General features: G+C 40.3%; 1 protein-coding gene across 2 annotated transcripts; it reads right to left on the bottom strand.

Moving 5' to 3' along the window:
• Positions 1-67,621: 67,621 nt before the first annotated feature.
• Positions 67,622-121,717, bottom strand: MBD5 (methyl-CpG binding domain protein 5; the record flags this gene model as incomplete). Of its 2 annotated transcripts, none has more annotated exons than XM_079709983.1 (10): positions 67,622-67,693; positions 70,673-70,748; positions 79,664-79,737; positions 90,255-91,463; positions 94,755-94,963; positions 96,583-97,608; positions 109,821-111,956; positions 116,779-116,959; positions 118,026-118,128; positions 121,599-121,717. In XM_079709983.1, the coding sequence occupies 10 exons, from the start codon at positions 121,709-121,711 to the stop codon at positions 67,622-67,624; spliced, it is 5,199 nt and encodes a 1,732-aa protein (XP_079566109.1). The 2 variants fall into 2 exon arrangements, with proteins under 2 accessions (XP_079566109.1, XP_079566110.1); XM_079709984.1 differs by having other exon boundaries at positions 97,282-97,608; positions 121,599-121,711.
• Positions 121,718-144,179: the final 22,462 nt, after the last annotated feature.

Below are 144,179 nucleotides of genomic sequence, written 5' to 3'. Positions count from 1 at the left end.
ATCGCATTACAGCCACCCCAACTATGCACCCTGAGGAGACTCAGGGTGAGAAAACACAGGATACTGGCCCCGGATAAGTGAAGCACATATCAAAGGAATGATTTCAATGAACTCAGACTTTTGCATCTTCCCATACACAGAAAAGTGCTAAATTTGTTAACTTGAGATGTCTGGTTTTCTTTAATGAACAGTAATCTTTTGATGTTCTGACTACCCGGTCTTTGTTGCAAAAAAGCCTGGTCTTTGTTCCTATGTATCCTGGCTCTTCCCTTGCCTGTTCGGAGCAGTCCCTCAGAGCTATCTGAGACGCTGCCTCCCAGGCTTAAGTCCTCAGTATTGTCAGCCGAATAAAACATAATTATCAACTTTAGGTTGTGCATTTTTTTCAGTCGACACCTCCCATCTGTTGTGATAACATCATGCAGTAGGTTTCTCTGCCTCTGTTTCTCCCCTGGTGGAATCTATTCTTGTCGCAGCTGACATATTAATCTTCACAAAATACCACTTTAACCACACAGCCCCCCAGCACCTCCTCACAACCTGCCATAGCTCCCTACTGAACCTGTGATTTGGCCTTCCCAAGTTGTGTGAAAATGCAAGGACGGCTAGCACAGGACAGGCCAACTGAGCTAACAGTGATCAGCTGAGCTTCAGCAGCCAATTCTCTGACTTCAGGATGAAAAATTAGATGCCTGGCTTCATGTTGCTACTTTCTAAACATGATCAGAGACTGAAACTTAAAAAGTAAAGTTAGTGCCAATTTTCTTATTGACATTTTTCTTTTCAATAAAATAGGTCACCTTGGTTGTAAAAATAGGCTTCTTATTTATCAGTGTCAAAAGGAGCTATTTTCATTTTGAATGATTAAAAAAGGACGTGACTGTAATCATTTTTATTTTTTCTGAATTGATCCTTTGCAAGAAAAGATTGGGGAAGACAGACCCATCATAAAGGTTTTCATTTTCCCTGTTTACTCCCTGGATGCACTGCCTATCACAGGTACCACACAGCATCCCCGTCACATAAATCCATCACTCATTCATCCAGCTGACTTTTTTTTCTAAATAGACTTTATTTTTAAGCACAATTTTAGGTTCACAGAAAAATTGAACAGAAAGTATAGAAAGTTCTCATATACATCCTGCCTCCATACTTGCATAATCTCCCCCACTATTAATGTCCCACTTCACATGGGATGTGTTACAGTAGATGAACCTACATTGACACAATGTAATCAATAGTTTACATTAGGGTTCACTCTTGGTGTTGTACATTCTATGGATTGGACAAATGTGTAACGACGTGTATCCACCATTGTAGTATCATACAGGATAGATTCCCTGCCCTAAAATCCTCTGTGCTCTGCCTATACATTTTTCCCTCCCAACTAAACCCTGGCAGTCACTGATCTTTTTACTGTCTCTATAGTTTTGTCTTTTCCAGAATGTCAATATAGTTGGAATCATACAATACGTAGCCTTTTCGATTTGGCTTCTTTACTAAGAAATATACATTTAAAGTTCCTCCATGTCTACTCATGGCTTGATAGCTTTAGTGCTGAATAACATTCCATTCTGGAGGTACAGTTTATTTATTCATTTACCTACTGAAGGACCACTTGGTTGCTTCAAAGTTTTGGCAGTTAAGAATAAAACTGCATCTTGGGACTTCACTGGTGGCGCAGTGGTTAAGAATCCACCTGCCAATGCAGAGGACACGGGTTCGATCCCTGGTGCGGGAAGATCCCACATGCCGCAGAGCAACTAAGCCCGTGCACCACAACTACTGAGCCTTCTCTCTAGAGCCCACGAGCCACGACTATGGAGCCCTCGTGCCACAACTACTGAAGCCCAAGCACCTAGAGCCCATGCTCCACAACGAGAAGCCACCACAATGAGAAGCCCGCGCACCGCAACGAAGAGTAACCCCTGCTCGCCACAATTAGAGAAAGCCCACGCACAGCAACAAAGACCCAACGCAGCCATAAATAAATAAAAATTAACAAAACAAAAAACTGCATCTTGCACACTTTTGGCCTTGTAAACAAACCTACCTGGGCTGGCCAGGCCAAATGAGACTGTGGTGGGATTCCCAATATGCAGCAATTCCCAATTAAGTGCTACTGTATATGTGTTTGAGTAAGATACTTTCTAACTACACCCACGCCCAGGGCTGCATTACAAAATTCAGGTCTGGGCTCTTTCAGGGATACCAGATTCCCCCAATAGAAATTAGTCAGTTAGCCTGCACAAGAATTTATTGAGTGTATTCAATGTTCGGGTGGATGATGAGGTGACTAAGATGACTAACCGCCCTCAGGAAGGCTTGAGAACCATGTAGAGAGCCCGTTACTACAATAATGTCCTTACAACAAACATTTATTGAGCAAGTACTAAGTGCCAAGTGCAATTGGAAGGTATTTCATCCAAGTCACACAGTGACCCAGCAAGGACATTTCACAGAACAGGGAACTGAAGCTTAGGCAGGTTAAAGGAAAGCCCTCCCCAGCTGAACTGCAGATACTTGTAGTGCATTTGGGACAATCCAGACCTGCCCCCTGTCCATTTGTTGCTATCCATAGGAAGCTACGCCTTGTGCCCTAAGATCCAAAATTATGTTCTCTATTACTTTCCTTTTAAGTCAAGGGAAGAGTCAAGGATGCCAAGCAAACACACACGCACAAATCACAAAAAGTACAACAGGTCTCTTGTCCTAGCAAGGAAACTTGATGCCTTCCTGACAACAGTTTAGCCTCCTGAATTAGAGCAAGATGAAGACATCCAGCCAGGAATGACTATCCACTTAGGAGGGAAAGGGAAGAAGGGAAGTCATTCTGAGCCTTTGCAGCAGCAGACTCTGCAGTTTTGGGCTGATACCTGACCCAAGAGCTTTCTGTGACAAGCTGTTCAAGAGATATGCTGATTGAAAAAGAAGAGTGGCCAGGGAGATCAGAAAAAGAACAACTGCCATAACAAAATAACAAAATACTAAATAAAGCAAAGCAAGAAAAAGGAATTAATAAAAATATAAGGAGAAATCAGTGAACTGAAAACAGTAAAATTAATATAAACAACCCCCAAAGCTTATTAGTTAACAATAAAAAATACAATAGGTAATCTATATTCTTACTCACCAGGGCTGGTCTAGCTACTGCCACTGCTGAATGTCCAACCAACTGGCAACAGGAACAGGGCTGAGTTACCCATAAAGTGGGGACCAACCAACCAGTTGGTGGTAAGCTGATTACACTGGACTCCTCCCATTCTGCAAGGGTCAATGCTTCCTCTTGACTGGTATGGACACGTCACAGGTTTTCTTTTGCCTTTCCAACATTGCTGTCCAAGGGCTTCCAGAATGTTTCATACACCAACACAGAATCCTGCATAGTAACACAAAAGACGAGGGAACTCATTTTACAGCCAGGGAGGCATGCTGTGGACACATGACCATAGGATCCACTGATTCTATTATATACCATTCCACCCAGAATTTGCCAACCTGATTGAATAATAGGATGACAAAGCCAAGGTGCCAGCTTAGAAAGGATACCATCTTCTAGGATGCAGTATGCACCCTAAAATAACGACCATTATGAAGGGCTGTATCTCCAGTAGGTAGAATTCATGGGTCCAGGAGTCAAGGGGCGGGGGGAGGGGTGGGAGAGGACGGCTGTGCTTATCATCACCCCCAGTGATCCACTTGCGAAATGCATGCTTATAGCCCCTGCAAATCTCTGCCTGCAGGTTTGGAGGTCCTGGTTCCCAGAGGGAGAAACTCTTCTATCAGGAGTCACAGAAAAAGTCCCATTCAGCTTTTTTTTTTTTTTTTTGGCTGCCTTAGGTCTTTGTTGCTGCGTGCAGGCATTCTCTAGATGCGGCGAGTGGAGGCTACTCTTCGTTGCGGTTCGCGGGCTTCTCACTGGGTGGCTTCTCTTGTTGCAGAGCACAGGCTTTAGGCGCGTGGGCTCCAGTAGTTGTGGCACGCAGGCTCCATAGTTGCGGCGCACGGGCTTAGTTGCTCCGCAGCATGTGGGATCTTCCCGGACCAGGGCTCGAACCCGTGTCCCCTGCACCGGCAGGCAGATTCTTAACCACTAAGCCACCAGGGAAGTCCCCCATTCAGCTTTAATCTATGACTGCTACTTGTTCACTAGGGCTCCTTGAGCAAAGAGGCCAGCAGAGCAGCAGACGGGTTACTCTCTTGGCAGGGGTAACTGGCTCCAATCAGCAGGAGTAGGTAGACTACTTTTATACAATGGACGAGGTAGATTATGTTTGGCACCCAGGTAATCCACTGGGTATCTCTGGATGGCCCTCTGCCCAATTTTAAAAAAATTTTATTGAAGTATAGTTGATATACAATGTTGGGTTAATTTCTGCTATACAGCAGAGTGATTCAGTTATATATATACATTCTTTTTTATATTCTTTTCCATTATGCTTTATCACAAGATATTGAATATAGTTCCATGTGCTATACAGTAGGACCTTGTTGTTCATCCATCCTATATATAATCGTTTGCATCTGCTAATCCCAAACTCCAATACTTCCTTCCCCCACCTCGCCTCCCCGCTTGGGGACCACAGGGCTGTTCTCTATGTCTGTGAGTCTGTCTCTGTTTCGTAGTCCTCTGCCCAATTGTGATGGTAAATCAAAAAGGGCAGCAGCTCTGTCCAGGGACTCAGAAACCTCAGGGACGAATTCCTGATTTCCCCCAACAGGAAACCCACGTAGACTAGCAGAGACGCTCGCTGAGGTTGAGGAAAGTGGAGAATGGCTAGTAGATGATGAGCATCAGTTGTATCAAGATCAGCTATAGCAGTGGGGGCTATGGTTTGTGTCACTAACCTTACTTTAAGTTTCCCAGGGAACTGAGGAAAGTGGAGGACATGTTTGCAATGAGACAAATGTATTATTCTAAAATGTATACTGAACTCACAAGGGGTGGACTGTCCTGGATGCTGTGGTGCATGCCCTGGAATCCCTCTTCAGGACTCAGGCACTCATTTCTCCAGCTGCTGGGGAAGTGTTGTTTGCTGGTGGCTTGGCTTTCAGTTGAGTCTCTTCCCAAGAACTGCCCTTGGCTGAAGGAAGCTACCTCACCCAAAGTTATACCCCTTGCTGGTCAGCCAGGATCTAGCTGACATGAGGGTCCAAAGGCCTGGTCTCCCTGCCTCAGTTGGAGACATCTCTGGAGGGTCTTCCCAGCTTCAGAGTTCAGGCCTCCACAACACAGTTGAACTTCTCCCTCCATCCTCCTGTTTCCCTTACTCTGTCACGGTGCTGTTTGTGAGAGCACACCCCAACAATCACCTGCACACAAAACCTCATCACCCAGTCTGTTGCCTAGGAAACCCAACTTACAGTCCTGGTGATTGGACATTTTAGAAGCTGGCTCCACCGGCTTTTTTGTGGATACCAACCACTGCATCCTTGAGAGGCAAAGGGAAGCTGAGGGCAGGGAGTGCTGAAAGACAGCAGAGAAATCTCAGAAATACCCCCTTGCATCCTTGCTAATGGTTGGCTCTTTAGGGCAACAGCAGCAGGAGTGAAGTCAGGCGTTCCACAGGCCCAGACATTTTCCATCTCTCTCAACTTTTCTCATAGAGCCTGAAGCCTGAGGATCCTACATCACTCTTTTGGGCTGATTATTCTGCCTTTTGTGGCATCCTTGAGAGGTCTCCTGTTAAGCAATCAGCGCAAGAGGTAACTACAGCCAGGAATGAAAATAAAAGTGCTCCTTCCACCTGCTCTTAAATGTCTCCTCAAAGAGAAACTAAGGGATATTTCCTAAGTAGGACATGGCTTAACATCTTTCTTTTAAAATATATTTTTAGCAGTGTACAGTAAAAGGTAGCCTCATCTAAAAGGAAGCTTTATCAACCTCAAAACCATTTCTTCATATTTCAACTCTCTTCAACTTTTTAAATGTGACTTTATAGTCTATTAGTCACCAAAAAGACATTTAGAGCAGACCAGAAACAGAGTTAGAGACAATGAATGAACCAGAAGATAACCCTTGTGGTTTGGGGGCCCAGCACAAAGTGAGAAAGTGGCTGTGTACGTTTTAGCCAGATTTTCCACAGCCCCAAATGTAGAAGTCTCCATGTTTTAAGGTTAACACTGGAGTAAGGACAAATGGCAAGTCGAAGAATGAAAAAAAAAAGGTCAAATGAAGGATTGCTGCTGTTGCTTCCCTGCCACCAGTCAATCATACAGAGGGAACCAGGGAGCACAGGTAGGTTCAAAGACACCTGCCGTCAGCCTGCTCAATGCCCTCCCCACTCAGTGCTCACTGTCCAGGCCCCAGAAACAGTGGCAGGAGATTGCCACTTGGTTTGTATCATAATTTTCTCCTCTCAGGCAGAAAGTAGGGCGTTGTGAGTGCCAACTGCTGCATGGAAGGAGATGACTGGAGGTATTTACTTCAGCCTGTCCCTGGCTTCCTGGCACACAGGGAAGGACTGGTCTGTAGGATGGACGCTCTCTGTGCCACCTGAGAATCCTCAGGTCACTAAAGGGCCAGTTTACCATAAGATGCATCAATGCAGCATCCCGTTGGTCTCACAATCAATTTCCTAATAAACTGACTCTCCTTTCCTCTCTTACAAAGGCTGAGCTATCAAATGTGCTTTTCCTCCAGCAGACAGTTTTGCATCTCAAGGCAGGAACAGGCAGTTAGAGGAATAAGCGCTAGCCCAGCGGAGCCCTGCTCAGCCCTCTGTGGGGTCCCCAGTCCTGACCCTCCTTTCTTCTCTTCCTGGCATCATTCTCTGACTCCTTTCCTGAGCACCGGGATGGGGATGTTTTCAGAAGGCTTTATCAAGCTGGCCCAACAGCAGCGCCACTCTGCCCCTATTAGCACTAACAGAGCCAGGATGTGGTGATGCTGAGAAGCTCCACCACACACTCTCGAGGCGTGCCTGGTGGCGCAGCCCAGGCAATGCGTTCACACACACCCACGCTGCTTTCACCAGCTCACACCCAGGTCTGGTCAACATTAGCCCCAAAGGGGACATTTTCTATGGCAGCCCAGAAAGCTCTTAGTTCATTTTCATTTAGAAATGGTTTTACCCCATGAGGATGGCTGCAGTCCAGCAAACATGCCCACCCTCAGGCTTAGGAAGCCTTCTGGTCCAACAGAAGGACAGAGGACTGTGCTCTGTCATAGCGCAGATATTTTTCTTGAACACTTTTCTGAACCTTTACCTCATTAGCCATGTCCTTTCACCTTTCTACCGTCGGAGGGTCCAGCGATCTTGTTCAGTCCTCTGGCTTCAGTCACCTGGTCCACGGAAGAGACGAAACGAGAACACTGCCGTGGTGGAACGAACTGATGAATATCACTTTGTGATCAGGCTGCTTCTAGAAAAATCTCTCCACCCTGAGAAACTTCTATGTGCTAACTTAGGATAGAAAGATGGCTGAGAAAGCACCATTCTAAAGTCCTGTCATTAAGGTGTGGCACATGTAATGATGAAAGCACATACAGAAACTGCATGGGAAGAATCAAATTATCCTTTTTCTTTTTTTCTATTCTTTTTGGGTTTTTTGTTTGCTTTTCCTTTGAAGAAGTGGTGGTCACGAAGACTCAGAGTAGACAGGTGAGTGGGATGTTAAAATACAGCTCATAAAACTGTTGCAGGACTCACTGAAAGGATCATGGCAGTGTGAGCCCTGGAGTCACACATCGAGGTCCAACTCTGCCTCTGCTCCCTGTCGGCTGTGGGGCCTTGGGGAAGTGACTTAACCTCTCTGTGTCAGGGATTCCTTATCTATAAAACTGGGGGAAACGAAAGTTCCTGTCTCGCAGGCTTACTGTAAGGACTGAATGAGTTACCACGTGTGAAGCTCTTAGCACAGTCCCAGGCAGGTATTAAGTGTTCAATACGCATTAGCTGGTAGACAATTTTAGAACATCTGCTTTTATCCTTCCTGTGACGGAAATCTCTCCATCTTGCCAGGTAGATATAAAAGTAGAGGAAAAACAAACCCCAAGAGATGGGGAGGGAAGAGGAGAGGATAAAAGATGGGACAGGAAGAGGAAAAAGGAGGGAAGAAGCAGGAGGCAGATCCCTGGGGTGGGTGGTGGGGTCCCCCACTTGCCTCTGTGGGCCAAGAGAGAGGCTTCTCCCCTGGGGAAGGAGTGAGTTATATATTCCAAAGGAGGTGAATTGCCCAGGGTCTCACAGGAGCCAGAATGAGAACATTTACAGGATTTCCGAGAAAACTGAGAAGCTGAGAGGCCACGACTGAATACATACCCCATAGTTTCACATGTCAACCCAGGAAATAATGTAGAATCAACAGTGGGGGAGCTGTGATTGCACCCTAAAGGACATCAGTCCACACACTTAGCATTTGTTGTCATATTTGTTGTTACATTATGTGCAGAATTTTCTATTGATTAAGTTTCTTGACGTAAATGTGAAACAAGAGTATTAATCCACTACTTCATATATTCAAGAATGGTGGGGGAAAGGGCAGGGAGCTTCATGTCATTTGAGTATATTTCACGTCATTGAGTACGTGGCAAATGTACGTTAGAAAAATGCCTTGATGTGGATTCCACCAAGGGAGGAAGAGGAGTTTCCAAGTAGACAAGTAGGAAGGAGACAGACATACCAAGCAAGGGGAAGAATGTGTTTGAAGTCTAATATGCAGAACAGCATGGTTTGTGCAGAATGCACCAACAGTAGAGTAAAGGGCAAGGAGAGGAAGATGAGGCTGAGAGCTGGGCCTAGGCTAGGACGCTGTGTATCTTGTCTGGGTACTTGAACCTGATCTTTCTAAGCTGTGATAAATCACTGAATGGTGTTGAGCAGGGGAATGTTGGCTTAGAAACACAGTGGAGAAGGGTTTCGAAGGGACCACGACTGGACAGTGGGAAAATTATGAGACCCCCAGCAATAGTTTGAGTAGGACTGATGAAGGCCTGAGCTAAATCAGGACTCCAGGGGATGGCAAATTCACCTTCTGAAAGTGAAATCAGTAGAACTTGGAGAGCTTATCCATAAGAGAAGAGAGACTCCCTGGTTCTGGTTTGGGTGACTGAGGGGATGATGGTGATTCAAGAGACAGAGGGTGTACAAGTGGGGAAGATAACTTCCTTTTTGGATGCAGGATGGAGAGGAGGGGCTGGGTGGGTACGGGGATGTGTGTGTATATGAGTAGAAGAAGTGGACTGAGTGAAAGACACTTTCCAAAGCTAAATGGACAAGATATTTAGCTTATCTGCTGTTTTATACTGTCTTTGCCACCTCTCCTCTTTAGACAGGGAATATTTAAAGACACACCAAAGGAAGAACCAACAACTCACATTTACTAGGTGTTTCCTTTGTGACTTCTTCCGGTGGTTAAGTACTTCACCTATATTACCTCATTTGATCCTCAAAAGAGTCTTTTGAAATGAATATCATCATTCCTAGTTTACAGATGAACAAAGTGAGATTCAAAAGGATTAAGTAACGTGCTAAAAGACTCACAGTTAATAAATGGTAGAGCTGAAACCACTCCATGAGAATAAAGAAAATTTCAGTAAAGAAGTAAGAAGTAAGAATTTTTCATTGTTCATATTTGGTGGGGGGAGGGATAGGCTGATGAGATATTTGGGTGAACAAATGCACTTTGACACTTACACTTATTTTATGTTCACGCTTTCAAAACATGTTCCCATTCCTTATCTCAGATTTCTCACAAAATATCTACATGAGGCTGCCAGGGCCGATACTTGTAACTCTATCAATCAATGAACAAACACTGGCCAAGTATCCCCACTGAGCGAGTCACTGCTCACAGGGTGTTTGCTGAAGTTTCCTTCATGGTCCTGCTCACAAGGGGTTGACAGTTGCTACAGGGGGCCATATAAAAACATAAGGCAGACGGGCAAAGTGCCAAATGGAGGCTACAAACCATTAGTTTTCAAACTGAGTCCTAGCTCCTCTAGGACAGTGGCTCTCAAGGAGTGGAATGATTTTGCCCTTTGGCAAAATGGGGGACATGTGGCACAGAGTGGAGATGTTTCTGGTTCTCGCAACGTTGTTGGGGGAGGGCGCTGACGTCTGGTGGGTAGAGGGCAGGGGAGCTGATAGTCATCCCACAAGGCACAGGACAGCCCTCACAGCAGAGAATTCTCCAGCCCAGAACAACAGTGGTGCCAAGGTTGAGAAACCTGCTCCAGGGTAATACAATTACCTTGATTTGAATTTCATTTTTAAATTTACACTTTTTAGTTTAATTTAATTAATTTGTTTGTTTATTTACTTTTGGCTGCGTTGGGTCTTCATTGCTGCACGTGGGCTTTCTCTAGTTGCGGCGAGCGGGGGCTACTCTTTGTTGTGGTGTGTGGGCTTCTCATTGTGGTGGCTTCTCTTGTTGCGGAGCATGGGCTCTAGGTGCGTGGGCTTCAGCAGTTGTGGCACGTGGGCTCAGTAGTTGTGGCTTGTGGGTTCTAGAGCTCAGGCTCAGTAGTTGTGGCGCACGGGCTTAGTTGCTCCGCGGCATGTGGGATCTTCCCAGACCAGGGCTCGAACTCGTGTCCCCTGCATTGGCAGGTGGATTCTTAACCACTGTGCCAGCAGGGAAGCCCTACACTTTATTTTAAAATAGTAATAAAACAACAGATATGCTGAAAATTATTACATACTAAATTTTCACACACTGTACTCACCAAAGGATTAACTTGTGCTGCCAATTTAAATGCTTTTGTGGAGAACTTGGACTAAATCTTCCTAGCGTAGTGATTGTAAAGGAGAACAATTTCTTAACAAGATTACCCCCTTGAAGAATATCCTAAAATTTCTAGATAAGTCATTATTTTCAAACAATTTAGCCATTTCTAACTATTTGTGTGTATCAAGGTTTTTCTCAACAAAATACAGAAACACATTTGGAAGCTGAGGCTGACACAGACTACAAACTGTAATCCACAACACGGTTTTATATTTTTGTATTTATCAAACAGCCTAAAGGATTGACTTTAGAAGTAAACGTCATTAAGTTTGAACTTATACATTTGAATGAAAGACATACTGATCTCATTTGGAAAAAAAATAAAGGTCTGTGCTACGAAAAAGACCTTTGAAAACCACTGGTACAGGGCATAAGACGTGGCTTGGCCCTGCAAGTGTGTCGTTCAGACTAGCAGCATCAGCATCACCCAAGTGCTTGGTACAAATGCAGAATCTCAGGCCCCACCATAGACCTTCTGGGTCAAGACCTGCATTTCAACAAGATCTCGTGCACCTTAGAGCGTGAGAAGCACTTGATCTATGGGACATCACAGAAATGAAATCAAATAGGGCTTATGGTAGGAACAGTAAGGCCTAAAAGCAAGGTGGGATTTCAGCAGGGTATGATTTGAATCAACTAGACTGGGAAACATGGGGCGGGTACTCTAGGCGGGGGGCGGGGCAAGGTGAGGGGGTCGGGAACAGACCGCCCTGGCCAGACAGAGGGTTCTGGTAGCAGCACACTCAGGAACAGTTTGAAGAATCTGGGGCAGAGAAGAACTTGGGGCTGAGAGAGCCCGGCCACCAGCCAGCTCTCCCACTCCGGGCCTGCATCAGACCCCCTTACCTTTGTTGACCTTGTTGATGAGCAGCCTCCGCTGAATTCCAGGCCAGGATTCCGAACCGTGTCGCCACCATGAATCAATTAAACCTTCAATGGCCCCGAGATGTAGGGGCTCATTATCTCCATTTTCTAGATGGGGAGCCAACCACTTCCGGAAGCTGTAATTACCCAAGGTCAGAGGGCACCTGGGGCAGGAAGTCTGGTCTGTAACAGCACATTCTTGGTCCTTCCAGCTTCTCTCTCCTGAGGGGCACAGAGGCCGCTGCTGCGAGCCCTTCCAGAGCTCCAGGCTTCACAGGGCCCCGGGATGGAGGAAGTGGGAGGCTGGCGGCTCGACTCCTCCCAGGCCGGGTTCTGTGGAGAGCACATGACTCTAAGCGTAGCCCAGAGGCAGGGGCCTGCTGAGAGCATTAGCTGGAAAGACGCTGGGACAGGGCAGACTTGGGGAGTGAGGGGGGGTTGCTGGGGAGGGTGGCAGAGGGGAGGCCTGCCTGCCCAAGGAGGCTTCTGGTGGAGCTGTTCCCAAGAGGAGTTTGAAGCGTAAAAGCCCTCCAGTCCAGCAGCGAGGTAACTTCAGTTGAGTCAAGAATCACCTAGTCGGGCCTCCTTGGTGGCGCAGTGGTTGCGAGTCCGCCTGCTGATGCAGGGGACGCAGGTTTGTGCCCCTGTCCGGGGGGATCCCGCGTGCCGTCGGGCGGCTGGGCCCGTGAGCCATGGCCGCTGAGCCTGCGCGTCCGGAGCCTGTGCTCCGCGACGGGAGAGGCCACGACGGTGAGAGGCCAGCGTACCGCAAAAAAAAAAAAAAAAAAAAAAAGAATCACCTAGTCTTCTTAAGAATCCAGATAGGTAGAACTGAAGCCTTATGTGTCAGCTGAATTCTTTATAGGCCCCCCTACAAGCCCTGGGAAACAGAAGGTGCAGCTTGGCTGGCGGCCTGAAGCGTTGATTCTGCCTGGGACCACCTGACCAGCCCTGATTTTGCTAGGAGTCTGTCCTGGCTTTCTCTTGACCTCTTGAGAGGCCCAGTGAGGTTTCTAAGCCAAGGCAATGGAATGGACTCTAGCAGAGGGACCGGTAACCAAGGGATAAGGGGAAACCACTCCATCCCTGCAGGGCCCCCTCAGCCACCGTCCTGAAGATGAAGCAGCTGGGACACCCCTCAGCCCTGCCCCCACTGCTCAGGGCATGTTGACATCCAGCTGGGGCCCCTTAACTCTGCCTGGAGGCTGATTCATCAGCTCCTGGGGGCTGAGTGTGTTAAGGCCCCGCCTCCCCTTGATGCTGCCCTTTGATTCCTGGTTAATGACTCCCAGCTGTGCGGGGTCCTGAGTTTGTTCAAACTTTCTGGTAAGAAAAGGCTGTGAAACCTGAGCTCTTCACAGGGTGGCTGTGGACACCTCTGGGGACAGAGCAAGGGCTGCTGGTCCTGGTGGAGGCTGCACCATGGCCTGGGCCATATCCATAAAGGGAGGGAGACAGAGGCTGAGGTTGCTTGCAGGGAGACCTGCTGGCCAGGCTTCAGGCATGAGATCTGTCCCTAAATTCAAGGAATCGTCTTTGGGACAGGTCTCAGCCTAAAAAGCCTAGGACTTCACCAGAGCAGAGGGACATGGGTTTCTTGCCTCTCCCCCAAAGTCCCAAAACTGACTCTTCTGGGATATTAAGAAACTGTTACTGACAGCAGCAAAAACCTAGGGAGGGGGTAATATTAAGCTGAGAATGTTTTACTATAGGAAGCCTTCTGCAAGGTACAGCTAACAGGGAAGTTGGCAAGGGTGGGAAGAGGTATGAAGGTAAACAAGGAGGCCCCAAGTTCATTGTTACGCACCTGGTTAAGGGGTCCAACAGGAGGGGTGCTCCTCAATCAGGAGGTCATGTGGGTGCAGGAGAATCTCTTGGGAAGCAGTTCCGGGGAAGGTGGGGGGCAGAAGAGAGAAAGGAAGACAGTGAAGCTCAAAGCAGAGTGGTCAGCCCAGCCCCAGCCCAGGCACCTGATTTCAAAACCTGAAACGCTAGATAAGGATAGTATGGCCATATCGTGGAATACTACCTAGCCACTAAACCATGCTGCTCTTTAAGACTATTTAAGTAGATGGGAAATGCTCATGATGTATCTGTAAGTGAAAAAAGCTTGTATTTACAAATACTACATACAGATTCCCCTCATTTTGTTGAATGCACACACAGATACACACATGGAAATGTGGTAACTGGAAGTCGCCAAAGTGTCCACAATGGTTAGCTCTGCATAGTAGCATTTGTGGGTAATGTTTATTGTCTTCACATCTTTCTATACATTCCATATTTTCTATAACCAGTGTGCCTTGCTTTTGTAAACAGGGAGAACATTAACTGTTTATGTAAATGTTGCACAGGTTTCCTGTAAACTGTGCGCCATGTCAAAGAGTCCATGGGCTGTGGGCCAGTGAGTTGGGGGCTTGGTGGGCACGGCTTGTTGCCCCAGAGCACCTATTCCCCCTTCTTCCTTCCTACAGAAGCCTCAGTGCTGTGTGCATCGTGCTCCATATCTTCCCTTTGCCCTTCCAGACCCACTTCTCTCTTCCTCACTTTGAGCCCTGGGAGGCTGACCTTCATGGACAACATCAAAAGCTCTGGTTGGGTTTGGCTAGTGGGGGACACCAGCAGGAGATCAAAGGGAGACAGGAGCATGTGGCTGTGGTATTGATTCCCCTGGCTTCCTCCCAGTGGGCTGGCTGTGTCTCTCTTTAGGAGGTCTTGACTCCTTCAAAAGGCTCACTCCACACAGCTCTGGCTTTGTGTTCCCTGCCCTACCCCTGCAGGCCTTGGGGTGGTGCAGTGGGCAGAATGGTGGCTACCAAAAGACATCCACGTCTTCATCCCCGGGTTGAAGATGTGACCTTATTTGGAAAAAAGGTCTCTGCAGATGTAATTAAGGATCTTGAGAAGAGGAGATAATTCTGGATTATCCATGTGGGCCCTAAATCTAATGCCAAGTTTCCTCATAAGAGAGAGGCAGAGGGAGATTTGACGGGTAGGAGAGAGGAGGCAGTGTGACCACGGAGGCAGAACTGGAGTGATACGGCCACAAGTCAAGGAACGCCACAGTCACCAGAGGCTGAAAGAGGCAAAGAACGGATTCTCCCCTAGAGCCTCCAGAGGGAGTTCCCAACTTCTAGCCCCCAGAACCCTGAGAGAATAAACTTCTGTTGCTTTAAACCCCGGTTTGTAGTCATTTGTTACAGTAACTGCAGGAAACTAAAACAGGCGGTAATGGTGTCCCCATTGTTACCTGCCCTGGTGGGAATGGGGTGCCACGGTATTTTTGTGGTCTCTCTATGCTTTCTCCACACTTTGGTAAATAGTCCCACTCTTTTAAAAAAATATTTATCTATTTGGTTGTGTTGGGTCTTAGTTGTGGCATGCCGGATCATTTTTTAGTTGTGGCATGTGGGATCTAGTTTCCTGACCAGGGATCGAACCCAGGCTCGCTGCATTGGGAGTGTGGAGTCTTAGCCAGTGGACCATCAGGGAAGTCCCAATAGTCCTGCTCTTAAACTCAACTCACATTACCCAGTTTTCATGAGCCACCCATTTCCTGCCTGTCTCACATGATGTCTGGGGTGGATCCTGGTTCATCCAAGCAGTCTCCTAACTCTGGCCAAGTCAGAGGGAAACCAGCGGCCTTCTGGGACAGTTCATTGCTCCTGTGAGGGAGCCACAGAAAGAGATGGTCCTTCCGTCCCTCTCCTTCTTCCAGACTTGGGCATGTCTGGGCATGATGCCTGCAACTGCAGCATCAGTCTTGACACCAATTTGAGTCAACTAGTGAGCCAATGAATCAATTTACCAGCCCAGAAGGTGGTCCCACTCTTCCTGTCATGTGAAATAATACATTTCTATATGGCTTATTTCAGTTTGAGTTGGGGTTATGTTGTTAGTGGCCGGAAGCCTACTAATTGATGGAGAATTAGATTGGTTCTATGTTGCCTTAAGGCAGAGATGGTCAAATTGGCTTTAAATATCCTAGTGCCTAAAAAAAAAAAAAAGCTTTCAAAATTTGAAAAATCTTGGTAAAAAAATGTTCATGACATATTCTACGTGCTCACACTTGGTTGGCAAATAGTAGGAAAGCAAAATGGGTAGAGATTTATAGTCAACCACCACGTTAAACAGGGAGAGGGCCTGAAATAACAGCAAAAAGGTGAAACAGAAACAATTCTTTGTAACATAACTGGATATTCAGTTCAGCAAATAACTATTAAACCTGCTATATGCTAGGCACTTAGCACTGGGGTGTCAGATGGGAATGAGACATTGGTCATTTTCCTTGAGGAGCTCATAGATTGTTTTTTAAAAAAATCTTTTTTTCCCAGGTTATATTTTATCCAAATCATGGAAGAATAAATGTGAAACTGTTCATCCAGCAACGCTTGTACTCTTCATTGCCGTGCTGCTGTTGATTGTATGCTCGGTCAGAAACGTATTGTTAAGGTCAAAATGAGCACAATTCAGAGGCAGAAAAATATTTAGAAAAAAATTTGATTCAAAAAGATCACATAAACAGAGTATGGGAGCAAAACTGGTTTTTACCCCAAAATGCTAAAAACGATGTTGTGCTTGTAAAGTATTACTTGGAACTGCAGCAAGTATCCCCCAGGGTCCCAGTTTGAAGAGAAGTGATTAAAGCTTGGAGTGGTGGGGTGGGGACGGGGTACACAATGATAGCATGCTGGGCTTACCCCCCAAACTTCACAGAACAAGGCAGATGGAGATAGAGCGGTTTCTTCACCAGCCAAGAACCCCGCCCCTCAATTCCAGGACCTGGAAGAAGACATCCTTCAGTAAGTATAGATGCATTCCTCAGTCAGAAACCACTCCCACCAGCCTGATAGTTCAACAGACAACCATTCCTTTGGGTCGAGTAGGACCACTCCATAAATCCTCTTTAATATACTAATACCCTTGGGAGGGATATTCAAATTAATTCACAACAGTGGGTGATTCTTTTAGTTTTTTAACAGAGCTCTGAGAGAATGGGACACAGGAGATGAAGAAGGGGAGATTAAGGGGAGATATTAAGGGAATGCGGGCACAGGTGGCTCGTTCAAATTGGAAATCCCTGGGAAGCAGAAGGCTGAGTGAGGGGCCTGGTGACAAACCACTTACTTGTGCCTGTCTCCTTGGTCCTATTTCTCATCTCTGCTTAGCCTTCCTCTTTTGAGAAATGCTTAAATAGAAGCCAACCTCATTCAATGAACTTTCCCAAGGTTCACTCCACGGGACACTGGTTCTACAAGATACTCTTAGGAGGTGCTGTGTACTGAAAGTCCTTGGGGAGTCTACAAGTAGGTTAGCACGTTGATGCTTCTGAGAAGTACAGCAGCTGGGAATCCTAATTTGTGTTTACGTAACCCAGCATTTTCCAAACTTTTTTTTTGATGAAATAACTGTTTAGTGCATATGAATTATCATGTCTTAAGAATGTATTCTGAGAAACGCTTATCTGATGCTTGTGGTCTTCAGTTGCAGTGTTTGCTATCTGAGTTTTCAGATAATACAGCCCAGACTTCCTTCTTTTGCTGTTTTCCCTTGCTGATGCCACCCCAGAGCACGTGAGCAGGAAAGAGAAGAGGCCAAATGCATACCGAACCCTCTGCTGTTTCTTGTCGGCTTTCCTAGCAAACAATTTAGTCGGGAACAGATTTAAATAATTCCTCACTTTATAGTTAGCTGATTAGCTACAGCTTGCAATAATCTAGACTCTCATTTCTTTATTACTTTGGAAAAACTGGACTTATTCTCAGCAAAACTTTGCTCCTGTAAAAGCAGTAGCCTCCTTAGTAAGCATCTTTTCATTATTCTGTAATCTTTGGAAAGAGCCCAAACATCTCTCCTCCCCAAGGAGAGCTGGTTCAGGAAAACTACCATTGTTCCTGGCCAGAGAATAGTTAAAATAGAATCAGTACAAATGTGACTGGATGTCCAGGATGTTGCCTGGAAGCTGCCAAACTACCAAGTAGTTGAGACCAAGTGAGCTCTCTGAACCAGACACTGAGAACTTGTTAGAAATGCAAAATCTGGGGTCCCACCCCAGACCCCCCAAAGAGGAATCTGCATTTGAACAGATCCCCAAGTGATCTGTATCCCTTGTACCTCAAAGTCAAAGAAGTACCAAGATTCATCCCATCCTTTTTCATTTATTCAAAAGTAATTACTGAGCACCCCACTATACAACGGCTCTGTCCTACATATAGAGGACACAGTGGTAAAAAGGCAGAGAAGTTCCCAGTTCTCATGCACTTTACATTCTAGTGGGGGAGATAGACATAAGTTTAAAACAAAAGATTTCAGGAAGTGGTAAATGCTGGAAGAAATAAGAGCACCATGGATTAGAAAACAATTGGGGGTGAGATACATTGCTCAGGAAGGGTCTCTCTGAATAAAGACCTGCACGACGAGAGAGAGGGGACATGAGACAGGCTGGAGCAGGCACACTCCAGGCAGATGGCACAGCTAGAGCAAAGGCCCGGAGGAGAGTATGAGCTTGGGAACAGAAAGAAAGAAAGCAAGCCAGTGTGGCTAAAACCTAGTCAATTAGGAAACTCAGAGGTCAGAGAGGTCAGAGGTAGGGAAGGGCCAGATTATGTGCATCTGTGATTCTCAAAAACTTCACATACATCAGAATCACCTGGAGAAGGGCTTGTTAAAACACCGATTGCTGGGTCCCACCCCAAGAATTTCAGATTTAGCCACTCTTGGGTGGTGCCCCATAATTTACATTTCTAACAAGGTCCAGGTGATGCTGATGCCTCTGGTTCAGGGACCACACTTCGACAACAACTGATGTAGAGCCTTGTGGGGCCTTGTTGGGAGTTCAGTTATATTCTGTTTGGTGGAATGCCATTGGAGGATTCAAAGCAGGGGAGTGACAAGATCTGACTTTCTTTTCCTCTGTCACCACCAGAAGAGCAGACCTTTCCAGTCATCCATTGCCACCTGGAGTTGCATCCCTTTCCTGCTTTGCTCATCACCTGATTTGTCCCAATTTCCCACCCTTCCTCTCCATTTCCTCCCAAACATTCCCATTGTGTCTTCTGGACAACTCTGCCCCCCAACTCCCTGATCTCATCCTGTAACGGCCTTCCCTGCCCCTCCTTGCCTTGCTTAGAGCCTGGCTGGTCCTGAGGACACTATTCCTGCAGTTCTTTCTGGCAGAGCCTGTCTGATCTCTTAGAGTCCACAGACTTCAAGGCCAGGAGGTAGTGTTGGTGCCTGCTTGTTCTCCATTGTTGCTCCCAGAGTGTAAGTCTTATGGCCTCTCACAAAGCCCCTGCCCGTTAGAGGGTCCTGCTGTCCGACTCTAAGACTAGACCACGTGTTCTCATTCACTGAGGGCTTCACCCCCTGTTCTCCATCTTCCTCTCTGCATGGCTCATGTCAACAGTGAAGTTAACCATACTGATGCTCCATCCAGCACACTGGCTTCTCAGTTTCCTCGACCTTCTCATCTCTAATGACCTTTTCTTCCTCCGTTCCACCTCAAGGTCATAGTCTGAACATTGTCACCTTCAGAGTCTGTCAGGCCTCTGCAAGCTCAAATGCCCACTGTCTTCCACAGCCTCTGCTCCTACAACGCACTTGTTCGAGTGTCCATTGTAACAATTCTTCAACTCTGTTGGGATCGCCCTTCCATTGGCTCCACCACTTTTTACTATCCATCAGCTACCACCTGTGTTCACTCTTCTTGTCCAGCTTAGGGTTCCTGGTCCATCACTGTACATACTCCTTTCAAAAACCCTCATGCTAATAATTCCCTCCCCTTCTATTATAGCATCCTACAAAACACCATCCATTTCTCCACACCTGCCCTCAAGTAATTTAATGTTACTATGGAAAAGCCATGTCAGCAGACTGTTTTCACTTTAAGTTCATGATCACAGACCTCAAAGGGGTACTCACAACAGCTAGGCAATTTTACTGTGTTTTTCTGGTAAACTAGCATTCATATTTTTTGAAGAAATTTTTCTATACCTTTTTTTATCTTTAAAACTCCCACGACCCTTCCTGCTTCTTCCTCTAGCTGATGAACTCTGCTCATAATTTCATGAGCAAAGAGAAACTATCAGATGTGAACTCCCTCACTTTTCCACCTTAAATCTACACATCTACATTAGTTGGCCTCTTCTCCTTCTCTCTGGTTAGTGTGTCCGTCCCCTGTCAAAGGCCCATCAGTCCACTGGTACTGAGTGGCCTCCCTCATTTGTTCAATCACCCTCCATCAGCATCTCCCTCTCTATTGGATTATGCCCACTGGCATATACCCATGCTTTAGTATCTCCCATCTGTTTCTTCTGTAATTTATATCTGTACTTCTAAACAATACAGCTATTTTTAGCTTCTTCAATTTTAGACGCTTTTGATTGCTTTCCTTCACCATCCTCATGCACATTTCCCCCCTTCCATCCTCCCAGTGTAGTCAGTCATATCACCATTTTTGGCTAAATCAGTGTTCAGTGTTTGCATTACCATGACTTAAGTACTCACAGCTGAACCATATAGGATGTTATTCTTTTATGGGTCAACTTTGTTTTTCTTGGGATTACTAATTACCTCATTTTTTCATTGCTTAGTTTTAAAAGTAGCTAGTACTAAGTTTTTACCAACTTTTCAAATTGTAAAGCCCCTTTCATGAGTCACAGGTAATGAATCAAGATGGCTTCATCACACTTGAGTCCGGTGCCTTGGCTTTTGTGGCTAAAGTATGACTTAGCTGGAAGTGTTGACCCGTGCTCTTGAATGTGGTCTCTCCAGCATGGTGGTTATAGAATATAACCTATAAGCCATTTTGTATCTTTTATAGTTTTGCATCATGTGCTTGAATTACCTTTTCAAAAAATTAAATATTTTTAACCACGTCGCAGCTTTGCCTGGAGCTACACTTACCCCTAGAGGCCATGTCTAGTTTCTAGGACACTCTAGACCACTGTTGTCCAATAGAATTTTCTATGATGATAGAAATACCTCTGCACTGTCCAATATAGTAGCCATTAGCCACATGTGGCTATTACAGTTAAAATTAAACTAAGTTAAAATTTAATTCCTTAATCATACCAGCCACATTTCAAATCCTAAATAACCACATGTGGCTGGTGGCTATATCTTGGACAGCACAGCTCTAGAACATGGGAGGCGCTTACATGAATGGGATAAGCATGGGGAACATGGAGAGTCCTTGGGTCGATGGTCTCCCAATAGCTTTACACATGTACTTCCTAAAACAACTTTAAAGAAATATATACCCCCTTGCAAAAATTAAAGTTGATGTCTAAATGCTTCATCCTTAGTTTGAAAGTTTATTTTTGTTAGGAGTTATAAAAGATTAAACATTTCATAAGATGAGAATGAACTATAATTAGAATAAATATTTCATGAAATGGTTTGATAAGATAGGTTTAATTACTGAATAATGCAGACTGAATCTGAAAGAAATCATAGCACCACTAACCTATCCTGCTTTAGTTGCTCTAAATTTAGAGCATCTCAGCGGGGGCCACACTTCACCCCTAACAGAAATATGTAGAAGACAGCGAAGGACAGAAAGCTGTAAGGGGCAAAGATGCCTTGATGAATCATTAAAGAAGCTCCCCAGAAACCAATATGTCAATCTCCCCCTTTTCTGGCTCAAGGAGGTTTTTACACTCCAGAGCAAACTACATGTAAGAGTACGATGGGTGAGGGGAACATGGGAAATTTTTTGAAATAATTTTAGAAATCTGTACTTGGAAGTTAAGACTCTGGAAGTGGATTCTCTTTACATCATTCGTGAACTTTTACCCCCTTGAAAAGTCTGTAGAACCTCAGGTGTACTTGAACCTGGATTTGAAGACAGCTGCCATTGGAAGATGGAGGCTGGGCTCAACACCCAGGTGCCTGTTGTTGCTGCTGCTACTGCTGTGGAAGTTTCCATTGAAACCTGCCAAGGAGTCAAGATGAGGACAGTTCCCTGGTGCCCCTCAAACTGAGACAGGGTGGCCCTGTCAGCATCCCTGCCATAGGCCACTGGCCTGCTCTCCAAGGATGTCACTAAGGTAGAACTATGCCTGGGGTTTCTTCCACAGAGGCTTGCTTCTCTTGTCTGGAATTTTTAAGCCTGTGCCGGGTGGAAAGGACCAGACGCAGGGCTTGGGAAGAATCAGCAGGACAAGACTTAGTTCCTCCCTACCAGTTGACTCAGCTCCAACACTTCCCTCCTCACCATTGCCCCCTCCTCCCCTCTCTGTCTAGTTACTTCAGATGGAAGAGAGAATGGAGATGGATTTGGAGAAGCACAGTTCACTAGAAGAGGGGGAACGGGGCTGAGAGGGGCTGACACAGTGGACAGTAGGCTAAGTCGGGGCTGATCAGAGTGTCCTCCACACGGTGGTGTCATAGCTGACTTGAGGATCACTCACACGATGAAAATTGCACGTGGTCAACATTTCTCTTTAAAGTCTCTGAAATCGGCCTCTGAATACTGCTTATGGGGTGGTATTTTGGTGCCACATTGGAAACCAACGCACCATCTCTCAAAACATCCAGTGGGAAAACCACATTTTTCTTCTGGCCAAGTAAGGATAAATTGGTGTTTCTTTGGTCAAACACTAGATGTGGGGCTGGCTTACGTCTAAGCACTATATTGTATAAAAAGTATATTTCTTTAAATTCAAGGATCATACTTAGCAGTGGGGGCTCACACCGGGAGGTGCTGGCAGGAGCTGAGACCCTGAGGGCGGAGCAGAGCCCCATCTCTCTCGCCTCCTTCACATCAGTGCGGGACGCACGGGCAGAGGCACTGAAAGCACTTAAATGGCCATTTAAAAATCCCCCTGCCACTCTTTCTTGGCTCCGCAAATTTTTCGCTGAATTTTGTAAGTCTGCGTCTGTGTATGAAATGTCTCTGCTGTATTCCGTCACCCCTCCACTATTTCCGGTCATTTCAGGAAGCTAGCAGGTATTCATGGGTTGCTACTATATGCCAGGCACTGCACTAAGCAATCTGCGCAGATCTTTCAGACAGGGGTTAGCACATAAGCCCCGCAATCTCACCCCACTCCCCATTTAAAAACTCCACCTCTGTCTACTTGCAGAGTCATAAGAGATACGGGTAACAAAGAAGATCTACACATTTGGCCCACTTTTTCACACACGAGATCCCTGAGACTGCCAGGAAGTGGCAAAAGTGGCAGCAATTAAACACCTAATGATCAAATGAGTGTCTAGATGGAGCCTGTCCTCGGGGGGAGGCAAAAGGAACCCAGAGACGCAGCAGCTGAACAAATTGAGTTGAAATTGAAGACGGACGAGTTGAGTCTGGAAAAATGAAGGCACTTCATTTGCCAAGAGGAATGTCATCTTGACAAACTTCAGTGGAAGAAGCTTATGCCAGCAATGTATTTTCTCTCGTTTTTTGCCTTGGGATGACATCTAAAACGTCAATTAACTTTTCCAGTATGTTATCAATTTGCCTATAATTGTCATTTTAAAGAAAAGAAATTGCCTACTGTGAAGATGGTTGATTTAACAGATTTTAAGACTTGTATCCATTTATTCTATCCTGTCCACCTTGGTGGCACATGCTCATCTCTTCTTAGAAATTGGTTCCATATTAACTGTCACAAGATTATTTCCTCGTTGCTGATTTTCTTCTCCCATCACATCCCCTTCATTAAACTTACACTGTCCATTTCCCAAAAGGCCACTGGGGAAGGTGTGCTCAGGCAAGCTCTCAGAGGGGTCCCCCTTGAGCTACTATCTAAATAGCCCATTTCACCCTGCAGACTCCAGAGAATTAACAAGCACAAACCAGCCTGAGAACAAGAGGCCAGCAGTGGGTGACGTCAGCTCCTCAAGGGAATCGTATTTCTGGTCCAACGCTGCCAGTGACTGCCTTCTGGTATTTTTAATGATAACTTGACTGATACTATATTCCTCTGTCACTGTATTTTATTTGAAGCACTCATTACCAAACTATCAGGATGTTATTTATCCAAGTAGCTAAAAGGCTGGTGTTTCCCTCTTTAACTCAGAACCCAGCCCTTCTGCATCTCTCTGGACATCAGGACATGGTTGTTGATGTCCCCCTGGTGCTGTCTGCCTGGAATTATTAGCTGGCTCATACGCTCTCTGCTCAGGGGCTGAGTGTCTTTTAAACTCATGCTCAAGCCCCAGCTCACAATTCTGCTCACACTGCAGCCCTGTGAGATGCCTTTCCACTCCTCCTCTTCCTTTAAGGCCTGGTTCTAGGTCCCTTGACATCCAACAATCATTCTCTCCCTTCACCCATCCTGACATCTTCCTGATCTGAACTCCAATAGCCCTCCCAAGCTGCCTGATTCTATGGCACCTATTTCTGCCTTGGAGTTGTTAATGTGTTTCTATGGACAAGTCTTAGCTTCCCAACCAGACAGGCCTTCACCGTCTTCAGAGTGCAGGCTCTGGTTTATTTTTTATTTATTTATTTTTTAAAAACTTGTTATTTCATATTGGAGTATAGCTGATTAACAATGTTGTGATAGTTTCAGGTACACAGCAAAGAGACTCAGCCATACATAAACATGTATCCATTCTCCCCCAAACTCCCCTCCCATCCAGGCTGCCACATAACATGGAGCAGAGCTCCCTGTGCTAGACAGAAAGTCCTTGTTGGTTATTAGTTTTAAATACAGCAGTGTGTACGTGTCAGTCCCAAACTCCCTCACTATCCCTTCCCTCCACCCTTCCCCCCACCCCCACCCCCAGCCTCGGGTAACCATAAGTTCCGTTCTCTAAGTCTGTGAGTCTGTTTCTGTTTTGTAAATAAGTTCATTTGTATCATTTCAGCTCAAGTTTATTTATCTTGATGTCCTCCATCACCTCCCTTACCACCACATCTGGCACAGTACCTCGAAAGTGTAGGGGCTGAATTGCATGTGCAGCATCAGTTCTAGAACTTGAGGGAGAACACTCCAGCCTCCAAACATGCAGCTTGTGGGCTTCATGGCTCTGCCAGGGTTCTTGCACAGCCTCCCTGTTCCATTGTGGAGCCATCAGAACTTTTGGTTGTGCCTGCCAAGGTGGCCCTTGGGAACCCCAGGCTGGAGTGCTGGATGGCAACCACCTGGGTGGCCTCTGTCACTCCAGGTGGGATCACACTGAGAGTCAGGGGTTGTTAAGTCCCTCAAGCAGTAGGGAACTTGAGACAGCAAGATGGAAAAGACCCGAGGTCGGCCCTGCATTTGCTGTATCTCTCTCTTGAATTCCTCAGGCGAGTGAAAAATGACCTTTTCATTCCCAGTCACTCGAACACAGTATTCACTGTTCCTAGCCCTGCCACCTTCCCCCCTCCACGCCCCCATCTCCTGCAGAGGAGTTGTAGCCCTTCCATGTGGTCAGAAGTGGAAAGGTCCTCGCTCAGTTATTTGTTTATTCAACAAAGGTTTACTGAATGCCTACTTTGTGCCAGTGAACAAATCAGACCCCTGCCCTCATGGAGCTTACAAGCTAGCAGGGGGAAGGCAGGCAGCAAACAAGGCACATAATCCATAATAGCCTTATCGAGGATGCTAGGAAGTGATTGAATGCGAAGGAAAAAAGCAGCTGGAGTAGGGTGGGGAAACATAGTTGGGCAGTGAAGGTCAACCAACCACCTCGGATATTATGGGTCACAGAATCCAAACCTCTAGAGAGCTCTTTCACGTATGGAAATGTCACTCTTATTTGCTCTGAGGAGATTTTCAGGTAAGAACTGGGAGCCTGGTAAAGCTCAGGGTTGGTAGCGGAAGAGGCTCTAGAAGGAAGTTCCTGGGATCTTCCTGATGGCGTTTGTATTAGTTTCCTAGGGCTACCACAACAGAGTGCCACAAGCTGGATGCCTTAGAACAACAGATACATATTGTCTCAGAGTTCTGGAGCCCAGAAGTCCAAAATCAAGGCGTCAGCAGGACCACGCTCCCTCTGAAAACTGTAGAACAATTCCTTGCCCCTTCCTAATTTCAGGTGATTGCTGGCAATCCTTGATGTTACTTGGCTTATACCCACATCACTCCAATACCTGTCTTGGCTGTCACATGGCATTCTCGCTGTGTCTCTGTGTCTTCACATGGTTGTCTTATAGGGACACTAGTCAGACTGGATTGGGTCGTTATAAGTAGGGGCCCATCCTACTTCACTACAACCTCATCTTAACTAATTACATCTGCAATGACCCTATTTCCAAATAACATCCATTTTGAGGTACTGTGGATTAGGACTTCAACATATCTTTTTTTAGGGGGACACAATTCAACTATAACAGTATCAGACTGGGAAGAAATGGGGTGAAGGCCTCAGTATAGTCCAGCATGAGAGAGAGCCAGGGATGGTCATAAACTGCTCTTGAAGTGGAAATATTTTCAGAAAGCAAACAAACAATACTGGGCACAAGAGTATGGGTTTGGAAGAAAAGAAGTCTTGCAGAGGAAAGGGAAGGGAAGAGAAAGTAGGGCAAGAATAAGGATTGAGTTGGTGGAGAGGGAAAGTGGGTGTCTGAGCCCAGGAGGATACACGGGTAGTGAGAGGCATGGGAAAGGAGGGTGGGAGGCACGCTCTGAAGGACAGGAAACTACAGACTCAGTGTAGGAAATCTCATCTCTGCGAGTAATTATTTTCAAGTTCAGGAAGCAACTTCCTGCATGAGGCTAGAAGGGCAGTGGGTGTTCTGACCAGCAGGCTGATGGTCTTGCTTCATGTTGGTTTAAAATGTGGAAGGGCACGTGGGAGGAGCCCAGGGCTGTGGCATTTTGAGCCAGGTCCCCTGAGCTGTGGACCCGAGACCAGCTTGAGAGATACCACAGCTCGGGGGCTGGCAGAACTGCCTGGAGAAGCAGAGCTGCTTCCTGGGGGAGCTGAGCCCAGGGCCTGGCCAGGCACTGCCCACCCCACCCCACAGTGGGGAGCAGGCACAGCCCAGGTCCTCCCGGCTCCCTCAGAGGCAGACAGGAACTCACAGCAGCTAGACTCCCCAGTGCCATCCTGCCCATCTCTGCTCCGAGGGCTTCAGCCATAGTTCCAGCCAAGAATGAAACAGCTGGGGTTGGTGGAGCAGATGTCTCCATCCGGGGTTCTAGGGAATCATGTATCGCCTCCTCCCAGACACAGTGCTGTAATTAGCACAGATCGTTGTAAAACACTGACCTATTTTTTAGGGTCGTCCCTCAGCAGATTTGGAAAGGAGGTGACAGTTTCTCTACAACCTCTAGTCACCCAGCATCCTGGGCTAACACTCTTGACTTCTAGATAGAAGTGAGTTCTGAACCTCTCATGTTCCTGGCAGTGTCCATCAGAATGTCTCTACCCTGTGTTTCATTTTGTTTCCTAATAGCTGGCAAGTCAGAACAACATAAAAGAACTAAGTTGTTAATAGATGATTATTCTCAACTGAGTTAGAGGTTTCTGTTGCCCAGAGCAGGAAGTGACTCTAGGCACCTAAGCAGAAAAGTCACTTACTTGAACGGCTAGGCGTCGTTCACAGTGTGTGGGCAGAGGGCACGAACCAGGCTTCAGTGGGAAACAAGGCCAAGCAGAGATGACTCTTGGGAACCATCTTCTTGGTTCCTGCCCCTGGTGACCCTGGACGCTTAGCACCATTCCTTTGGACTCGATGTGATCACGGCACCTGTGGATAATCTCCAGCTGGCCTGGGCCACTTCTCCAGGATTGATGGTCAAGTGCTGCAGCAGTGGGTTGGAGCACCAGGTGCCGTGTCTCTCTCCAGCTGTCTGGAGGTGGGGAAAAGACCATCCATAAATTTTGTTTCTATAGTAGAAAGTGGAGCCTGTTTTCCTATTTTAGGATTCCTCTTATTTTAGGATTCCTCCCAAATAGGAAGTATTCAATGTGGACAGCCCACAAGAACAACTGTCTCTTAGAATAATATGTATGTATATTCATGAGGGTCCCCAGGACAACTCTAATCCAAAAGCTGCCTCTCCTGGGGACTTCAGGCACCATGGCAGATGGGTGGGGAGACTTGCCTAATCTCATAGGCAGAAACCCTAGAATCAATGCTCAGTTTCTCTGATTACAGATCCAAGTGCTGTTGACTGCAGTGGCCTCATTAAGTGCCTTGCACATAGCTGATGTCTACTAATACTTGCTAAGTGAATGAATGAATTATAGGTCTTCCACTATGTAATCACCTGCCTCAAACACATCATGAAAAGAGGCAGGATAGAATTATCAATCAATCAAATAAAACTTGAGGGCCCTGGGGTAAGTGATGTAATCTCTCCAGATCTCTGTCTTTATCTTGTAAGATAAAAGGGGGGATGAGGCTGATCTCTAAGAATTTACCTTTGAACAAACTGCAAAAAAATTTTTTTTTAATTAATTAATTAATTAATGGCTGCGTTGGGTCTTCGTTGCTACACGCCGGCTTTCTCTAGTTGCGCGGGCTACTCTTTGCTGCGGTGCATGGGCTTCTCGTTGCAGTGGCTTCTCTTGTTGCGGAGCACAGGTTCTAGGCGCGCAGGCTTCAGTAGTTGTGGCACGTAGGCTCTACAGCACAGGTTCAGTAGTTGTGGCGCACGGGCTTAGTTGCTCTGCAGCATGTGGGATCTTCCCGGACCAGGGCTCCAACCTGTGCCCCCAGAGTTGGCAGGCGGATTCTTAACCACTGCGCCACCAGGGAAGTCCTGCAAAAAAAATTTTGGTCACATACGAGACAATTGGAAATTTGAACCCTGACTGGATAATTTGATGATGTTAAAGAATTACTGTTACATATTTTAGGTGAGATAATGATGATGTGGTTTGGTTTTAAAAAGTGCCTTTGTCGTGCTTCCCTGATGGCGCAGTGGTTGAGAGTCCCCCCGCTGGTGCAGGGGACGTGGGTTCATGCCCCCGTCCAGGAGGATCCCACGTGCCGCGGAGCGGCTGGGCCCATGAGACATGGCCACTGAGCCTGCGCGTCCGGAGCCTGTGCTCCGCAACGGGAGAGGCCACAACAGTGAGAGGGCCGCGTATCGCAAAAAAAAAAAAAAAAAAAAAAAAAAAGTGCCTTTGTCTTTTAAAGATACATGCTTAAATACTTTTGGATGAAGAAATATGATGTTCAAGATTTGCTTCATAATGAATTGGAAAGGAAAGCAGGCAGGAAAATAGGTGAAAAGGGCCTTGAGTTGATCATTGTTAAGGCTTGGCAATACATACGTGGGAATTTGTTACAGTGTTTTGTCTACTTTTTATACGTTTGAAAATTTCCATAATAAAATGTTTTTAAAAATCACAATTCTTTTCCTGCAGCCCCTGAGGTACCCATCCCAGTCAGAGCCTGATAGTTGCTTACCCAACAACTCTTACTCCCTGGCTCTTTCCTAAAAGAATCCCTGATTCCATCCAGGTGTCCACTCTTCCACACACAGCCCCTGTGATCAAGGCAAGGTGACCCCATCTCCACCTCCAGTCCTATTTGTCTCAGCCAATCAGAGCGAGCCCAACCTTCTCACTAATCATTGGTTCTGGAAGGACATGGGATGCAGGAGAAGTTTGCTGGGGCTTCTGAGAAGGTTCCTCTGTACTCTCCTGGGGGGCTGCTGGAAGCAGCACTTCTCTCCTGCCAGAAGGAAGGAGGTGGTCCCAAATGCCATCAGCAGCCATGCTACATCCTAGAGGAAAGTCAGCTCAGGATGAAGCTGACATGCTGAACAGCAGAGCAGAGACATGGACCTGAATCCTTGATATGAGTACTGAGCTTCTGGATCAAACAAGCCTGAAGTCCACCCTCTCCCTCTGGACTCCCAATCACATGATATAATAGTTTTTCTTGTTGTTTGTGCAAATTTGATTTTTTCAGCCAGGAACGTATATAACCAAGAGTATCCTAACAGATGCAGTGCTCAGTGAACACTCGTCCTGACTACTGTGAAAGGAGGACTATGCTAAAGGGAGGGAGCCCCCTGTCCCCCAGTGACCACCACTGTTTGGAAGCAGGAAGCAGACAGTGTAGGAAGGGCAGCGGTAGGAGTAGGTCTATCAGAAGGAGGAGGCATTGGAATGCCCTGCACTATTTTGAGCCTAGAGAGACAATTCTTCCTAATGTCAGACCATCCCTGCTTTGAATGCCACTAACATGAAGCTCCAGACACAAGACCAAGTGCTACCAGCAGGAAAGTTGTGCCCAGCCCTTGCTGCTGTGGATCGTCTTTGGAATACAATGGAACCCATTCCATGGCAAAATATTCATCACAGAAGTTATGCTAATCCATTTTTATAATTAAGGGATGTCGAGAAAGGCCATTCACAGGAACAGGTGGCCGGGTAGGGTCTGCAGCCTTCAGAAGGCTCTGGCTTTCCCCACACATTAGAGATGGAATTGCTGGGCTTCTCCCCCATTCATGTGTCCCACACTTCTCATCCTTCTTAAGTGGACTTGAAATCCAAGATGGCACCCTTGAATGGAGCATCTCTGCTTTTATGGGAGCTGGTGCTGAACATTTCAGGAAGCAATGAATACTTAACTGCGGAAATCCTCAGAGTAGGGGTCATGCAGGACTCTCCTCTCTCCCACACCCAACGCATGCAGCCAAGCCCCAACTTTTCACCCAATTACTCCTCAGCCTCTTGTTGATTCATCCTCCCTTTTCTAGTTTCTCTGCCACCATCCCTTTGCAAATCATCACTGTCTCTCACTCAGACGATTTCAATAGCCCAACCGATTCTTTGAATCAATTTCCACCCTTTCCAACTCCATTCTTTCCACAACAGCCTGAGTGCTCCTTTAAGAATGCAAATCTGGGGGCTTCCCTGGTGGTGCAGTGGTTAAGAATCCGCCTGCCAATGCAGGGGACACGGGTTTGAGCCCTCGTCCAGGAAGATCCCACATGCCACAGAGCAACTAAGCCTGTGCATCACAACTACTGAGCCTGCGCTCTAGGGCCCGCGAGCCACAACTGCTGAAGCCCACGCACCTACAGCCCGTGCTCCGCAACAAGAGAAGTCACTGCAGTGAGAAGCCCGCCCACCGCAACAAAGAGTAGCCCCCGCTCACCGCAACTAGAGAAAAGACTGTGCGCAGCCACGAAGACCCAACACAGCCAAAAATAAAAATTAAATAAATAAATTAAAAAAAAAAATGCAAATCTGGGAAATCCCTGGTGGTCCAGTGGTTAGGACTCCTCTCTTTCACTGCTGAGGGTGTGGGTTCAATTCCTGGTCAGGGAACTAAGATCTCACAAGCCACAGGGGGTGACCAAAACAAAACCAAACAAACGAACAAAAAATGCAAATCTGCCAGTGCCTTTTCCTTGCCCAGAAGCTGTGAATTTCTTCCCACTACCAACCACGTCCTCCCTGCTTCTGCCGACCTCCCTCCGTACCTCCCTTGCCCCCTCTGCTCTAGTATCCTGGACATCTTGAATTCCTTATACACACCCATTCTCTCACCTCAGGGCTTTCCACGTAATCTGACCCCTCAGTTTGGAGCTGTCTGCTCTCCATCCCCCCACCCCCTCATTTGGGCATAGCCCACTCCTTTTGGTCTTATCTTCATTGTTACTTCCTTGGGGAGAACGTTTCTTACTCTATCGCCCACCCCCAGCCAAGTGCCATCCTCTTTACCTGTGCCTGCGGTATCATGTCCTTCTCCTTCGTAATAAGCAGCACAGTTATTATGCTGCCACAGTTACAGGAAACGTTTACTTAATATCTTTCTTGCCAATTAGATTTAAGCTTAAGGAGGGTAGAGATTTTGTCCACGTTGCTCCACGCTCCATCCCAAGCACCTATCACAATGCCTGGCACATAATCAACGATTAGGCAATGAATACTGGTTGGCTGCCTGCCGGTGTAGCCGTCGCTGAGGCCTCCAAAAGTGCGGCCCCACTGACCCCTCGAGACCCTATTTGGCCCCTTAAGCATCCACAGAGCTTCACATCTACCAAGTTCCCGCTCGAGGGGACAGAGCACGGAAAGAAACAGAGGTAGATGGATCCGAATCCAGTCTGGAACCTGGAAGCAATGCTATTGCCTTACAGAGAGAAAATGGTTTATTAGAATGCAGGACCTTCCCCTCGTAAGCAGACTTGTTTCCCACTGTTTGCTCTAAAATGTTTGGTGTGACTCAAAGGTACACACCACAGACTTGAAACAGAAAGCAAAGGCGGAGAGGAAGAAAGGCTGGAGCCATTTCCTGTTCACCCACAGCCCGCGTGGGGAGAGGGTCCTTGTCCTTCTCCTGCTTCCTCGGTGATAAGTAAGGGCGTTTCAAGTCCCCACGTCAGTGCCCACTCCTGGGTTGCAGGCAGACGTCTGGCGGGAGAAGCCACAGCTACGATGCCCAAGGCGGGGGCCGCTGAAGGGCCATGTGGGGAACTGCTGGTCTCTCTCTCTGAGGCCTCTGGAGCAGCTCAGCTTCCTGAAAGGAAATGTGACCCGGGGTCACACCCTTCCCCCACCACACAAGGCTGTCGGGCCAGGCTTTTCAGGGTCCCGTGAGCCTCAGCTCCACTCTGGGTTTGAGAACACCCCCTTCTCTTCAGGGTCAGCCACGACCACTAGAAACTCATTGCCGTGTGTCCCTCTGGAAACACCATGAGGTCGCTCGCTGCCAGTGGAGTCAGATGCGGAGCGGTTGACACTGTGCTGTCAGGGGTGGGTCACCGATGGGGTGGATTGGGAGTGTGGGCTCGGGTCGGGGCAGGCGAGAGCCAAGGGAGCCCAGGTCCCTGGACCCTGCCGGGTGGCTCAGGCAGCATGACCTCTTTCAGGTGGCCAGGCCACAGGGCCCCCGGGAGCCTGTCATGTTGGAGCTGGGGAAGGCCAGAAGCTGCAAGCATGGGGACGGTTTGTCAGAAGGGGCAGGGTGGCGAGATGCAGCAGGCCATGTGGCTGAGAGCTCTTTAGCTCCCTGAGGCTCACTGTCCTCTGGTAACATGGGCTTGTAGGGGACCTGCAGAGAAATGCACATGGATTCCCTGGCACCCAGGAGGCTCTGGATCCAAGAGCCAACGCATACAATTACTACCCAGGGCCAAGCTCAGGAACCTCGCCTCCATTCCTCCCACCTCACCACGCTGCCTTCAGAGAGGTTTCTCTAACACACAAGCCAACCCTGTCAGTCATCAGCAAGGAAGCTTTTGGTGCCTTCCTGGGACCCACATCAGAACTTCTGCTGAAGTATCCCTAACAAGAGTAACGCATGCCCTGGAGCTGCAGAGATGAAATTTCTTTCAAGTCTCCGGTTCTATCTTAAAAATTCATGAATTTTTCTGTCTGACTCCATAATATATTCATGCTGGTTTTAATAGAAATATATCATTTTCTTCAAATATTCAGATAAAGTGTACAGCTCTACGAAGTTGCTGGGAGAAGGCGGCTGGGTGGTGAGGAAGAGATGTGAGAGTTTAACGCCTCACATCTGGAATTCCTTTTAATTTTCCCCATAACGGCATAAGGTAAAGCCTTTTTTTTTTCTGTAAAAGAATTAAAACATTACAGGCTTTATAGAGCAGGATGTGAGCATCCCCCACAATAGGAGTCCCTAAAAGAAACCCTGGTAAACAGCATCCGTGGCACCATCATGTCCACCGGCCTTGCCATGTTGTTGACCACCATCCCTGCCCCTGGAGTCTATGCGGTGTGTCTTGATCGTACAGTCACTTGCAGACACGGTTCTGAGCTTTTTAACTGAGAGCAGTGGCCGCCTGCCCATACCCCATTCTGTTAATTAAATGTAAGTTTTGGCCTGAAGTCAGCTCTGTCAGAAACCAAGAGAGGTGACAGAGGGGAATCTAGCTTCTCAAGGTCCTCGCCTCACCTTGATTTTAGATGTAGCTGAACCTGTTGGGAGTCATCGTCCAATGGACTCATGAGCTAGCAGGCAGCTCAGGGATCTGTTGGCATAAAGGGAGGAGTTGATGTGGACTTCGATTCAGAGCCTGGAGGGGAGGCAGGATGGAGCTGGATATTGTGGCATCTGTCCCCCTGCCCTGTGGAGGAGGGAATGGGATGAGAAAGAAGCTGCAGACCGTCAGTGAGCTGCTTGAAGCAGGGACTTTGGAGAACCAGATCCAGAGGATGAAATACAACACAGGGTTGCCCAGGTCTGCGGGGAATATAGAGGCTCAAAAGGAAGGCAGTGCTCCCAGAGGTCAGGCCAAAATGGTCATGAGCAGCTTCATGGGCGGCAGTCAGCAGTGAGGGGCCAGAGAGAGAGACGAGATTGTTCTTTCACGCAGAGGAGACTCCAGCAATAGCCAGAGGGAGACATAAAGGGGATGCCTGGTCAGAGGCAATGGGCCAGGATAATTTACTGTTAACGTTTATGTGCCCTAATAAATATTCACATCCAGGGAAGGCTTGGGGAAATTCAGTTTAGAGAAAATTTCCATCAACCAAGCATTTAATTACATGATCGCTTTTGCCTATATGAGTTTCTGGAAACAAAACCAAAAAAAAAAAAAAAAAAACCAAACTGGAATTTATACATTGAATGAATTTGCCCCTTTAAAATGGTACCTCAGACAACAACAGGGATGGATTTGGAGGGTATTATGCTTAGTAAAATAACTCAGATAAAGACAAATATTGTATGATATCACTTATACGTGGAATCTAAAAAATACAACAAACTAGAGAATATAACAAAAAAGAAACAGACTCACAGATCTAGAGAACAAACTAGAGGTCACCAGTGGGGAGAGAGAACTGGGGAGGAGAGAGATAGGGGTAGGGGATTAAGAGGCACAAACCATTATGTATGAAATAAATAAGCTACAAGGATACATTGTATAGCACAAGGAATAGAGCCGATGTTTTATAATAACTATAAATAGAGTATAACCTTTCAAAATCATAAATCACTATGTTATACACCTGAAACTTATATAATATAGTACATCAACTACAGCACAATAAAAAAATAAAAATAAAGTGGTACCTCAGGAGGTTACACGCACATTCCAAGAGGCTCACGGTATTTGCAGAAGTATTTTTGGGAGCAGATTTCAGAACAATCCTGTGAGTCATACTTTAGAGTCAGTTGGTTTGATCACCCAGCTTATTATTCAGATTTGCCTTTAAGTAATTTTTGTTTGATTCCAAAGATAAAATCCTCTATTAAATGATTATGCTCTTTCACCAAGCCTGTTTCTCTGGAGACGGTAAATTTCTTGACCCAACAGGGCATGTCTGGTCTATCTTTGGCCACCCAAGCCCTGGCCAGGCACTTCAGAAATGCTTGATCGGTATTTAGTTGTGAGGTTGTTCACTCCATAGGGCTGTTTCCAACACTGTCACATCTTATACACATTGCAGGCATCAAAACATTTGCTTTCCTTCCTCAGGTTGCTTTTGGTATCAAATAGTTAATACTTATTCCAGAAAAGGAAGGGTTACTTAAATTTGCACCTCCCAAACCCCACAGTAGAAACACTTTCTGGAATGAGCATCAATCGTTTAGCTTTTTCTGTTGGTTGACGTCACAGACAACAGTCTGTCAACATTTTCCCCTACACTGGTTTTCTTTTCAGGGGCATAGAATCAAGATGGAAAAGCACAGCTCTGGGAGCACACAGAACAGAGACCTGGCACTCAAGGGATTGATTATGTATTCACTTATTTATTACAATTTTTAAAAAATGGCCCAGCTGCTTTGGCTCATACAAGCTGGGCTGCAACCTTTCACTTGATAGGATTCTCATCTGGTGGTTACAGTACTGAGTGATTTAATTCTAAGGGTTTTTTTAATCCACAGCCATGGATCCTGTGGGTTGATCCATAGCAGCCAGGTTCTCTGGTGGTGCACAGGACCACCTCACCTGACAGAAATCCTCTCCTGGGATCTGGAAGGCCCAGGCCCAGACCTGTCCATTTGTATCTTGTAAAATGTTCCCAGGTGATGTTGAGGCTGACCCCTCGTTGAGAACGTGTGATCTATATGCTTCTGACCAATGCTGCTCTGTGGTTTCTCTCCTGTGATGGTCATTATGCCTGATGAGTTATGTTTTGGCCAAATGACAGACTAGCCCAACTCCAACTGTCCTAGACAGAAGGAGAAATTTGTTGGCTCATGTAACTCGAAAGCCCAAGGATAGGTTTGTCACAAGAACAAGAAGTTGCCTTGAGTCAGCTACTCAAATGGTGTCATGATGAGGATTCTCTCATCTCTTGGCTTGGCCCCCTCGTGCTGGTGTTTTTCTCCGACCTCTTGTGGAGGCAAGATTGCGGCCAGCTGCTCTGGCCTCGAAACCTCCAAGAGTCCATCAGAAAGTTAACCTGTATTTCTTAACTGTTTGAATGAAATTCTGTGATCTGATCTTCTCCTTGGTCTAAATGGGGTCTGAAGTACCCATGTCATCTGTACCATGTACAGGTATTCACTGGTAGAATACAGAAGCCACTCTAGATATTTAGAGCAGAGAGGGATTTAACTTTAGTACCAGGAGCTTACAAAATTGTTGGATCGTCTGAAGAAATGTTCTAGGTTGAATCTTTAGAAGTGACTCCCAGAATACAGCAGAACTGACCTTCTCGGGAGAGATGGGGGGATCCAGAGGCCACCATGAGAACAGGAGAGTTCAAGACCACCTGTCATATTTGTGAATCAGGGATCGGGAGACCAGGAGGCTGATGGCACCACTGCCACTACCACCAACCTACTTCTCAAACTCAAGACACGACTGACCAGATGCTGGACCACTGCTGCAGGAGAGAGTGTCTCTGTGAGCATGTATGCCTGCAGAAAACGTGAAAGTCATAGGGACACCATCTCTTCTGCAATTCTGCCTTCCAAATCTAGTTTCAGTGGAAAATTTTGGATTATAATTTGAGTTCAGATCTTTGCCTATAGAAGAGTCGGGAAAAGGTAGTTTTTAGCTGTACAGCTTCTGCAACGCAGGACAGCACACTGGAGGACACTGGAAAGGATTATGAGGGCCAGTACACCACAGGAGGAGGCTAGAGGAGACAAGGCTTTCCTCAGCCACGCCTTGAGCCACACCCCTAGCTTCTGGGACTGGGGGAAGGGTCAAGTCCACCTGCAGCCTGGGGACTAACAGTGGGATGAGGTTGGTTGTCCAGAGGAAATTAGGTTGTAGCATAACAATTATACTGTTACTAGAAGGAGAGGTAAAATATGCTGGGTGACAAAACCCCCAAAATGTCCCCCAAAAGGTATATGATGCTTTATGGTTTACAGGTAATTTCACCTGCACCACTTCATTTGATTCTCACAAAAGCCCCACGAGGGGGAAGGTCAAATACTGTGATTCCCACCCTACCAACAGGGAAATCCAGACTCAGAGGTTAAAAGCTCACCCCAGCTAATCCCTTACAGCTGTAGGAGGCAGTGCTTCGATTCAGACTCTGACTCCTGACTCGAATCCCAGTCCCGTGGGCTGGAGCAGAATGTGGAGGAAACTTCTTTCTGAAGCAAAGTTTGCAAACCCCAGCCCTCGTGTGCAGAGCCTTGTGGCGGGACCTTGAGCAGGACAGCACTGCTGTGCTTTCTGGCAGCTACGGCCACGCTGGAGCACAGGGTCATGGAGGACTCCACACAAGGAAAGGTGCAGGAAACTTGCACAAGCACTTGGGTGCTTTGCTCTCGCCTCATTTGGTCTTCATTTGAAGAATGAAACAGGGAGTTTCACGTTTGTTTGTTTAATGCTGAGTGTTCCAGGATGCCACAATATCATTTAAAATATCTGAATTTAGGGCATAGATGGGCTCATGTTTCTCCCAAACAGCAATATTTTTAGCATTAGCCATTCTCACATAGGTGCAAAATCTTCTTCGATAATAGATCAAAGCAAGTCCCTTCTCCTAGCCTTCCTTGTGGGCTGCAAAACGACAGGGTTTGCATAAACTAGATTAGGGCTGCGCAGAGCTGCTACCAGCATTACACATGGCTCCTGGTGTCAGCACCCAGGCAAACCCCCACTGCCGGATCAGCAAGCGATTCCTCGCCATTGACCCTCAGAGACTCGGGCCACCACAGTGACATAGACCTCAAAACTGGACTGCACAGTGTCCAAGCAATACCACATCTTGAGGAAGGGGACTTGCCTTGGGGTCAGTGGGGCAGTGAGAATTTGGGGGCACGTTCTTGGGGAAGTTGCCCCCTGGAAAACCTGCCCTGCAGGCCCTGCACAGCTGCTGCCTTCAGACGGCTCTACTCACTGGGCAATGGGGCCAAAACTGTGATCAAGGAGGTTCTTCCTTTGCACATGTGTGGTTGGGTCATCACACCCCTAGAATTCTCACAGTCTGCCTTAGCTTGTCTGCTGTAACAAATGGCCACAGACTAGGTGGCTTAAATCACAAACATTTTTAACAGTTCTAGAAGCTAGAAAGTCCAAGATCAATGTGCTGGTGGTTTCTTTTCTGTTTGGGTGAGAGCCCTCTTCCTGGTTTGCAGATGGCTTTCTTCTCATGTCCTCACATGCTAGACAGCAGAGAGAGAGAGAAAGTTCTCTAGGCTCTTCTTATAAGGACACTAATCCCATAACGAGGGCGCTACCCTCATGATCTAATCACCTTCCAAAGGCCCCACCTCTTAATACCATCACACTGTGGGTTAGGACTTTGACAAGTGAATCTGAAGGGACACAAACATTCAGCCCATATCAGTATTCTGCTATAGAGAAGGCCCTTAGTAGAGGCTGGTCACCCCTGGGTCCTGCCCAGAAGTGGCCAAGTTGGGCCAGTCTTCTCTCATTCACATCAGGCCCCAGTGAAGCCTTTATGACATTTCACACAGTGAGCTGGTTGGTTCTCTTTTCTCCTATTGCTTCACTTTAACCAAGCTGAGAAAATAGTTATGTTATTGGCTGAATTGTTTCCTCTACCAAAATTCATATGTTGACACCCTAACCCCCAGCACCATCTCATCCTTGGGCCTAATTGCTCCCACTTGGAACACTGCTTTGGAAACGTTTTTGCCAAGTGCCCCCAGCCTCAGAAGAAGCCAGAACCTTGGTGATCTGACCCAGATCCCAGGGTTTCCCACAGCAACATAACTATCTCCCAAGCCTCCTCTTTGACTTTAAAAATTCACGTGGATTGTACATCCTATTCTATAACATAGCTGGGTTCACATCTATATTCTGAGTTACTCGCATCTGAGTGGAACGGATGCTCTCTGAAGATGTGTCACGTCTATGGTGGCTTCCAGTGTCTCCGGCACATCACTGTGTATGTCCAGGGGGTCTACGTACCCTAAGTGATCAGCCCCAAGGCTTAGGCCAGGATGCAGAGAATATATTAGAACTCCTACTCATAGGTATTTTTTTCTTAACATCATTATTGGAGTATAATTGTTTCACAATGGTGTGTTAGTTTCTGCTGTATAACAAAGTGAATCAGCTATACATATACATATATCCCCATATCCCCTCCCCCTTGCGTCTCCCTCACACCCTCCCTATCCCACCCCTCCAGGTGGTCACAAAGTACAGAGCTGATCTCCTGGGGCTATGCGGCTGCTTCCCACTAGCTATCTATTTTACATTTGGTAGTGTATATATGTCAGTGCTACTCTCTCACTTCATCCCAGCTTACCCTTCCCCCTCACCGTGTCCTCAAGGTATCATATCTTCTTTATCCATTCATTTGTTGATGGACATTTATGTTGTTTCCATGTATTGGCTATTATGAATAGTGCTGCTATGAACATAGGGGTGCATGGATCTTTTTTGAATTATAGTTTTGTCTGGATATATGCACAGGCGTGGGATTGCTGGATCGTATGGTAATTCTATTTTTAGTTTTCTGAGGAACCTCCATACCGTTCTCCATAGTGGCTCCCACCAACTGTGTGAGAGTTCTCTTTTCTCCACATGCTCTCCATCATTTGTTATTTGTAAGACGTTTTAATGATGTCCATTTTGACCGATGTGAGGTGGTACCTCACTGAAGTTTTGAATTGCATTTATCTAATAATTAGTGATATTGAACATCTTTTCATGTGCCTATTGGCCATCTCTATGTCTTCTTCAGAGAAATGTCTGTTTAGGTCTTCTACCCATTTTTTTGAGTGGGTTGTTTTGTTGTCGTTGTTGAGTTGTATGAGCTGTTTGTATACTTTAGAAATTAAGCCCTTGATGGTTGCATCATTTGCAAATATTTTCCCCCATTTTGTAGGTTGTCTTTTCATTTTGTTTATGGTTTCCTTTGCTGTGCAAAAGCTTAACTGTATCATTTTAGTGTATGTTCTACCCATATTTTTAATAGTTATAGTTTAGAACGCAGGACGTGTCAATAAACAAACAAACACATATTGCAGGTGCCTTCAGAAAAAGTTTTCACTAGGGGTTGGTACTTTCAGAAATGTTGGGAGACCCTTAGCCTAGATTAAGAACCAGGTGTTCGTGCCCAGCCCAGTGTCTGCACCCCAGCCCCCTACTTTGGGCTGCCCATGCTCACAGTGGTAGAGCACCTGTGAGCGGACCTTCCTTCTTTCCTTCCTTCCTCCCTCCCTCCCTCTCTCCCTCCTCCCCTGTCCTCTCTATCTCTCTTTCTTCTTCTCTTTGTTGGTTGTAGTCAGAGCTGGTGAGAAAAGGCGGGGGATATAAGGACACCCCTCCGGCAGGTTTCTCCCTGACTTGTGAAGGATGCAAAGACTGGCTTTCCTGGGCTTCCCTGGTGGCACAGTGGTTGAGAGTCCGCCTGCCGATGCAGGGGACACGGGTTCGTGCCCTGGTCCGGGAAGATCCCACATGCCGCAGAGCGGCTAGACCCGTGAGCCATGGCTGCTGAGCCTGCGCGTCCAGAGCCTGTGCTCCGCAACAGGAGAGGCCACAGCAGTGAGAGGCCCGCGTACCACAAAAAAAAAAAAAAAAAAAAAGACTGGCTTTCCTGATCCTTCCATGTGTACTGCTCTCTCTCTCTTTTCTTCCCAAGCAGGTGGCCAAGCCCTTGTTTTTGGAAAGTCCAAGCCCTTTGAGGGGGTGAAGAAGAGGAGGAGGTTAGGAGAGAACAGTCCCTCACAGGAAATCGGGCCACAGGGAAAAGTAATTTGTTCCGTTTGACCTGGGAGGAGGGGAGTAGGTCTGAAGGCCCTGCAGGTCCCCAATCTCTGCCTTCTCCTGGCAGCACCTGGGGGAGCTCAACCTCCCAGAGGAGTGGCTGTGTGGCTCCTCACCCAGCAGGCTGTATGTCCTCCTAGTGCCTGGGACAAAGGACTTCTCTCAGAGGAATCTCAGGGATGTTGTGGAGAATAAACCCCAGGCTGGAGGGGGCTTAGAGAGCCTGGAGTCCAACTCCCTTATATAAAAAATGGAGAAACTGCAGCAGTGAGATGTTAAAATGACTTGCCCAAGATCACACAGCTAGTTAATCCAGTTTCTTATGCTTTTTTAAGAAAATAATTTGGCTTACAATAAATGCTGGTGAGGGTGTGGAGAAAAGGGAACCGTCCAACACTGTTGGTGGGAATTTAAATTGGTGCAGCCACTATGGAGAACAGTATGGAGGTTCCTTAAAAAACTAAAAATAGAACTACCATATGACCCAGCAATCCCACTCCTGGGCATATACCCAGAGAAAAACATACTTCAGAAATGCACATGAACCCCAGTGTTCATTGCAGCACTATTTACAATAGCCAGGACATGGAAGCAACCTACGTGTCCATCGACAGAGGAGAGGATAAAGAAGATGCAGTGTATATATATATATATAATGGAATATTACATATATATATATATAAAATGGAATATTACTCAGCCTTAAAAAAGAATGAAATAATGCCATTTGCAGCGACATGGATGGACCTAGAGATTGTCATACTGAGTGAAGTCAGACAGAGAAAGGCAAATATCATATGATATCGTTTATATGTGGAATCTAAAAAATGGTAAAATGAACCTATTTATAAAATAGAAATAGAGTCGCAGATGTAGAAAACAAAACTTATGATTACCAAGGGGGCAAAGGGAGGGGGAGGAATACACTGGGAGACTGGGATTGACATATAGACACTAGTATATACAAAATAGATAACTAATAAGGACCTGCTGTATAGCACAGAAAACTCTATTCAATACTCTGTAATGACCTATATGGGAATAGAATCTAAAAAAGAGTGGATATATTTATATGTATAACTGGCTCACTTTGCTGTGCAGCAGAAACTAACACAACATTGTAAATCAACTATACTCCAATAAAAAATTTAAAAAATTAAAAGAATTTTAAAAAACGATAATACAAAAAAAATAAAAAACACCAACAACAAAAAACTAAAACTAAAAACAGAGCTACCATGTGATCTAGCAATCCCACTTCTGGGCATATATCTGGAGAAAGCCATACTTCAAAAAGACACATGCACCCCAATGTTCATTGCAGCACTATTTACAATAGCCAAGACTTGGAAGCAACCTAAATGTCCATTGACAGAGGAATGGATAAAGAAGATGTGGTACATATATACAATGGAATATTACTCAGCCATAAAATAGAACAAAATAATGCCATTTGCAGCAACATGGATGGACCCAGTGATTATCATATTAAGTGAAATAAGCCAGACAGAGAAAGACAAATATCATATGATATCACTTATATATAGAATCCAAAAAAAATAAGATACAAATGAACTTATTTACAAAATAGAAATAGATCCACAGACAGAGAAAACAAACTTACGGTTACCAAAGGGGAAGGGGGGTGGATAGATAAATTCGGAGTTTGGGATTAACAGATACACACTACTATTATAAAATAGATAACCAACAGGACCTACTGTATAGCACAGGGAGCTATACCCAATTTTTGTAATAACCTACAAGGGAAAAGAATCTAAAAAAAATATGTATAACTGGATCACTGTGCTGTACACCTGAAACTAACACAACATTATAAATCAACTATACTTCAATTAAAAAAAGATGAAAACCAAACCCAAAACGAAACATGGAGGTGTACACTTTAAAAAATTAAATATAACACATTTAATATTTTACAAGCATTTCATAATTGCAAATGATTGCCCTGTTTCAGCCCCTTTGATTTAAGCCTTTTTAAGACCCAGAACTGGTTACATTTCTTTAAAGGATTCTTTTATCTAAACGAATTCTTCTTACTTTTTATGAGGAGGTTTTCTCTGTCTGTCTTGTCTTTCTCAGCATCTCTGGCGCCCCCAGCTTGAATCACACAGTCGCTTTCGATCTGACTGCATCTGTTTAGGCACATGCATCATGTCGCCCTGAGGTCACATTCTCTCATGCACACATTTGGAGGTTCTGTTCCTAGGGGAGAGTTTTCCCCTCTCAAGGTGTTTGTTCATAGCCACTGCTCAGATGCCCCTTGAAGACCGCTTTAGATTTGCCTCAGCCACTGTCTTTGGAGTAACTTTGATGACAGCAAGTCTTTATCATTCAGGAGGTAAATTTAGTTTTAAGAACTACAGAAAGTCATTTCGGGCAAGTCTGGTGGATAGAGTGGGTAATTTAGCTGGGTGAAAGCATTTGGAGTCAAACATAAGAGGTGACTATGAAGCTAAAAGATATCCTACCCTCACCCCATGGCTATGCAGGCTCTTCCAGAGATGTTTAGACCAAGGACAGCATCATTAGAATATGCAGGAATGTCCTAAGAGGCCAATTCAGAGCGCACCGGGGGCTGCATTACTCATGCCAAAGACACTGCTTGTCCCCTCAACTTCTCTCCAGGGCCAGACTTCCTCGGGGGCATATTGATGCCTGCCTGTGGGAGACATTTTAGGGACACTAGAGTCTTAGACAAAGGGAGCAAGGGTTTTCCTGCAGCAAGAAGTCAGGAGGAAAGGACAGCAATATACACAGCACAGGGCAGTTTTGTCCTGGGAGGTGAGTGGGCTTCCCCCGCCCTGGGTCACAGGATGTATCATTTGGGGCCACTCCTCCTGGTTTTCTGTGGAGGAGCTTCAGCTAGATGACCTCACCTGGCCTCTCTCCCTGCCCAGCCCTCCCTCCCCCATGGGGAGTGAACGGATGGATGGTGAGTTTAGGAGAAACAGCTGAGGACCCTCCCCTGGGCCCCAGCTCCACTCTCTCCCCACAGTGTGGCAAGGAGGTGACCGGCTCAGACCACTAAGTCCTCAGAGATCACAGACTAGAGGCTGGAAGAGGATTTCAGAGATGATAGTAAAATGATTTCAGACCCTGCTCTGCAGAGCCTCACCTCGGTGGGCAGGATTCTGGAATTCACCCTTCCCCTTTGATTTGAGCAACTCAGCTCATATGTACCTCCCTTGTTTCTACTTCCTGGAAAAATTTCCTCTGAAGAAAGCCTTCTTGTGGTTAAAAAAACAAAACTTTTTTTAAAACCACAAATCTAGTACAACTGCCTCATTTTTCAGATAAGGAGGCCCAGAGAGTAAACTCTCACCTTCCTTGTTTTCAGTTCTGATTTGGGCGTTGAACATTTTCTTAAACTGGGTGATACTTTTTACCCAAGTTCCAAACTGGAACCAAAAGTATTACAGTGAAACAAATTTACCTTGAAAGCTGAATTCAGGTCAGTGACCATGGCAATAGCCAACAAGAAGCAAACAAGTGTCAGGAAGCAAAGGAGGCATGGGTGTGAAGCTGCTTCTCTTCCCTTTACCTCCTCAAGTGCCTGCAGCCGGTGACCTCCGGCCTGAAAGCTGATTGGCAAAGGAGTCTGAGAGGCTCTGGTCTCCAGTGTTATACATTTTTCCATCCAGAGTTACATGCAGCCTTAGAAACATGTCTCTGCCAGGTGTCCCCTGGCCACTGACCCCTCCAGGGTCAGATCGTGTGAGGCAGGAAAGAGATGAGAGAGAAAATGGGGGACACGTGGGTGGGTTTATCTTCCTGCACCATCCTTCTCAGCCCCCTGCTTCCTGGTTACCTGTCTCCCTGTCTCAGTCAGCTAGGGTTGCCATAACAAAACACCACAGGCTTAGTGGCTTAAGCAACAGAAATGTATTTCTCACCATTCTGGAGGCTGGACCATGATCAAGGTGCTGGCAGGTTTGTTTTCTCCTGAGGCCTCTCTGCTTGGCTTGCAAATGCCTCTTGCTGTGTCCTCACATGGCCTTTCTCTGTGCGTGCTCCCCTGAAGTGAGGATGCTTTGGGCAGAGGCTTATCCTCACACTCATTTCATAGTGTGTCCCCAGAATCAGGACTGGTACAATTCTCAGTAACTTAACAGCCCAGAAGTGGGCTGGGAACACACGTGCTGCAGAGAGCAGTTTCTATTTCGCTCTGAAATCCTTAAAACCCCGCTGAAGGCCGGGAAAAGTGCCCTTGCCTAATATGACACACCTGAGACTTCCCTGCCCTTTGGAGATTTAGGTTAAACTTGGCCCAAACTGTAATTCTGTGGCCTCCCTAAAGTTCCCTTGCCTCATTATCTCCAGTTTCTCTCTGAATTTTTGTTAAGTTTCTTGGGCTTCTTGGCCTCAGACTAGACACAGGAGTCCTTTCTTTAGAGTTTCCACACACATCCAGACACGTGCGGCATTTTCACAGGTCATGTACTTTCCTGACGATTTCAGGTGGGGACACAGCGAGATCATATCAGTACAAGACAAACTTCTGCCGTCTCCTCCTGGCCCCTTTCAGTCCCCACTTTCCCAAAGCCCAGGCTCCCTGCCTGATTTGGTCTCTGACAAGTGGTGTTCAGTTCTTTGTGCAGCAAGTGCTGTGGGATGCTGCCCAGATCCCCCCTTTCAAGGCTGAGGCATTCACTCCCCACTCGCATCTGCACAGGATGTTGCCTGCTGAAGCTCTCACGGCTGAGTCTCTCCCCAGGACCTGCCCTTGACTCAAGGGAGCTGCCTCACCTAACAGGGCATCCCAGGCCCAGTGACTTCTCGAAGGGTGTGGGGTTCAAAGGCACAGCTCTTTGCCTCGGTTTGGGACAAGTCTTAGGGGCCATCCTAGCTCAAGTTCCCCACGAAATTGGCTGCTGCCTTTGCTGCAACTTCTCCCTCTGTTCACTCTGGCTGACCTCACCCCTCACAGGTGTTGATCCTGAGAGCATTCCCTGATAAACTGCCTGCACTCAGACTTCTACCTCCGAGACAGCCTCTGGAAAACCTGGCTCGAGACCCCGGGTCTGGCTGCCACAGGGGGCAGCCCTACCGTGGCGCTCTGTACCTCGGTAGTTTCCCCAGAGTCCTGGAAAGTCACATGCTCTCCATTTTTTATCATCATCCCAATTTTATTGACAGAGCAACTAGGGCTCGGAAAGGAGGAGTCATGTAGGCCCAGTCTCACCGGCTCCATTAGTGGCTGCGTCAGCCAGCAAGGCACAGCCCCTGAGTTATGTGTAACTCCTCTTGGTTTGGTTAGTTGTCTAACTTGCCATTTGGCACTGTGGGCGCCTGATGGTAAAACTAAGCCATATGGTCCTGGCTATGGGACAAGAAAAATCTCTCTCTCACCCTTAATCCCACCCCTTTTGTGCTTCCTTGCAGGTCTGCTCCATCAACAATCCCTTTTTCTCTCTAACATTTGCAGTCTCTCTCACCCAGAAAGCTCAAGTCTCCCATCTGATTTGGTTTGAGTTCTTTTGGTTGCCAGGAACTGAAGCCACTCTGGATGGCTCAGATGATCTCAGGAAATCCAATGAAACTCAAGTGCCTGACCTTAGGAAGGGTCGACTCCCAGGGGCTTCAGGGAGCACCTCTCATCTCCCTTTTAAGAGGCAGTGATCAAGGTGGCTAAAAGCCAGGCTATTTAGTTTATATCATGGCTTTCCTGCAAGTCATCTTGGGCAAAACTTCTTTGTGTCTTGGGTACAACTTCTTTGTGTCTTGGGCTCCTCATCTGTAAAATGAGGACAATCATAGCACCCATCTCATAGGACAGTTATGAGAAATAAATGAGGTAATATTAATGTAAAGACTTACATCATGAGGCACCATAGGTTCATTACTGTCATCCCTTACTCCTGGCTTCTCCACTTCTCTCCTTGTATTTGCTGTTCTCTTGTTCTCCTTTCCCAGCCACTTCCTGTGGGTCCTCATGACTTTGGTATGCACACGAATGGATAATGGCCACTTAATTCTCCTGTACCTGATTTTCAGCTCAAGGAACCATTCCTAAAGAATATCTTTCAGCTGTCTCTCTTGGCTCAGGACTCCTATGAGAAGGTACACGATTGTCCCCAGTCATCGTTTTTTTTTTTTTTTTTTGACTTATTTTAAACATTTTATCAAGAAGGCACATTTTTTTTAATACAGTAGGTCCTTATTAGTCATCAATTTTATACACATCAGTGTATACATGTCAATCCCAATCACCCAATTCATCCCAACACCACTCCCAACCCCCCGCCACTTTCCCCCCTTGGTGTCCATACATTTGTTCTCTATATCTGTGTCTCAATTTCTTCCCTGCAAACCGGTTCATCTGTACGATTTTTCTGGTTCCACATATATGCGTTAATATGCGATATTTGTTTTTCTCTTTCTGACTTACTTCACTCTGTATGACAGTCTCTAGATCCATCCACGACTCAACAAATGACCCAATTTTGTTCCTTTTTACGGCTGAGTAATACTCCATTGTATACATGTACCACATCTTCTTTATCCATTCATCTGTCAATGGGCATTTAGGTTACTTCCATGACCTGGCTATTGTAAATAGTGCTGCAATGAACACTGGGGTGCATGTGTCTTTTTGAATTATTGTTTTCTCTGGGTATATGCCCAGTAGTGCGATTGCTGGATCATATGGTAATTCTATTTTTAGTCTTTTAAGGAACCTCCATACTGTTCTCCATAGTGGCTGTATCAATTTACATACCCACCAACAGTGCAAGAGGGTTCCCTTCTCTCCACACCCTCTCCAGCATTTGTTGTTTGTAGATTTTCTGATGATGCCCATTCTAACTGGTGTGAGATGATATCTCATTGTAGTTTTGATTTGCATTTCTCTAATAATTAGTGATGTTGAGCAGCTTTTCATGTGCTTCTTGGCCATCTGTATGTCTTCTTTGGAGAAATGTCTATTTAGGTCTTCTGCCCATTTTTGGATTGGGTTGTTTGTTTTTTTTAATATTGAGCTGCATGAGCTGTTTATATATTTTGGAGATTAATCCTTTGTCCATTGATTCATTTACAACTATTTTCTCCCATTCTGAGGGTTGTCTTTTCATCTTGTTTATGGTTTCCTTTGCTGTGCAAAAGCTTTGACGTTTCATTAGGTCTCATTTTTTAAAATATTTTTTTATTTCCATTACTCTAGGAGGTGGATCCAAAAAGATCTTCCTGTGATTTATGTCAAAGAGTGTTCTTCCTATGTTTTCCTCTAAGAGTTTTATAGTGTCTGGTCTTACATTTAGGTCTCTAATCCATTTTGGGTTTATTTTTGTGTATCATGTTAGGGAGTGTTCTAATTTCATTCTTTTACACGTAGCTGTCCAGTTTTCCCAGCACCATTTATTGAAGAGACTGTCTTTTCTCCATTGTATATCCTTGCCTCCTTTGTCATAGATTAGTTGACCATAGGTGCGTGGGTTTATCTCTGAGCTTTCTATCTTGTTCCATTGATCTATGTTTCTGTTTTTGTGCCAGTTTCATATTGTCTTGATTACTGTAGCTTTGTAGTATAGTCTGAAGTCAGGGAGTCTGATTCCTCCAGCTCCATTTTTTCCCTCAAGACGCCTTTGGCTATTCGGGGTCTTTTTTGTCTCCATACAAATTTTAAGATTTTTTGTTCTAGTTCTGTAAAAAAATGCCATTGGTAATTTGATAGGGATTACATTGAATCTGTAGATTGCTTTGGGTAGTATAGTCATTTTCACAATATTGATTCTTCCAATCCAAGTACATGGTATATCTCTCCATCTGTTTATCATCTTTAATTTCTTTCATCAGTGTCTTATAGTTTTCTGCATAAATATCAGTGATATTGGTCTGTAATTTTATTTGTAGTATCTTTGTCTGGTTTTGGTACCAGGGTGATGGTGGCCTCATAGAATGTTTGTCTCCCTAGGTAGGTTTATTCCTAGGTACTTTATTCTTTTTGTTGAAATGGTAAATGGGAGTGTTTCCTTAATTTCTCTTTCAGATTTTTCATCATTAGTGTATAGGAATGCAAGAGATTTCAATGCATTAATTTTGTATCCTGCAACTTTACCAAATTCATTGATTAGCTCTAGCAGTTTTCTGGTGGCATCTTTAGGACTCTATGTATAGTATCATGTCATCTGCAAACAGTGACAGTTTTACTTCTTCTTTTCCAGTTTGGATTCCTTTTATTTCTTTTTCTTCTCTGATAGCTGTGGCTAGGACTTCCAAAACTATGTTGAATGATAGCGGTGAGAGTGGACATCCTTGTCTTGTTCCTGATCTTCTAGGAAATGCTTTCAGTTTTTCACCATTGAGAATGATGTTTGCTGTGGGTTTGTCGTATATGGCCTTTATTATGTTGAGGTAGGTTCCCTCTATGCCCACTTTCTGGAGAGTTTTAATCATAAATGGGTGTTGAATTTCATCAAAAGCTTTTTCTGTATCTATTGAGATGATCATATGGTTTTTATTCTTCAACTTGTTAATATGGTATATCACATTGAATGATTTGCATATATTAAGAATCCTTGCATCACTGGGATAAATCCCACTTGATCATGGTGTATGATCCTTTTAATGTGTTGTTGGATTCTGTTTGCTAGTATTTTGTTGAGGATTTTTGCATCGATATTCATCAGTGATATTGGTCTATAATATTCTTTTTTTGTAGTATCTTTGTCTGGTTTTGGTATCAGGGTGATGGTGGCCTCATAGAATGAGTTTGGGAGTGTTTCTTCCTCTGCAATTTTTTGGAAGAGTTTGAGAAGGATGGGTGTTAGCTCTTCTCTAAATGTTTGATAGAATTCAACTGTGAAGCCATCTGGTCCTGGACTTTTGTTTGTTGGAAAGTTTTAAATCACAGTTTCAATTTCATTACTTGTGATTCATCAGTTCATATTTTCTATTTCTTCCTGGTTCAGTCTTGGAAGGTTATACCTTTCTAAGAATTTGTCCATTCCTTCCAGGTTGTCCACTTTATTGGCATAAAGTTGCTTGTAGTAGTCTCTTAGGATGCTTTGTATTTCTGCAGTGTCTGTTGTAACTTCTCCTTTTTCATTCCTAATTTTATTGATTTGAGTCCTCTCCCTCTTTTTCTTGATGAGTCTGGCTAATGGTTTATCAATTCTGTTTATCTTCTCAAACAACCAGCTTTTAGTTTTATTGATCTTTGCTATTGTTTTCTTCATTTCTGTTTCACTGATTTCTGCTCTGATCTTTATGATTTCTTTCCTTGTGCTAACTTTGGGTCTTGTTTGTTCTTCTTTCTCTAGTTCCTTTAGGTGTAAGGTTAGATTGTTTATTTGAGATTTTTCTTGTTCCTTGAGGTAGGCTTGTATAGCTATAAACTTCGCTCTTAGAACTGCATTTGCTGCATCCCATAGGTTTTGGATCATCGTGTTTTCATTGTCATTTGTCTGTAGGTATTTTTTGATTTCCTCTTTGATTTCTTCAGTGATCTCTTGGTTATTTAGTAACGTATTGTTTAGCCTCCGTGTGTTTGTGCTTTTTCCGTTTTTTTCCCTGAAATTCATTTCTAATCTCATAGCATTGTGGTCAGAAAAGATGCTTGATATGATTTCAACTTTCTTAAATTTACTGAGGCTTGATTTGTGACCCAAGATGTGATCTATCGTGGAGAATGTTCCATGCGCACTTGAGAAGAAAGTGTAATCTGCTGGTTTTGGATGGAATGTACTATAAATATCAATTGAATCTATCCAGTCTATTGTGTCATTTAAAGCTTCTGTTTCCTTATTTATTTTCATTTTGGATGACCTGTCCATTGGTGTAAGTGAGGTGTTAAAGTCCCCCACTATTATTGTGTTACTGTCGATTTCCTCTTTTATAGCAGCTAGCAGTTCCCTTATATATTGAGGTGCTCCTATGTTGGGTGCATATATATTTATAATTGTTATATCTTCTTCTTGGATTGATCCCTTGATCATTACGTAGTGTCCTTCCTTGTCTCTTGTAACATTCTTTATTTTAAAGTCTATTTTATCTGATATGAGTATTGCTACTCCAGCTTTCTTGTGATTTCCATTTGTATGGAATATCTTTTTCCATCCCCTCACTTTCAGTCTGTATGTGTCCCTAGGTCTGAAGTGGGTCTCTTGTAGACAGTATATATATGGGTCTTGTTTTTGTATCCATTCAGCAAGCCTGTGTCTTTTGGTTGGAGCATTTAATCCATTCACGTTTAAGGTAATTATCGATACGTATGTTCCTATGACCATTTTCTTAATTGTTTTGGGTTTGTTTTTGTAGGTCCTTCTCTTCTCTTGTGTTTCCCACTTAGAGAAGTTCCTTTATCATTTGTTGTAGAGATGGTTTGGTGGTGCAGAATTCTCTTAGCTTTTGCTTGTCTGTAAAGCTTTTGATTTCTCCATCGAATCTGAATGGGATCCTTGCTGGGTAGAGTAATCTTGGTTGTAGGTTCTTCCCTTTCATCACTTTAAGTATATCATGTCAATCCCTTCTGGCTTGTAGAGTTTCTGCTGAGAAATCAGCTGTTAACCTTATGGGAGTTCTCTTGTATGTTATTTGTCATTTTTCCCTTGCTGCTTTCAATAATTTTTCTTTGTCTTTAATTTTTGCCGATTTGATTACTATGTGTCTCGGCATGTTTCTCCTTGTGTTTATCCTGTATGGGACTCTCTGCGCTTCCTGGACTTGCATGGCTATTTCCTTTCCCACGTTAGGGAAGTTTTCGACTACAATCTCTTCAAATATTTTCTCTGGTCCTTTCTCTCTCTCTTCTCCTTCTGGGACCCCTATAATGCGAATGTTGTTGTGTTTAATGTTGTCCCAGATGTCTCTTAGGCTGTCCTCATTTCTTTTCATTCTTTTTTCTTTATTCTGTTCCGCAGCAGTGAATTCCACCATTCTGTCTTCCAAGTCACTTATCCGTTCTTCTGCCTCAGATATTCTGCTACTGATTCCTTCTAGTGTAGTTTTCATTTCAGTTATTGTATTGTTCATCTCTGTTTTTTTGTTCTTTAATTCTTCTAGGTCTTTGTTAAACATTTCTTGCATCTTCTCAATCTTTGCCTCCATTCTTTTTCCGAAGTCCTGGATCATCTTGACTATCATTATTCTGAATTCTTTTTCTGGAAGGTTGCCTATCTCCACTTCATTTAGTTGTTTTTCTAGGGTTTTATCTTGTTCCTTCATCTGGTACGTAGCCCTCTGCCTTTTCGTCTTGTCGGTCTTTCTGTGAATGTGGTGTTTGTTCCACAGGCTGCAGGATTGTAGTTCTTCTTGCTTCTGCTGTCTGCCCTCTGGTGGATGAGGCTATCTAAGAGGCTTGTGCAAGTTTCCTCCCCAGTCATCTTTTTGAGCCCGGTCACTGAAGCGTTATGTCATTCACAACTTGGGTTGTCCTCCTCAAATCAGGTGCCCCCTTCGGTCCAGTTATCTGAGGCTGGGAGCCTGGCGTTGGCCAATTCCCTCTCCTCTCAGCAGGCACAGTGGGCGGGGTAGACTCTATGAGGAGGGAGAGTAGGGAGGGTGGAGACCCCAAGTATGCTTGCTGCCTCATCCTGCAAACGGCACAGTCCTTTGACTTCTCCTATCCTTATGGTTTCTCTCACTGCACATGTTGAAAGAGTAATCTTTTTTGATGGGTTTGCTTCCTCTTCACCTCCTTTACCCCTTAACTGCCCCCTCTATGCCCTCACCTGGAAGTATTTCCTCAAAGCCCCCTATTTGTCTTCTAGAAACAAAATCCACAGACATCTCCTCAGTCCTTTTTCTCTTTGCATTCCCTGCATCATTGAGCCTCCCAGTCATCCCTCCTCTATGAAATCTCCCCTGAATTTCCATGCTGCTAACCGTCCTTATGGTCCTCTTGCCTCACTCATCATCTTGGCCACTTCTGCTACTTTACAGGATACTTGGGTGTGTAACCTTCTTAGATTGTAAGCTTCTAGAAGTCAGAGACTGCATCTTGTACAACTCCATATTCCAGAAAGCCTTCCACACAGTAAGTGTGTAATTTACATTATGAGTGTTTTATAACAATCCCCAAATCCTAGTGGCTTAAAACCACAAAGGTTTATTTCTTGCTCACGTTTCATGACTCTTGCAGGTCAGCTCCAGCTCTGCTCAGCTCTGCCCAGCTCCAGTCTCCAAATCTCATCCTTTTTCTGGGATTGAGACCAAATGAATAACAACGGTCTAATTTACCTGGTTCTCACCATAGAGCTTTGGGTTAGTCTCAGTGAGTACTTGGAATTGGTTTCATAGACTCATTGAAGAATTGTTATGTGTCTGGACCAAGTGAGACCTACCTTCCTGGTAGATTCCTGGTATCTAGAGTGGGCAAAACAAGGTGAACAGCCCCTTAATCCAGAATTTAATGTCACCCAGGTTTGTTAGTATCTGGGTATGATCAGTGTTGTAGGCAGTCAGTAAGCTTATGCTCAGTGGAGGAGATTCATTCTTTCTGGAACAGACTGAGTCTGATGCCAATTCCTGGCAAGGATGAAGAGGGCCTTATTGGGACTGCACCTAGTTAATGAATTCCATCACTTTGTCAGGGACATGAACTACTTGTTAGAGGGCAAGATTTAAGACCCCGGAAGTTAATGCCCCCCCTTTGAGCACTGGCTAATTCTGAGCCATTCATGATACAAAACTCAGCCCCTAAACTAGCTATAACAATAAATCCAACTACACCAAAACTCATCATGAGTTTTTGCAATTTCACTGAAAATTTTCAGAGGCGCGGAGGGAGTTCATGTGGCACAGCATGTAGCATCTTTCCTGTAAACCTCTTTACAAGAAGGAAATATCCTTTAGATAAGTCTCTTCTCCTAAAATCTCCCCGATTTGCCTGTGGGAAATGGGGTGGATTGAAGTGTGGGAGACCTGCCTCTTTCTTCATCCTTCCCCCACAAGAGTCAGCACCTCCTCTTCCAAGATGCTCTCTCCTGCCCTGCAACATGGCTGGGGCATCTCCCTTCTACTCCACAAAAGGATTATCACAGCATCTTTCTCTTAAAGCCAACCTCCTTCCTCCAGAGACCTTCGCATAAGAGCTACCAGGAAGACATTTTCTCCATTTTGTTATGAACTGTACAAATATGCTTTTCATGTGAGGTTGGATACGGTTATACATTCACTCATTAACTTGGAGAAATCTACTTCAAGTACCTGGACTTCATCTTATATATGAGCCTTGAGGAAACGGGTTAGTTTGGCTTAATGGATGAGTGCTTGGACCCTGAGCCCACCTGGGCTCCTCTCCTGAGGCTGCCACTTTCAATCTGGGTAAAACAGACAAATTAGGGGCTTCCCTGGTGGCGCAGTGGTTAAGAATCCGCCTGCCAATCCAGGGGACATGGGTTCAAGCCCTGGTATGGGAAGATCCCACATGCCACGGAGCAACTAAGCCCATGCGCCATAACTATTGAGCTTGCACTCTAGAGCCAGTGAGCCACAGCTACTGAGCCCACATGTCACAACTACTGAAGACCGCTCACCTAGAGCCCAGGCTTGTAACAAGAGAAGCCACCGCAATGAGAAGCCTGTGCACCACAACGAAGAGTAGCCCGCACTTGCCACAACTAGAGAAAGCCCGTGTGTAGCAACAAAGACCCAATGCAACCAAAAGTAAATAAATTTTTAAAAAGGCAAATTACCTGAAATCTTTCAGTTTTAGATTCCAGATCTGTGAAATGGGAAAAAATAGTACTTGTCCCATAGGATGGGGAGTGGTATGTCATTTAATTTTCACAACATGTAAAGTGCTTAGCATTGTTTTTCTCACATAAGTGTTCCCCAAATATTAGCAATTATTTTTATCTTAGCAATATTTATACCAGCAAAGAGACTACATCCCAATCACATATTTTGTTGAAAACCTATGTAGTGGCTTTAAATGTGTCTGCACATTTTTGTCACTCCATCAGGACAGGCAGTCAAATTCCCCTCTTCCAGAATATGGGCTGGCTTTAGGGCCTTGCTTCCAACCAAACGAATTGGGCAGAAGCAATAACATGTGACTTAGGGGGCTAGATTAGTAAGGCTGTGCAGCTTCCTGCTGGCTCTTTCTAATGTGTCTTGGGACACTTGCTCTGAGAAGCCAGACACAATGCTGTGAGGATGCCCAGAGCACATGGAGAAGCCATGTGTTCTGGCTAACAGTGCCATCTGAGGTCCCAGTTGACAGCCAGCATCAATCAGCCACTGGACATGTGGTGAGGAAGCCTTCATCATGACTCTGCAGGCACCATCTGACTGCAACCAACACCTCAGATGATAGCCACCTAGCTGAGCCTGGGGTAGGCACACCCGGGTGATGTGGATATAGCAGTGGTGAATCTTGACCAGAGTTGCCACTTATATTCTTTATTATTTCCTAGCTGTTTTCATGGGTGAATGTCATAGTTGCAGAACAACATTTGAGTTACATATCATCTAAGTGGCCTCATCTTGAGGCATATTGACAAGTGGCCTTTGTAAAACAACATTATATGGTGCCATAGACTCCTATGGCCATCATAATACTCATTACACTTTAATAATTTCTTATCTTTGACATTAGACTATCCATTCTGTGAGAGTAGGAATATGGCAGCCATAGTTACCATTGTATCCTAGAATAGTGCTGGCACATGCTAAGTGCACAACAAATATTTGTTGGTATGTGTATAGACAGATGGCTGTCGTTCATCTGGTTTAAGATGTTTCGAATGGCTTTCCAAGTTCTGCTGGCCTAAAAGACCTGCTGGCACCCCACTTTTACCATGAGCTGGCTTCTGCTTACTTTCTGGGTTTATTGTCTACCTCTCTCCTTCCTGGACATCACATTCAAGACTTACAGGATCCCTCAGAGTTCCCGAAAACCAGGCTATTCTCTACCTCTTTCCATCCCCCACCCAGCCCCTGGCCTTTGTACTTCTTTCCCTCTCTCTTGAATGTCCTTTACCTCTCCTGGCAATGCCTGAATTCCTGTACTTCCATAAGTCACTTACCTGATTCCTCAATATTTAAGCCTCCCAGTAGTATCCAAAGCTGTTTGTAAGTCACATCTTGCTTGTGGCTCTTGTCAGTGTATGGCAATGATTGTTCACCAGTTTTTCTCATTTTCAGGAACAAGAGCCCTTGAGGAAGGGGCCTTTATCTCAGAGATAAGATGCTCTATAAATATTTATTGAAGAAATGAACAGACAAATCTCCTCCCTTGGAAATCTTGGCATTATCTAGAAAAATGGAAATCTACCCAAATTGCTTTATGGGAGTCACCATTGTCCATTTGGTTTCTTCTTTAGGCTTATGAAGCCTCCAGAACTCTGGGTTCAGATTAGAAATCTACTATGAACCAGTATCCCTCTGAGCTGGTCTCCTCAAGAGATAGTTTCTCAGGATAGTTAACCCCAGGATTTCTAGGAAAAGTTTGTGCCTTGAAAAGACCTTAACACATAAGTCTAAATACCTTATGACATCAAGGTACTATGTTTTGCATTTTTTGCAAAATATCTTCATAAGCATGTTCATGTGAACTTCATGATAACCCTGTGGGTCAGGTAGGGTGACATCAGTTCCCCTCAGGACAGATGAGAAAACTCAGGTTGAGAGATGTTAAGGCACTTGTCCAAGGTCACACAGCAGAGCTGAGACTACAGCCTGGTTCAGCTCCTTTTCTACAATACTATGACCTTATGAATGAGCTGCCTAGAACCACACACATTGGGTTTCTTTCAAGAAAGCTCCAGAACTTTCCTGGGGCTGGGAGTGCATAGAATACACATGCATGCACACACTCAGGGTGCCTGGCCCAGGTAAGTGAGCATGGCATTGGTGTGTCCTCTCACTTCTACGAGGGTGGGAGCAGCAGTGTGGGGCCTACAGTCTGGCCCTTGCACATGGATCAGAAACTCTCCTGAGAAGGTGACCCTGTCTCACAGCCAGAGAGATAGATTTGATAGACACTTTGAGCTTATATAAAGATCAAGGTTAGTCATATAACCTAATATAAAACATGGATTCCACGTCAGTTATCAGGTTTTCAGGACGCTTTCCTTCCTTTCTTCTTTCTTTACCTACCATTTAATTAGAACTGAGCATAGAAAGTTGAATAAGAAAAACTGGGTCCCTCCTCAAGGAGCTCCCGTTGATGGTGTGGTTCCATCGCTGCCTTTGGTATTGGAGCAACATGCCATGACCTCCCAGTATTTCATCACTTAGAGTGATCTCCAAAGTTGAGTGCACACACCCCAGGCACAGTGCAAGATAATCTACTGGGGTGAGAAAGAGGGAAAAAATAAAAATTTCTATTTCTGTTTGGTTCATCTCAGTCTTTCCTAATTTTTATTTTGGGTGTTTTGTAACACACATAATGTACTAATTCAGTAGTACACATAGTACACACACACACACACACACACACACACACACACACACACACACGTATACTTATATATAGTATGTCCCCAATTTTATTTTTATTTTACTGATAGGAATTTCTGATAATAAAGTTTGGAAACCACTGCTTCAGAACAAGGGAAGTTATTCTTTAAGGCAGGAGCCACATCTCTTTTTTATTTTGTTCTCTGCTCAGAAAGCTATGAGCTCCTCAGAATGGCCATTGCTATATGGCCTGATCTCTTGGCTAACCTGGTTGCCTTACGAAGCACAGAAACACAGTGCACACCAGGGAGATCAGCTCGGTGCTTTGTGACCGCCTGGAGGGGTGGAATAGGGAGGGTGTGAGGGAGACGCAAAAGGGAGGGGATATGGGAACATATGTATATGTATAACTGATTAAATTTGTTATAAAGCAAAAATAAAAAAATAAAAAAATAAAGATGACGAAACACAGTGCACACACTTCTCCTCCTCCCAGGATGCCTCACCTGCTCCGTAATCACCTTGGACATTTGGGAAGAGCTGGGAAGCAAAGAGAAAGGTGGGGTGGGGGAACAATCTCTCTTCAGCTTTGCCTGCTCTTGTTCAGACAGATGGCTTGTCCAGAGAGAGCCGGTATATTACTCCACACCAGTCCTTGCATGCTTTCTTTCCTGGCTCCTGTGAATTTTTGCTTCCCAGTCTGTGCCAAATAAACCAGAACAATGAGACTCAGCCTGAAATCACAGGCTCCTAACCTCCATGCTTGTTTTGAAATTTGAAGGAACCTACCGATTCTAGATGATCCCTATTTGATTGGAAAAGGGGGACAGAAACTGTAACATATCTCAGATTTCCAAAGGATATCTTCCCTGACCATGAAAGCTATTTAAGATTAACTTGGTGGGGAGAGCTATGTTCTGGGGGGATTCAGTCACAGTCCAGGGACCAAAGCCCTAGGTGACCAGTCATCCTGACCACATTCCCCATAATCAGTGTTCCACAGAGGCCCATGGAGCTGAAGACAAGAAACCCTGGAGAGGCCCTGCCCCTGGCAACTAAGTGCTCAGCTAAACCTACTCCTTTCACCAGTGTTTGACAAATTCTTCCCCCTCTTTTAGCATGATATGCCTAAGGCTTCACAGTCTTAAAAGTATTTTTCATATACTTCAATACTATACCTAGACTTTTTTGTACCTAGACAAAAAAGTCTAGGTATAGTATTTAGATATAAACTTCCAAGTAAGAAACAAATAGTAATCCTTAATAGTGCTGAAAAATACTACTAGATTATTAGTTCTTTCCTCTCCTCTTTAAAGCATGCCTCCGTGTATTTATCTCTTTTCATTTTCATGCATGTCTGAGGACAGGCTCATCCTAGGAGAGTGATGAACTTCTTCTTCCAACCCTCCATATTCTCAAATCTTTGGGGAACTTCCTGACACTTGCTTGGTTCAAAGGCTTACTCCTCTCAAGAGCATCTATGTTGAAATCAGGGAAGAGAAATAAATGGCTCCATGTGAAGAGCAGGACTCCCTCAAGTGACCACCCCAAGAAGACTGGTTCAAGATAAGTGAGGGTTTCGTCGTTCCCATCTGTGGATGAAGGAACTGAGTGAGGCTCCACTTCTATTATTAACAGTAATAACAGTACAATAGCTAGACTTGCATAGCATTGACTCCAAGCCTACACTCTTCTAAGTGCTTCATGTCAATTAATCTATTTAATCCTCAAAAAATGTTATGATCCCAGTAGCCCTACTTTCAGATGATGAAACTAAAGCACTTAGAGGGTAATTTACTTGAGGTCACACTGCTACTGAATGACTGGACTCACACCCTAGGAGTCTGGCCCCAGAATCTTTTCAGGGGTTTGTCCTAACTCACGGAGCCAGTCAGGGGCAAGAACAAGGACACCAAATTTCAGCCTCTCAAGTCAAATACACCTTTCCCTGTTCTAAACGCTGCATTCTCTGATTTGACTGATTATAAATTGTTTAAACTTTTCACATCTTGAGTTACTTATTTGAAGAGCCGGTTCTAAGTTCACTCTGTGGCTGAAGTTCCATTTCTGTCCTGGTTACCACAGCCAATGCTCTTCTTGGAGAAATCATTTTCCAGACTAGTTTCTTGGGACATCATTTTGCTGGTCCATTTCTGCATGTGGCATTATAGACAACGGAATTCATCTGAGAAACACCCCGGGAAGCAGATTCAGAAACTGGGCTGGACAGGGTGCACCAGAGAGGGCTTCTGTGTTGCAGTTTGCCCTGGACAGGGGAACCACTCTACCTTTAAAAGGCTTCCTGGGGAGACAGCAACTTTACACACAACTCCTCCTTATGTTTGACAAAAACTTACCCTGGCAATAAGTTCCCTTTTCTAATTTAAACTTTCAAACTGCAGCTTAACAATAAACAGTCCCTGGGCTTCCCTGGTGGCGCAGTGGTTGAGAGTCCGCCTGCCGATGAAGGGGACACGGGTTCGTGCCCCGGTCCGGGAGGATCCCACATGCCACGGAGCGGCTGGGCCCGTGAGCCATGGCTGCTGAGCCTGTGCGTCCGGCGCCTGTGCTCCCCAACGGGAGAGGCCACAACAGTGAGAGGTCCGCGAATCGCAAAAAACAAACAAACAAAAACAATAAACAGTCCCTGAGTGCCTGCTATGTGCCAGGCACTAAGAGTTTATCTGCATTATCTCATTCTATCCCTCATCAACCCCATGAGAGAAGTGCTGTTATTATCCCTCTTTCTTAGACCTGGAGGCTAAGCACAGATAAAGTAACTTGCCCAAAGTCAAACAACTATTTAGTGGTACAGCCTAGATTTCAATGTAGACAATCCCCCTCCAAGGACCAGTTTGTAAACGTTATAATGGGCTGTCTCTCTGTTGAGGCTCCATTTCCTGTGTACAGGACCCTGTGCCAGAGAGAAGGGCTGTTTGCTGGCATCTGGATCATAGAATTGCTTCTGGCCCCCCCTTTTTTAAAACAGATAATTAGCTTTAAAAAGCCCTCGAGTTCAATGTTCATTGAATGTAGGAGGTGACTAATTGTGGTTGGGGATATTTTGAAGGGCATGTACATAAACACTGGCTGGAATGGATGATGAAAGGCCATTGTGGTCCCCCCTGCCGTGGGGCAGAGGTCCTTGTAGCCAGATGGCCTTGTTCGGGGCCCTGACTCCCTGTGGTCCCGCTTTCCTGTGCTTTCATAACCCTTGGTGCTCACCTGGTACCTCTGACATCTCGCATGCTCCTCTGCAGCTTCCTGTTTTCCAGTGAGGTGTGTAGGATGAAGGGATGGTGCTGAGGGCCTAGACCTGACCTATACTTACCTGTGCATTCTGGGAAGCAGGCCTTGCTTCCTAACAATCTAACAAAATGCTTTGGGACTTCAAACGTTCCCAACCTCTGATCATCAAAGTAGAAACATTATTGCTCTACCAATAGAGCACTAATTTGTGTGAGAGACATAGGGAATCATGTTGGCAGTAACCGTAAGTGTACTGAATAGCATTTTTTCATGACTATTAGTGTGAATTTACACAAACATAGTTATGTACATACCTCAAGACTGGGATGGAACTTGCTCAACAAATGTAATATGAAGAATTATGGTGGGCTCAGATCTTTTAAAAATTTTCCTTTTAAAAATGCTGCACCTGGAATATAGCCAATATTTTATAACAATTTTAAATGGAGTATATTCTACGAAAATCTTCAAATCACTAATCACTATGTTGTATACCTGAAACTAACGTAATCTTGTAATCAGCTATACCACAAAAAAATAAAATGCTGCGGGGACTTCCCTGGTGGCGCAGTGGTTAAGAATCCGCCTGCCAATTCAAGGGACATGAGTTCGAGCCCTGGTCCAGGAAGATCCCACATGCCGTGGAGCAACTAAGCCCGTGCACCACAGCTACTGAGCCTTCGCTCTAGAGCCCGTGAGCCACAACTACTGAAGCCCAAGCAACCTAGAGCCCGTGCTCCGCAACAAGAGAAGCCACCGCAATGAGAAGCCCGCACCGCAACGAAGAGTAGCTCCTGCTCGCTGCAACTAGAGAAAGCCTGCACGCAGCAACAAAGACCCAACGCAGCCAAAAATAAATAAATAAAAATTTATAAATAAATAAATAAAATAAAATGCTGCACTTGATGTTGTCCCCTTCCAACTTCCTGTTCTTCACCTTCAGTCAGAATAATCTTTCTAAAACACAAACCTGGTCATATCACGCCCGTCCTTAAAACCCTGCCATGGTCCCCATTACCATCACGCGACAGTGCGGTCTCTTTTTTTCTTAATATTTTTATTTTTATGTATTTATGTATTTATTTATTTGCCATGTGGTTTAGCTTATGGGATTTTAGTTCCCCGACCAGGGATTGAACCTGGGCCCTCAGCAGTGAGAGCATGGAGTCCTGACAACTGGACCGCCAGGGAATTCCCTACAGTGCGGTCTTGACAGGACATGCCCTGACCCCCACTCTGTTCTTGGCCCCACTTCTCTCCATACTCCCCCTAGCACTATGCACTTTAGCCGCTCTTCTTTCCTGCTTCCTCTAACCTCCAGGCCTCATACAAGCCCTTCTCTCTGCTCATAACAAGCTCTCCTTTACTCTCCCACAAGGCACACACTTCTTATTTGTCTAACTCTATGCATCTTTCCCTGATCCTCACTCAAGCCTCAATTCCCCTTAAACTAGGTCAGGGGCCTGTGATGTGTACCCTATCCCAGCCCTTATCACCCTTTATCGTACTTACATGTTTAAGTGGTCTCCTCCTTAGCAGCTCTGTGAGGGCAGGAAATGGGTCTGCCTTATTCACATTGCTGCATATAGGTTGTGGCATAGAGTGGGACTCAACAAATGTTTACTGAATTAATAAATGTATCAATGACATCTCCAAGATCTATTGAACTTTTCTGTCAGAACTTCAAAGAGGATCATACAAAAACCACAGATACTTGTACCAGGCTGATGTAGAGAGCTATTAAAATACATCGATATATACATACATACATACACTTAGCCACATTCCTCATCTTGACTCAAGGGAGACAGTTGCACTATCACCGGGAAGCCTTCCACCAAAGTGGCCCATCAGTCTTCTCGCAAACTCTGAACCACACTAGGTAATTCTAAGCCCTACCTGGAAGTTCTCAAAACAGTATTGTCAGGCTTCCCTAGTGGCACAGTGGTTAAGAATCTGCCTGCCAATTCAGGGGACACAGGTTCAAGCCCTGGTCTGGGAAGATCCCACATGCAGCAGAGCAACTAAGCCCGCGTGCCACAACAACTGAGGCTGCGCTCTAGAGCCCGCGAGTCACAACTACTGAGCTCACGTGCCACAACTACTGAAGCCCGTGTGCCTAGAGCCTGTGCTCCGCAACAAGAGAAGCCACCGCAATGAGAAGCCTATGCACCTCAACAAAGATTAGCTCCCACTCACTGCAACTAGAGAAAGCCCGCGCACAGCAACGAAGACCCAATGCAGCCAAAAGTAAAAAAATAAATTAAAAAAAAAAAAAAACAGGATTGTCCTGGGTCAATCTTACAATCAAAAGTGTCAAGTGTATTCAAGATGAAACTGAAGCTAGTATATGCACTTTCTTAAACATGGACTGAGAAGCATTCCTTTGGCATGGATTTTGCTTTGGATTTTGATCTAGGAATCAGTTTCCTGTTGATTACAGCATGCAAAACATGCCCATATTTTACACAGACATATGTTCCAGAACTGATTCCGTTAACGCAGTGGTTTTTGAATCTCATTTTGTCTCCCACCTGCGCCCCCCACTCCCACGCCCGGAGATATCTGGAAATGTCTGGAGTCACCTTTGATTGTCGCAATTTGGAAGGGATGCTACTAGCATCTGGTGGGTAGAGGCCAGGGAGGCTGCCAAACACCCTAGAATACACAGGACAGGCCCCACAGCAAAGAATGAGCTCACCCAAAATGTCAACAGTGCTGAGGCCGAGGAGCTCTGAGTGGAGATGACACTCTGTAGATACCTTGGTGCACAGAACTAGGCCCTCTTTGTCTGTGTGGTGCTCTCCATGATGTATGGAAACAAAGCAGAAAAGAATACATTAAAAAGCAGTAAGAAGGCTGTGGTTCTCCCCTGCCTGTGATTTAGAAATTAAGATGCACAGCCTGTCTCTAAAGTAGAATTATTCAGTTTGGGGAGGTTTCCTAGGTAGATCTCAGTCTTGAATCAATGAATCTCCTATGGAAATATCATAATACAAGGCATTTAGTGTGGAACTGAATAGACTCTTGAGTGTGAAAAGGAGTTTTGGTGAATTCAAAACCGTATTTGTTTTTCACATTGAAACCGTTCAGGTCATTTTCTTTTTCTAAGAGTATAACCATTTGGACAAAAATATCCATTTGATATGCAGGTGAAATGTAAATTGCTACTCTGCTACACAGACAATCCAGTGTATTTATACTTAATCCATAAAGGCATGATGTTACAAAACACATTTGTATATTGTGAAGCCATCTGGCATCAAATTTTCCAATTTATAGACAACTTTGTATTTACATAACAAATTATTAAATCAACCATTTTTCCGGTTTATAAAAGGTCACTGAGGTACACACACAGTGTGTATAAAAGCAGATAAGGCTGATAATACATATTTACAGTAGATACAAATTAATCTTTCATATTTGAAGATAATGTTTTTTATATATTTTTTCTATATCAGACTGCCCACTGTTGGCAGGATTTCCCATGCTTGAGTTGTTTATTGCTTTTTGGCTCACTGATTTAATATTCACTTCTGGGTTGTTTACACATATGAATTACTAATTTTCTTATCTCTTTGGCTAATGCAAATGTGACAGAGTGAATGAAAGAAAAAGATAAACAATAATTCAGTATTACAGCTCTGGTTGGTTGATAGTATTTGTTCATAGTCCCCAAATGAGTCAAGTAATGCATAACTCATTTTATACACTACATTGAAAAGCCTTGAGTCTTGCATTACATCACTTGGGCATAAATGGGCAAAGTAAACAAGATATCAGATTTTCAGTAAGGTCTAGAATCTTGTCTTTCTTTTCAGAAAGAGCAATGTCACCAGCATCTTAAGCATCTTAGATTTTAAAATCTCAATGCGAAACCACTTGTGACTTACAAGGGAACTTTGCAAACTGCATGGAAGATGACCAAAGTTAACTACAATATGTTATCATGGTCTGACATGAAAAAAAGAATCACCTCATGGGATAAGTCAGCTGAAAATCTTCATAAAACTTATGGAAAGTAGAACAACCACCCTCCACTCCTCCCAAAATTCTGCAGTGTTACGTTCAAAAAAGAAGCTTGTGTTTACTTAAAAAACAGATGTAGCAAATAACTCAAAGTCAGGGTTCAAATAAAAGACTAAAAGTGGCCCACGATATCACAGGGGATGAATATTCTTCTCAAAGAATTTTCATGCACAATAGGACTAAAAAGTACAAACCAAAAATGTTCCTTAAATAAATAAAAACCATGATTGCTTTTAACGCTACAAACAAGACAGATTAAATAAGTGCTGCTCAGTTAGATTTCACTCATTTGAAATAATCTTAAAAAAACACCTAAAGGTATAATTTATTCTCCTTGTGCTTCCTAAGATTGTTAAAGGGCACAAAATAAAATCAGGGACTATTAAGTTCTTTAAAAGAGCAAAATTTTTTCATTCTGTTTCCATTCTCAGATTTGTTGAAAAAAAAGTTTATTTTAGGGAATAAAAAAATGTACTAATGTAGAAGAGCTAGCCTTCATTTTAAAAAAATGAATTGGCTTTAATACAAAGAGAAAGAAATGGCTCTATGGGCAAAATTCAAGTACGAGTGACCAATTTTTTTAATTGTAAAGTAGGTGCAACATTTAAAAAAATGTTACAGCACTGCATGACCTGTAATGCTAACAATATTTACATTAACTGCTTACATGAAACCATAGAACTGTAGAAGAGAGAAAAAAAGAAAAAAAACCGGGCTTCCCTGGTGGCGCAGTGGTTGAGAGTCTGCCTGCCGATGCAGGGGACACGGGTTCGTGCCCCGGTCCAGGAAGATCCCACATGCCGCGGAGTGGCTGGGCCCGTGAGCCATGGCCGCTGAGCCTGTGCGTCCGGAGCCTGTGCTCCACAAAGGGAGAGGCCACAACAGTGAGAGGCCCGCGTACCGCAAAAAAAAAAAAAGATAAAAAAAGCTGTGTGGACTGAAACAATACCTAGCACCCACATCAAGCCATAAGCAACCAGTGAAATCACGGGCACAAACATACTTTACATGGTCTACTGATGTAAAGTATACACGGGTCAGGGATGCAGAAACCTAATTAGTTTAAAATATCAAAAAGAAGGCTTGGCAGACATAAACTCAGTCTGAAGACAAAAAAGCAAAGGCTAAAAAAACTACATATCAACACACACACAAACCCACATACACGCAGACACACCCAACACGCAAACACACATATGCTGTGAATCTGTAAATAAAAATAACCGTGTAGACAAAACAGTAGAAAAGCAGACTGGTACCAAAAAAGGACAACATTAATGGTTTAAACATACCAAATACATCAACTTATAACAAAAATAGTCAACTAAAGTACACAAGGTTACTTCAGGTGACTGCAGGAAGGACCAGGCAGGCAATCTGGCCATGACAGGAAAGACAAACTCAACCTACCCCCAGAAGGAAGGGTTCCTGCCTCCAGGCCATGAAGCCCAGTGTAGCCAGTTGCATTCCATCAGGCTTGGGGGTAGGCGTGAGAGTGGGAATGGAAAGGACAGAGAGACACAGGAGACCTGGGAGAAGAACTAAGAGCTGTTGATATCAAAAGTGAGCCCAGGTGCAGTGCTCTGTGCTGTGGCCCCGAGAAACCAAACAGAGGAATGACCTTGGTCTCCTTTTTCCTGAGTGACTGGAACTCTGCTACATCATGGGACAGAGGAGCTGGAGGGGTGGATGAGAGAAGAGAAGCGAGGTGGTGGGCATTTAACGGGTTCAGAGTCTGCCATTGGAGGGCCTCCCAGAAGCCGAAGCAGTAGGCTGTGGAAGGAATCCCAGGTGAGGGGAAGAGGCAGTGCTCTCCAGAGGGTTAAGGGTTTGGAGGTGGGGTTGGTGGCTCTAAGAAAAAAGGGATAAGGGATCCCTTCCTTTGACAATCCATCAATTGAATCCAATCCAATCAATTTCAGGCTGAAGGCCTGAAACTTGGCTCAATTGCCTGGGAGATAGGGTTATACCACCACCACAAAAACTGTGAAAAGAAGACATTTATGTTGTGCTACATTTCTTATTAATAACCTTGTACTTTACAATGGCTCACAGTTTTAGGTTTGTATACTTGCAATGTAGTATTTTCTCTCTACATTTGTTTCACATTGTTTTACTTAATATAATATAAATAATTTGGTTAATAGATTCAACCTGCACATTTCAGCCACATTAATATATATAAGAATCTGTTAATGGTATAAATAATTCTTTAAATAAAATAAATCTGATATCTTACATAATACTGATAAAAAATTACCATTGATAATAATTTCGTAAGCCACCTTAACTTCTGGTGTAAGGAATACTGATGAATGGATGTGAAACTTGCTTTGATGATTTGTACTTATTTTTGCTGCTATAGAAAAACTGAATTATAATCAACCTTACCTCTGATAATGGTTTCAAAGCGGGGCTTTGCCTCCATGTATGGAAACAGAAAGTTTTATCTTGTCAGGTATTGTCTGCAAAAAAACCTCAACTCTGAGCGTTAGTGGTGGTGCAGCATAAGCTTTCTAGTTCAAGAGGTGGCTATCAAATGTTAACTACAGAAATGATTGAGTAAAATATCCCATCTAAGATTTTTTTTTTATAAAACCTATTCTACTTTAAAACTTAGGTAAAAAAAATATGCAACAAATGGTTGCAGTTTCTGAATTCTTAATTTAGACCTGTGAGCCCTTGTCCCTTTAGAAATCTGCAAGGTTTCGATTTCCTAGACACCCGAAATCAAGTCCAGTGCTTCCAGGCAAGGTTCATTCCAAACAGACAATATAAATGGACACTCAGTGGTGTGCAGTGTATGTCATAATTCAGTTAATACATTATCATGCCTTTTCTCTGCTGTTAAATACAAAAACAGCATCTTTTACATTATCATAGAAAAGCATTTAGGTTGTATTTTTATTTATCACTTTACACTTGTAGTCTCTGGTAGGTGTACTCCATAGAAACCAAAGAATTTTGTACACTATTTCTTTGTACAATAAAAGATAAAGTGTGCATTAGGTATGCTTGTACATGACAATATTGTACAATATTTACATTTTTGATATCACCATGAAATTCTGCATTTTCTATATACAACATGGAAAATTCTTCAGAAACATTTGGACTATTTCTTATAATCACAATTTTAGTATTATAGAAAAAGAGTTTCTCAGTAATCTCTTGACTATCACTCTCATCATTCAGGGATTCTGATTGGTTTTCCAGCATTCATTATCCTTCCTGATCAAAAAAAAAATATATTGTATCACTGTTTCTTTTAGCACCCTGTGGCGGTGTTAACCATCTGCCATAGTATAAATATTGATATAACAGTGGCTATATCAATACTTATATACAGCTATATCTGTGCACATTCCTTTAATAAACACTGCGCATTGGTGGAGTAGTCCCTGTTATCTGGAGATCTTCCTCCTCTTGGGTTTGGGGGGTCTCATTTGTCTGTCTCCCTGTGGGATTTGGTGAACCTGGAAATAAAAGAGATGGGAAAAAAACAACAACAACAGAGATTGAAATCACAAACACCATACGATTTCTGACAAAGAAACAGGGTAGGGAACAGACTCTGGCCCTCATTTTCTATCACTGCTATCCTGAGGCATTTAAAATTTTTACCAAGGCCCAGATCACAGCGTGCCCACAGTCACTACAGAGGATGAGGAATCTTGGAAACTAACAAGCAGAGCAACACTCTGTGGACCCCCACAACTAGTGGAATACAGAGGACGAACTGGAAAAAAAAATCAATGTGGGAAATGGGACTTGCAGTTGCTACCCCCGCTGTCCATTTAAGACAAAAATAAGATGTTTCCCATCAGAGATTCCCTGGATCACTGATTTCACTGAAGTCTGGAAAAGTGGATAAATATATACTAAACATATTTTCTTCTTTATTTCATCACTGTACTTATTTTATAACTGCTAAGAAGGGTCAAAGATAATACAAACATGCTCACAACTCAGCCCAAGGAGGTTTACTTAGGAGAAGAATCGGATGGAAAACAGAATACCACTACCATCTGTTGGCTAATCTAAGCTTGTGTAGTCTGGGAAGAGCAATTCATACAACTCATCTTTATATACAAATGCAGAAACTAGCCGCATTTAGGGCTGTGTATCAGATCGAATGGGGTGGAGCAGCAGCAGCACTTGGTTCCCAGGTATCAGACAGCATGTATGGTTTTGAGGGGCAGAGGACAAGTGCAAGGGAGGTGATCAGGTGCCCCACGTTGTATTGTGGCTGTTGTGATACAGATAGGAGGAGGCAAGGTCAGGACCCAGGAAAGGCAGGATGCGCCCAAGGCAATGGTGTAGTAAATGCTTAACAACCAGCTCCCTGTGGAGGGACACAAGCCCACTGTAGCATATGGCAATCTCTGTGGTATAATCCATGTTTTCACCGCGGCCAATGTCAGGCTACCAATGGGATGTCACAGAACTCAGACTTAGGAAGAGATGTGCAGAATCAGCTCTCAAGATCCACTACAAGTTGGCTCGAATGCATGTTTTAAAGGTAATGTTTAGATAAAAGCAAAGGCCAATGCTATTCAGAGTCAAATACAGAAAACTTTAAAAAATATTATATTTCAAAAATAACACCTATGAGTTTCTCACACTGCTTCATCCTCCTAACCCTTCCGTATACATTCTTTAAAACCACTAGTCTCTGATAAAGAGCCAACTGAAACCTTTTTAAAATTAAGGAAAGAAGCCTTTATTCAAGACTGCAAACTAGTAACCTGTGGATCAAATGTGGCCTGGAAAGGGATTTTATTTAGCTATATGGTGTTTTAATATTTCAAAAATAGTTGGCAACACTAAAAAATGAGAAATTTTACTTCTAGACTTGTAGCGTCTCATGAAAAATGGGAAGATCTTGCAACACTGACACAATTCCTCACATGGCTCAGATGTGCTGCAGCATGGAAGCAGGAGCTCCTTCTGGACAGAGCACAGCCCCCAAGTCGCCAGGGTCCCCAGCACTGCTGACTGCCTGCTGGCCACAAAGGCCAAATGTCCTGAGACACAGGCTAGCGAGATATTGCCAAACCCACTTCTCTTCATCCTGAGCAGGCACGGTGTACAGCACATTTACTAGTCCCCTTGAATTAAGAAGGCCACATGATGGTCTTTGGGTCAGGCCAGTGGAAAGTTAGCAGAAGTGATGAGCTCTCAGGTCTGGCCCATAAAACCTATCCTGGTGTCCTCTGTATACACAGTCTTCTCTCCCCTGCTGGGCTGGATGCAAAGGATGTAATGGAGCACTCTAAGGCCCTAGGGAAGGGTGGACACTAGAAATAGAAAGAATCTGAGCCCCTGAATGATGGTGTGGAGCAAGTCCTTCCTCAACCAGAAGGAGACCCAAGTGAGGAACCATCTTTATGGTGTTGAGCCTCTAAGACTGAGAGTTGGTACACAGCCTACCTTGACCAGTGCATCTTGGTTGGCATTCCTTAATCCACTGAAATTGCTCTTTTACTCATACCTGACCCCTTTTACTTAATGATTTTATTTGCCTGGCCCTAGAAGGCGTTTGAGTTTATAATCTCTGCTCCAGAATTTTCCTATAATTCTACCAGGAAAGTTAACATCTCAGGGCCTCAGTTTACCCACTTTTGAAATGATGTGTCGGATCACAAAATCTCTAAAGTCCATACCAATCCCAACACTCTATGAACGTATAACTCATCTGTCATTCAATAGCCACTAGATGACTTGTTAGGATTCAGATAACCTTCTTAACACAGTGTCAAGTAAAAGTAAATTACCTTTCATTGCTGAGTAGCTTTCGATAATTCACATTTATTAGAGATTATCAAAATTATATTTTGAGCATTTACATTATCCAATATATAAATTAGAGAATGATGAGTAAACTTCTCACATTCAACACTATTATATGCACCATCCCAAAAAAATGTAAAGAAAAAGTAGACTCTACTTCTTTAAAACCAGTGGTTATAGTGTTAAATAATTTAACAACAGAATTTGGGGCCAAATATTTTATTTTTTTACGTAATAGTAGAAAGGAAATGAGAGGTCTATATACTCTTGATCTTGACCCTATGTTCAATTTCCCTTTTTGTTTTATGGGCAGAGTGAAATTTATATTACTGAATACTTAGGCAACACTAATGATCACTGCTATTCTGAGAGTCAAATGTAAAAGCCGTGATTTGAACTTCAATATTTTGCTGCTCTCATTTTAAAAGAATGTTATGTGGGGAAAAAAAGGTACTTATCTCAGGAAAAAAACATAGTTAATACCACTAGCTTATTTTTTCTTAAGTTATTTTTAATCTTTTCTGATATCAGTCTTTTTCTGAGCCTAGTAATTTAGTATTGCTATGTGAGTTGCTTGACAGTAATTAAGAGACTTTACCAAAAAGTATAATACAATTTATTTCCAAAGAAACATAATATAATGGAAAAATAAATTAACTTACAGTCCCAGACATTTTGTCCAGTTCACTCATGGCCTCATGAATAGCAGCTTCTAAATGGTTATTTAGCTTTCCACTTCTGGAATTAATGAAAACAACACACCAGATTAATAAATTAAAGAAACAAAATCTCAATGTAATTCCCTAATCAGAGAACAGAAGTACTCATTCCACAAGAGAAAGTCAATTTATATTCACATCTGACAATTCAGATGACAAAACACTCTGGGATTCTCACGACTGAATACTAATGATAGAGTCACATAACTACAGAAAAAAATTTGAACACATGATTGGGGAAAACGGATTCTTTCCCCTTCCACATGTTTCTTCCTGATGATTTTGCAAGAAAGCTGGGCCATAGGTCTCTTTTCCCACAGATGTAGCTTGTCCTCTTAGAGTCCAGCCTGCTTTGCATTGCCTTTTGTTCTGGCTTGTCTCTTTTGCAGGCGGTCCGGCTGTGTGGCCAGAGGAAGGGCTCTGAACTTCAGGCTCTGGCCACTAGGGAGCTCCCTCTACCCTCTCTGGAGCGTCCTGGCTTCAGGAGTTGAGCAAGTGAAGGCTGAAATCCTGGTACACATTTGTTCCAGGTGGGAAACAGTTCAACTCGCTACACCTGAGGCTCTGCCACATTTCCCCCACCCGCACAAACCAAAATGACATAACTATTTGAGCAAATAAAGAAGGATGGACTCAGAGTGTCTATCACTCGTCTGACCTTTTCTCTCCACTCAGCATACCATCACATGTACTATAACACATGGAACATCTGCCATGATTGAAAGTTTTATCTAGGAAGCTGTTGAACTAATTACTAAAATCAGGCAAATCTACACTATCCATGTCTATAGTTATGTCCACTCTAATTTTTCCTTCTTGGTGCATATAAATAATTACCCAATCATTCTGAGTACTAAGGTGATTCATTTCATTTATCTTGTCACAACAATTACCAGAAAAGCTGCAGAGGTAAACCTTTTCAAAATAGGCTGTTAGCATGGCTTTCCAAAGAATTAAGTCCTATCCCAGCATCTACATGGAGACTGGAAATTTGCAGTTGTAGAAGACTTTGGCTCACAGACCCATTTGGTTTGGCTCACATCATGTTTAGAAACATATTTGAGCTTTAGTGGAATGTTTTTATTATTTATTTATTTAAAATATTTATTTATTTTGTTTTTATAAATTTATTTATTTTACTTATTTATTTTTGGCTGCGTTGGGTCTTCATTGCTGCACGCAGGATTTCTCTAGTTGCGGTTAGCCCTTCGTTGCAGTGCGCGGGCTTCTCATTGTGGTGGCTTCTCTTGCTGTGGAGCACAGGCTCTAGGCGTGCGGGCTTCAGTAGTTGTGGTGCACGGGCTTAGTTGCTCCGCGGCATGTGGGATCTTCCCAGACCAGGGCTTGAAACCGTGTCCCCTGCATTGGCAGGTGGATTCTCGACCACTGCGCCACCAGAGAAGCCCTTGTGGAATGCTTTTAGATGAGGCCTTTTGGTTTACCACAGCCCTCACCAAGTTTTACCCTCATACACCAGGACTGAAAAATTCATACATTTAGTTTCTGTATATAATCCTGAGTAGTGTACTGCTAGGCACCTTGTGGATGCTCCATATATTTACTAAATAAAAATATTTGTCTAAAGCTGAAACAACGGCTCCATATTTTGGGAAATATATATGCACTTAAGTCAGTTTAACTGAAAGGAAAGATTAATGTAGTGGTTGTAACTAAATTATAAGGGCAATGCAGCACCAACCTCTTCCCCCACCTTTTATTGGCCTGTAAGCTAGCCTCTAGCTTTTATATTCTTCCCACTTACTTTTAGAAATGTAAACAATGCAGAAAAGTGCATAGAATAAATTAGCAATCCCTATCAAACCCATTTCCAAAAATACTGTTAATAAATTACATATTTCCTTTAATTCTTTTTTATAAAAAAATTAAGCTGAAGTTCCCATTTGTTATCAATTCCTAGTCCCATACTCTCCCACCCTCCTCCCCAAATGCAACTAACTGTGTTGTGTATTCTTACAGTGTGTTTTAATATTTTATATACCCATGAACAGTACCTAGTATTGTCTTTTACGTGTTTTTTATATATATGAACAGTACCTAGTATTGTCTTTTACTTGTGTTTTATATATATATCATACAAATGGTGTCCTGATATACCTACCATTCTGCAACTTTTCTCTTTCCTTTTTACTGTTATTTTTGAGTACTGTCCAAGTTGATATAATCTATTCACATACTGTCTTTTATTTACCTACCTTTTCCAGTTTTAAGGGGCCCTGGGCATCTTGTGGAGTCAGACTGAGTTGTTTTCCCAGTGAGGAGTTTGCTAAGCATGATTCTGGGTGACTGGATAGGAATCCAATCCCAAGACTCTGTAGGGCAATTTAAGCTGAGCTGGGGTTGGGCTGGGGCCCCTTTTGTGGACTGTTTAGCAAACGTCTTGACAGTATCACAAACTGCCCAGTTGCCTGACAATATTACACCTTGTGTAATGTGTTAAATAGCTTTATCCTTACTATTTCTTTTGTATAAAAGTATGAACATAAGTTTAATAGATATTTGTTATGCATTTTTATTTACTATCTTATGGGTTTATTTACTATCTTATGGGTTAATTGACTATGTAAAAGTTCTAAATATCTAAAAAGAGGTAAAATATTTCAGTGAAAAACAATCAGAGAATCTTGGTTCTCTCACCTTTAATAACAAAAACAGCTAGTATTTATTGAAAAGTTTATACGTGCCAAGAATTGTATTAAATCTTTATATACATTACTTCATTTAATCCTGATAACAATCTGATGAAGTAGGTATTATGACAACTGTTTGTATGCAATACTTCATGACTTTTTAGGGAAAATTGGTGAAACCAACTGCAATTTTATAGCGAAGAAGATGGATATTTAACTACAAAGAGTTTTCAAAAGTAATAGAGTCATAAAAATGTTTTCCCTAACTATGAAAAATTACAGTGACATCACCATTAAAGAATAAAAATAATTCAACATTATTTGTTGAATAAATAGACAAAATTTTAGGAGTTTGTTATTTCATTCTTCAACGAGATATTTAAAATGTTTATAAACACCTTGTATCAATTTAAGGTAATTAGTATGTTTTTCCTTTAACAAACTTAAGTAGTTATTAGAGGGTGAAATGACTACTTTTGGAAGAGAGAATAAATATGGAGACGTGGTGCAGGAAATTACATGAATACATCATTGGAATCAAGAGGTAAAGAGAGTTTCCCAGATGTCAAATCTGCATACTAATTTTTACACTAGCTGGTCAAGTCAGGAAAAAATGAGCTTAAAAGAGGAAGAGAAAGCTCCATGAGTCCATGAAATGAAAAATTAGTCAAAATTCAGTCTTCTAGTCCAGAGGGCCTCCTTACAGAGTCTCTTCTACTATTTTCTCTTCCCCACTGACATTTAATAATAAACATTTTAACTGATGGACACTCTAAAAGCTACTTGATTAAGCAATAGATGTTCATATAATCACATTTCTAGTTATTAATGGAGATAATTGCCACTTACCTTCACTGCCTACATTGTCACACATTACCCTTATCCTCATTAGTTAAAAAAAAAAGCCAGGGTCACATCTGTGAATGGTATGAGAAATAGAGGAAAATGAGAAGCGCACGTTGCTCTGGACTATCAGTTCAGAATTTAAGCAACTCACTTCATGTAGAACAGAACAAACTTGGATAAGATATAAATGTCAAGAAACTTGGATTCTAAAACCTAATCCATAGGGAAAGTATGCAGATTTAAGAAAATTCAACACTTGAGAGATCAAGATGGTGGAGTGCGAGGACACTGAACCTACCTGCACACCCCACCCCCTGCCCCAATGAATATATCAAAAATACAACTACTTGCTGAGCAACTCTCGCTGAAAATGACCTGGAGACTAGCAATAATGACTCCTCTACAACAAAGACTGTAGAGAAAGGTCCACATAAAGGAGTCTGGTAGGAAGGGAGGAGAAGATATCTGGTCGGGAGTCGCACACAGAAGAGGAGGGGGTATCACCAGCTTGGAGATCCTCCCTGGGGAGCATGGGGTTCAAGCCACATTCAGGCATCCCAGCCCTGGGGTCCAACACTGGGAAGATGAGCCCCTTAGCTGGTTTGAAAACAAGTGGGGCTTACTGGAGGGCTGTAAGAAACCAAGACTCCGCTCTTGAAGAGTGCATGCACAGACTTGCTTACCCCCCCGCCACACACACCACACACACACACACACACACACACACACCACACACACACACACACACACACACACACCACACACACACACACACACACAGCAGAGAGAAAGCATATTGGAAACAGCCTGGTGCTTTGGCTGGCTTGCCAGCACACTCCCTAGCCTTCACTGGGTTCCTGCTCCAGCCCCTCTCGCTCTGGCACTGCTCTCCACTAGGGCAGGGGCTGCCATTGCCAGTGAGAGTGCACACATTTAGAGGGAATGGAGCCCGCACAGACCCTCTGACCAGGGCAGAGGCAGCCATTGCCAGTGTGCGTATCCCTGACCACATCTGGAGGGAGGAGAACTAGCTCGATATATCAAGTGAAGACACTACTTTAAAAAGATACATGTACTCTAATGTTCATAGCAGCATTATTTACAATAGCCAAGATATGGAAGCAACCTAAGTGTGTCCATCAACAGATGAAGGAATAAAGAAGTGGTATATATATACAATGAGAATACTACTCAGCCATAAAAAAGAATGAAATTTTGCCATTTTTAACAACATGGATGGACCTGGAAGGTATTATGCTTAGTGAAATAAGTCAGAGAAATACAAATGCTATATGTTTTCACTTACATGTGGAATCTAAAAAACAAAAACAAAAAAAATGAATCTAACAAAACAGAAACAGACTCACAGATACATAGAACAAACTAGTGGTTACCAGTAGGGAGGGGGTGGGGTGAAGGGCAAGATAGGGGAAGGGGGTTAAGATATATAAGCTACCAGGTATAAAATGAGATACAAGGATATAACATACAGCATAGGGAATATAGCCAGTATTTTATAATAACTTTAAACAGAGTTTAATCTATAAAAATATTGCATCACTATGTTGTATACCTGAAAGTAATACTGTAAACCAACTATATTTCAATTTTAAAAGATAAAGAAAATTTAATACAATAAGTATCATTTCTTGGTTTTAAAGTAAAAGTGTGATTTATGTTATTACTTTATCACTTTCCAGATTCATAAAAATAAGGTTACTGAACAAATATATATGTACATATAGGCAGAAGATTTGATCCTTACTTAAAATCATAACATATCTAAAAGCTATGTAATCTTTTTCTTTAATGAAGCTATTTCCTCTTTTAAGTAGAAAATGACCCTGAGTGATTCTTCAATAAATACATTAATATTTCTTTTGTGATTAGGCTGTAATAAGCACGTCACTTTAAAGATATTTATTTATTGTACAGTTTGATTTGATTATAGGATATTGAGAATTAAAATGACTACATAATGCTCTAAACATCTAATATGGTGATAGAACGTTTCAACTGGCAAAAATACATGATGATTTTGTTTGTTTCAACTGTATCTTTACAATAAAAATAACTGTTTACTAAATACCACGTGCCAAGTACTATGTTAAGTTTCTCTTTATAACAATTCTAAGAGGTTGGAATTAATATCCCCATTTTAGAAATGAAGAATTTAGGCTCAGAGAGGTTAAATAATATACCCAAGGGTACACATAGCTATGTAGTGATGGAAACAGGATTTCAACTCAGGTCAAAAACCAACTCCCCTACCCCCTGGTTCTCCTCCTCCTTTCTGATCACTATTCCCATCTCCTTCATTATCTCTAGTAAATGTTCAAGTGCCCCAGCGTTCAATCCTTAGCCCACTATTCAAATTGGTAATATGTGACTGCAGTCAATTTTACATAATCAAATACCACTTCTTCCCAGTTTCAGACTTGTACCTGTGGGATCACAGGTACCTCACACTGCACTCAACAGTTTTCTCCTGTGTTCCCCACTTCAGCTTCCACTACCCATGAAGTCATCCAAGCTAAAACCCTGAGAGTTGTCCTTGATTGCTTGCTCTCCTTCACATTCCAACCAAATCATCATGATGTTCTGTCAGTTTTACCTCCTAAATATATCTTGATCATATTCCTTCTCCATTCTCATGGCTCCCCTCCTGGTTTGAGTCCTCATCCTCCCCTGTCCTCTGACAAGGCCTCCTAAATGGATGCCCTTGTCTCCAATACTGTTCTCCTAAAATTTATCCTCCATATAGCTATATCTAAAGTGAAAATCCAACCACCTGTCTCCTTCAAGCACTTCCAATAACATAAAGACCCATGAGGCCTTACTAGGCCCTTTATGGTCTGGCTCCTGATTATATCTTTGACTGCATCTTTTACAGTTTCCTGTCCCCTAAATCCAACTGCTGATCTTATCTAAATGCTATCGCCCACCCCCACCCCATCATCCTCATTTCCTTTGTCTGGCTAATACCTATGCAGTGTGTAAGGCTTGGCTCAGCTATTAGCTCCTCTAGGATGTCTTCCATTACCTGAGTTTAATGCCACTTCTCTGTGATCCCAAAATATACTATACATATTCCTGTCATTGCAACTTTAGCATCTTAATTATTTGTTTCTACATCTGCCTCCTTCACTAAACAGTGATGTCCAGGGACTATAGCATTGTGCCTGGTTGGCACAGATTTTTTGCTAAATTAATCTCCTTAAATTGGAGAATAGATAAATGATTAAATAAATAAATAAGTGATTGGGTTCAATATATCATTTATCATTATGTAACCTTCAACTAATTATTTAAGCTATTTTGGTCTGAGTGTCCTCATCTATAAATGGGTTCAGTAATTCTGGCCCATCTTCTAATTGGGAGAATAGAAAAATGGATTTTAAATCATATATGCAAAATGTAGAGTATTCTACTAGGCATTTATAAGGCAAGTCAGTCTACTTAGACAACAGTCTGATAAACAAAGCTGTTTTGCTTCATATTTTTGTCTTTTACCTCTCCAGTCCATATTCTTAAGTTTATGGTTTCATGAGAGTTCCTTTAGATAATGCCACTTAGGACTCGTATAAGTTCACCAGAAATAGTAAACTGGCTTTGAGGAAAAATGCTTAAACTGCTGTTTGTTACTCATTACCTTTCAGAAATTGCTTCATAGCAAATTTATTGGGAAAATACAGCTCATTTCAAGGCAGTATATCTAAATATTTGGAGGAGTTATTTTATTTCTGTGTTATCAACAGTTTTGGATATATTGCACATAATCCAGCTAACTGGCATACCTCACTGAAGAAAAGATTTCAGGGATATTTTACATCCAATAAACAAGTACTATCGGGCTTCCTTGGTGGTGCAGTGGTTAAGAATCTGCCTGCCAATGCAAGGGACACGGGTTCGAGCCCTGGCCCGGGAAGATCCCACATGCCGCGGAACAACTAAGCCCGTGCGCCATAACTACTGAGCCTGAGCTCTAGAGCCCGCAAGCCACAACTACAGAGCCCACATGCCACAACTATTGAAGCCTGTGCGACTAGAGCCCATGCTCTTCAACAAGAGAAGCCACGACAATGAGAAGCCTGCGCACCGCAACGAAGAGTAGCCCCCGCTCACCGCAACTAGAGAAAGCCCGTGCACAGCAACAAAGACCCAACACAGCCAAAAATAAATAAATAAATAAATAAATTTATAAAAAATAAAAAAACAAGTACTATTGAATATTCTAAAGCAAATGGCCCACTGAAAATTTGTGACGTAGGTAGTTTGCAATTTCCCTCCTTTCATCCAGACCTTGTATGAATTTTATAGGCTTTATTCTACTACTAAGCTCTGCATTGGGTCACTGCAGTCAGAATAGAGGGGAGGGGACTTGCCTCACTGTTTGCCTTATCTATAGTGAATCTGGCAATTCACTTGGCCCTCACCACAACCAGTGCCAACTTGCTACCTTCCAAAGGAGTCCTGAACATAGGAGCACAGGAGTTTACTCCTTGCAGCTGGCATCTTTTTGAGACATTCTAGTGAGGTGGAGAGAGTCTCCCCAAGATTTGGTGAGTTCTAAAATTTTAGCTCTGGCAAGAATTACTGAAGATACCACTAAGAGAATGAGTGCCCTTTAATAGATATTATTATCATTATATAAGTCTTTTATACAAGATACACTACTAATCATTATGTTTTCATAATTCTTAGATGTTGGATAATATGAAAATTATAGTAACTGAACAGGTGTATTGATTATATATATATTTAAAATAACTTTCCATGTACATATACAGAAGCACATTTATAGTTCTCTACCTTAAAATGAAATAATAGTTATGATATATAAAACTACATTGCATTACAAATTGTATTTCAAACATTATCTACTTGTCCATACTACATTTACTCAGACTACAAAGATCTAGAAAAAATTGAATAATAGTAATGTCCCAAACTTATTATTATAATTCCAAAGAAAGCCTATTGCCCCTGTCCCAAGAAAAAATAATTATTTACCATCATTTTGACTAACAGTTAATCTGCCAAAGTTATTCACATGTATACAACTAGGGGTGGGGGGGTATTCCCCCTCCCAAAGTATTTGAATTACAAAGGGATATACTTTTGCTACACTTTCAGAGACCAATTGCTACATGTTGAGAATATTAATCATATTTTCTTTCCCATTAAATGAGAGGGATGGAGGCGGAAGGAGTAAGGAAAGAGCTGATGAAGTGGGAAACCCCACACACAGTATAAATTGTTAAGAAAATATTTTCTGTGTAGCTAATTTATCTATAATGGTCCTCTTGGATGATAACTATTAAGCAGTACTTAGGCAAGAACCAAGATGGACAAAATCAGTGAGATTTCATTGTCCCTTTGAAGGAAAACCAGTAAATTATATCCTTGAAAAACAAAACAGAAAGAAAATAGTGCTTACTTTCTGTTCCTTTTCCGGGCTCGGCTGTAAGCTTCTAAACCTTCTGTTAGTGTCTTCAACTTCTCGGGCTCCACCTGAGTGAAGGCATGAAGACCAAACCACATTACCCAGACCTGCAATTGTTAACAGTGTGTTTATTTTCCTGCTGTACAAGCAGGTGCTGCACTGGGGGAAGGGAGGCTTAACTCTCACTGCCCTGTCAAATGCTCTGTCCTCACTCCAGCAGAGGTTGATTCTGCGGCTCCCAGGCTGCAACATCAGGGGAAATGAAAGACTGGATTTCAAAAGTGTCAACATTTTCAAAATAATGTTTTAAGGGCAGAACTTGGAATTTAAATAACCTTCATTTCACAAAATCATATAAACAAGAGATCCTGGTTTGCTTTCTGCACTGCCTGATGCTCAGCAAAGCTGTATTCCATTAGGGATGAACAAGAGCGGTGGTTAGTGAAGGGGGTGGACTTTGGAGCCAGCAGATGGAAGTCTGAATCCAACCTCCTCACTTTCTAGCATGAATAAAACACTTAAATTTCCTGAGCCTCAGTTTCCTCCTCTTTAAAATGAGGACAATAATACCTACCTTCCTGCTAGAATCGCTGTGAGAATTAAAATGCAACAAGTCACGCTGAACACTTAGCTAAGCAGAGAGCAGCTAGTGTTACTCAGTATGCGTTAGGCTCTGCAGAGGCCAGAGAACGAGTGGGGCACTAAGCTGCACGTACTCCTTAATGATGTGGGAAGAGGGTGTTGCTACACCTGATGGGCGTGTCCTCTCCCCTGTCCTGCTTTCCCCCGCCAGCCTAGGTTATGTGACGTCTGCTATCTCATCGCAGCGTGCCACTAAATGGTGGCTGGGGGATTAGTGGGGAAGGGGAGGTGCAGCCTTTGCCACCTGCCCCTTATAAACTCTATCATGGTTCTTGAAGCCACTTCTCCTAAGAAAAGCAATTAATAAATAGGAAATGTTGTATGTGAATAAAAACACATTTAGAAAAACACTGCTACTTTTCTTGATCTTAAACACAATCTAAGTAGAAACAGTACTGCTTGCTGTGTAAATATAGCTTCAAAGTAAGTCCCCCACCATCCCTTTACCCAGTTTCTCCCTCACCCCTACACTACTTTTGTATAAAAATTCAGAGGTTGCCAAAACGCCTAGTGGGTAAGAAAATTTACACTAATAAGCAAGGAAATGATTAACTTTTGTCTTTAAATCTTCCTGACTCATGAACACCATTCATAAGTAATTTTTCTTTGACCCCTTCAAATCTAGTACACAGTAATGATTAACAAAGGGTCTCCATTATCAAGTCTGAAAACAAGCATTTCTAATTATTCAATGAGAAAAACAGTCAAATAATGGAAACATTTTCCTTTTCATGACTTCTGTATTTTGTCCCAAAGGATCCAAATGTCTTATATACACACGTTCATTGGGGATACCTAATCTATTGTGCCAGAACAAGAGAGAACTTTGTTCCACTAACAATTCTACAGGAGTGATGAAATGTCTTATTGGGATGACTGGAAAAGCTTAAGTAAGATGAATATATCCATGTGTTGTTTTTTAAAAAAAGGTGCCTGGATACCTTTTCACATTTCACATTAGAAACGAGGTTCTATCTTGCATTCACTCACACAAAGAAAGTATGAAAGATATTTCACACATTACATTTATGTAATTTATAGCTAATTCTGCTTATATTTAAATTATTTTCTTGGCAGCAAGCAGAAAGCTCTTCTATAACATAAACTTCTATTAGACACAAACTGGTGTAGTGAGAGGTCTCAGCAGGGATTGATGCAGGCAACAGAAAGCAGATTCACAGTGAAACAAAGCAACACATCACAGTGAAAACTTACCCAATTGGTCTTAATTTTAAAAACTAAGTTAGGTTGAACTACTTTAAAACAAATCATCTATTTTTGTTTTTAATTAAGAAATAAGGGGCACTAAAAGTATTTCTTGTGCATTTATTATGTAGAAGGTACTGTTTTATTATTTAATGTGGTCATACTGCACACTAGTATTGTTTTGTCATATTACAGATGGGACTAAGTGAGTTTAAGCAACATGGCCAGCACTGAAACTCAGATCTGACTCCAAAGCAACCTCTCTCCACCACACCAACTCTAATATACATTGAAATATACATAATATATATAGGTATATATATAAATATATATACACATGTAGGTATATATGTATATACACATATACTCAAAAAATTAGGTCAAATTATTTTAAATCCAATTATAGTTTTATAGATACTTAGATGATACTTGCTCAAACTTATCTTCAAAAATTTTTTTATGCTTGGATAATCTTCTGGTCATTTTTTTGAACTAATTCTCTACCATGATTTCTTCATTTAAATATGCCTCTAAGGTTCTATGGTAGCTCATAATAAATTACATTATTTATAAAGGATTCAGTGACCTTGAAAGAGAAAGCAATGATGGTGCTTTCTGAAACTAAATATAAGACACACATCACTCTGTATTTCTGAGATGACAAGATCATACATATCCACAAGTAAATGTTTAGTTTATTTGGTTTCACAATTTTAGTGCTCTTCTGTATTATGAAATATAATACAAGAAGTGGGTGTGTTTTTTTTGAGGAAATATTCATCTACTTACACAATATTCAAGAAAGTCTTTAAAGATAACTCCCCCCCACCAAAGGTATCAGGGAACAACAAAATAAATTCCATCTCTGGTCAAATAGAAATCATATTTAATGATTTAATGAATACTCCCTCATAAATTACTTAGCTAACTTGTAAATGAAGAAAGTACTGGGAATCAAATACATAAATATAACATTAAAAAGATTAAACACATACATATTTTAAAATAAAACTTACACTGAAGGAGCAAGTAATTTAAGACACTATTTTAATCTGTAATTTCATAATCTTATATTCTTGTATATGCAAAAGGCAGAAGCTCCAAAAGTTGATTCCTATCTTGGTGAGAAATTGGGGGAGAACTTTATCATGTATCTTTACCAATAATCTGCCAACATATTCTCATTCTAACAGTGATGATGCTAACAGTAATGGCTACCATGGTATAACTCTGCACATATGTCATTCTAGAATTAGAAAAAAGATATCCAGAACTTATATGTATTTATAGTACATATATTACCTCATGTATCAATATACACATATGTTGAATCCTAAATCCCTTCTTTCATTCATTCAGATTCTTTAGATATAATAATTCTTTGACATAAATAGTCCTGTAGTCTGTTCCATAGGGTTAGAAACATACCCATAGAGCCAGACATTATTATATGGTGGAAGTTTGAGTTTTCTGAACAAGTCTGAAGCTCTGGTTGCTTATTCTGTTCAAAAGGCACGTATTAAACATTTGGTAATTTAATTAAGTTTGATCTGGGGTCAGCACAGTAGCATGTAATGTATCTCAGAAGTAAGTCTATGACAAAAGGAGACACAAACGTTTCAGAGAGCCAAAGTGACCCTCTGAAAGCGAGGTATAGTATGTATTAGAAGAACGTGGACCAAAGATCCTAGATCACTTTTGAATAGAGCCAGTTAACTAGAGAAGATGTCAAAATCCCCCGCAGGTTTTAATCTCTGATAACAGGATTAAATCTCTTGGTGATTACTTTGCTGGTACTTAGTGCTGAGGCAAAGCTGTCACACAAAGGTCAAAGGATAGAGCAGAGCCATGTCACAGATTTCATTAACAGAGATAAAACAGCTGACCTCAATCACCCTTTTTCATTCTTCACTTCCCATCCCATTTCTACAGTGTCATCAGCTCCTGTTGTTGGGGGAATGGTATCATGCAAAGAGTACTAAGCTTAGAGTTAGGAGACCAGGGTTGGGGCCTGGTTTAACTGCTTGTGACTTGTGCCCTTAGGAATGCCACTTCCCTGAGCATTATTTTGCATTATAATTATTTTGCATTAATTATTATGCATAATTGTGTGCATCTTTATGGAGAGGGTCTAAAAAGATTAAAAATAGGAAGGTGCTTTATAAACACCAAAACAGTCTTTCCCAAAGTGCCACCGGTGGCATGTGAAATTGTTTTAGGTGGAAGATGGACAGACCTTTAATCATTTTTAATAGTTATATATCCATATAAATTTATATTAGAAAAATATGAAAACATTATACCTATGATTTCACATATGTCTTAGAATAAGACTAGAAGTTATTTTTAAAGTGGCTTGAATAGTGCCTACATAATACGTGCCAAAAATATTTGTTGAATGAATAAATAAATGAGTAAATGAATTTAAAGAAAAATTTTAACTAATAGTACAGGTAACGTGACTTGAGCTGAAGTCTGGGAAATGCAGTTCTGAAGCAATAAGCAAATAGGAGGCATTTATTAGGTTTGTTGTTTTCAAATATTTATTAAATAATAACTATTTTCATAGTAACTATTTTAATCTTCAAGCTAAAAATGTCTTGCTAACTTAAGTGCAATATTTCAACAGTTTTGCAAGTATGGGAATTAATGGTAAACAAATAATTTGGGGGTAAAAAGTTGACTCACCTGTGACAGAAAGGATGAATCTAATTTTCCAACAATAGTACTTAAGGAAAAATCCATAAAGTGAACCACAATTTTTTTCAAAGGGATTAAGCAAATCCACATTATTACAGTTTTAGTCAGTGGCACTATCTGAGGCTTTTTCTTGGCTTCCTTTCCTCTTCAGTTCAGATAGCAGCGTTTTTAAGTACTAGAGAACTATACTATAGGACCAGAGTAAATCTATTCTAAGTATGACAATACATTTCATATAGATCCATATGACATATAGAATTAAATGTTTTGAATAAACTTGTACTTCTAAGGATACACTGTTTAAAAGTCCATATAACAGAAGCATGTATTTGCCTCATACCTGAGATTTCATTTGCTACTAACCATATGACACCTGTATTAACAAGCTCAAGAACTCTGTGCTTGGTCTCAGTTATCTATGAATGGAGACAGTCCTCCTTTTCCTCTTTAATCTTTCTCAGAAAAAAAAAAAGTTCATGGTATTCCACAATTTACTAAAGTTTACCTAAGCTTTGTACTCAGTTTAGTCTTTTCCCTAATATTCATATTTTTGGTGTTGCCTAGTTTTTCATTTTTATTACCTTTCAAATTTTGATCAGGCACTGACTTTGTATGCCTGGATTTTATCTTGCTTATTCCTTTTCAAAAACTATTTTGCTCCTTTTTCAAAAAGATTCTGTTGCTACAGAGCATTGATTGCCCCAGCCACCCCACCAGCCAAAATGCAGCCCAAATATTGTGGATATTGATTGGGTATAGAGAAAATAATTCATTTCCAGAAGTGGTTAAGAAAATATATAAGGCAAAGGGAATACACAAAGAACACTTTCAACAGAGAATGATAGTACCAAAGAATATAAATAGTTAACACTGATAATCAAGCCCAGAAAGAATGTTCTTCAAAGTAACAGTGTTTAAACCTCACAGGAGGGCATACCTCCCAAATTTAGTTCCCAGGCTCAATTTCTTAAGTTACACATCCCCAGAATGCCACTGTAAGCTATCTCTGGTTTTGCTCCATACCATCAAAACGTGAGTGCATGTGATACTGAACTGACATACAGAAGGTGATTGTCTCAAAAAAAATTTGGCATGAGTTTTAATAATGATGAGTTCTTTCTGTTTTGAACAACCATTCAGAGAGCTACTTTAATCTCTACCTGTCAAATATAACCATGTGGAAAAAAGTCAAATTGTGAGTCTAGAGAATGAGCACCCTGCCCATTGCTTTTAAAAATGTCTTCATTTAACCAGGTGATGTTGAACCAACATGTAGAACTCTTCTGGGTAATCAGGAGATGTCTCTACCTGTCCAACAACAACAAACATTTCACTGAAAGGAAGCATTTTGGTGCCAATATAGAAATAAATTCTTTCCTAAATTTGGCTTGAGTCAGAACACACATCGAATGTAACAATTAAATATGAAGACCAATGGGACAGTGTGCAAAAAGAGTAAAAATAATCTACTCAGAAAAAAATAGGAATTTTATTTTTTGATTATTACTTGATAGTCAATCCTTTTAGGCTAGTTAATGTAAGATCAAAGATGGCGGATGATAATTACAAAATATATCTTAGAAAAAAAGAGCATTTTTTCCTGTTTTAAAATAGTTATTGAAATAAATACATAAAGATAACCATCACCCCCCATAGTTGCACAGGCGTAAAATGTTTGTACATCATAGTGTATAGGTATAACGCCAGTGGAAGCCATTTTCCTTTCCAAGAATTCCTTAATACTGTGCCAAGATCTGGCAGTACATTTCTCCAGCCATGACTAAGCACTGAGGTCTTATTCTTGGCCACTAAATCTGAAACTATAAAGGGTTCATGGCTCAGATAGAAGCTTGTACCACTTCTTTAGAAAAAGTATAAATATCTTCTAGAATGTACTTCGTTACAAACTGATAGTCAAAGGAAAAAATGAATTAGTAAGGAGATACCACTTCCTGAATGGTATTATATAAGGCACATAACATCCTTCGGTGCTGTCACATAGCTTCAATATTGGGACAGTATTATATAGGGGTGATTCAGTGCAACTTTTCACAGACTGTTAAAAATCTCTACTAAGTAATATTGTTGAGTGTTTTGGGGGGTAGGAAGGTAGAGGCAGAAAGTCTGAGTTTATAGTGTTTAGAAACATTGAGGACAGGGGGACTTTCAAGTTCACTCAACAAACTAAGTGCTTTAAAATGCTTCCAAGCAGAACTCCTGCTTAAAATGAACAGCTAATAGTAATTTATAATCAGATATGCCAATTTGTATGCAACGTCCTGAGGTTCATAAAAAATAGTTATAAACTATTTCATTCATTAAATATGTTATTATTATCCTTTCACCCCCAACCTGGTTAGTAAGCCCTTTTTACACAGATAATGCATAGGTAAACAATAATGAAGGTCAAATGACCACAATTCTATAATGGTGGAATCCAAATTCCTAAGGTTGTTTAATACAGTGCTTGCTTCGACAGCACATATACATAAGGTTGTTTAATATAGACCACAGAGAGGAGGAGGCTAACTTTTACTGAGCCTCTTTTGTGTACCATCTATTTATGGTAATGCATTTAATTCTTAAACATCATTCTGAGTAGGAATTAATATTCCCACTTGAGCAGTGAGATTTCAGCTCTGGAGATTAATATACCTATTCAGGACCATTTAGGTAACTGGCAGAGGTGTGTTTAAGCTCACACAAGAATGCCCGAAGCCCAGGCCTCTTTTTGCCACACCTGGCTTTCTCTCTAGTTCTCCGAGGATTGCGTTCACACAGTATTTGATATTTGGAAATCATACCTCTTAGAAAGGAATCTCAGAAATTGCAGGACATTTCTAATGCATTATTAGTAATTCTGCTACATTTAACACCCCACGGAAGATTAAAAATGTCTTTCTAAAATCATAAGCTGACCAAGTCATTTACTATCATGACAAACAGTTGGCTAAAGTATCAGGTTATGGACAACTTGGAGATCTCAGCGCCTGCTCCAATCACAGCCCTGACCTCTCAGTCCAGAGACCACTCATGCAACTTGAAAACATGAGAGGTGCCTGGCTTGCTCTGAACTAGTAACCTGCAATCGTGTTCATTAATTATTATTATTTTTTCTACGTTGCCTGCTTCCAAAAAAGATTTGAAGTGACTTGCTGAGAACAAAGATTGTAACAGAAAACAAATGATAAGTTTGTGAGATGTGAGGGATGGGAGGAGGTAAGATAATAAATCTATTCTAAAACTTGAGTTAACACAGATTTTATCTGTGGGGTCTGACAGGATCTTGGATTAAGTTACATACTTGGGTGGACACAGAAATACTAGTATGAAAATCTGAGAGGCTAAGAAGGTTTTAAATAATCATGTGTAAGAAAACTGTTTAGCGAACCTTTTCTTCTGAGATACTACAGAGACACATACTGGGGGAAATAGTCCCACATTCCACATCAGCAAGACGGAATTAATAAGATTTTACTATAATAAACAAATGGTTTATGAAGTCAGTCTCTGTCTTCCTCTCTTGACTTCATTAAAATGTCAGGCAGTATATGGAAGGAAACCTAATACACTGCTTACCTTTCTAAAAGCAGAAGTCTAGTTATAAACGCGAAAGACTTTATCCAAAATTGTGAGGACTAAGGAGTTCTATGTAAATGAAATTTACATCATAATTGGTTCACAATTTTAAACCAATTTTACTGTAAAACATGTTTTACAGGAGATCTTTTCAAATAGATCATGCTTTGTCTTACACAGATATTAACCATAGTTTAATCTTTTCTAGGTGGACCAGGATCACCAAGACATCAGGCAGAGGACATGTGGCTTGAAGTCAGAGAGATCTGTGTTTGAAATTTCACCTTTCTTGGTATTATCAACTGAGAACAGGGTATGGCTAGCTGGGCATCATTAAATAAGGTATGAGGAAGTCCTTCCTTTGTTTGGTGAACTATAGGGGGAAAAAAGGGTTTGTGAAATGGCACTTTGTTTTTTTATGTGCAAAAGTGAGGTAGGTCCTGAAAAGACCAGAGGTTTTTTAAAATGTTAAGTGCCCTAGAGCTTTTAAGGCTCTTATACCTTGCTTTTTAATGACAGATAAATATTTCATGTGTTATCATTAATATTTTATTATAAATTTTCAGTTTTTCACCTCTAAATGTTTGCTTTCAATTACTTTTTCTGATTTACCGGAAGTATTTTTAGTGTATCATGATATCAAAGTTTTGAGAATGCAAAATTACAATGTCAGCCAATGGGAAGGGGGATATTTGAATTTACAGAAACAATTTTATGCTCTCTATTAGGAATCCACCTATTGTCTATAATAAAGAAGAAGAATCTGGATTTTTGAAACACTTTTATAGTGACTGAAAATCAGTTGATTATTTAAATAAAGTAAAATAAATGTTTCTTGGACTCTTAGATAATGATTTTTTTTTTTAAAGTGCATCTCCTTAAACATCAGTGAGGAACTCAAATCTCAGGAATTTGCTAACACAGACTAAGTAGAAGATTAGGACCACTGTTTAATGTGAAATGTGTTGAAAGTACATGCCTTTATTCTCCTGAGGACATAAAAAGATATTTAGACAAGGCATTTAGGACAGGAAGAATGTTTCCAGGAAAGGGAGGCCATAATCTTTTCCTTAGTTAAGCTTTTTTTGGTAAAATGGCACACAAAAAAGACTTGGTTTCATTTGCACAGAGATTATAAAACAGTTTAATGTCTACATCTTGTATGTGTAGCAGTTCCGTTTATATCATAAAAGCCCAGTTTTGCTGTTTCTAATTATATTTTGAATAAACTGTCAAAAATATTTAGGTTTATCAACCTAAAGAATGATTGTCTGGTCTCAGAGAGATTAGAGAATAAAATGTTTTGTGAATAGAAGTATGGAATTCATTTTCTTATCAAAGGTAGAAACATTATGTCCAGAGTGTATCTTGACAAGTATATATTAGGCATTATAAGCGACGGGTTAAAGGACCTCCTGGTCATTTGGAGAAAGACAATCTTTTTATTGTGCTGGCAAGAATGCTTTTGGTTTCCTTTGCCATGAAACCTAAATGCCAGTGGAGGTTTGAGCAGAGTTGAAAGAGCTTTATACAATATACTCTTTAAGAGAATAATATATACCTGTAAGAGGAATTTTTATTTCCTAAGGAGATGAAAAATTACATGTTTCTTCATCATATGTGGGGAATGTACATTATTATCTCCTCCTGCTCGGATATAAATTTTTCTATCTACTTTAAACATTCTGCATATTTCTTGCTTAGTGAGTCAATTCTACCAATTGTGAGGGGGAAAAAGAAGCTCAGAAGACTCCTACTAATTTCCTCTAAATTGAATGGTAGTTTCATGGAGAAGTTTTCATTTAATTTACGTGATCAGATTGTGTTAAGTAGAACCAGACTATGGGGTTAAACATTTCCATATGTTATAAAGACCCAGAACGTTTCCTGAAAGGAGACTCCATTCTGAACTCAGATGTTACCTGCTGCTTCCAGAAATGGCTGCAACTCCACCCCAATTTTACCCTCTTGCCAGCTCTATGTGTCACATATCAGCATACGGGAGAGATGCAGTCCCCTGGCACTTCCTGCTGCCTGGGAGGACCCCTACCTCTGCCACACTGCTGGTTTCCTGGGAGGACCCCTACCTCTGCCACACTGCTGGTTTCCAGCAACCACCATATTTTTTTTCTCCCATCATTGCCATTTGCCTTCATTCTCTGTGTATGAATGAAGAATTAGGTACATGCAAGGAAGGAAGGCAAAGTTAACAGAATTCTGGAAATCTGGTTCCTGGGTTAGAGCCACCCTGAGCCCTAGTGGGATCTACGAATGCTTCACAACTCACCCCTTGATGATACGACATTTTGGTGACTACAACCATGCCCTCTTCATCTTATGCTCCAGAAGTTTGTGAGACCTCAATGAGTCATGAAGAATCCAAAGTGATGATAACAAAAAATAATAATTGATATCTGAACAAAGGTTAGTATTTGACAATGGATAAAGATTGGTATACCTTCCCTTCCTCGGGGCTTTGTTGACAAGAACTGTGAACGTCGTCTTCTCTTACTAATTTTCCAGGCCAGGAAGTCAGTCCTTTGATTTGGCCCCAGACCAAGTCGCCAACGTTGAACGTCCTTGGCCTATAATGTATCAATTCATTTGAAGAGGGGGAGTCTGGATTCCTTAGGTCATCTTCACTACTAATGCTTTTAGCGTCTGAAGGGCTAGGTACACACCCGTTAATGCTTTTGGCATTAAAGTCTCCATTGTAATGGATGTAGTCTTTGACCAGAGAACTTTCCAAACTATTTGAGGAGCTCGGAGATTGCTCCTCTAGGACCAGGTCTTGCTTTGTGGTGCTCAGCAGCTCTCCAAAGCCCCGACTCTGTCGAGGTCTGTTCCCATTGATGTGTGTACATCTTTCCACAGTGTTCTCTAGTCTCTCCTTAAAACTCATCATAGTTCTTTTGTAGTTATTATACCTGAAATTTTCCTCCAGAATTTTATCCCCTTGACAGTTTCTTGATGGTAACAGTATTGGGTGCTGTTCCCCAGGCAGAAATGGCAGTGTAGAGACATTGTTGAGTCTTTCGTGACAAGGACTATCGTGGATATGGCCTGGATGATCTAAAAATTCCTCACACTTCCACCTGTTTCGCTCCCCTCCAGGGCTTTGCTCCCCATCCCACTGTTTTTTAGATGTGTGGCAACTTGCCGACTTGAAATATTCAAACCCATCTCCTTCGTTTGAGTTTTTCCCATGGTCCAGATTGCTGGGCAGCCGAGACCCTCTTATACTTCTCAGCCTACCATCATGATCAACACTGCCCATGTTTTGTCCATGAATGACCGCACTGACAGCACTGGGGAGACTTAATGGGTCACCAATTGAAGCAGTGAAGGCACTCATGGCACTCAGAGCTGGAATGGGGCTGATCTGAGTTGTACTGTTGACTGCAGTGGTGATGACAACCTGCATTCCTTTGCTGGCTGCATCAACAACTGCTTTGTAAATAGCATCTATGGAAGCATCACCTTGGCCACCCACAATGAGGCCATCCTTCACCTGTTGACCAAGAGATGGGTCAATCCGCGATTGCAACTCACAAGATGTATCTTGGAAAGGTGGAAGTGTAGTGTTTGGATTTTCGGGAAGTGCTGTGAGCCCCGGCTGAGTGCTTATTCTTTTGTTTAGGAGAGCTGCATCTTCCTGCATTCTCACCTTAAAGAAATAGACAGGAAGCAGTGAGAGAGAGAGAAAAAAATATTCAAGTCCTTAAAGAGAAAGACCATAATTTTAAGATTTACCAGAAGACAAACAAATATAACAAGGAAGGCAATATAAAGAAAGAACAAGACTCAAAAATGAAATTAAAAGTCACTCTGTATAGAAAGGCTTATGTCTTGATTATATTTGGGTACTGTTTCTTTGATTAAAACATGTAACAGATTTTTTTAAAAAATCATCATTACTAAACACTCTCTAGGAAAATTAAAGTTGAGGTGGTTGGATACAAAATGTTTCCAGGTGATGACTCCATGTTTTTAGTGTCATTACAGGTTTTGCAACTTGGAATTCAAAGAGAGAAACAAGTCTGTCACCAGCACTGCTCAAATTAAAAAGGAAAGCAGATTTAAAAATGATTTCTAACTCACTGATATTTCTACTGATGTAAGTGAAATACAATATAAGATAAAACAAAACAAAATACATATACCTTTTTCTTAACAATAAACTATTTCTGATATGACACTAAATTTTTGAAGTCTTTAAATAGGGTAGTAATGCCTACTCTTGAACCTTACCAGGCCACTGCCTGAGGGACACCCCCATGCTGCCAACAGTGACAATGGCTCGCTACAGAGGTGATGCTTAATTGGGAAGAGGTGAAGGGAGGGAATGCCCACCAGGGAAGAATATCAATACTCAGGACAGGAATGATGAGTACAATTTGAAAAAGTCCACAGGTTATTCTAATTTCACCAACCTCAGCTAAGAATTGCTGCTATAGACCCTTGATACTTAGGATTTTTCCCCCACAGTGATCACTCTCTTCCTGTCTTTATATCCTTTCCTACTAAACCAGAACCTGGGATCTATCAGCACATAACTACTCTCATGCCATTCTCCCCCTGTCTACACCTATCAGATAAAATCCCAATCTTGGATCAATTTAACTCCCTACCTTATATATCTATATGTACAGTGAGGATGCTGAGTATCTATCCACAGGAACTTATGGCTTCCAACCACAGCTGGGGGCTTACGTTCCCATCAATCCTATGATTCTCTGGTTAGGTATCACTCCCTCTCACAACTATTCAGATATTTATCTACTTCCTCAAGCCAGCTGCTATACCATATCCCACAGTATTCTTAGTAAATGACCTTACTTAGAGATAATGAAGTTCACAGGTTAAGAATTCTCATAATTCTTATACTCTGCTATTCCCTGCCTTCTGGCAGCACACACTTCTCTGCAATATATGTGTCCCTGATCCTGTCCTGCTTCCCAGTGTAAGAGGAGCCCCTTCTACTCTCTCAGAGTCGTCCTCCATTCATGCTCTGGATCCCAAGCCTCTCCTCAGGGATCTTGCCTTATCTGTTACCCCTTCTCTTCTTTATGTTCAATCTCTTCCACTTTTTTTTGTCTCTTTCCTTTAGCATTCACCTATGTGCATGGCTTCCATATTTTAAAAGTTTGCATTCAACCTACGCCTGCCTTGGGGCACTACCTTGTTTCTCGTATGTTCTTCATAGTTAAGTTTTTGAAAGAGTAATCCATACTCTTTCTTTTCTCATCCTTACATTCATTGCAGTCTGGTTCCTGCTCCCACAACTCCACCAAAACTGCATTCCACCAAGTCACTGGTGATGCTCTTACTGCTAAATCTAATGGAGTCCCTTCAGGCTTTATCTACCTATTTACTCAGTGATATGGTTGAGCACGTCCTCTTTCCTTCTAAATTCTTTTATTATATAAGACATATATGAACATTTTCTCATTGTCAAAAAAGAGAAAAGCTTTCATCACTTCCCCATCCAAATCTGTATTTTTGCATGCCACTCTGATGCCATTTCTTTCTCAGAAGTAATCAATGTTCTAGTGCATCCTTGCAGACTTGTTTTTAATACCTTAAGGTGTGTAGGTGTATATCTAGTCTCCCTTCTTTCTTCCATTCCTTCCTTTCTTCCTGCCTTATTTCTTTCTTTCACATAAATGGTATTGTATTTTAGTATTGTTCTATAATACTACAGTATTGGAGCTCCGTAATCTTGTGGATCTTGTATATCAGATTATATAAATCTACCTAATCTTGTAAACTACTAGATAGACGGATATAGCATAACATATTTTACTATTTCCCTCCTGATGGTTGCTTAAGTGGTTTCTAATTTTTGACGCCACAAATCAAGTTGTGATGAACATTCTAGACTGTGCCCTTTTGTTCACATTTGAAGATTTCTCTAAAATAAGTACATAAAAGTTGAACTTCTGGGTCAAAGGAGGTGTGTGTATATACGTGTATATATGTATATGTAAATATATATATATATATATTTTTTTTTTTTAACTGCTGAACTATCAAATTACCCTCCAAAAGGACTATATCAGCATACAATCAGACCAACAATATATCTGAAAGAATCCATTTTCCCACGCCTCTGTCAGCAAGGGATATCATCAATCTGATGAACATAGTACTGTTGTAATTTATATAACTCTGATTATTCTTTTCATGTTTATTACTAATTATTATTTAATTTTCTCTGAATTGTCTGTTCATTTCTATTGCTTATTTTTCTAATCAATTATCTTTTTTCTTCCTAATTTGTAGGGGCTTTAAAAATATTATGAATGGCAATTATTTGCTATTATTATGCAAGTATTTTCTGCCAGGTTGCCACCTGTCTTGAACTTTGTTTAGAATACCTTTGGTCAAACAGATTTTAAAGTTTTATGTATTCAATTCTGTTACCTCTTTTCTTTTTGACTTCCTGGTTTTGTGTCTTGCTGAAAGAGCCTTCTCTACCCCAAGATTATTTTTAAATCTTCTATATTTTTTTCATGTATTTATTTAGCGTTACTCTTTCCATCCAGCTCCTTAATCTACCACAAATTTATTCAGTTTGTAGAACTAAAAGAAGACCATGTGGCTGAAGCCAGGGAGAGAGTGGTGAGAGCTGGGGCTGGAGAGTGAGGCAGGGTAAGCATGTTAAGGATGTGGATATTAATCATGGGAGCAATGGGAAACCACAAAAGGGTTTAACAGGGTAACATGATCAGTTTTCACTAACAAACAGCTCCAAAAGGACCAGTCGTATGCTTCAGACAAAATAAAATGCTTCACACAAAAAACTGGAATGTTTAACAATATTCATTATTGAGAAATAATAGTAAGTAAAGGTGAAAAGGTACATAACTACGTTCTTTCGTCTCTTCCCCCCCAATTAAGTAAAACAAGTAGTAAATATTGTTTTCTACTAAAGTAACCCAGGGAAGGAGAGTACCTGAAAGTTCTGAAACAGACAAGCCATGGGGTTATTGTTAGCTGGGCAAGGAATTGTGGACTGTCCTTGAAAAGCCTGGAGATTCTGGTACCCCTGAAGAAGCTGCTGCTGTTGCTGATTTGGAGGAAACATCTGATTGTTGTTTAACAGCGACTGTAGATGAGTCAGTTGATGGTTATGCAAAGTACTGTTTATTGAGGACATGTCACCTATAGTTTGAAAAACATAAAATATAAGTCAGTGTGATTCTTTGGAGGTCCTATGCCTATCTTTGTTGAGGATTCCTAAAACAAAAACTAAAAACTAGACTTACATGGTAATTCTTTTTTCTTTTTCTCCTCAAAGTCTTACTAAGTGGTAAGGAAAGAGTAGTTTTATTATTTAATTTAATCTTTCATAATTAGTGTTTTGATTTTGTATCATGGAGAGACGAGTTAAGTCTTTGGTCTATCCACTAGCCAATCCTTATATATTGATCTTCAGTGTTATAGAATTCCTTGAAACCATTTTTGTTAGAGCAACTACAATTAAAAGTTAAAATTAGTCCTAACTGCTTTAGCAAGCATAAGTATTTGACAAGATAGTTAAAACAAGTGGGTCTGATCAGGCCTGTTTACAAAATTTAGTTCTCAAGCCACAGTCATCAATAAATACCATCAAATAAAATCAGATTTGGTCTAGAAATATGTATTTTGTTTTAATATGTATTTTTTTATACAAAATATGTATTTTGTATTTTGGTTACCTAAAACTAAAATTGTAAAGAAAGCTAATAATACAAAAGGATTCATTGTCACAGTCATTAAAAATAAATATTATATAATCAGATAGGATTAGTTAATAACTACATTTATATTCAAAATTCAAAATTAACTTGTTTTGAATTTACACTGAAATTATTTTGAGGATAACATCATAGAAATTGCCCTATAGCTTGAAATCTGTAAATCTGTAATGCTTTGTAGGTTACTTAACTACATTGATTTGACTGCCAAATAGAACTAATTAAACTTTTTTGTAAAAGTGTCCATGAAATCTGGAAACATATATTTTTTAAGATACTGAAGATACCCTTGACAATATCATGTATATTTGCCTATGTTTCCAGACTTTATGGACATTATCTCTATATTTTATATTACAATTACTCACATCAAACAGTTGAATATACTTGAAATTATTTTCTAAATTTTTTGAGATAAGATAATCTACATAAAGCATTTTGTTTTTAAGCCACAAAGTTCTAAAGAATAATACTGTTTGAGAAAACCTAGCAGTAGCTATTGGGGCCTTCTGTTTCCTTGAACTTGGGCGAACTTTAACTTTGAATGCTATTATGCCTTGTTTCTTATTTTGCTGGATAAGCATTTAGTTTTGTTTATTTAGGGATCACATGGAAAAACACTTCCTCAATCCATTTTCATCCACAGTGCAGCTGCTCATACTAACCCTGTGATGCCACACCAACTAAAATTCAAATAAATGTTATTTTTAAGGTGCACCTGTGCTTTAATTATTTGAAAAATAAGACTACTTGGCTTAAGAGAATGATGGGTAGGTTAGGTTTAGGTGGCATCAAAATTAGAAGAGAAAGCAGATTAAAATGATATTTAGTATTGCTAGAATAGGGGAAAAGGAAGAAGTCATTTTCATGTTTGTATAACTATGGTTGTGTGTGGGTGTTATTATATTTAGTTCCTTAAGCAAGCTGTGACATAACAAAAACATTTTTAAAAATAGTGTGACAAAATGGAGTTTTTTTTAAAAAGGAGAAAATGAATTAGAAAAACGTTTCTTTTGTAAAAATTTGTGAAAAAATTTAACTTACCAAGCAGACCTGTCCCCAGTAGAGGGTTAAGTAGCTGTGGCACCACAGAGTTACTGTTCAGTTTAGCTGGACCAGGTGTATTCCCAGCATTATTAGATATATTCAGCAATGTTTCTGCCATTGACACCACTGCTGTCCCACCAAGTGTTGAGACAGTCAGTGCTGCCACTGCTGATGATGTAGTGGTTGTGGTAGTGGTTGCCTGGGAAGAAGTTGCTATGGAAACCTCTGGATGATTAGCGGTGTTGGCCGATGCCGAGTTCAGGACACCTCCCAACAGCTGGGGATTCAAGGCCATTAATCCTGAGGCCCCAGTGACAGCTGGGAGGAACAGGGGGTTAAAAGTAGTGTCACTGCCTGCAAAGCTTGGTAAAGGGTTCCCCAGGGGGCTGGTTAAAAGGGTCTCAGCTCGGCTGTTCTCTGACTGATTGCTTGGCAAATGGTCTGGTGGGGCTGTCATCTGTGTTAATGAGGGTAGAGGGGTATTTTGCTGTTGCAAAAGATCTGAGATGGTCAGATTGAAAGATGGCAGGGGAAGCATGGCAGCTGCGTGGGCTTGGTTCTGAAGCAGGGCTGCTAAGAGTTGAAAGTGAACAGGCTGCAATACCTGCCCATCCATGTCACTGGAGAGAAAAGCTAAAGCAGCGTTTACATTCGGGTTGAGAAAACCTAAAGGGTGGAGGTTGATCTCAGACTTGCCTTCTCCTGCTGAAGGCTGGAGGATATTTAATAGATTCTGGTTTAGGAGATGCTGTTGATTCACTGGCAAAGAGATAGGTAGAGAACTGAGGAGGCTGGGGTTCAAGGGGTGTGGAAGATGGCTGTTTGAAGTGCTGTTGGATGGAAAATGAAGTGCGTGCTCCTGGCCAACAAAAGGAAAATCACTCCCAATGGGCAGCTGACTCTGCAGTGGGTTTCCAGCTGCGGTGGTGACTATGACGCCGTCTTGAAGGACAGATGTTGTCTTTGTGATGGCAGGGTGGTTGGTGCCAGCTATGGCTATGGAGGATGATGGTCCTGAACCGCCTAAAATAAAGGGAAAAAAGCCCACTTATTAATTATGGATGTTAAGGAAGGCAACTCTATAAAAATACATCAAGATACATTTCAATTAATATGTTACATGTCCTCTCTGTAGATTCTAACCAAATAAACTGTAATTAGAGATGATTTGACATGTTAATGAAACTAGTTTGACTTCATACTTCTTGACCTACTTTGAACATGAATATATTGAAGAAGCTTAGTACTTTAAGCAATACCTGTTTCTAACTATCAAATATTTTGTTTTTCACAACCAGACAAGGTGAAAATGGGGGAAGCTGTGTTGTAGTCCATTCAATTGGGTAGATAAAAGTAACAATGCTTCATTTTTCAAAATATATTTTTACATTAAAAAAAAAGTTTTTGTTCTATATTTATAATACCAGTACTTTCTTTTAGTGGAAAAAAAACCCCCAAATAGAATATGCATGAGAATACAAAACAGAAAATAAAAAGTACCTATGTAGATAACTATTAATATTTTAGTGTATAGTTTTCTGCGCTTTTCCCACCTATATGTAGATACATATGCAGACATACATATACATGTTACATATATTTTTTAACAAAAATGGAATCATATTGTTTTGCAACTTTTTTTCATTTATCAATATATTGTGAATATCCTTTCATGTTAACTATAGATCCATTTTACTAGTATCATGTATGGATATACCATAATTTATTCAATCCATTGTTGTGGATATTTCGATTGTTTACAATCTTTTACTATTTCAAGCAACACTATGATAAACATTCTTATTAACTCATCTTTGCCAATATGCTCAATTATTTTCTAAGTAAAAATTCTTAAAAGTGGAATTCCAGGGACAAAGCGTTTACATATTTTTGAAGCTCTGGATACACATTGTCAGACTGCCTCCAGTGAAGCTGATCAATATATATTCAATTTATATTTCTATAAACAATGTAGGCCGTGCTCATTTTTCTCACCAACACTGTGTTTTATCATTATTTTTAAATCTTTGTCATTCTAATAGCATAAAGATACTTTATACTCATGATTCCTTAAATCAGACCAGTCTTCACCCAAATAGCATTCTTAACCTTGAAAGTCTTATGTATGCTAAAGATGTATATTTTAATGTATATTAAAGTAATGTATATTAAATTCAGGGAATTTAATAATAAAATTTCAGTTGTGTATTATAATTGTTTTAGTTGTTATCAATCCAAGCTACACAAAATAATTACCTAGAGAACTTAAAAACAAACAAACAAACCAATGTCTGGACCCTATCCAAGACCAGCTGAAAACTCATCTCTTGGGGTACAGCCTGGGCAGTAGTATTCTTTGAAATCACCCCTGGTGATCCAGATGCACAAGGGGTGGGGTGGGGAGGGTGAGAATCACATTCTGTTGAAGGAAACTACAATCATTTTTTGGAAAAACGTCTTACCCTAAAGAAATGCATTGTTTTATTTAATACATGCATTTGGCAAATATTATAAGCACATACACTTAATTTATTAAAATATTAAACATGTATATGTTATTATGAACAATACCAGTGTTACTGAAAATCTAGAATAATTCAAACACTTTACTGCTGTGCTATATGCCATAATAACAAACTTTATATTTGACCACGTTACCTTTGAGGCCTTGTTCAAATACACAGAAATGTTTCCATAGTTGTAATAGTAGTACAAATATAACTATATATTATTCTTGTTTCCTCCTAACAGACTAACACAATAATTTTTCCTTTCTGACATAAAAACTCCATACTAATATTTTTAACCATGTAGCATATGGATTGATCATATTATTGATCCAATAAAGTTTGGCATTTATATTTTGATTTTTTCTTCATTATATATAACACATGGATGGACATCTTCCTGCATATGAAACTTTCCTACCTTTGAATTTTTCCTAAGGAAACTCATTGGCATGATTGTTGTGAGACTCAAAAATAGGTAAGTGAAAGGCTTGCAATGTGTAAAAGTATACAAATAAAAGGAGTTATCATTGTCATCATTATTATTGACATTAGTAGCTGCAGTTAGTTGTGATGACATGGTAATAGTAGTAAGTATAAATCAGCATATCCAACATATATATCTCTATAGCACGACTTTGCAATTTTTCCTAGCTGTTGTGGTCTTTTTTTTTTTTTTTTTTAAGCTCTCAGCGTTTCATTTAAAGGAGATAAAATGCCGAAGTAGGCATATGGTATACAATTCTTTAAATATTAATTCAGATTTGTAATAAAACAATCAACACCTTAAACATTTCATTGCTTCTTAAATCTTTCTGCTATTTCCGTTAAATAGGTATGTGATTATTTGCGTTTGGAATCCATCTTTTTAAACAAGCTAATAAAAACTCTTATTTACTAGTAATCACTATCTATGGCTTTTTTCCCTATCTGTTAAATAATAATGGCATATTTAAATGTACAGATCACCCATTCCTTTAATCACAGTCAGAGTATATTTTCAAAATACTCTAGTGTTTATATGACAAGGCTTTGTAGATGAAGGATTTCTGCAGAGGTTATTATTCTTTTATCTTTATTTTGTAAGAGAGAAACATCCATATTGAGGATTCATGAAAGTAGTCATTTGGGGACATTATTCTAAAAATTCTCCATCTAAATATGCTTGAGGAATGACAATAAAGAAAACATAGATACTCTGGGTATATTTTTGCATTACAAACAAGAAGGGGGTGAATACCACAAGCTTCTTAAGGGTAATATGCGGATCAGGCATATTTTTTATTTTCTCTAATTTTCAACACACCAATTCAACAATCAAGTACACTCTACTGAACAAAAGGGTAGAAATGGTGATACAAACAAATAAACAACAACAACACAACAACCTGCCCTTTCTTTAAGGAACTCAGAGTTTAGGCAATGTGATAAACACACAGATCTCCCTGTCTCTCTCAAATATACATTTTTTGAGAGCTTATTACAAACCAGGAAATTTTAAAGCTCTTTTCATGTATCTAGTCTAACTACAAGGCAATATGCCAGGAACAACAGCAGGTATATAACAAGGGGACAGTTGTAAAACTGAAGGTGTCAGGAAAAACTAAGCAAGTGGTAACATTTGATCTGGGATTTGAGAGTGGAAAAGGAGATAGAAAAGGCTTCTAAGCAGAAGCAAAGTAATTTTTTAAAAAGGCAAGGAGATAATAAAGTGTATGGAGGGTAATGTATCCTCAGAATAAAGAAATATGACTGAAAATATTGTATGCTGCTTTCCTACACACCCAAGCCCTCTCACCCATGGTTAAACCTGCTGCCTTAGACAAGCAGTGAAGAAATTTAAAATCATCTTTCTAAACCATTAAAGGCAAGGATCATGTCTTATTTCCCTCTGTATTTACAAGACCTAAGAGTCTCTGACACATGGTTGGCATTCAAAAAATGTTGGTTGAATCAATCTATTAAGATCGTAAAACTTGCATTCAACTTCTAGGAATCAGATCACTTGATGCTGTGTGTGTGTGTGGCAAGTGTGTATGTGGAGGAGAGAATACCACCCATTTGTGGAGAAAAGTGAAAACTGACTCTGTAGGGTATGATTGGTCCGATGCCAGGAGATAAGGGATGCTGGAAAGGAGATGGCTGAAAGATGTCAAGTTACTTTAGAAGACTCCCAGGTGTGCTGGGGAGTTAAAATAATCTTATGGAGGAAGACATCCATCCCAAAGTACTCTGAATTCTTAAAGTCAACTCATTAATGCTTGGGGTCATTGAAAGAGGATCGTGAATTTTTATGGCAGGAGGGAAATTGGAAATTGCTTATTTCTGAAGCACTTAATCTTGAACAGGCATTCTCTGGTGAACTTACTTCATAGTTCTGCATAAAAACCTATGGTCTGTTGAAGCATGTGGGGAAAAAGTTTTCTTAAAGCTGATTTTTCTTTTGGCAGCTAAGATGTTTTGAGCTTAATCTAATGAGGGAGACAGTTTTTTTAAAAAGAGTTTTTAAAATAGCAAACTATTCACTAAACATTTAGCAGTTAAATAACTAAAAGGCAGCTGGGAGCCTCGAACAAGTTAGTAAGTTGGAGAAGTCCTTTAATTAGAAAAAATTATTATTTCACACCAGCCAGCAGCACCATGAACTGGCATAACTTCTTTTTCTCATTGTTTCTGTTACTTTTAAAGAATAAGAAATAAGACTGGAAAGCCATCCAAATAAACTTTACTGGTGTGAGATCACATGCCTAGACACCCAATCACTGAGATAGTCCAGTACAATTAGGCAACAACAGTGGTAGCTTTTTCCAGTGGGGTAGATTTCCAGATATAAACAGTATTCTTTGCACACACATATAATTTATGATGTGTGTGTGTGTGTGTCTATATATGTGTGTGTATACAGAAATAGCATCAGTAATTTTTTTTAGGATTTTTAAAGGATATTTTCCTATTACTAACAATTTCATTCTTGAGGTGTTTTATTTGCCTCATTTTGTAAACACTGCTTTTCAAAACAAAGGTAATGTCTACTTCTTTAGAGTTATTTCTCTTCTTCGTCACCAATATTCTTTGAGAAGAGTCATTGTTCATATCATGCTAAACTCTCACATGGTTGGCCCTTAAGTATTAATAATAGTGTTGTACATGTCTTTGTATGTGTACAAGAGAGGGCATAAAGCTTGTTCCATATGGACCAATAGGTGCTTTTAAAATGTCATTTTACCTGTTTGATCTATAGCTTCAATTTTGAATAAATACTACTTAATGCTAGAAAACTTTTTCTTAATTGATATGCCCAAATACTGGTTTTTATCCATAAATTCAAGAACCTAAGAAATACATCATATGGAACATACTCCTTCACTATTTGACCTTTATCATTTGCTTTGGCAAGTGTACTTTAATTGCAAACAGGGTCAATGATAATCCTTAATAAAAATGAATGCTTCTAGAGACAAGAGAAAATATCATGCCCTAGTGAGTCTAATAAATATAATTCACTTTTCAACCCCATGGAAATAGTAAAATTTTCTCTTCTATATTTAAAGGATTTAAAAAATTGAAAGATAACTTTTATGAGGTCTAGATCTTCCAACAAGATATTATTTTCCCAAGCCTTAGTAATGACATGATAATATGTATTTACAAAAGTATACCAATCTCTATCTTTGTGCTTTGGATCCTGATGTAAATTCCTAGCATTCCTTTACCAGAAGTAGGCAGGAAGCCCTAGGGACTAGTGTCTATTTGTTCTCCATAAGGAAGCGAGGGAGGGACCCAAAACAAACACAACTTAGGAGAAAAGGAAGAGGGGAAAGGGATCAGTGGCAGTATTTGAGGAAATACTCTCCATCCTCAACAGGGCCAACCTCTTAGGGAAGAGGAAAGAACAGTGGAAGGACTGTAGCTTGAATCTTGGAATATGAGGTCTGAGTGATTATGACTGTGTTGAGGAGGAGAGGCCAGTCTTTGGGTGGTAATGGGGTCAGACAAAAAAAAGGGTGTTTTACTACTGATCACTTCTGCTTCCTTTATTAATACATAGAATTACTCTGAAAACTGTTGAAATGAAAAAAATTGCTTGAGATTTTTCAGTTTCTCAAGTAACAAAGATTTTTTTTTTTTTTTTTTTTTTTTTTACAAATGCTTTTTATCACATTTTTCTTAATATTTATTGTAAGGAAGCAAATGCTGAGAGAAGAGGTTAAGTCTCTTGCTTGGTAGGATTTCTGTTCTCTCAATATGCTAGAATAACAGTTAAAATGCTCCATCCATCAATATACCAACTGGAAGTTTATCTCATTTTGTTTAATGAGCAGAGCAAGTAGAGATTCTAGATTATGAAGTTAACTTGTATCCTTCCATTGTGTACTATTTTATTTTCAGTGCTAAACAGTGCAGAGCACATACTAGGTATTCAATAAATATTTGCTGAGTTAATTACCTTATGAATATCCTAAGACAGTGCTTAGACCTATTTAAGACTGTAAAATCGATTTAGTATGCCCCCAAACCAGTATATTTTGATAAATGAAACAGAAAAGAAAAAAAAAAAGAGTACATTGCATAGTTAGGATATTATTTTGTGGAAACTGTTTCTGTTAACTTATACATGTGAGTGCTGGCTCATGTTCTGCTGGTGGGTGGTGAAATCATTTCGGTAGATCATGACTGTCATAAAAAAAAGAAATAGAATAAGACAGGATAAGATAGAATGGGATCTAAAATGTCAGAGTGCATCACACAGAGTGTTTTTTTCAGGAAACTTTTGTTGTACATTAAAAATATATCTCTAGTTAAATGGAATGCAAGTTAATTTCTTGCCGTGGTTAAAAGTAAAAATAAGTTTGGAAAACACTGCTTTGGGATCAGGCCTCTCAGTTGCTCAACTGTGTGGGGGATGGTCTATGGAGTTGTGCTCCAAGAAGCATGTTTATCAGACTCTAATGTGAGAGGTATCCCTGTGGAGTCGTGCAGCACAGGAGCTCCGCTCTGGGGCATTTGTGATAAATACTACTCTTTCTTATACCTGTACCCATGGGTCTTGGACAGATATTTAGAATTTCCCTGGACTAGCTCCTACCCCAGGAGTATCTCAGCAACTCCTTCAGACTTCTGTTTGTCTAGTTCCATTCCTAATCTGTAAAAAGGTGAGTTGTTACTTTGACTTTGCAAGAAGTATAATTCTTAGAAAATAATTTTTACTCTACTCTTTGCTTTGTTAGCATTAATGTTGTTTGATATAAGTTCCTTGAAGGTAGGAAATTTATGATTTGATTTATTTAGTACTCCATGCAGGTGGAAATGAAATCTATTTTGATGACACTAGGAAAATGTTTAAGCATTATTTTTAATGAGTCAAGTCTTTGTAGAGTTAACATTACTGCCTAGAATTTAGGTGCTTTTAGAAGTTGCTTCAATGTTCTTAGACCACTTGATTTTAGTAAATAATAGCTTAGGCATCCCCTTGAGAATTGAAGGATTTCTAGTGATTTTATAAGTGAGCTTAGTGTGTTGCAATAGAATAAAATTCTCCCAATTTGCACACTGGGACAATTTATTTCTTGAAAGGTACAAAATAGATCATTGAATCAGCAAACATATCACACCACTCTGAGTTGTTATCACCTTTGATTACATAGACTCAGTGTCTAAATTCAAACATATTTTAACTCCTCTTTTTGTACACAAGGAAACATTAAACCTGGAATATGTAAACAAAGCAAGTGGTGTAACCCTGATATTAGGAAACCTTCTTAAACAGCAAGACACTGCCTGTTGTAAAAATAACTTACAGCAAAGAAGAAATGGCTCATTTTGCAAAAATTTAACTAAAAGAATAGACATAGATTTTTATCACATAATCAAGATTTTAATATAGTTTTGGTATTTGGTTAAAAAACAAGAGCAGAGGGCAAGTTTCAACCTAGAAGCCTATGCATCAATCAGGTGAGGCGTAAAATCTAGGCATTTAAAAACTTGGGTGGAAATACTTTCAATAGCAATTATTATTAATTCAGTCACAACCTTAAAGGAGTCTCTGCCTTTTTTCATTCTACATAAGCCTATAAAAGACTAGAGGCTTATTTCCACACAAATGTCCCACATCCTGAGACAGCTAACATAGAACAATCCATCCTGGAGTATTTTTAACCCATAATCTTTTTGCAACTATAACCTCAAATGAAGGGAATGACAATTTCCCTTTATTTTCTTTACTGGCATGCTCTGAGAATAAATAAATACATAGAACAAAAAACCAAGCTTGCACTTTGCAATATTTTATCCAAAGCATTCTTTTGTGATCTCTAATTTTCTTATACCTACCATATTAGTGGCTGCACTGAGTTTTAATCAAACATATTTTGTGTTGAAAAAAACACTTTCTTTTCCAGAGTTAAAAAAAATATATATATATATAAATATTCATGAGCAAATATTTATTCATAGGTTTATTTATATTCTTGTTAGTCAATGTATATCTTTAAGAGTTAAGGCAAATAAATGATTGAATTATTTTCTCTTTTGGTACAAACTCATACTCTGCCCTTTCACAGGACTACATTTTCATGTGTTTTAGAAGAGTTGATTAAATGTTTTTTATTAAAAAAAATGAGAATATAAAAGGCATTTTAAAGTGAAGAATTTATATTTAATGACTTTATCATACTGGAGGGAGGTAAGGTTCAGTTATTAAGTTGGTTAGCAGAATAATCTAAATCTTTTTGCTTCTTTGAAAATTGTGAAAACCCACAGGGCCATGGAAGGATGGGTTGTCATGTGGACACTGACAGGGCTGGGTCCTCTGCAGAGGCAAGGGTTACTGGCATGTGTGTTTTTGTTCTATGGTCAACAGGTGGGCAGCAGTCAGAGGCCCAAAGAGGCATGGACTTGATGAAATTTGTCAGTCAGGGGTACTTGATTTTGAATTCCTCCCTAAACCAAAACACCACAGGACACGTGCTGGAACCACTTAAGTGTTGAAACTTATCTCACTTCATAAACTGAAAGTTGCTTTAAATGTACACGAGTGATGGATTTCAGAACATACCTGCATTCAGCAGTTTGAGTGTTTGGACTGAGAATCAGGAACTGATTGGGGTTTGGTTGCCAGATCCACCAGAGCTTTGCTTTACAACTTGAGGAATGTCACCAAGTATCCTACTGGTCATTTTCTAAATCTGTTACATGGAAATATTAAACTTCACTTGTAATTTCATATCCAAAAAGCTAATAGAAACCTGTAAACTTTACAATGCAAAGTGTTTAGAGAGCTTGAGTGGAAAGGCAATTTCAAAATACCAAATAGAATTAATAAAACCTTGTATATTCTTAAGTTTTAGAAATGTTTTCTAAGCATTTCGTATCTTTAATCTGATTTTTTTTTTTTACTACTTTGCCTCCGATTCTCATATATGAGTTTTAATACATTTAAAATATGTACTGGTATTCACATATAGGCCTAAAAAATGAATATTTGGGCTGTTTATGATAGAAAAACTTTCTTTAAAAGAAGTTTTTGAAAACAAATAGCCAATCGAATTAAACGTTTTCAGAGTGATTTCTGGTCTTAAATAGGTCTTAATGTAACATTTTTGAGCTGCTGCTTAGGAGAGTGGGGAAAAAAGGCACTGGATTGAGCAGGAGGTCACTTGAGTTCTGTTCATGCTCCATTACCACAAGGAAGAGTCGGGCCATGTTACCTGTGGGTCTCTTTCACCCTCATTGTGCTATCACACCTGGAATGGCAGGGCTAGCGTCTGCAATGTTGCCTTCTCCAAAGGCCTATTGACACATCGCCCACTAGGAAACCCATTTTTATCTGAGTGAGGTGATACAAATTCATTCAAATAAAGGTTACCAAATGTGATTCACAAATGAGGGGTAGTTCTTTTGATACTGTGGACATTTCATCTGCACTGGCACAAACATCCTAATTATTGTACACTAGGATATTAGAGTCCAAATAGAGAAGGCAAAATTACTGACTTTTGTCTAAAAGTGCATCAAAAGTTTACAAACGTGGTTCCTAACACGTATTGATATGCTTTGATTCACTATCTGTTGGGTATTTTTAAAGATTTGAAAGTGAAAACAGTATTTTTCACAACTATGTTTCAAACGAAGAACTTATGCAGCTGGGAAGAAAATGGATTTTAGAATCAGATGAACCTGAGTTCAAATCCTAATTCAATTATGTATGACCTTGGACAGTTATTCAAGTTCTCTGAGGCCCAATGTACTCATCTGTAAAATGAGGACAAGAATACCTTATACTTTGGAATACTGCACAAATTAGAAATAATACAGGCAAATCACCTGGCATATCATAGGTACTCAATGACAGCTAAAAGCAACATTTTAAGAATAAAATGTGGTTTTCTTCTAATGTCTTACTAGTATGCTAGGAATACTCAGCAAAACTTAAAGGGATAGCTGTAACTGTCATCAGCTGTCTCACTCTGAAAGCCCAGCTTTGGTGTGTATTTGATGGATGAATAAATGTCAGTGAAAATAAACATTAAGGCTAAGCAGTTATAATAACAGTACATTCAGTTGACACAGTTCACTGTGTATCTAAAAGAAACATGATATTAGAGACCTCTTCAATATTCAGCTCATCAAAAGAATTATATTAATTAGTAAATCTACCCATTTTTATTACCAGCTGCACATCAGAGCTATGTACATTAAGCAGTATTTAATTTTATTAGGTTTACTACTTTAAAAGTTCTTATTGACCTAGATTTTTATCAGGGATATGCTTTCTGTTAGCTTACACATGACTGGTCACATCCATATCATTACTAGATATTTATTCTCATCCCTTTTAGCTATTTATATGCTAACATTTTACTTATATTAGTAAATTTTCAACATGTGTGTTTTGACACTCCCAGCACTGGCAATCCAGATCTGATGTTTTACAGAGATGCATGGAACAAGAAAATACATGTCGAAGACTATATAAAATAAGTCAAAACTTAACAATCAGAAGAAACAAGAATATAAATAAATGTTGGTCTTTTCCATTATAGATAAATTAAAATACATCATTAATAAAATACGTACACTTTGCAATATGAACTTAGACCTGAAACAAAGTAAGTTGAGGTAAGGGGTATCAAAATTGAAAGATATAATACAATGAGACTAACAATGCCTCATCTAAATGATGGAAGGTATGCTTAATAAATATAGTGTATTTTTAAATAGTTACTGATCTTATGTAACCTTAATCTGCTAAATGCATAAGATTAAATTTTCATTTGTTTGGGATTATCTAAAAAGGAATATGAGTCATTGAAAAGCTGGAAGCCCCTTTGGAATAAGAATCCTGTTAAACATGTAAAAAATAGTTTCATGAGATTCCTTAGACTAAGAATATCAAGAAGGCACTAATCATTTCAATTATCATCTTCACCTTATATTCTTTTTAACAGAAGAGGTCAATGAAGAATTCTTCATTAAATACTGACATCAAAACATAACACATAACACAAGTTGTGGAGAATGGCAGGTAAAAGTAGTGACAGCAGGAAGGAAAACACTTGATTTTACTATCAGCAACAAAGACATGTAGGTCATAATGCCTTTCCAGCATGGTGGTATAACACAGTCTATATATATCTATACAATAGATTATTAAAAGCCTCAGCAGTTTTCCCACTTCCAGTAGCAATCTGGTTTTAAAAGCCCACTGTTTTCATAGCTGAATAATATTGTCTCTACAATCATCTTTTATTTCCTCCCTGTCATTTCCCACCAATCTCTCAAATCGTTATTGTTGGGTTTTGGGTATTCTTTCTATTATTTTTATAGTCAAATTTTCTGACGTCTCAATGAACTTATCTCTATAGTGCTTCTTTACGGTTTTTTGTAACAATTTCTGAGGACTCTACTGAAATAAAATATAGTTCTTTCTAATGTGTCTACTTTTAAATAAATTTGTCTCCTTCATTAATAGCGGATAAAGAGATACCATAATGTCAATGGTAAAAACAATGGTTTAGTTCTCCAAGAAAACTGTAAAATAATTTCAAGATCAAAAATTCTGGAAATCAGGTTTTCAAGCCTTTTTTATTGGAAAACTTAAATTATTACCTTTTTTAAAAAGGGAGTAGCCAATATCCATTTATGAATTTTTTCAAACAAATAATAATAAAGGATAGCAAACTAGGATAAGAAAACACATTAGAAGACAGCTTTCTACTTCATACAACTTCTAGTTACCTTTTCCTATCCATTCACCTATTTCTGGTCAGCAGCAAGAACAAAAAATCCATGTATTTCTGCCCTTTTTTTTGGGTTTTCCAAATGAGCTTCATTTACCTGAATACAAACAAGAGCTAGGGGAAACAGCTTTTATATTGGCATAGACCAAGTACATGTCTCATGTAGTTGGAAACCAGGAAATCCTGCCTTCTATGGCTTCTTTTGTAGTTTCGAGTCCAATGGTTATAGAACCAACTGAAAGTCGAACAAAATTCAAAATGACACAGGTTGACACGTAACGGAAACACATGGAATCCTCTTGGCTGTTATTTTTTCTAAGAGACAAATCCCTAGCATTCTGTAAATAAAATTATAAATACTAAAGAAATGATGAGAATTTCACAATGGGGAAAGGATCATTTCTTATCATAATAAATATTTTGGTATAAATTTTTAAAAAACGTATAAAAGTTTAGTACCTTTGGGTACTTTTTTCTAATAAAACCATACCTGCTTCAGAACTTGTTTGATTATAGCTGCTAACAATGCTGTTTGGTATCACTGGAGTGGAGGACGTTGAAATTCTTGACTGAGGTGGATTGGGATGTAATGAATTTCCTAAGGCCATGCCCGACTGACTGAGCATCCCACAGTTCCCGCTAGCCTGAATCTGATTTATTAAACCTGCAAGATGGTGGTTTGGGACTGGACTGTTACTGTGAACAAAGTTAGTGTTTGCATTGTGGCAGTGCACGGCTTCCCCTCTTAAAGGTACGTCCTGTGTCAGTGGATTCTGAAGACCACTGGAGTTCACACTGGGGTCTGTAAAATGCAGCTGGTTAGCAGAGCAAGGCAAAGCAGTATTTGAGCGCCCACAACCCGGGCTACTATTGCTACTCAAGTGAGAGCTTTGACAACTCATAGACTGTAGTAACTGAGACATTGAACTGATGGGAAACGACCCCTGACCCTGCTTCCTTAGCAAGTCGGGTCCAGGTTTAGGAACTGCAGAACTATCCATTTGAGACTGTCTGAGCAAACTCAACACTGTGGTAGGTGGCTGTTTTCTTTTCCGCAGTGAGTCTTTTTGCTGAGACATCAGCTTATCTCTTAGTGCTGCTCGACCACTTTGCCCTTCACCTGTTGGGAGAAGCATGTTGGCAGCAGGAGGGAACATGGTGTTTAAAGTGCTATGTCCTTCAGTGTTGCCACTGCCAGCAACAGCTCCAGAATTGCTACTGCTGCTACTGTTGTTACCAGCAAGTTTGTTTTGATTTGCTAGCTGTGCTTTGGCTGCTGCTGAGAGTAAACTACTTGCTGGAAAGGAGGCAGCATTGTGCTGGTTCAAGATCTGATTTAAAGGCATTCCCAGCAAACCAGGCTGACTCTTTACAGAACCGCTTCCGGCAGATGCAGTAGGAAAAGCTGCACTGCTTGGGGTATTTAGTACATTACTCATTCCAGCAATTAATGGGTTAGGGATATCCTTGTACTGATGATGTCCATCGGACTTGGTAGAAGGGCTTGATGGCATTGATGGCCTTGGGGACCCTATTGTTGACCTTGGTGACCTGGGTGGAACCTTAATACCACTACAAGTGGCCTGGGGTCCTAGAGGTGGCATCATGAAATTTCCGTGATCTGATGATGTGGAAGATGAGCGTGATCTTTGGGGCGATGCCTCAATCCTTCCAATTCCAGTCCCCATCATGTGCACTGGGGATGTCACTGGAGAAGGGGACAGGGAGGTTGAAGCTGAATGCTGAACTCTTTGTACATGACTCCCATGATTCATGTGGCCAGGTTTTACGGTTGGCAAAGGGAGATTACTTGGCAAAGGAACAACAGCAGGAGGCATGCTTACATTCATCACAGGTACCTGAGAGTGGACATTTGAATGGAAACTAGTTGGATTAATGATAACAGGGTTCTGATTCACTGGTTTACTAGGAATAGGGTCAAGAATGCCAAGTGGATCTTTCTCAGATGTTAATGGCTTTTTCTGAAGAGCACAAGAAGGTGGAGGAGGGGGAGGTGGGCCTTGGGGTAGTTTGTGATGGAACATTGCTCGTGGTATTTCCATATTAGTTGAAAAATTACACATTGGTTTTTTCATTACTGGACTCTTTGTAGTCAAGGTTGGGGAAAGAGGTATATTAGTCCTTCCAGCCATTGCACAGGATGACTGTCCAGGAGAACCGTGTAGCATTACTGAAGGGGGAGAAAGAGGAGTCCTATTCAGGTGAATAGGACTAGAATTGGGAGCTCCATGAAAACCAGGATTATTTCTTGTGAAAACATCAGGGCTTCCAAGTGGGTCAGTCCTTGGAGAGATTGAGCCATCTCCATATATCTGGGAACCTGACGACGCTGGGCTGGGCAGGCCTCCATGGCTGCCACGGAATGGAGATTTCTGTCCGTGTTCACTGCTGCCCAATCTCTGCCGGGGGTAGACAGGGTGGAGTTCTTGTTGCTGGCTTCCAGGCAGTTCTTGTACATATAGCCTTCCCATGGCATTTGATGATCCAATCATTAATTTGAAAGGATTCTTACATTCAGGCATTACAGAATTTGTAATTCCTTCGTGAGACTTATTTCTTACAGATCTTGGAGTTGCTGCCCGTGAAGGTACTACTGGAGTTGCATCTGATGTGAAAGAGAAAAAAAAAATCTGTTAGTAGTCTCAATTCTTTTGTGTTAGGATGGAGGGAGGGAAGGAAATGGGGAAGGGAGGGCATCTTAAAAAAGAAATCTGCAAACAGAAGCTGTGACTCTTTGCAATTAAAAAAAAGTTCTGGGGGCTTCCCTGGTGGCGCAGTGGTTGAGAGTCCGCCTGCCTATGCAGGGGACGCGGGTTGGTGCTCCGGTCCGGGAAGATCCCACATGCCGGGGAGCGGCTGGGCCCGTGAGCCATGGCCGCTGAGCCTGCGCATCCGGAGCCTGTGCTCCGCAGCGGGAGAGGCCACAACAGTGAGAGGCCCGCGTACTGCAAAAAAAAAAAAAACAAAAAAACCAAAAAAAAGTTCTGTACTCTACAATAAATTTTGATTGTAAAAGATGCACACTATTCTCCCTTAGTTGACCAAAGGTTCTCAATAACTGCTCATTATGCTTGTTTCCCTCATGTCTGTTGAGAAAGGATGGGGATCTGAATCCGTACATACTGACATTAGCCATTCTAATAATATTTATAATATGCAAAATCAAGAATGACAGCCCAGATAGAAATGATGATGATTCTATTTTTTGGATTTGAATTTTCTAAGAACACAGTTACAACAGAAAATTGTGATCTGTGTGGCATAATATTTTCTTGAGTGATTTAAATGAATTGCCATTTTCACCAGAAAATTTGTTGCCCTATAAAGGTTTGTATAACCTTACTAAAACATCCTCGGGACAGCTACAAAAACTCTTCCTCATCCCAATATTTTCACTGTGAGAGTAACAGAGTCTTAATTTTTGTGAATTAAGTAAATAAGATTCTGAATCTTTTACAAAGGGAGTGATAACAGTAAATACAGTGAAGTTAAACAATCATGCTAAACTTCATATCAAGTCTGTAATACTTTAACACTTCAATTTCTTTGCCATTAATTAGTCATTGTTGTAAAACCAGCCCCAGTCAACCAAATTAGGTAAAAGACTGCAATTCTTTTATTAGGATAGAATTCTTATGCAAAATTTAGTCAGAGTGCAAAAATCTTCAGTACTGGGCTCCAATTGAGTATTCTCTTTTTACAGGGTGCATTGCTCCCTCGCTGGCTTTTTGGAATCCCTTCAGTTCTTTCAGAGATCAGACAGAATACAGGCAACAAGAGCAACCTGGTTCATCATACAGAATTTTCATTTGATGTCAAAATTCTAGGTTTAAGTTTTTTTAGCCCCTAAGGAAGTTTAACTATTTTATAAGGTTGTGACTTCTAAAACAGGGATGGCAAATAAAATTAGTTTCATATACCAATTCCCATCAACTGGTGGTGGCTGCTTAGAGAGTTATGCTGAAAAGGGTGCTGAGCTCTAGCTGGACTCCATGAGAAAATGCCAATGAGTCTATTAGAGGCACAGGAGATGAGAGTGGTACTATTTATACTATACATTGGCCATCCCAATTCTTAGACTTACAGCATATCAGCAAGTATACTCGGATTCATTCGCAATCAGAGGTATATTTACTTAAATGGATAATTACACATTTAAGATAAATAAACTTCTCCTACCTGCTGAGTAGTATACAGGTCAAATCATAACATAACAATTTCTAAGTCAGTGGTTCTCAACCTGGGATAAACAGAAGTCTTGGTAGTGTACAATCAAGAAGTAAGAGAATGTAGTGAACATATATTTTTCTTGGGAAATGTGGGCTTTCTGTTTCTGGCATGGTAGAGATTCTTTGATAGAGTGATTTCTGTATATAATACAGTATATGAAAAGTTGAGAACCAATCATAAAAGAAAATTGCAGCAGATAAACTCAACTGAATTCATTTTCTTGTTAAAGAAAGATTTTTAAAGTTTGTAATCAAGGAAATAACATATGAAAAATATTTGGGGCACTGAGCTTGGCATATAGTGAGAACACAGTCATCTGTATTAACATCACTAACATTATTACGGGATTGACTGTGTCCTCTTTAGTAATAAAACCACCAAGTTGTGTCTTTTCTTGTTCATTTATGTAGCTATCTATAATTCAATGATTAAAAATATAGACATTGGCATTTTTACATTCAACAGAATTTAGAAAGTAGCTGTCGTTTAGAAAGGATTTCTTCCATACTGGGGAAAAATAGTTACCATCTTTAAAATAAAAGGAATACTAAACAGATAAACAAACAGAAGTCATGCTGCTCTTATGTTGCAGTTAGGAACTAAAGTATTACAAGAGTTGGCAAATGTAAATGCTGAGTACATCAAGTGCTTTTGTGTATATTAAATAGACTTTTCGAAAGAGGTGTTGTATGTTTATGCATGTAAAATAAAGAGAGGTGAAAACTATTACATGAGTCTTCTTAATCTTTATTTAAATCCCAACCTTTTAATATAATTTAAAATTAGAAAATTGAAATAAATGCTATGTCTGAAGTTGGTAAAAGAGTAGAAATTAATCCAATAAAGTATATCATTTTAAAAGGATGTGGAGATATACCTCTTATACCTATGCTAGTTAAATATTTAATTTCAATAATGAAACTTGTATGTATAGAGTAGCACAAAGGACCTAGACCAAGATTCTGCTCCAATCATTAAAAAGGAAACAAGGCAGACTCTGTAGACAGAGCTGAAATGGTTTGATATGATGTGAAGTGAGAATGGCAGCAGATATGAGCATGTGCAAACACATGTGCAAGGTAAGATGCAAAAATGAAAACATACTTACATCAAGGTGGCAGGCTAATGATAAATTTTAAATAATTTATTACTGTTGAATGTCTTTAAGTTGTTGCAATATCTTTTAATTTAAAAAACATAGCTCATTAAAGAAAAAGAAAAATTCACTAAAATATATTTTTTTCTTACATACCTTAGTGGAGCAATTTTTTCTGATCATTCCTGTTAAAGTTTAAAGGTTAGAGGGTTATTGGAGAGGAGGTCTCTGCTAATAACTGCCAAATCTGTCTTTCCCTACCCTCTTCACATGAGTTCTAAGTGTGACTCTTTTTTTTTTTTTTTTTCGGTACGCGGGGCTCTCACTGTTGTGGCCTCTCCCGTTGTGGAGCACAGGCTCCGGACGCGCAGGCTCAGCGGCCATGGCTCACGGGCCCAGCCGCTCCGCGGCATGTGGGATCTTCCCAGACCGGGGCACGAACCCGTGTCCCCTGCATCGGCAGGCGGACTCTCAACCACTGTGCCACCAGGGAAGCCCCTAAGTGTGACTCTTTAATGGCCTGTTTGGTGTCACAACTGCTTCTCTTTGTATCTAAAACTATCAATAATTTGGCCTCAATTTACCTATGCAGGTTTAATTTTCCACTCAAGTCACATTAGTTTCCACATCATTTCTTAATTATGCTATACTCATTCTAGATAAGAATTTTCTTATTTCCCTTATGTGTCTAAATCCTACCATTTTCCAGGGCTGGTTCAAATCCAAGTTCTACCATAAAGCTTTCTCTGATCACTACAGGTTATATTCCTCATCCTTATTTTTCAGAACTCTGCAGAACAATGCTACTTACCTTTCATAAACAAATGCTTTGGTGTTCAGCTGTATTTTATCCAGAATTACTATTCAAGTGTTAAGCTAATTGTAATATTTTGGAGAGTTCATATTCTAGCCCTTACAAAAACAAGTTCCTCAGCCTCAAAGTATAATTCCACAAATTACATACAAATCATAAAGGGAAAATGTACCTCAATAATGGACATAATTTTAACCAAGAAATCAAACTTAATGTCATCAATACGGGATAAACTGCCATTATGTGCTTCCTAATGAGGATATAACATCACCTATGCAGTATTCCTATCAAACTATGTTTAACCTGAATATAAATATGAGGAAGCAATCAGGCAAATCAAAATTGAGGAACATCTATAAAACTGGCCTAGACTCTTCAAAAGTATCAACGTCATGGAAGATTGAAAAAGACTGGGGAATTGATGTAGATTAAAGAAAAGTAATGGCTCTTTGCAGTTGCACAATCTTTGCATCCTGGATTTTAAAAAAGATTGGATTGAAAAAACTGTAAAAATATTATTAGGACAACTGGAGAAATCTGAATATAGACTGCATATTAGATAATACTATCATAGCAGTTTTAAATTTCCTGAACGTGATAATTAGACTGTGGTTTATATAAGAGAACATCCATGTGTGTTGAAATACTTAGGGGTGAATTGTCACAATATCTGCAACTCCTGAAACAAAATGTTAACTGGTAAATCTAGGGTACTCGAACTGTTCATGTAATTTTTCTGCAGCTTTGAAATTTTTTAAAAATTCATGTGTGCATACAAGCGTGTGTGCATGTATGTGTTGGATGGAGGTATAAAAAATTCCTGGCAAGGTGATTTGTTAGGTGTTCAATATGTAGCTATTAAATGACTGAAAGAATAACACTGCCAGTTCTTGATAACATTGCTAGTTGCATTTAAGGACTTAATACTACATATTCCAATACAGCCCTAGGAAAAAGGCTACATTTGTTTCCTAAAAACCAATGGCACTTTCTCTTTTGTTAGCTCAGCTCTATGTACCTCCATAGCATTTGTATGTGCTAATCAGTGTTTATTTTCCTCATTTAACTAAATGATTTGGATAGGAAACATTGGGTGACAACTTCATGGGAATTTTTCAGAACTAATTTGTTATTTGCAATAAAATGATAAAACATACATAATTTTAAATGCATTGTGCATGTTTGAAAAGTGGACTCAGAAAATGCTTGGCAAAGTGATTTCTAGTGACTCCTCCAGGAGAGGAGTCGGGGAGGAAAAATCCCTAAAACCTTCACCATATTACATACTTGTTCCTCCTCCGGGACTGGGGAGCACCAGAGAAGGATGTGGGGCTTCCATGCTTTTATGAAGTGTGGCCACTGCAATGATTTTTCTTTTATGTATGCATAGCTTTGTGACATCTTCATCTGCTTTAACATCTTCTGCAGTTCTCTGTTTCACAGCAGCTCCAGGATCAAAATTAAACACCTGGAAAAAGCACAGCCTTCGTTTAAAATATGTCTGTAAAAATATTAAGTAAAAAGATCCCCTTGTTAAAAAAAAAAGTTTTGCATAGATTAACCCATAAATCTGAATAAAACTTTCTCAAGTTTTTAAATTTAAGAAAAGCAACTTTATATATAATGGAATAAATACTTCTGCTGAACTCATGGTTTTTAGTGGCAGGGTAAATAATGAAGATTATCCTAATTCTAAGATAGCCAAGATAAATATATGGAAAGGAATAGTATCTGATAATATTCCCAATTTTAGATACTTCCTGATGTTATAACAGTACAAAAACAGATGAAGTACAGTTAAGAAACCCTAAAATCTGACATTGCTATATGCTAACTTTTTCTTTGGCTTTACTTTATTGCTATATTAATATGACCTTTTCACTGATTTAAAAAATCTACTACTCTATTTTAAAAAATATTTATTGTGCATATACTTATAAACTGTTTCAAGTGCTTTTTTGTGAATGAGGTGACACAAATAAAAAAGAAAAAGTTGTCTATTAATCTTTAGTTCTATGATTGGGACTATTATAGATACCCAGAAAACAATGACATGTTTCTATAGTAAATATTTTATCATTTAAAATGATTTTACTTTTTACCTTGTAAAGGAGTAAAACACTTTCACTTTTGGCTATGAGGGTTCAGCTTTGTAATTTAAGAAATATTTGTGGCAGATCTATCAACACCAGTGCTAAAAATAGCATTGCAGACTGAGCAGGAGGGAAAAAAATACTGCACTATTAAATAATGAGCATGGGTATAGCTGTAATAAAACGGTGCAAAAGGGGTTTTGATGAAATATTTAATATGAATATAGGTTTGTCACCTTTGAAAATGACTCTTGGACTTGAACTATTTTCCACAATCCTTAAGCATTCCAAAATGCATGCAAAAGATATATAATTTAAGACTTTAAAATGTATAAATGATTGGAGAAGTAATATAAAAATGAAATGCCAAATGAGAAAAGCAAATATATGAAACACCTAAAAAATGAAAAATTGCTGATACATCTATTGCGAAATGGTTACCTTGGGAAGAATAAGAGGACATTCCAAGCCACACTTGCATGTTCCGTCAGTAAGCAGGTATGTTTTAACCTGCTCCAAGCAAGATAACAAAGACCCACTGGGACTGTGAAAATAGTTTAAAAAAACATCAGGAAATAATTCTGACTGCACATATTATATGAAAAACGGCATAATTTATAGTCTTACTGTCCTTCACAGGGTTTTTTCCTGTGAAATATTTTCCTACTAAGGAAAAGCATTTTCTTTGTCAGTATTATGTTAGCTACTAAATTATAGCCTTTAACACTATCACTCTTTCTTCTGACCAAAATATTTCTCAGAAAAATACAGATCTTCATAGAAAAATAAATAAAAGTATGTTGACAACCAAGAGTGGACTAAGGATGGGAAAAATGTATTCTTAAGAAAGAGCAGGTAAGAAAGGAACAAGAAAACAACATGAAAGTAATCATTATCATTTTAAACTAGAAGATCTACTTCTAAAGCTGTTTGAGGAAAAACTGAAATTTAGGAACACGTTGGAGGTCAAACTAGAAAGTCACTAAATTTACAAAAATTCGAGCTAACAAGTTCTTCCCTTTAGTCTTGGAGTTTAGAACCAAGCTGCCCTTGTGTAAAAACAGGCTTCTCTTTTTCCTCCCTCATTCATGTGTTTCTTTGAAGATAGATCAGTGTGGCCCACCTCAAATTCTACTGAAGATCCAAGCTGTACTTATAAGGATGGGGAACTCTTGAGGAGATAGGGTTTTAGGTGGCAGAAAGGTGCCTTGCAGGCCTTGCGGCTGGTGATTGGGTAGTGCTCTCAACGTTACTACTCTTTGGGTCACAGAAGTTAGTATGATATGTGAATACTGATCAAATTTAAGTGTACAGATTAGGTACTAATTCTGATGACAGGATAAGTCTCTAATGTTTATTTACAATGAGGATTAGTTTAAAATGGGCGATTTGCATTTTAGGACTTGTATTATTAATGTACTAATTTTACAGCTTGCATGAATATTATGTCTTGAAAACTATTATATACTTTTTATTCAAGAATATCTTTTATTTATGACTATTTACCAAAACTTTCACTTAAGCCATCTGATAAAGTTTAACCAGAAACGATATCTCCATTTCATAAACAAAGTTTTACATTACCGGGGGTAGACTATTCTGCTTCTACAAAAACATAGGTAGTAGTTTTGTGTCTCTAAATAAACCAGCTTTAAAATGCAATTCATATTTTACTTATGGACAACCATATAAGTGACTTACGCATGTAGAAAATCACAATTAAAATCCTCAACTTTGTTAACTCTCTCATTTATTTGGGCTAACAATTTTTTTCAGATGATATGCAAAGAATAATAATTCCCATATTACAGACTGGAGTTCCACCATAGCGGTAGGGGCAGCAAGACGTTTTTGGAGGTCTGGTAATTTTGATAAAACAAAATCACTAGTTATGTGAAGAATTCATGAATTTTATGAAAAGAAACTGCCTAATGTGTTACAGTTAAAAAAAGTGTATGAATGAATCCTAGAGGCAGTTAATTGTAAAATTAAACTTGAAGACAAGAATTCCTGAATTCTATCAAAGTACTCTACTCTAGACATTTTAAAAACACTTCCTCTCAATCAGTCAGTTGGGTTCTTTCCTTTAGTTGAAGCTCTTTAATTAACTTTTGGGAGTAATAATTAACATAAAAATAGTTACAAGTCTTATGGCATAGATAAAGCTTAGAAGATTGGAAGCAGGTGGGAAATTTAATGTGCAGCCTCAATGCCACCCCGAGGCAGGAGCAGCTGGAGACTAACCTAAAAATTATAAGCAAACTGCACATTGCAAAGGAAGCTATAGAAGGAGGGCTAGCCTCTTCTACATGTTCAAGCAGTAATTTAACCAGTTATATACAAACAAATCAAACCCATGCTGGCTGAATTTATTTGAAGGTGTCTTACCTTATCTGGCAAAGTTAGTTTCCAAAATAATCTTTAGTGTGCAGATTTGGATTGGGAGAATTCCAACTCATACTAACAGACAGTAAAGTCTACTCAGACTTGGAAAAGTCATGAGCAAGATAACTGACAGATTCCCAGACTTAATTTGCTTTAACCTAACTCTCAGCAACCTGAAAAGCTGATTTATCTTTCATAGGGATAAAGATGAAGTAAAACAAAAACAAAACAAACAAAATCTCCCCAAAACTAAATTATCAAGATTTTTGGAGTTATTTGCTCTAAGCTGAATATATATTTGCTCCTTACAGACTAGAAAAACCATAAATATGAACATAACACTGATATCTTGCTATATTATTGATACATTGATAACAAAGTATTTCTGGCAGTTTGTTAACAGCACTGACAATAGAAACACTTTGAGAAAGTTATTCCGTGTGTCCTCATCCATCTAAGCTACCATGGGGTGAGCTCCACATTCCCTGCTTTCTTATCCCTTCACTTCAATTAATATAGAGCATATCTTGAATATTACAGAAACAAAAAACACGTGTGCAAAAGAATTTCAATTGGTCATTAAGTTTACCTCAAGAAATACCTTCCACAAAACAAACCAAACAACCAACCAGCCAACCAACCAACCCAGGACAGAATCTGAACTGACAGTAGAGTTGTTATAGTATGAAATCATTTGGGTTTATATAATGGAAAATTCTTCATTTATATAAATATATATTTGCACAAATGAGAATTCCATTGAATCTGAGTACAAATAACCACAGTGAAAGTAACAACATTAATGTAATGATGCAATGTGATATCTTTTAAAAAGTCCTCTTTGTAATAGTTTTTCTTATTACATCACAAAGAAAGATTTGTGGTATTCTAATCATATACTTACTGATAAACTACAAAGTAAGGAACTTAGGTGCCAATTATTTAATAATAAGACTAAAACTTCTTGCCAACAGTTCAGTTACTTCATTCAAGTTGTTCAACGTAATAAAGGCTGTCAAAATTGAAGAGAGCAGGCATTTATATATAATTTGTATGATTTTTACTTGTGAGATGACTCCATCATGACTTTTTCTTTTACTATTATATGCAGGGAATAGATTAAAAACTGCACAGAAAAAATAGGGAAATTATTTTTAGTTAATATCAGGCATTAAGAAACTAATAATTGAAACTGCCTATAGATAAAAACACTTAACCTTACATCAGAATAGCCAGCTGAAGCACTAAGAAGGACACAAAAATATTGCCAGGAGACATCGGGTCTGTTTTCAGTATTTTACATTCTCCTGTGAATGTAGTAATGATGCTCATGTGTTTCTTTTAGAAATCTTCCTATTTTTCTTTATCCTTGTTCGAGAGATAAGCAGGATGACATTTTATATAAACGCAAATAATGCATAAAAATCCTCTCTTGTAATCTAAGGCAATTTACATCGCAAAACAGTACAGAATAAAAACACTTAAATATATCCAGCACGAAGATCATTTATTCAAATTGATTTCAGGTGCTGTCAGTTACAATATTTACACTCTCAGAGGAACAGACTGTACCTCCTTCACCTGGGGACCACAAACTTGGAGGTAGCGCAGGTAATAATAAGGGCTCACCTGACATAAAGCACTCCATTTTGATCCACACGACGCTGCCAACCCACAGGAACTTGTATAGCTGGAAGACCTCCATCCTTGTCCCCTCCGTCACACTCCTTGCCTCCATTCATTTTCTGTGTCTGCTTGGGACTCCCCAAAGATATCAGCAATAAGATGATATCCTTATATTACAGGGCATCATGGCCTTCAAAAATGGCCAATGCAGCACAGTTTTCCCCAGACTGTACAAAATGCATTGGGAAGCTTCGGCTCAGTTTGGAACCAAGTCCTTGAAATCTGCCATTGTAGAAAAAATCAGTTTCCCATTATAATCTACATTAAATAATCAATATTTAATTCCTAAGGATGGTCTACATGGGTAAAAACGAGTGCTTCTGACTAAGGAAAATCATATTCACCAATGCTGGTACCTGTCTGAAGTGGGGGAGGGGAGGAGTGTAAGTTTTTAGTTCAACATTTTGTCTTGAACCTTGATGTTGGACTAAAATAACCTCTATTGTTTAGAAACTGTTCTCATTTTTACAGTGTGAGTCAGTTAATATCTCCAGGTACTACCCGCCTTTATAGGCCACATTCTTTAAACTTTCTCTTCATCTTCCAATCTGAATCCAGGATGTTGCAGGTTGGTTCATCTGATGTTTTCATGTCTTCAAAATTCCAATAATGTAGCCTGAAACATATGTAAATATATAAACACTACATTTAATAATGAAAAACTGAGAAGCTGCACACTTTCTTTTTTTTTTAACATCTTTATTGGAATATAATTGCTTTACAATGTTGTGTTAGTTTCTGCTGTATAACAAAGTGAACCAGCTATAAGTATACATATATCCCCACATCCCCTCCCTCTTGCGTCTCCCTCCCACTCTCCCTATCCCACCCTACTAGGTGGTCACAAAGCACCGAGCTGATATCCTTGTACGATGCGGCTGCTTCCCACTAGCTATCTATTTTACATTTGGTAGTGTATATATGTCAGTGCTACTCTCTCACTTAGTCCCAGCTTTCCCTTCCCCCCCTGTGTCCTCAAGTCCATTCTCTATGTCTGCATCTTTATTCCTGTCCTGTCCCTAGGTTCATCAGAACCATTTTTGTTTGTTTGCTTTTCGATTCCATATATATGTGTTAGCATACGGTGTTTGTTTTTCTCTTTCTGACTTATTTCACTCTGTATGACAGACTCTAGGTCCATCCACCTCACTACAAATAGTTCAATTTTGTTTCTTTTTATGGCTGAGTAATATTCCATTGTATATATGTGCCACATCTTCTTTACCCATTCATCTGTCGAGGGACACTTAGGTTGCTTCTATGTCTTGGCTATTGTAAATAGTGCTGCAATGAACATTGTGGTACATGTCTCTTTTTGAATTATGGTTTTCTCAGGGTATATGCCCAGTAATGGGATTGCTGGATCATATGGTAGTTCCATTTTTGGTTTTTTAAGGAACCTCCATACTGTTCTAAGCTGTACACTTTTAAAAATAGAATAAACTGGTAAGTGTACTAAACCACTCTTATGTCCTCTGCTGTTAAAATCACATGTCAAACTCAACGTGTTTTCTTCTTCCAACTTGATCCACTTACTCCAGTTAAAACAATTTGCTTGCTCTTGCAACTTTCTAATTGCAAGACAGAGATAGACCCATAATTATGGCATTACACATATACCCACACAACCTCCTTCTAACTGACAATAAAAACATATTTACATACAACCTCCTTCTAACTGACAATAGAAACATATTTATCACCTCTTATGACCTGACAACTAGAAAGTTGTGTGTTAATCCAATCACTTTTTTTTTTTGTTAATTTTTTTTTTGGCTATGTGGCATGTAGGATCTTAGTTCCCCAAGCAGGGATTGAACCCACATCCCCTGCATTGGGAGCAAGAAGTTTTAACCACTGAACTGCCAGGGAAGTTCCTCAAAAACTGTGTTAAATGACTTAAGATTCATATCATAATATTAAAACTTTAAAAAATTTAAATAAAAATTAATATTTTAGATTGTTTTAAATATACATGCATGTATAACTCAATCAACACATAGTGTAAGTATACACAAAACTACTCAATCTGCATTCTTAAAAGTCTACATATTTAAGTTGGCCCTAAATCTATTTTTAGGTCTCTTCATTGGGAAAGCAGGAGAATGCTTTATAGTAAAAGGCGTCATGATTCAGGCATACACCTTATTGCAGCCTTGGCTCTGAGGCAGATTAAAGGTGTTGTAATGAAGCAAATACTATAATAGCTGAAAGTCAGGAACCATGGGGATGGGTGTGGGAAACACTGGCAGGCAATGGGAAAACCAGCAAAAATTTATTGGGAAAAATGTGGGGTGTAAAGGATAGTGCCAAGTAGTACATTCTCAATGGTGACTCAGGGTGCTAATTTGCATTTCTGGGCCCACTCCACTGGGCCTATGCCTCTCAAAGAAATGACCTGCTTGCAGGCACAGCTTCCTATTTCTGTCTCCCATTCACCGACCCCTGCTGATCACATATGTGTTTTATTCATGTTTCATTTAACAGTTAATGAGTGTCTATTATGTACGAGGCACTATGCTATGTTCTGGATTACAAAGATGGTAAGACACCAGTTTATCCAAAGCCCCAGGAAATATTTGTGTTTGGTACTAAAGAGGTGCTGAGGGACTTCCCTGGCAGTCCAGTAGTTAAGACTCTGCACTTCCACTGCAGGGGGTGAGAGTTCGATTCCTGGTCAGGGAAGTAAGATCCTGCAGGCGGTGTGGCAAAAAAAAAAAAAAAAAAAAAGCTGCTGAGTGGGGAAGAATAGAAAGGAAAGAGGCAGGGAGCGGGACGAGAAAGGATGGAGAGAGCAAGGAAGGGACAGTTCCTGTCCTCAAGAAGTTTCCAGCCCAGTGGAGTTCCCAGTGCTAGTGAAAATGTGACAGAGATAAGAATTTTGTGTGATCCTGGACTCCCAGTTTGGCCAAACAGCAACAGACCCCGATGAGTGAAACTTTTTTTTTACAGTTCTTTTTCATGCTCATTTTATTACCTTGCTTTTTCCTAAAGAAATCTCTTCTGTGGTCTGTGGTCTTTAGATTGGACCAGCTCTCATTTTCCTTACTTTCAAGCTTTCTGACTTTTTGATGCCTCTTTCTTTCTTTTTTTTTTGTTTGTTTGCCTGCTCTTGCGTGTGACTCCAACTTCCCCAAGACTGACTGGCTCACTCCATTAAGTAATTTGTAGATCTGCCAGATAATGACATTGGATTCATTTCTGCCAAATGTCTCCCTCATATTTCAATAATCAAAAATAGAAATATCTGACGGCTGGGTTTTGCTTAGACCAGCGGTTCTCAAAGCATGGTCCTGCGACAAGCATCATTATTGTTACTAACATCTGGGAACATGTCAGAAATACAATTCACAGGACTGACCCCATACTTTCTAAATTAGAAACTCTGGGGGCAGTCTGTTTTTTAACAAGCCCTCTAGGTGATTCTAATGCATGCTCAAGCTTGAGACCCACTGGCTTAGACTAATGCCCCTGCTTTCCCTCCCTGGACATGACCGGTTTTACATTTCTACACCATGCAGGCAGTCAGCCTGCTACTTCCTTTTGTTCCTGGGAGGGTCATCCTTTTTTTGGCTGATACTTCACCGTTCTAGAGGCAGCTCAGTTGTAAGGGCCTTAGGAACCCCTCACGCAGCTGAGGTCCAGTAACTATATAGTTATCATCTATTTATCTCTAAGTGGCATTGATTTCCTCAACATTCATTTTGTAAATTTGGAAAATTCAGAGATGTTTGAGATGAAAATTAAAATTGAACTGTAATCTCACTGTTGAATCATAACCACTGCAAACATGGATGACTTTCTTTCAGTCATTGTTTTTGGAAATTTCTAAAAGCACACATTAAAAAAAAGAACTTAATCTAATAAACAATGAACCACTACTCCAAATTCACAAGGTAAGCATTTTGTCACTTTTGCTTATTTTAAAAAATAAAACACTTTAAAAATATTACAGATGAAGTTAAATACTACCCCTCACCCCCATCCAGTTTCTCTTTTTCATCCTATTCACCTCCCCTCTGGCTTAAAGGCAACTAACATCCTTATTTTGGTCTGTATCTTTCCAGGCTACGTTTTTTTTTTTTTAAATAAATTTATTTATTTTATTTATTTATTTTTGGCTGCGTTGGGTCTTCAGTGCCGCGTGCGGGCTTTCTCTAGTTGCGGCGAGTGGGGGCTACTCTTCCTTGCTGTGCGCGGGCTTCTCATTGCGGTCGCTTCTCTGGTTGCGGAGCATGGGTTCTAGGCATGTGGGCTTTAGTAGCTGCAGCATGCAGGCTCAGTAGCTGTGGCTTGCGGGCTCTAGAGCGCAGGCTCAGTAGTTGTGGCGCATGGACTTAGTTGCTCCGGGGCATGTGCGATCTTCCCGGACCAGGGCTCGAACCCGTGTCCCCTGCATTGACAGGCGGATTCTTAACAACTGCGCCACCAGGGAAGCCCGAGGCTATGTTTTTATGTTTATTCCTTATGTATATATGTAAACAATATTTGGTTTTGTTATATGTATTTTAAAGTTTTTACATAAATACTATTATACATATATATCATTCTGCAACTTCCTTTTTAAAATTCAACATTGCTTTGAGTGCTATCTCTGTTGAGATACATAGATCTATCTCTGTTGCAGATATATAGATCCAATTTGTTAATTTTAAACATTTGAATGGTATTCTAACATATGACTTTACAATTATTCATCTATTTGTATATCAATCATATTAATGTTGGGTTGTAGGGTCTGCACATTTAAACTTTAGAGGCACTGCCAAATTGCTCTCTAACGTAGCTACACTAATTCCATTTTTTTCTATGTATAATGGTGCCTTCTTTCCTTTAAATATTGAATTGTTACCACTTTATACTTTATTTTCACCTTGAGCATTTTACTATGGCATTAAATATTTTTCCAAAATATGACTTTTAATTGCTTAGAATTTTCTTGGACAGAGGTTTGTAATTTATTTACTTACTTCCCTTTTGTGGACATAGATTTTCTCCTAAATTTTCACAATTACAAATAAATCTGAGGTAAATATCTCTGTACATAAATCTATGGCCATTTTGATAATTCACTTAGAAGTATCTGCTAAAATAGAATTGCATAATTTTAGGGCCTTTGATAAATTTCCTAAAGTGCCAAGAGGGTAGTTTTAGGAAAACATTTCAGGCCATGCTTCTCAAACTTTTGAAATCCATGCATGTCCTCTTTTGCTGAATATTAAAATCTATTCTATTTGCCTCCGAGATTCTGATAACTTTATCTTCTATATAGACCAATCATTCAAGATTTAGTCAAGTTTTATTTTTCTAGTTTTATGATGAAAACACCAGTTTCTCCTCTCTTCCAAATTTAACATAAAAACTACATATCCACAACATTTTCGCTTCACCCCTTCCCCAAAGATTCCATTATGACACACCCTGTTTATATGGCTTGGTTCAAGCCCAGTAGACACAGGTTAAAACAGAAAAGTTATTGTAATATGAAAGGCACCTCCATCTCACTAATACTAAGGATCAGGGATAGATCTTATACTTAGAACATAATTTAAATTTAATTTAAATTAAATTAATTAATTTAAACATTTAAATGTTAATTTAAACATTTCTGGTAGCAATAACAAAATTCACAAAGGTGTGTGTGTGTGTGTGAGTGTGTGTATGTGTTCTGAGAATATCTGCCACCATTCTACCAACAATTTCATTTTCCAACCACCTTTCAATATGCAAATTAGTCTATGAGAGTCGACTTTTGGTGAATTGAATTTTAGTGACTTGATTCACTTCTTTGCATTGGCTTCATTCAGAATTCAAATTAGATGTCACCTCAAGGAGACCACACTGTAAATCCTAGGTATTTTCTGAAACTTTGTTAATTCACTGATACCTCTTATTAACTGATTCTTTTCTTATCATTTTTTGTTTGTTTATTGCCTATCTCTCCCCACAGGAATGTAAACTCCTCACAGCAGGGACTTGTTTCTCTAGGTTTCTCCAATAGTCCCACTTCCTGGTGTAGTACCCCTGGCCTACAGGAGGTGCTTAAATACTTGATGAAGACTAGTTACAAGTTACTACAATGGCTACATTCTAGTTAGCCAATACAGCTTTATATTTTGATTTTTACGACGTAGACCTGTAAAGTTTTAGCAACACAGGCGTCTAAAATGAAAGAAAAGTTTTTAAAAGAAGTCAATAGAAGCTGGTGACTATGCATGTTGACAAAAAATACAAAGGATATTTTTTGCTCTAGATTTGTCCCTAATGATCTCAAAATCTCTGAGTAATAACTTCTGTGTAGCAAAAGTATGATAGGGCTTCTAAAAAAAACAATATGCTGGGCTTCCCTGGTGGCGCAGTGGTTGAGAGTCCGCCTGCCGATGCAGGGGACAGGGGTTCGTGCCCCAGACCGGGAGGATCCCACATGCCGCGGAGTGGCTAAGCCCGTGAGCCATGGCCGCTGAGCCTGCACCTCTGGAGCCTGTGCTCCGCAATGGGAGGGGCCACAGCATAAAAAACAATATGCTAACTTTATACTTTATTTGTAAAGTGCATCAGAGTTTTATTTAAATGGTTTATATATACACTTTAATTGGATTAATAATGGAACCACTAAAATAGATGAATGCAACCATATAAAAATGAAACTTGTATTTCAACAGGATGATAATTAATGCAATAGACCTTTTTTCTCTATCTGCTTTACTGACATTCTTGTCAACCTAAGAATAAATTCACTATGTTATGCAGTGATAAGTGTATATTTTAAAAGTTACACCCAAAACACCATGAAGACTAAATATCAGAGAATATGACATCATGAAAATAAGTAGGTAATCTTCATAAATCTTTCTGAATAACATCAAACCATACATTCTTCTGAATAATGTCACACAAACTTGATTAATGGTAAAAATAATGAATTGATTTTTAAGTCATGTGATATTATGAGTAAATTCTATTAAAATGCTTATAATGACATCACGCATTAATCTTGTGCTCATTACTTGGATACACAGTAGGACAGAATGAATCCTGAATGAGCTATTGATTTACCAAGGTGAGACGATGTAAATTAGGTAAAACACCAACATTTAATGTTATATAAGTATGTTATCTTTTGTACTTTTTATACAATGATTATAAACTTAACTCAGGAAATACTCAAAGTTAAGAAGTCTCCTCCAGTAAATCAACTATATACTTCAATAAAAAAATTTAAAAAAATAGAAAAAAGAAGTCTCCTCCATTCTGGCATTTGCAAGGGTGAATGCCTCATGTTCTCCAATTGAGAAAAAAGGCTCACATAAAACCTACCTCTATACTTAAATTCCAAAACAATATGTACACACAACAACAGGTATAATTGGATTAAGAAATAACATAAGCATTAGCATTTTGAAGAGTAATGTCTGAGTGGCTACAACGTTATCATTTGATTGGGTAATGAATGGATATACTCATCATCTTTCCATCATTATTAAGTTAAATTATGCTTGTTAGGGTAACCCTGAATGACATTTCCCTTTTCAGTGATCTTTCATCCTCATATCAATTATTTAAACAGTTCCTTAAAAGTATTTAGCCAGCCTTCCCATTCAACCTTCCCATTTGTTTCACCTTTCACCTACTTACTCAAGCTATGCATTTTTATGAGCACACTTATCTTACAGTTATATCTTCTTTCATTAAAAAAAAAACCTTCCAAAAAGTAGCCTCATTTTAACTCTGGTTATTATTTTCATTTGGTTCTTATATTCACTGTGCAGCCACCTCTTCCAAAACATACCTCTCAGATACATCTTTTGTAAGAGACCTAATGCCTCTGCCAGGCTCTACTTACTCACCCCAAAGTACCCCAGTACATTTACACCTGCTTTATACAGTTGTATCAGGATACCGCATGCACATCTTTCCTGCTCTGATCACTAAAACTCTCTAGTTTCAAACGTCCTTGCCCCTTCAGTGCAGAAGAGTGTAAACATTCAAAAACTGTGCATGAGGATCACATTCACGTGGAAGGTTACATTTTTTCACAAACTCTGAAGGTATAGGGATAGGCTCCTGAGAATGAGGCCAGTCTTCAGAGTCAAGGTAACAAGCATCCTGACCTATGTCCATCTATGGTCAGGAGGATTACTTACACAGGCCATTTCATGTTACCAACGTTCAGCAACTTACACATTCTCGGCACATAGAAGCCTTTGGAGGATTAAGTGCTGAATGCAGTAGATTGCAATTGGCCACAAATATTTTGTAGTTCCTTCCATCAGGAATTGGGATTTATTACTCTGTGGAGAGAGAAAAGTCCAGCTGGTCCAGCTAGTCCAGCTGAAGCCCCAGACATGTAACTGAGCCCAGCCAGCACCATGTGGAACAGGGATGAGCTGTCCCAGTTAAGCCCAGCCTAGACTTCCAACCCACAGAATCATGAGTATTATTTCAAATAGCCAAACACTATACTGGAAATGATCTAGAAGTCTAAAATAGGGTTTTATTTAAATTAAGTACAGTACTGAGATGCTATGTAGCTGTACATTTTAATTGCTTGTGACCTTGGAAAAGTTAAAAAAAATTTCTTTCCTTATAAAATGGAGATTTTATAGAACTGTTCTGTTCTGGGGATACAGTAAGTTAAAAGTCTTAAACTAGTACCTAGCACATAATAAATATCTAAGTTGTTATTATTTATACATAGCTATTAAAATCATGTTATCGAAAAGGTCCATGACATTGTCAGGTGAAAAAACACATGACAAAGTTGCATGTATAGTTATAAATCTTCATTTACAAAAATGCTACTGTTTATGTAGATATAGGAATAGAACAGCACTATCTTCCCCGTGCTTGTCCCTGGATAGCAGGAACATGAGTGACTTTTATTTTCTTCATTGCTTTTCTATATTTTCAAAAAATTTTTTATAATAAAAATGTGTTGGATCTGTAATTAGGAAAACTATTATTTCCAAGAAAATTAAATGTTATATCAATAGAACAGCTAATTAATGTTTCCCCAATACTTAAAAGCATTAGGGAAGATTTTTATTGGAAATAGTCACAAGCTTTGTGCCTAGTATTATGCTATTATTTCTCTTTCTGTTTTAGCTAAGTGGAGAAAAAGATAGGGAGAGTCAGAAAGAATACCACATTAACCTGACTGACCTAAATAGTAGAAAGAAAAATTAAGGCTATCCCTTTGATTGGTTCTAAAATGCCTCAGGCTATCACCCTTACTTTTCTGCTTGCAATGTCATCTGCCATCCCCATGTTTTTCATTAAACCAACTACTGTTTATCTCAGTTTACATGTCACTTCCTCAGAGAGGCCTTCCCTGGTTTCTCCAGTCATTATTTGGCTTTCCAGGTCTAAATTAGTTCTCTTTATAACTCCCCCTTATAATATTCAGGAATTCACATGCATTACTACACATAACTGAGCTTCTTCTTTGCGCTCGTCATTCTACATGACTACAAAGAAAAAGCAATTGAGGCACCTAACTTCAAGTTACAGCTTCCCTTGTGCCTTTAAAAATATAGAAGGGGGCTTCTCTGGTGGCGCAGTGGTTGAGAGTCTGCCTGCCTATGTAGGGGATACGGGTTCATGCCCCGGTCCGGGAGGATCCCACATGCCATGGAGCGGCTAGGCCCGTGAGCCATGGCCGCTGAGCCTGTGCATCCGAAGCCTGTGCTCCGCAACGGGAGAGACCACAACAGTGAGAGGCCCGTGTATCGCAAAAACAAACAAACAAAAACAAACAAACAAACAAAAATATATATAGAAGGAAAGTGAGGGTTTGTATGTACATGTAGAAAATGCTTATGATGCATTTTACTTTCTTAAAAGCCAAAAAGTGAACAATCACAGCTCCCAAATACATATTCTTTAAAAAAAATTCAGAGAACTGTTTTAAAGTGTAATAACAGGTCACACCAGAACATTTATAAACTAATTAATAAATTCACGATAACTCTGAAGGAAAACTGATTTATGATATATTTCTGTACATTTGGCATCAACATAGTTGGCTATTTTTTTTTTTTTTTTTTTTTGTGGTACGCGGGCCTCTCACCACTGTGGCCTCCCCTGCCGTGGAGCACAGGCTCCAGACGCGCAGGCTCAGCAGCCATGGCTCACGGGCCCAGCCGCTCCGCGGCATGTGGGATCCTCCCGGACCGGGGCACGAACCCACATCCCCTGCATTGGCAGGCGGACTCCCAACCACTGCGCCACCAGGGAAGCCCCATAGTTGGCTATTTTTGCTTTTCTATGGTATAGTAAAATTTCTCATAAAGATTATTTATAAAAAATACTTGCTTACATTTACATAATCTTTTTAAGAGTGCATTAAGCAAGCTTAAGGGGTTATTTTCACATTTTGTCTGTGAATTACTAGTGTTTTGGCTACTCAAGGCAGCTCAATAGGTCAAATCATTGTTAAAAAAAGAATGCATATCAATTTTTTAAAATCAAAACTGTACTAAGAATGAAACAATCGTGATTTTTGTTCATCTGGGGGTTGTACAACATATTGAAACAACTAATGTTTATGTACTCTTTTACTTAAAAAATGTTTTAGCATTCTTCAATTCACCTGGCAATGGATGCCAAGTTCCTACCTGGAGTAAGTAGTTCCACACAGAGGTAATGATTCCCACCCACCCCCTGTAACACTGACAATCAAGTTACTCAAAGTGAAAATAGGAAGATTCCTCAGCCATTGAAGAAACAAATACATTGTCTCTTTATATGCATAAATACCTAAGAACACTTAAGTCTAATCAACATCTCCAGCAAACATAATTAAATGTAAAGGATAACCATAGTCTAATTAATTATCTGATAAGGTTCTCAAGATGCAAGAGAAAGAAGACAGTCTCTGTGTAAATTCTAGAAGGGGGAGCCCAAAGCATACAATCTCTAAGTCCCATGATCTTTTACTGTGTTTATTTAGCTTACACATCGGGAAGGAAATGAGTAAGTAGTAATACCTGTAGATGTTTAGTGGTGGCATAAGAAAAGTGTCTCAAGGAGACTCCATCTAGCATTTGACTGCTCAGTGGAATGCTGATGGTGGCAGAGAAAATATAGCAGCCAAAGAAAACTTATGCACAAAATGTTCAGGTTGGAGAGGAAGGTAGTTTCAATAGCACAAAACCAGGCATAGAATATTTTAGAGAACATGCTGAAGAAAAGCAAAACCTGTAGAAAATAAAGTCTGCAATTTAACAAAAAGGTAAGCAAAATATAAAACCAAGTTACAAACACGAGGGCTCTGGGCCAAATCCCACCTGTGGAAGTATCTGGCACGTGCACAGTTTGAGAATAATAATACAAGTGAATTAGTTGACAATATTTAAATCAAAAGATGTCACATGAAAATTTGCATTTCCTGCTTTACCTGAGAAACTGGACAATGTGGTAACACTAGGTCAGCATTCCTGCCTTGCAACAATTATCTGGAATGGAGCAGTGGCTGCTCCTTCAGAAAGGACTTGGCTCTCCAGTACACTGCAGTGGCTTCCTGCTTCATTCCCACCAGCCTGGCCTCTGTAGGCACTTGGGTTTCCAACCTTCTGGAATAGAAAGGACCTTGAGGTAAGGCTTGAAGGACAGACTGTAGACCTTGACAAGAGGTACAACTTATTTCTCTTAATGACCATTTAACCTATACTTCATTGTTTCTTCACAAGGGTAGAGGATGAACTCTCTACTCTGTAGTGGATCTTCACTCATTGTTAGTATATGAAGGAATACCAACCAGTAAGCCAGCTAAAACCACAAGCACACACAGTCAACCTTCTTAATGAAATTGATTTGACCCTGAGACTCTGGTGATCGTTGAATTAGAGGAGTCAGAGGGTACAGAGAATGCTCATCCAACTTTAATTCTCTATCTTTCCTTCTTTCTTAGCACCATTGTCAGCAGTACCACATTATCATTATTTCAGGAACCTAATGTTGGGATCAAAGAATTATGAAACCAAATTGTACATTACCATTATTGAGTTACAAAAAGACATTTTCCCCTGACTTTTAAAACTGCTTCCTTTTAGCAAATAAGGAAAAAATTTATAAGGACTTTCAAAAGTATACTTGAGACCTTATTACCCCTTACTTAATTTTCTCCTAGCCATCAGGAAGACAAGGACAAGGTTGCTCCTCAGCATGGGTAAAATAATCCTTGGTGCAGTTTAACTCATTTTGCTCTGTTTCCACAGGCATTGAACAACCCTCTGATTATTTGATGGATTTCATAGGGGCTTTGATATCATTAAGTTAGTGACTTAGATATCAGATACAGGTATTTCAAACAATGAAAACAAACCAACCAACAAACAGGTCACCTGGTTTATAAATTAAATTCTTGCAAATATCGAATCAACATTGTAAAAATGACTGTACTACCCAAAGCAATCTACAGATTCAATGTAGTCCCTATCAAACTAACAATGGCATTTTTCATAGAACTAGAACAAAATTTTTCACAATTTGTATGGAAATACGAAAGACTCTGAATAGCCAAAACAATCTTGAGAAAGAAAAACAGAGCTGGAGGAATCAGGCTCCCTGATTTCAGACTATATTACAAAGCTACAGTAATCAAGACAGTATGGTACTGGCACAAAAACAGAAATATAGATCAATGGAACAGGATAGAAAGCCCAGAGGTAAACCCATGCACATATGGTCAACTAATCTATGACAAAGGAGGCAAGGATATACAATGGAGAAAAGACATTCTCCTCAATAAGTGGTGCTGGGAAAACTGGACAGCTACGTGTAAAAGAATGAAATTAGAACACTCCCTAACACCATACACAAAACTAAACTCAAAATGGATTAAACACCTAAATGTAAGTCTAGACACTATCAAACCCTTAGAGGAAAACATAGGCAGAACACTCCATGACATAAATCACAGCAAGATCCTTTTTGACCCACATCCTAGAGAAATGGAAATAAAAACAAAAATAAACAAATGGGACCTAATGAAACTTCAAAGCTTTTGCACAGAAAAGGAAACCATAAACAAGATGAAAAGACAACCCTCAGAATGGGAGAAAATATTTGCAAATGAAGCAACTGACAAAGGATTAATCTCCAAAATTTACAAGTAGCTCATGCAGCTCAATATCAAAAAAACAAACAACCCAATCCAAAAATGGGCAGAAGACCCAAACAGACACTTCTCCAAAGAAGATATATACAGATTACCAACAAACACATGAAAGGATGCTCAACATCACTAATCATTAGAGAAATGTAAATCAAAACTACAATAAGGTATCACCTCACACCAGTCAGAATGGCCATCATCAAAAATCTAAACAATAAATGCTGTAGAGGGTGTGGAGAAAAGGGAACCCTCTTGCACTGTTGGTGGGAATGTAAATTGATACAGCCACTATGGAGAACAGTATGGAGGTTCCTGAAAAAACTAAAATTAGAACTGCCATATGACCCAGCAATCCCACTACTGGGCATATACCCTTAGAAAACCATAATTCAAAAAGAGTCATGTACCACAATGTTCACTGCAGCACTATGTACAATAGCCAGGACATGGAAGCAACCTAAGTGTCCATTGACAGATCAATGGATAAAGAAGATGTGGCACATATATGCAATGGAATATTACTCAGCCATAAAAAGAAACAAAATTGAGTTATTTGTAGTGAGGTGGATGGACCTAGAGACTGTCATACAGAGTGAAGTAAGTCAGAAAGAGAAAAACAAATATTGTATGCTAACACATATATGGAATCTAAAAAAAAAAAGTTCTGAAGAACCTAGGGGCAGGACAGGAATAAAGATGCAGATGTAGAGAATGGACTTGAGGACACGGGGAGGGGGAAGGGTAAGCTGGGATGAAGTGAGAGAGTGGCATGGACATATATACACTACCAAATGTAAAACAGATAGCTAGTGGGAAGCAGTTGCATAGCACAGGGAGATCACCTCGGTGCCTTGTGACCACCTAGAGGGGTGGGATAGGGAGGGTGGGAAGGAGACGCAAGAGGGGGGAGATATGGGGATATATGTATATGTATAGCTGATTCACTTTGTTATACAGCAGAAACTAACACACCATTGTAAAGCAATTATACTCCAATAAAGATGTTAAAAAAAAATTTTAGATGGTCTGTGTCAGACCCTAGAGGCCCATCACCCTTGAGAGGAATGGCGAAGTCAATTTTTTAAAATTGCAAGAGTAGGGATCACATCCTGGACCACAGTACTCCATGGGGTGCTTCTCTACCTTTGAGGTCTTTCCAGATATCTGGCCTACTTTTTCTTTTTCTTTTTGATTTTGGGCCAAAGCAGGACAGGGGACTGTGTAGGACAGGATGTAGCAGCATGCTTGAGCAATGTTATTCCTCAGAAAGCAGCCAAGAGAGACAAAGAAACAACTAAGGGATGTGGGACCAAGGTTAAATAACTACGTTTCTATAATCCTTATGTACTAAAGGTACTCCTTTATATTATATTTAATGTTTTAAGTTTATTGGGAATCAACTACATGTGAAGCACTGTAACAGACACTCGGGGCCCAGACATAAAGAGAACATCGTCCCCCTAGCTCAAGGAGCTTACTGTCTGAGAGGTGGAGGGTAGGGAGTTGGGCAGTCAGGTAAACAGGTGATTACTTACAACACTGAGTGACACCAGCTGTGCTAGGGATAAGTATGGAGCGCTAAATGAACACAAAGAAAGAGCTAGTCCAGTTTTCAGGGATCAGAGAAAGGGGGAAGCAGGATACATCTAAGGATGTGCAGAGGTTACACAGGTAAAGAAAGGTTAGTAGGAGACCTGAAACCTTACCTAATCCATGCAAATGATCTTAGTTCCAAAAGATTAATATTGAAGATTTTATATTTATCTGGCAATAATAATCCCAATATGGTACTCATTTTTAGCTGGTAAGCAAGCATAAAGGTCTCATTTTGTTAGACCTGTTAACCTTGAGATGTGATAAGTGATGAGACATTAATGAATATTTTCCACAGGAAGATCTTGATGCCTGCCTGATGCCTTAAATAGAAAATGATGCCCTGACGTCCAGATAAGCAAATATTGTTCTGTAGGAGAAATACTATGAAAGAATGATGATTCACTTCAGTAAGAAAGTGATATTAGATGTGACTGCATTGGAAGCAGAAGCTAAAACAAACAAGATATGGATGAGGGAACCTTCCTCTATAGATAAAGTAGTTCAAAACTGTTTGGAAGTATATCCTTTAATAAAAGTATGTCTTAAAATAAAACAAGTCCATAAGTGACGAAAATAAGATGACTGTTGTGCTAAAGTTATTCTGGCCAAATGTATAAATAATACTGGCTGACATCCTACCATCTTCTGGGACTTAGCTTTGTCACAGCCCTGTAAGTACGTACAACTACCTTTTCTTTTCTAGAGTTGAGGAAACTGAGGCAAGAGAAATTAAATAATTTTACCTTCCCTTTTCCTGTCTGATAATCAATTTCTCTCTTTTCCTACTTTACTTTTCTTCTTAGTATTCATCACTATCTAACATACTGTATTTTACTATTTATCCTATTATTGTCTGTCTCCTCTGATAAGAACATAAGCTCTGTGAACATATGGATGTATTAGTCACCATAACTGACAAAAACCCTTGCTAATTAAAAAAACTTTTTAAAATTGAAGTATAGTTGATTTACAGTGTAGTGCCAATCTCTGCTGTACAGCAAAGTGACTCAGTTTTACACATATAGACATTCTTTTTTTAATATTCTTTCCCATTATGGTTTATCCCAGACTAATTTGTGCTTTGGGCTCAATAGCTTCTTGAAGGCTGGCTTTGTATTGCAACTTTTTTTTACTTCTCATAGCACAAAGTATAGACTCTTACACATGCTGGAGCCAAAACTATTTGTTGAGTGAATGATGAGTGTAATTAATCAGTAAGGATATACAGAGCCCTTGCCATGTATGGCGCTGCACTTGTCACCATAAATGGGCAAGTACAAAACACCATCAGTGTTCTTAAAGAACTTAGGAAGAGAAACAGGTAGACGCATGAGGAATACCTGGTGTACAATATACAAATTCCTCATATTTCATTACTTCCGTTGTTCAAACATATAATGATGCCTAAAAATGCTTATTCACCACTTCTCTCAAGACATCCTAGTATTCTAATGCATTAATCTTTCTTGGAAGTGCCACAACTGTTCACAACTCTATGCCTATGCACGTGTTGTTCCCTGGGCATAGAAAGATTTCCTCTCACTTTCTTAAAGCAACCTTCTGTCCTTTAACTAAATTCCAGGGTCAACTCCTCCATGAAGCCTCTTCCAGTCTCCTGCTTAGAGTTATTATCTCATTCTACAGTATTGCTTACATGCATGTAACAGCCCTTACCATATTCTGTGTTTTTTTTTTTTTTTTTTTGCGGTACACGGGCCTCTCTCCACTGCGGCCTCTCCCGTTGCGGAGCACAGGCTCCAGACACGCAGGCCCAGCGGCCATGGCCCATGCGCCCAGCCGCTCCGTGGCATGTGGGATCCTCCCGGACCAGGGCACAAACCCGTGTCCCCTGCATCGGCAGGTGGACTGTCAACCACTGCGTCACCAGGGAAGCCCCACCATGTTCTGTTTTATGTACTTACATTATCAGGTACTGGGTATGAAAACAGTGTGCTTTGAGTTGAATTATTTGTTTTTCTCACCTAGAGAACTTTTTTTTTACTCCCCTAAAATATAATCACAAATAGAAAAGTTCTTAATGATATGTTAAAACCAATCAGTGATACACGAGGTGATTAATTGTAGGTGTGTATTTATTTAACCAAAATCAAATGAAGGCTGAGTAGAATCTACTTTTCTTATTTTATTTTCAGCTCAACTTTTGGATTCAGAGACTATTTCCAGTGTCGAAAAGAGTATCTGGCGTGGGCTTCCCTGGTGGTGCAGTGGTTAAGAATCCGCCTGCCGATGCAGGGGACACGGGTTCGTGCCCCGGTCCGGGAGGATCCCACATGCCGCGGAGCGACTAAGCCCATGCACCACAACTACTGAGCCCGCGCTCTAGAGCCCGCGAGCCACAACTACTGAAGGCCGCGTGCTACAACTACTGAAGCCCGCATGCCTAGAGCCCGTGCCCCGCAACAAGAGAAGCCACCGCAATAAGAAGCCTGCGCACCGCAACGAAGAGTAGCCCCTGCTCACCGCAGCGGGAGAAAGCCCGCGTGCAGCAGTGAAGACCCAATGCAGCCAAAAATAAAATAAACAAATATATAAATTTATTAAAAAAAAAGAGTATCTGGCACACAGAAGATTACTTGTTGAATAAATAAATGAATGCCTGTATACAAACCATGGCATTAAATGCTAAATGGCATGGCATAAACTAAATGTACTATAGGACCTCAGAGATGAGATAACACATAATAGAAAGAACAGTGAACAAACAGGAAGTTTGGTATCTACAATTTTCCAGCTTATAACTTTGAGCAAAATATGTAACCTGAGCTTTAATTTTTCAATTTGTTAAGATTAATGGACTGAACTAGATCAGTAGTTTTCAAATTATTTTAGCTGTAGATCTCTTTTGTCTAATAAAATCTAAATGGAACTTCCATTATAAAAAGCAGAAAAAGATTTGTTGGTAATAATTCATTTTGGAAGACCAACTTATAATATTACTTATTAAAATCCATCAATAAGAATAATGGGCTATTTTGATTAATAAAACATATGAAACCAAGGGATATAGGTGACAGTTGCAATTTAAGTAATCTTCATCAACAAGTTGATTTCTGTACTTTGTTTTGGTTTTATAATATTGAGACAATTCTGATTACCACATAAAAGCTATTGTAAATGGCAACTTTTTTGAAAAATAGCAAATTTGGCTTTGGCAATATTAAAATCGCTGTAATCAAAATGGTCTAGAAGCTTGAAGGGAAGTAAAGAAAATCCTGTTTCCAAAATTGAATGACTGTATCTAATAATTACTCATGTCTTTGGTCATGAATACAAAATATGGGTAAGAACTACCAAAAACTTAAATTAAGCAAGAAGACTTTTGTTAATACAATATTATCACATTAATTTGCCATTGCAGAATTGTTAAGGAGTGTAAGGATACATGGCAGGAAGACTCCTCTATGTCGTATTTATATTTATTTAATGGAGCATACATATGCTGCAGCTATTCTCTTGCTTGCATAATTTGATTTGGAGATATAATAATGGACTCAAGTTTTAAAAAAAAGGCCAACTAAAAACAAAAATAAAAATGCATACTCATAAGAAGTTCAAATATCTACAGGGAAATTGGTGGCAAGGCTTTAGTCAGCAGTTCATAAAAATATAATCTAGCAGCACAGTTTATTTTTGTTTCATGATATGTTCATGTGTTACAATTTGGTATAACACATGTGAGTGGGCATGTTATTTTTATGACTGTGTTAAAATACTTAATATAATTTAAAAATGTAAATTTGTGTCCAACGTTTGGAAAACTCCGAAGAACCTCCTCTGAGCTAGATGTTCTCCTGGTCATTCCAGTGCTATCGTTTCTACATAAGCTAGAAAAGCAAGAAATATTTTATAAAGATGACTTCAATGTTTTCAACTCAATCTTATATATGTTTACTGAGATTAGATACCCGTGGGATGGGGGAAGAGCCTGACCAGATTGAAGTGAAGAACTTGTGCTAGGGAGTATCAGAAATACGGCTTTAAAAAAACATGTCAGTCTTCCTAGCATAGGATGAATCTCTATGCACATAAAGCTAAAAACAGCTTTGGTATCATAGATCCATGACATTTCTAATATAAGCATTGCTGGTCTACAAGTATCTTAATTTACAAATGCAATTTCATTCCTATGTACTTATTTTCTGATAATGACATCTGTCAGATGGAAAATAACTTTTCAGTGATTTTGTCTCTATTTACTTAAAGAACATATTCTGATTTGAACTACAGAGGAAAGTCTCTAAACTGACCTCCACATAAACAAATCACTGAATTAATCAAAACAGCATTTCCATTTGAAAACAGGCAAAAGCTTACTTCTGCTCTTACCACCTGAATTATATGCTTTTGAATATCAGTTGTGTTGTTACCAAAGCTGTCTGAGTCAATAACACTTGCTGGTGTCATTTAGGAATTCAATAAAATATTTTGTAAACAAATGAAAGATAAATATAAAAAGAGAATGACTGTTTCCATGAAAATTAAGTTGAAAGCAGAACTTTTAATACCCGCCTCTTAAAAAGTGAGGTTGAACAAGATGGAAAAGAGCAGAATCTTGGGGGGAAATCCCTAAAAATTTTGGTTAAGAGCACAAATTCTGGACCCAGACTGCTGAAAGTAAAATTTCAACTCTACCTCTTGGTGTGTGACTTAGGGTAAGTTGCATCTCTGTTCTTCAGTTTTCTCATCTGCAAAATGAAGATAACACTAATATCTACCACACAGTGTTGAGCAAATTGAATAAGTGAAGATTTGTAAAGTACTTAGCTCCTGGCCCATAGTAAGCGTTATGTAAATATTTGGTAAATAAATAAAAATAGCTGGCCATAAAGGAAATCTCAGTGACTCCAGACAAATGAAATCACACACAATGTATCATCTGATCAAATTTCCATACAGAACGTCATAACAAAATGATATCCCCAAACATCCCTGTATTTGTAAATTTAAAAACAGTCACTCATATAAAGGTAGCGGTGAAAGCCAATTTGAGGTCAATGATCATGAATTTATGGCAGAATCCAAAAGGTGAACTTATTCACCAGAACATGACTTATCAGACAAGACAGCAGTATGGACAGAGCTGGACTTCTGGCTTATTGAGTATAGGCACAGAAAAAATAAAACCAAAACAGATTATATGAGTTTTGCAATTTAATATCAAACTATTCTAAAAATATACACAAACACTCACATAGAGTGGGGCAAGAGAGAATGATAAAGGAAATATGGCAAAATGTTAATTGCTGAATTTGTGCGAATAGAGTTCTTTGCACTATTGCAACTTCTCGGTAAGTTTGAAATTATTTCAAAAAATGTAAGAAAATCAAACAAAAATAAAATAGGACCATGGTTTTGAAGAGGGGTGGGCAAAAGATAGAGGGGCAATGAAGTCTGAGATATGGCACTTGTGTGACTGAAATATGGAACACAGAATCTAAGCTGGAATACAGGTTTATATGAAGTTAAAGGACATGCAGTACAGGTATCAGGGGAGGAGGAAAGGAACTGTGAGTATATGAGGCAGGAGAAATAGTCTAATCGGAAGGAGTTAAAATGTTGGGGAGACAAAACATAGACTTCTGAAGATTATAAGGCAAAGTGATTAAATGCCCAAATAAATAAAAGAGAAAGAAAAATTCGACTTCAGGTCAGAAAAGATTAATATAATGGGCTATTCTACTTTCGAATTGCTTCTCTACCTTGTTAATTCCCCTAGCCCCATATATTGGTTGGAGTAACTCAAGCTTAAAGAACTGTTCATTTTAAAAAAAGAAAATAAAATAAAGAAAGAAAAAAAAGGAAGGAAGGAAGAAAGAAAGAAAACTCCAATCCATCTTGCGTGAATGGAGGACAAAATTTGGGAGAGGGATAGGTAGAGAAGGATAAAACCTCCTGGAGAAGTTGATAAAAATGTGTCCCTTCTTAGGTGTTTATGTGGAATTGGCTTGGTCTTGAATATTTAGTAAGACATATAACTATTAAATGAGGTATGATTAATAGAAATAAAGAAATAAAACTGTCAGTACTTGAAGTCAACATGATCATTTTCCTAAAGAACTCAAACTGGAAAATTATTAGAACCAAGGACAAAGGTATTTAGAAGGTAGCTAAGTATGAAACTAACATACAAAAACAAGAAAGGGATAATTGTGCTATCAAATAGTAAAACATATTAAAAAGTTGTAGTATTGGTACAAGAATAGGCAAGTAGTATAATAGAAGAGACTGGCCACAAATAAACCCATAGATATGCAAATTTAGTTGATGATAGAGGTGGCATTTTATTTTATTTTTTTTTATGAGGTGGTATCTTAAATCAGTAGGAAAGGGATGGCCAGTTCAATATATGGCATTGGGACAACTGTATACTCACTTGGGGAAAAAAATGAGTTACTTTCATAACTCATGTAATTTACAAAAATGCATTCCAGATGATTCAAGACCTAAGTCAAAAACAAAAACTAAATCAAGCTAAAACATAAATGCAGTAAGACAATATAAAAGAATATGTTTATTTAAACTATATTTATGAAAGCCTTCTAAAGGAGATCCAAAAAGCAAATGCAATAATGAAAAAGACTGTTATATTTGACTACATCAAAATTTAAAACTTCTGTTCAGCAAAAGAATCACCAAAAAACTTAAAAGACAAATGATAGGGGGAAAATATTTGCAACATATATAACAGTCTAAAGCATTAGTATCTGGAAGGTATAAGTAACTTCCAAAAGTCAATAAAAAAAAGATATAAAGCCCAAAAGAAAAATGGACCATAAATATGGATAGGCTGAGAAGAGGAAATGCCAAAAGGCCTGTAAGCTTAAGAAAAGATGTTCGATCTTCGTAGTAATCAGAAAATGCAAAATAAAGCAATAACAAAGTATCACTTTTCACTCCTAAGATGTGTAAACATTTTTAAAAGACTGGTAGTAGCAAGTTCAGTCAAGAGTATGGTGTAACAGCTAGTGTCAAACTACTGGTAGAAGGACCATTTACCTCCTTTTAGGAGGTATATATATCAGCATCAATATTAACTTAAGATATGCATATTCTTTGAAACAGTAGCTCCTCTTCTTTATCACGCTTGGAAAAATAATAAAATATGTGCACAAAGAATTATGTAAAATGATATTCACTAGCCGTGATCATTAGAATGAAAAATACAAAACAACCTAAATGCCTATTAACTAGGGAATGGGTAAATAATAAAACGTTCATAATATGGAAGATAATACAACAGTTAAAAGAGGTAGTTCTACAGTGATATGGAAAAATTTCTAAGACATACTGTCAAGTGAGGAAAAATGAATTGAAGAGCATATTCTAAAAGTAAAAACATTTAGAATGGAGATGATCACTAATGTACTGCTATGGAGAGATCATCAGGATAGAATGCTGTTTACTGAAAAGGCGTAGAAGCAAAGGCCAGCCAGTAACAATGAACATTCCCAGGCTAAGCCTAAGGACTCTAAACACCATGGTCGGACTGAAAGAAACCAGATCTCCAGTTGGCTGTGATGCACAGACTTGCTAAAGGCAGGAAAGAAAAGAAATCGAATTCCTATGAATTTCCCTAGGCATTGGAGGGTAATTAATGAACTACTATTTAATAGACATACAGCATCTGCCAGGCAATGACAGACACTTCAATGATTTCATTTAATTCTGACAATGCCAGGGTAAGTATTATTGGTTCCACTGGACAAATAAAGAAAGTAAGGCTCAAAAGTTAGGTACTGTCCCTAACTTTAAATGATCACTTAACTACTAAGTGCTATTCAAAGTGAGGT

This window comes from Hyperoodon ampullatus (assembly GCF_949752795.1).
Source record: "Hyperoodon ampullatus genome assembly, chromosome: 8".
In the NCBI taxonomy this organism is placed as follows: Eukaryota; Metazoa; Chordata; class Mammalia; order Artiodactyla; family Ziphiidae; genus Hyperoodon; species Hyperoodon ampullatus.
Note: the sequence above shows the minus strand (reverse complement) of the source record. Positions and strands in the feature narration are given on the sequence as shown.